The sequence below is a fragment of the Pseudonaja textilis genome, chromosome 2, assembly GCF_049901715.1.
Source record: "Pseudonaja textilis isolate UNSWEBS1 chromosome 2, rPseTex1.2, whole genome shotgun sequence".
Classification (NCBI taxonomy): domain Eukaryota; kingdom Metazoa; phylum Chordata; class Lepidosauria; order Squamata; family Elapidae; genus Pseudonaja; species Pseudonaja textilis.
The window spans coordinates 8267691-8398095 of NC_141991.1; the positions used below are offsets into that span (position 1 = coordinate 8267691).

The following is a 130405-nucleotide window of genomic DNA, read 5'->3' on the forward strand; positions in this document are numbered from 1 at the left end:
CATAAACTGCTGGAAGTAAAGAAAAATCCCAGGTTCTCAAAACCAACAATCAAAGCAGATTCCATTCAAAAGAGCTTTGCTTATTCCAGCTTATGGAGCTTCTCTGCCATCCAGGTCTTGGTTGCCCCAAAGGTGCTTTTTCAAGAGAGGCAACTGGGCTTTCTGGTTTTTCTTTGAAGAAGCTTGGATGAGAAGCTGAAGCACCAGAAAGGCCAGTTGCTTCTTCAAGAAAGCATTTTTGGGACAGCCCTGCTCTACCTCCACCGTGCCCATTATACTCGACCTAGGGGTCTTGAAACTTGACAGTTTTAAGACTTGTGGACGTCAACTCCCAGAATTCTTCCTCCTGTCATGTTAGCTCAGGAATTCTGGGAGTTGAAGTCCACAAGTCTTAAACTTGCCTATTTCCATATTCCCGCATGACCCACCACGCCCCTACCAAATGGCTAATTTTTGAGGCGGCGGAATAAGAGGACATGTTTGCCAGACCTCGAAGCTGAGGAAAGGAGAGGCGGGGGTCTTGGAAGGCGCTCGAGACCAGAGCTGTAAACGGGAGGGGTGAGCGCTTATAGAGGTTTGCCTCTGTAGGGAACAGCCATCTCCGGCTGAGCGTCTCGGAGACCAGGAGGGCGCGGGAAGTTTTGGCGGGAAGGATTTGCAGACGCTCTTCTCCGCCTCAGAAGCCCTGAGGGAACGGAGCCCCGCCCCCTTCTCCCTCCACTGAAACCGGGAAAGGGGCGAGGGTGGCTCCGCCGTGACCGAAGGCGGCGGCCTCGGAATTTTTCCCCCATTGGGGCTGCGCTGAAGCCGGAGACCGAATGGTGGCCGGGGGGGGCGGTCAGCGTGGGGGAGGGAGCAACAGCGGCCCTCCAGGCGAGTAACAGCTGCGGCGTGGAGTCCGGCGGGGGAAGCGGCGTCCTGAGCGGACTCTCCGAGCGACTCCGCAGCTCCGAGGCTGAGCGCTAGCACTTCCGCAGTTGCGGCTCCTTGGAGGCCGAGGGGCCCCGGGCGCTTTGCAGCCGCCTGCACCGGTTATGCCGGGGGGCGGCTGCGGCCCGAGCGGAGCAGCAAAGCCGAGATGCTGGACCTGGTGGTGCTGGAGCAGCTGCTGGCCCTGCTGCCCCGGAGCTGTCGGGCTGGCTGAGGGAGTGCGGGACGGAGAGCTGCGCCCAGGCGGTGGCCCTGGCCGAAGGCTGCCTCCTCCGCCCCGCAGCCGCCCCGCAGCCCGGAAAGGGGCGGCAGGTGAGGCATTTTCGTCTTCTTCTACGCCTCTTGCCTTTCTTCCTTCCAGATAATCGCAGAGAAATAAAACATCCAGAGACCAGGTGTTGGGATGGTGTAATAGTACGTGGGAATAACTTTGTGGGACGTTATTCACACATTCTATTTTCCCTCATAGTTTGTCATGGACTGGACAGCCATAATGCAAAAGATATTTCAATTCTCAGATGGTGGAGGGGGGGGGAGATTTAATAAAAACCCTCCCTACTTTTCCAGCAGGTACAAGGAGAGGATACAAAAAATGCTTTCAGAATTGCAAGATTTTATTAATGTAGTCTTACAAAGGTAGAGCTAATATTCATTGTCTGACTACTTGAAGCTGAATGGTTGATTAATTTTACCACCAGTCAGGATTCCTAAAGTAGGGAAGCAGACCCCAATCCTGAATCTAAGAGGCTTCCTCTATCTACTAAGAGCTCTTCCCCAATTTCCCACCCACCCAAAAAAACATATACTGGTATCTCAAATGGATCAACAACTGGTCCTTTTACAAATGTTGGTCAGTACCATTAGCTTGGAACTTAAGACAAGTGAACTCCCTTTCTCATGAACAGGACCTTTTAACCAAGGCGAATGTTGGAAACCTATTTTTCTTCTAGATAATATTTTTGGCAAGAAGCAGGGGAGAATTATTTTTACACAGATATTTCACACAGCTGCAAATTAGAACAAGCAAAGGATTATACAGAGTTATGAAATGAAAGATGAAAGTGTTTATACATTATATTTTCCTGTCACTTAATTCTAGCCAAATACATCTGATTATATGACCTTCCTCTGGTATAGGGCCACAGCACATATAAATAAACTTAATTCTCATAAAAGAATCCACACAGAAGAGAAACCATATAAATGCGTAGAGTGTAGAAAGAGCTTTATTAATAAATGGCATCTTACTTCCCACCAAAGGATACACACAGGGGAAAGACCATATAAATGCAGACAATGTGGGAAAGCGTTCACTCTGAAAAGTGGCCTTATTAGTCATGAAAGAATCTATAAAGGAGAGAAACCATTTCAATGTACAGAATGTGGAAAGAGCATTACTTGGAAAGGACAACTGAATTCTCATGAGAGAAGCCACACAAGGCAGATATCCTGTAATTGCCTGGAGTGTGGAAAGAGCTTTATTGACAAATAGCAGCTTAGTTTCCACCTGAGGATGCACACAAAGACCATATAGATGCATGGAGTGTGGAAAAGCTTTCATCACAACTAAGAACTTATTCGTCATAAGAGGACCCACATTGGGGAGAGACCTTATAAATGCATAAAATGTGGAAAAGCCTTTACTCAGAAAAGTGACCTTATTAGTCATGAAAGAATCCATACAAGGGAGAAACCATTTCAATGCACAGAATGTGGAAAGAGCTTTGCTCAGAAAGGACAACTGACTTCTCATGAGAGAATCCACACAGGAGAGAGACCATATAAATGCTTTGAGTGTGGAAAAGCGTTTACTCAGAAAAGTGGTCTTATTCGTCATGAAAAAATCCATACAAGGGCGAAACCAAATCAGTGTAGCATGTGGAAAGAGCTTTGCTGAGAAAGGACAACTTAATTCTTATGAAAGAGCTCACACAGAAGAGACCATATAAATGCATGTAGTGTGGAGACAGCTACAACCACTGCAGGACATTTATTCATGAAGGAATCCACACCCGGGGGTGGGGGTCGGGGGAATCCATATAAATGTGTGGAGTGTTGAAAGAGCTTTGCCTGGAAAGGATAACATAAATCTCATAAAATTATGCCCACAGAAGAAACCATATAAAACTATGGAATGAGCTTCATTCAAAACAATCCAAAGAATCCAGAAAGGAGAAGGAAGCTTATTGCATGGAAGGTGCAAAGATATTTTGTTTGATCTGGAATGTTATTCATGATGCTGTGTGGATTCTCTGATTTCCAAGGAGTGAACACAGCACAGCACAGCATTAGCAAATCTGTACTCTGCTTCATTGTGTCACATGCCTTCCCCAACAAAAGGTTATTGCTCTTAACGCTACCCTTCTGGATCTTGCAATTTGAGATTGCAATGCAAATACACTTTTAGTACTGAGGCCTTAACTCAAATGAATATTTGAAAGTCTGTAAAGTGGTAGACAACCTTTGCTTCCTTCCAAACATTTTTGCATTGTGCCATTGCCCCAGTGCATTTGCTGCATTTTTCATGGCCAATTTCCAAGTCCTGCATTTAAGCCATGTTGCCAGGCCAAGTTACCAAGTTAACCTCCAGACAGGAGTTCTACCAGAATATGCTGCTTGCCATAGTTTGTGGTGCTGGAAGCTGAGGGATTGCCTGCTTGTATTGCTTGTCAGTCACCAAATATGGCCTCCTGCTTCACCATCTTCTTCCCCTTTCAGATAACAGATAATCAGAGTTGGAAGGGACCTTGTAGGTCATCTAGTCCAACGCCCTGCCCAAGCAGGAGACCCTATACAATTTCTGACAAATGGCAGTCCAATCTCTTCTTGAAAGTCTCAAGTGATGGCACTCCAACAACTTCCGAGGGCAAGGTATTCCATTGGTTGATTGTTCTCTCTTTCAGAAAGTTTCTCCTTATTTCCAGCCTTAGCCTCCTCAATGCCATATAGACGAATATGATGGCTTCCTATGATCTTGGTGCTGTTCCTCTGTAGTGGCTCATATTTAAGTGATTGTGCACTAGGACAGTGGTCGCCAACCGGTGTGGTCCACGAGAAAATTTTGGTGGTCCGCAGATAAATTTCAGCCCCAAAGCACCCCCCCAAAGCAATTAACCCAGGCTGCATGGGAACGCAAAGCCCACATGGCCCTTAGGAACACAGGCTTGTGTTGCTTGTATTGGAAACAACATGAGGTAGTGAGGGGAGGGTGGGAGAGGGGGGGGGACTTGCCCCACGTGCCTTGCCTGGGGTGCTTCTTTCCACTTCTGCTTTTGGCTGCATGCAAGGAAAGCAGCAAAAGTCTTTCTCCCCCAAACTCTGCCAGAAATGAGTCTTTGAGACCCTGCAAGGCATCCTGCTCCATGAGGCTACACTGGTACGACAAGTCTCAGACTCATTTCTGGCAAAGTATGGGGGAGAGCAAGAAAGACTTCTGCTGCTTTCCTTGCACGAAGCCCAAAGTCTCTCTCTCCCCCTGAGAATGGAGCTGGAGACGGCATCCTGTGATCCCAAATAAAGAATAATTGATTGGTAGGAAAACAGGGTAGGGAATTTTCCTGCAGCCTTTTGAGGGGATTTTCCCAGGGTCTCTGCAGAAAAAGCATAAGCAGCAGAGACCCTGGGAAAGTCCCTCCAAAAGTGCAGGAAAATTCCCCACCCCGTTTTCCTACCGATCGATTGTTTTCTATTTGGGATCGCAGGATACCATCTCTCTCTCCTGAAAATGGAGCTGAAAAGTAGGTTGATGAAGGAATGTGGCTATCTTGGAAGGCATGAGTGAGTGTGTGTGTGTGTGTGTGGTGGAGCTTCAGTGCTTGGCTGGCAGGGAGTCAGGCAAGGTGCATCGCTCACTCTTTTTGACCACGAAAGAAGCAGCCTGGGAGTCAGGTGAGGCATGTGGGGTGAGGTGTGTGGCCCTGCTTTATTTTCTAAGAAACACGATAAAAGGTAAAACCACGGCGGGGGAGGGAAATCTGCCCTGGGGTGGCTTGCTGACGCTGGTGGGAAAGTCAGTCCCATATTCCAGAGCTTCAGTACTAACAGTACTATGTCTGATACGCAGTGCGGATTCCAGACTGAATATTCGAGTATTGGTCTGGCAAAAGTTTTGTATGCTCTAGTTAGCAATTGGATATTTCCGGAGAAGCTTCGTAAGATTAGATTTACAACTCTTAATGCCTTTTTGGCAATGCTGTTACAGTGAGCTCTGGCGCTTAGATCATTTGATACGAGAACTCCAAGGTCCTTGACAGAGTGAGGATCATCAACGAGGTCGTATCCGCCTAGTTTGTATTTGGTGTACTGATTTTTTTTACCAATGTGTAAGACAGAGCATTTGTTGGTCGAGATTTGGAGTTGCCAGATGTTTGACCATTCAGACATAATCAAGGTCACTTTGAAGGATAGTAGCATTGTCAGTGTTGTTGAATAGTTTTACATCATCTACGAAGAGGACGCAGTTGCTTATAAGGTGATCGCAAAGGTCATTTATATAGAGCATAAAGAGTGTGGGTCCTAGAACGCTGCCTTGGGGGACACCACTGTTAAATGGAGCACGGTTAGATATAGCGCTCCCTATTTTTAATATTTGTTGCTTATAACTACATTATACAACATAATTGTAACTCTGTAATACATATAAACAAACCGCTGGAAGTAAAAGAAAAACCCCAGGTGTTCAAAACCAATCAAAGGTGATTCCATTCAAAAGAGTTTTGCTTATTCCAGTTTATGGAGCTTCTCAGTCATCCAGGTCATGGTTTATTTTATTTATTTTTTATTTATTTTGTCAAGCAATTATAAGATAACAGGTATAAGAATAAACATAGTTACGAATACATGAAATGGATACATATAAGACAAATAAACAATAGGACAGGGACGGTAGGCACGTTGGTGCGCTTATGCACTAAAGGTGCTTTTTCAAGAGGCAACTGGGCTTTCTGTTTTTTCTCTGAAGAAGCTGAAGCACCAGAAAATCCCGTTGCTTCTTCAGAAAGCATTGTTGGGGGAACCCTGCTCTTCCTCCACCGTGCCCATCATACTCGACCCTTTACCCCATATTCATCATCACCTATAATTCCTCTACCAAATGGTTAACTTTTGAGCGTCCGGAACAAGAGCGCATGTGCAGACGACGTTTGCCAGACGAAGCCGAGGAAAAGGGAGGCGGTGATTTGGCTTGGAAGACGCTCTAGCCAGGAGCTGTAAACGAGAGCGGGGCGGGGGCGCTGATAGGGGTTTACCTCAGGGAAAGCTGCTCTCCGGCTGACCTGCAGGAGGACGCGGGAAGTTTTGGCGGGAAGGATTTGCAGCTGCTGTTCTCGGCCTCAGAATTCCAGAGGAGGCGGAGCCCCGCCCCCTTCTCCCAACCCTGAAAGAGGTGGGGGAGGGTCCGCCATGACTGAAGGCGGCTTCAGACGGTTTTTCCCCCAGTTGGGACTGCGCTGAAGCCCGGACACCGAATGGATGCCCGGTGGTCGCCCCTTCAGACGGGGAGCGGCTGCTCTGAGGCTGAGCGCTGGCGCTTCCGCAGCTGCGTCTCCCGGGAGGCCGAGGGGCCCCGGGCGCTTTGCAGCCGCCTGTACCGGCTGTACCAGGGGTGGCTGCGGCCCGAGCGGAGCAGCAAAACCGAGATGCTGGACCTGGTGGTGCTGGAGCAGCTGCTGGCCCTGCTGCCCCCGGAGCTGTCGGGCTGGCTGAGGGAGTGCGGGGCGGAGAACTGCGCCCAAGCGGTGGCCCTGGCTGAAGGCTGCCTCCTCGGCCCCGCAGCCGCCCCGGAGCCCGGAAAGGGGCGGCAGGTGAAAAAAGTCAACCGTGGGAGGCTGAAGTATTTTGCAGCCTTTGTAAGACATCGGAGGGAGAAGAGGGGGAAGAGAAATCCAAGCCTATTAGAGTCAGGTCTCCCCTCCCTGCATCCAAAAGGATGAAAGAGGTTCGAGAGTTTTTGGGAGTTGGCTAGAATCCCTTCTCCACTCTGCCCCTCTTCCCTCAACACACGAATCTATTGAGGCACTTTTTCCATTTAAACCAGGGGTCTTGAAGCTTGACAGCTTTAAGACTTGTGGACTTCAACTTCCAGAATTCCTCCTCCAGTCATGTTCTCTCAGGAATTCTGGGAGTTGAAGTGCACAAGTCTTAAACTTGCCAAATTGGAAGACCTTTGGTTTAATCTGATATTAGTCAAACTCTTCTTTTCAATGTTAGAACCTTTAAAAGATATGCACACCTCTGTTTCAATTCTTTAAAAGTAGTCTCTGAGAATAGACGTCTAGAACCTGTCTTCAACCTTGACAAGTTTAAGTTGTGGACCAACTCCTAGAGTTCCTCAGCTAACATGGCTGGTGGGGGGATTCTGGGAGTTTAAGTCCACAAGTCTTAAAACTCAAATTTGGAGACTACTGGTGTAGAAGATGCATATTGGGATAATGACAATGATCTGTGGGAATGACATTGGAAGTGGAAATACCACGGAATACACAACCATGTAAAATCACCACAATCATGTAAAACCTGGAGCCTTCCCACAAGTAGACAGGGGCAGGGGGAATGCTTCAGTTTACCCAAGAGGGAAAGGACAGGAGGGGAGAAATACTTTCAAGCTTTCAAGATTTTGTGGTCTTGTGATCAATTGGCCTTGATCCCAAAGTATGTCCACGAAGCGAAGCTAAACCAAAAAGCAGAGATTGATCCCATCCCTCTCAAAGTGCTAACGGTCCCTAAATCTAACAGAAAAATTTCCCAGAGGAAGGGATAGAGCTGACATATGTAAATCCACAAAGGAGGAAGGCATAGCTCAGAGAAGATAAAGAAGCAACTCCTGATTAGAACGAAAAGAGGAAATAAAAAGAGGCAAAAAAAACATACAAAAAATGCCAGACATTTACCCAGAAATAACAGCCACCTTCAAATCAGAATCCCTGAGTTCTCTCACTTTGACTTGAGTTGGGGAAATTCAAGTGGAGAGTCAAAAGGTAAGCCAAGCAATCTAACATGGCAATAGTCTTATGAACATGGATCATAATCCAGGCTGTTCTTTCAGGTACAGGAGCCATTCGCAAGAGAGATCTCAGCAGAGCTCCAGGAAAGAGATGAATCCAATCCCTCTCAACAGCTTCATTTCAGGAGGATCCAATTCGGGCCATCTTGCCAGGCAAGTATAGGTTTCTTCTGAAAGCAGTAAAGTTCCACCTCTTCCCATTCTAGAACTGCTTTTACAACCAAATGCTAAATCTGTGCATTTGAACACGGTGTCTCCCCAGAATGCTCCATTGAGTCACGTTCAAGTCATTTTCCAGATTGTTCTTAGTCTGTAAGCAAAGGACAGTTCACAAAATGAGAGGCTTGTATCACAAAATGTAATCAGTTTGTTGAAAGATTTTAATACGTCTCTTTCAAAAGAACCTGAAAACCAGCTACAAATTATGAATTGGAAAAGAACTGCTTTCCAAAATGTACCAGCATATCCACTTAAAAATGAATCACCTGAAGGGCAGGTTCCCTCTGTAAAACCTACTAAGTGAATCCTAAATGGCTGTAACAATAAAATTGCTGGTCAAAGGACTTGCGATTTCCCTGATTATTTCCAAAATTTGGAAACAGGCTAGGAAAGAAGTTCCTGGTGGCTTCGTTCTGTTTTGAAAGAAATTTCCTGATTGTGGAACCCAAACCACCTTGCTGAATCATTCTGGAGCTGTTGGCAACTCCCCAAAGGGGGTTTTGTCATCCGACAACTTCCATTCATCTAAGCCTTATTTTGCGCCTTTGCAGCAGTAGCCTCAGGTGCTTGGTCTATAGACCATGGGGACCTACAGACATACCTGTCCTGTAGGAAAATGTCCAATTGGTCTCTTGAAAAGCTGTGTTTTGTATTGTAAGAAAGGATTGTCTGTTAGGGATAGTGTTCTTTCTCTTTCTAGGGCTCTTCTCTCTTTGAAGAGGTGACTGTAGACTTCACAGAGGAGGAGTGGGCACTGCTGGATTCTGGCCAGAAGGCCTTGTGCAGAGAAGTCATGCTGGAGATTTTTAGGAATATGGCCGCTCTGGGTAAGGAGCCATTTTGCTCTGGGTCCAGTTAATTGGGAAAGGTGTTTTAAGTGGGAGGTAAACAAGGAGGATCTCTGCACTCAGTTGCATAAGCTGTTCCTGACACCTGCCTGGGTGCCCCCTGAATAACTTCACTCTCTTCAAACTTTTCCTACTCTTAAAAAAAACATAGTCATGTGTGCTTAATATTTGACTGCTATCCAAGGCCAGATATCTATGCTGGAATTCAAAAAACATCTGAAAAAAGGTGTGATTTCCCACTTCTGTGTTATGGACAAGAAAACTTCCTGTTGGAACCAGGAAACAGAGATCTTCACTTTAACTGGCAACTGCCTGTAGACATACTTAGATCCATATGGCATCTTTCGAGGATTGGGAATTAAAAGTGTATGTGTGTGTGTGTGTGTGTGTGTGTGTGTAGCGGAATAAAAGGAATCTCAGTCACTTGGAAGCCGCCTTCCCACCAGCACACCTGCCCCCTCTGCCCCCCTTTCTCCCCACCACCTAAAAAGAAAGGTGCATGTGATCACCTTTTGCAACCTTCTGACAAGTAATGTCAGTGTGGAAGCCAGATTCACTTAACAACCGTGTTAGTTCCTTAACAATTGCATGATTCAGTTGACAACTGTGGCAAGAAAGATTGTAAAATGGGACAAAATTCATTTCACAAATGTCTCCGCAACAGATATTTTGGGCTCAATTGTGGTCATAAGACTACCTGTAAATGCTGTAGTAATTTGTTCTTCCTCCAATATCGACTTGAACAGCTTGGACATTATCCTATGTTCAGCTTGGGCTTCCAGAAATAAACTGTGTAGCAGTTTCAACATCAGAATGACTTGCCCAACCCTATTTGGTGGATCACCTCAACAGTAGCTTCATCTCCATGTTAACTAAGGAGATGTCAAACATTGAGGAAGATCACAACTGAGCAACCTTGGGCTCAATCACCCCTCCACCCCACTTTCCACTCAACACTGTTCTGGAACTGTCCCTTGGGAAAAGAGAACCACTGCAATATATTTTCAACATGTGACTTTGGAGGTAGTCCAGAATTTTCAATTGTATGAAAAGCCACAAAGAAGATTAGATAATGACACTCCTGATATAGCAATCCCTCAGGAGGTAATGTTTGTAACCCTGACCTGAATCTCCATAAAATAAGTCTAGATAATGTTTTCCACGCTGAGTCCTCTGTAGCTGTAGCCACATCCTTTTTTTAAAGTGCCTCATTTGAAGATTTGAATATATAGGAATCCAGAATCATCAGACTGAGCAATGGCTTTTGGAGGTGACACTGCTGCCTCCTTTTAGAAGGATAGTAGTCCCTCAACCAAGAATCCTTTTACTAAATTCTAATGGGAACTTATATTTTCTTTTTCTCAATCAGGTGACAGGCTGGAGAATGACAATGAGAAACAGATGAGGTTAATGCCTATGGAAACAGCAAACCTTCAAGTAGAAGAAGTGATTTTTGATCATCAACAGGATGCAAGCCCCCAAGAAAAACGCTACTCAGAAGATCAGGGGGCGAGATCTTCCACTTATCTTCCTACTGAAATCCAGCAAGACCAGAAAGGGAAGCAAAAGGGAAAATACAGCAAAAGGGAGAAAAATGAATTCGATTTAGCTGAATACGGCAGAAGCCAGGCCAAAGGAAAACCATATGACTACAGACAGTATGCAAAATCCATCAATCCTTCTTTCTCTCTTTCTTTACCTAAGAAACTGTACAGGAAACATGAGCCAAATATATTTGTAAAATTTGGAAAGTGTTTCAGTGTGAGCAGAGACACGAAGCTCTGTGTGAAGTGTGGAAAGAACTTCAGTAGCAACAGTACACTTAATCGTCACCAGAAGATCCACACAGGAGAGAAACCGTATAAATGCACGGACTGTGGAAAAAGCTTTTCTCGAAACACACAGTTTATTCATCACAAAAGGATTCATACAGGGGAAAGACCATATAAATGCCTGGAGTGTGGAAAGAGCTTTATTGCAAACAAAAATTTTACTCGGCACCAAAGGATCCACATAAAAGAGAGACCATATAAATGCATAGAATGTGGAAAGGGCTTTATCGACAGCAGAGACCTTAGTCACCACCAAAGAATCCACAGAGAGGAGAGACCATATAAATGTACAGAGTGTGGAAAAAGCTTTAATCACTACAGAACCTTTACTCGTCATGAAAAAATACACACCAGAAAGGATCAATATAAATGCATAGAGTGTGGCAAGAGCTTTAGTAACTCTAGTACTTTTACTATTCACAAAAGGATCCATGCAGGTGAGAAACCATACAAATGCTTAGAGTGTGGAAAAAGTTTTAGCCGGAAAGGACATCTTAATCGTCATGAAAAGACTCACACGGGGCAGAAACTTTATAAATGTATAGAATGTGGAAAGAGCTTCAGTACTAACGGTAATCTGGCTCGCCATCAGAAGATCCACACAGCTGAAAAAACATATAGTTGCAAGGAGTGTGGAAAGACATTCGCTGAGAGTAGTGATATTATTTCCCATCAAAGAATCCACACAGGGGAGAGACCATATAAATGCCTAGATTGCGGAAAGAGTTTTTTTGACAACGGTGGCCTTACTCGACATCAAAGGGTCCACACAACGGATAGACGGCATGAATGCTTGGAGTGTGGAAAGACCTTTATTGAGAGCACAAATTTTACTCGGCACCAAAAGATGCACGCAGGAGAGAGACCATATAAATGCATGGAGTGTGGAAAGAGCTTTATTCGCAATTGTGAACTTACCTTCCACCAAAGGTTGCACACAGGGGAAAGACCATATAAATGCCTGGAGTGTGGGAAAAGCTTTCGTCGGAATACAGAACTTATTTATCATAAGAGGACCCACACTGGGGAAAGACCATATAAATGCATACAGTGTGGAAGAGCCTTTACTAGAAAAGGACATCTTACTTATCATGAAAGTATCCATACAGGGGAGAAACCATTTCAATGTACAGAATGTGGAAAGAGCTTTGCTCAGAAAGGACAACTGACTTCTCATGAGAGAATCCACACAGGAGAGAGACCATATAAATGCTTAGAGTGTGGAAAACATTTTCATTGGAGCAGACAACTTATTCAACATGCAAGGATCCATACTGGGGAGAGACCATACAAGTGCATGGAGTGTGGAAAGCAATTTACTCAGAAAAGTCATCTTATTAATCATGAAAGAATCCATACAGGGGAGAGACCATATAAATGCACAGAGTGTGGAAAAAGCTTTGCTCGGACAGGACAACTTAATTCTCATAAAAGGACGCACACAAGAGACCATATAAATCCATTGTAGTGTGGAGAAAGCTCCAATAATCACAAGACATTTACTCACGAAAGAATCCAAAGTGCGGGAAATCCATATAAATTCATGGTGTGTTGAAAGAGTTTTCACAACAAAAATATCATAAAATTATGTGCACAGAAGAGATATTATAAATCTATGGAATGAGCTTTATTCAAAACAATTAAATTACTCATCATCAAAGAATACAGAAATGAGAAGGAAGCTTCTTCCATAGAATGTGGAAATATATTTTGTTTGATCTGGAATGTTGTTCATGATACTGTGAGGATTCTCTGATTTCCAAGGAGTGGGTAGAACACAGCACAGCATTAGCAAATCTGTACAGCATGCTTCATTGTGTTACGTGCCTTCCGCAACAACAGGCTATTGCTCTTAACTCTATCCTCTGGACCTTGGAAGCTGGGATTGCCACGCAAATACATCTTTAATACTGAGTCCTTACTGAAGCAAAACTTTCAAAGTCTGAAAAGTGGTATGCAACCGTTGCTTCCTTCCAAACATTCTTGCATCGAGGGACTGCCTCAGTGCATTTGCTGCATTTCTCTTGGCCAGTTTCCAAGCCCTGCATTTAAGCAATGTTGCCAAGCTGAGTTGCCAACTGAACCTCCAGGCAGGAGTCCCACCAGAATATGCTGCTTGCCGTAGTTTGTGGTGCTGGCGGTTGAGGGATTGCCTGCTTGTCAGTCACCAAATGTGGCCTCCTGCTTCACCATGTTCTCTTTTTCTCTTAGACCCCTACACAAGCTCTTTGCTCTTTCTTAGCCTTTGTTTCTGTAAACAAAGGGTCTTGATGGGGTAAGGTTGCTTCTGGATTTCCATACATTGTTGAAAACACCAGCTGTGGCTCAATTAGCCAGGCAACTGGATCACCAGCATGACGACAGGATCCTTGTAAGTAGACTGAATGAGTGAAGGCATGAACCATCTAACAGATCTAACAGATAATCAGAGTTGGAAGGGACCTTATAGGTTATCTACTTCAACCCCCGCTGCCCAAGCAGGAAACCCTACACCATGTCTGACAAATGGCAGTCCAGTCTCTTTTTGAAAGTCTCAAGTGATGGTGCTCTCACAACTTTCGAGGGCAAGCTGTTCCATTGGTTGATTGTTCTCTCTGTCAGAAAGTTTCTTCCTGTTTCCAGGTTAAATCTCCTTGTTCAGTTTCCATCCATTATTCCTTGTCTCGTCTTCAGATGCTTTAGAAAACAGCTTGACCCCTTCCTCTCTGTGACAGCCCCTCAAATATTAGAAGACTGCTATCATGTCTCCCCTGGTCCTTCACTAGACTAGCCAAGCCCAGTTCCTGTAACTGTTCTTCATTTGTTTTAGTCTCCACTCTCCTAATCATCCTGGTTACTCTTCTCTGTACTTTTTCTAGAGTCTCAACATCTTTTTTATAATGTGGTGAACAAAACTGGATGCAGTACTCTAGGTGTGGTCTTACTAAGGCTTTATAAAGTGGTATTAGTACCTCACTTGATCTCGATTGTATCCCTTGTTAATGCAACTTAGGATTGCATTAGCTTTTTTGGTGGCTGCTGCACACTGCTGGCTCATATTTAGCTGGTTGTCCACTAAGACTCCAAAATCCCTCTCACAGTAACTGCTATTGCCCCTGGTTTCACCCAGTCTATATGTGTACTTTTGGTTTTTCTTGCCTAAGTGTAGGACTTTACTTTACTCTACGTTGAATTTCATTTTGTTAGATACTGCCCAGTGTTCTAGTCTGTCAAGATCCATCTGGATCTTGAGCCTATCTTCTTGGGTGTTAGCTATTCCTGCCAGCTTAGTATCATCTGCAAATTTGGTAAGTTCCCCTTCTATTCCCTCATCTAAGTCGTTAATGAAGATATTGAAGAGTACTGGGCCTAAGAAGGAACCTTGTGGCACCCCACTGCTTACTTCCCTCCATGTAGACTTAGACCTATTAAGGACTACTCGTTGAGTATGGTTTGTCAGCCAGTTGCGAGTCCATCTAGTGGTGGTGCTGTCTATCCCACTTTTTCCTAGCTTACCAAGAAGTAGGTTGTGGTCTACTTTGTTGAATGCCTTGCTGAAATCTAAATATAATATGTCCACAGTATTTCGCTGGTCTACTAATTTAGTCACTGTGTTGAAGAATGAAATATGATTGGTTTGGCATGATCTGTTTTTGACAAACCCCTGCTGACTGCTAATTATTACTTTACTTGTTTCTAGATGTTGGCAGATCTGTTTTTTCATTATCTTTTCCAGTATCTTCCCAGGTATTGATGTCAGGCTGATTGATTTATAGTTTCCTGCGTCTGTTTTTTTTCCTTTTTTGAAGATGGGAATCACATCAGCTCTTTTCCAGTCCTCTGCTTGTTTCCCAGTGTTCCGGGATTTTTGAAAGAAAGGTGCAATGGTTCCGAGATGACCTCTGCCAGCTCCTTTAAAACTCTGGGATGTAATCCATCAGGTCCCAGTGGTTTGTGTTCATCAAGATCAGACAGGTGTTCTCTTACTATTTTTTTTGCTTATTTTAACTTTTATTTCTGGTCTGTCTTTTACAGTTATGTTTTTGGTGGGTTGAGCTATAGTTTCTTTTTGCATGAAGACCGATGCAAAGAATCAGTTAAGCAGTTCTACTTTCTCTCTGTTGCCTGTTACTTCCTTGACATCTTCTCTCTTTAATGGACCGACTGTTTCCTTGATTTTTTTTTCTTGTTATTTATATTTCAGATTTCTTGAGCTGTGCTGAGCCATGGGAAAGAGGTGCGGCCTGGCTGCAACTGTTTTTCCAAAGCACAGACAGCCAAGGTAGCTTTGCTTCCTCAAACATCCATGTAGGAAAAAAATGATAAGCACCCAAATATAGAAAGAGCTGAAGGTAGAGTTGTGGCCTGACTATTGATGAGATAACCCATACAGTATTGTCATACAAACATATGGATAAATTACATATTGGGTAATTCAATGAAAGTTGTCTCATTCATTGTTCATTTTCTGCACATATTTCTCAGAGGTTTCTAGACACTTTGGAGAAGAGGGTTAGGAATCCAGGTTGGAAGAATTTTTATCTTCTTTTCTTCCCACTGTTTTTTCTGCTGCCTTTCCATGCAGTGCCTTCCCAGATTACTCAATCCATTTTTGAAGGGGTTCCACATTTCCCTGAACTAGAACATACTTCCCAGCTAGGTTTATACCCATTGGCTACACCAAAATGTGGTGAGTAGCAGGTTGAGCAAATAAGTCTTTAGAAAGCCTAAATGGTGCTTTACATTTACATTGAAAAGCAAGCCTGAGATTGGAAGGTAAGAGTTGCCTTGAACTGCAAGATTAGTGGTATATAAATGTGATTGATAAAGGAATGAGTGTATGAATGAACAATTATGTCTGACTAGCTTGATACCCATGCTTCGCTATGAAACTATGTGGTCAGGCTTAGTTTTGGGGGAGGAAAATAAGGGGAAAAATCTGTCCCTGCCTACCAACATCCATCAGTATTTATCTGGTTAGCGTCCTGTCAGTGTGTGAGAGAGTTGAGGGCTATTTGGAAACTGAAACTTTGCTGTTGAGCAAGAAGGAGACAGCAAGGAGCCTGGGCATGGCTTAGCTCAAATGTTCTGTACTAAAACTGCTTGGTGCTCTGAAGCTGAAATTCCTCTCCTCTGCTTGTGTTTTCCATTTGGAACAGATTTCTTTTCAGGTGTGAAGGGGGACTAGAACACCTTAGCATCAGAGCGTGTTAATAATAATATACGAAATACTAATGCTCTGATGGTCATTTCAAAAAATCCTTTCTTAGCAAGCACCTAGAAGCCAAAAGGAACATACCTGCCAAGACTTTATGGTTCTGGAGATTTTGTGATGTTGCGTCAGTGGTATTTCGCTTTTATATTATACAGATAGATATATTGATATATAGATGTAGAAAGATAGAGTTTTCCTGAACTCAAAGTAGGAATCTTCTAGAGCTGAATGTGTAACATTCTGGATGGATAGATCCTGTACTCGGGATCCTGTAGCAGGTCAGGTTACACTAAAAATGAATTCAATTAACTTCCAGCACCTGGCTAATCTTATCTAGATAAGAAGGATCAGTTCTTGTTAGGGACCGAATAAGAGACCACCTGGATTTGCACAACTGAACGTCCATATTGCTATCTGAGGAGAATAGAATGAAGCTGAAGGCTTAAGAGTCAATCTTTGGTTCTGTATTCTTTTCCTTAGACACATTTCTACCCTTAATGTAGCTACTAGCTTATCTGTATATTATTTTTATTGTTACTTATCTTGTCTATATTATAATGTGCTGTTAAAAGTATTTAATTGCTTTGTTCAATAAATTATTTCAGATTTTATTGTCTGAAACTCTTCGTCATATATGGATGGGGCAAAACAAGGCCAGTTTGGGACATTCCAAAAATATATCAGAATACAGCAGTGACAAACTACTTTTGTGTTACTGCTGAGCAAATATTGCTATTTGAACCAAGCACTTAGAATAACAGAACAACATAGTTGGAAGGGACTGGGGGTCTTCTTGTCCACCTGTCTTGCTCAGGCAGATGCCCCTGGCCTGTACCATTTCAGACAAATGGTTGCCCATGTTAGATACTTACCATGTTGGAGCATCCACAACTTCTGGAGATGACTGATTGATTGATTGCTGTGTCATTGAAGCAGTGCCAATTCTTAGCAAGCACCGGGCAAAATCTCTTCAGGATACCCTTGGCCATTCAGGAGTCCTATTGATGCGCTCATTGCTGCTCTGATGGAATGCAACTGTCTTGTTTCTGTTCCTCTTTTTCCTCCCATCTTTGCTAGTCCCATTGTTTCCTCAATGGAGTCGAGTCTTTTCTTAATGTTCTTTGTTTATTTGTGACCCAGGTCTGAAATCTCGGTTGATTTCTTTTATGAAGTATTCATTTGATTCTTTGAGTGATCATGGTGTTTTCAAGAGTTGAAAAGCGTTATAGAATCATCATGTGTCTAGGAGGGACCTTTGAAGTCTTCTAGTCCAGTGGTCACCAACCAGTGGGTCGAGGACCACTGATGGTTCGCGAGAAAATTTTGGTGGCCCGCAGAGAAATGTCATCCCCAAAACAATTAATCCAGGCTGCATGGGAACACAAGGCTGCACCACCCACATCACCCATGGGAACACAAGGCTTGTGTCATTTGCATTGCGAACAACACGAGGTAGTGAAGGGAGGGGGGAAAGGGTGGAGGGGGGGAACTTGCCCTACTCACCCCACGCACCTCGCCTGGCCACTGGGCTGCTTCTTTCCACTTTTGCTTTTGGCTGCATGCAAGGAAAGCAGCAAACACCTTTCTTTCTCTTCCCCAAACTCTGCCAGAAATGAGTCTTTGGGACCCTGCAAGGCATCCTGCTCCAAGAGGCTGTGCTGGTGCGACAAGTCTCATAGACGCATTTCTGGTGGAGTTTGGGGGAGAGAAAGAAAGACTTCTGCTGCTTTCCTTGCATGAAGCCAAAAGTCTCTCTCCCTCCCTCCCTACCTCCCTGAGAACAGAGCTTCCCTCCCTGAGAACAGAGCTGAAGATGGTATCCTGTGATCCCCAATAAAGAATGATTGATCAGTAGGAAAATGGGGTGGGGAATTTTCCTGCAGACTTTTTGGGGGATTTTCCCAGGGTCTCTAGTCCGCAGGATTTAAAATTATGAGTTTGGTGGTCCCTGAGGTCCAAAAGGTTGGCGGCCCCTGTTCTAGTCCAATCCCCTGCCCAAGATATTGTGAGTTGAAGTTTCCTGTCAAGTCCGAGGAACGAGCGGGAGGCAGCGTGACAGCTGATTGGCTATCGCGTCTGACAGCACGCTATATAAAGGTGCTGTCAGACGTGACCAGCTGTTGCCTGTGTCATCCGCTGTGTTCGTGTGCAGTTTGGACATTTTAACCCTGTTAACTTTTAAATAAAAGGGTTGCCCTGAATCTGCTGGTCTGTCTCAGTTATTTCCCACCAATTTAACACTGGCGATGAAGGTGGGATAAGAGAAGGGAGACAATCAGCTGAAAGATCCAGAGGCTGTTAGCTGAAGTCACTTGGTTCGCCTTAAGTATTCACAGCTGAAGTCACTCAGAGCTGTCCATTGCTGACAAGTCAACGGCACTCTCCTTTGCCCCATATCAGTTGGGAACTGATACATGGGAGTCCTATCTCAATAGATAGGTCCCAGAAGAAAGACATGAACCAAAGTTTTCAGCTAGGATCGTTTCAAAATATACCAGAACTATTTGTAATCCTGCTGAGCCGTTGCTAACTGAAAACGTATTTTTGCAAAGTATGCACTTGGATGGATAAGTTTAAAACAGGAAGAATGAAACTGTTGGAAATGAACTGAAAGTAATGTACACAGGTGTTTAAGGAAAGTGACAATTAGTGAAGCTATGAAGCGTGTTTGTGGTTAGAAGAAAAGTATAAAGGATAGGATTAGAGATCAGCTCAGGACCCTTTGATTGATGGCAATCCTTGCAGGACCTGCTGTATGTCATTGGACCCCATTGCAATGGCTTATTAATGCAAGTGTATTACTGCTATTATATCTTTTATATTTATCCATTTCTTATGTTCCAAATTATTAGAAACAATAAACCTCTGATCTTAAAGTAAGAATTTTTGTTTGTGTTGCTGTTTCCTGTTGATATTTTTTTATGACAGAAATGGTGCATTGGCCAGGAAGGACAATTGTTGGAAGAGATCTGGTGTCCATCTAGGATTTTTACAACTTCCTGGCTTTTGGCCTCCAGATAACCAGCTAGCTCCTTCTGGTACCCACAATCTACTTTGGATCAGAGGTAAGCTGGAAGTTCCCTCTTTGGGGACATAGGGTAGTTAGTTAGGGAACTTGCTGTGATTTAGTTAACTAGTCTCATAATTTGGATGCAAGGGAAGGATCACAACCGGACTTGCTTAAGGACAAGTTTCTCTTTCTTTCTCCTTTACCTGTCATACCTCTTCGGGCAAAACAGTCGGGGCTGGTCTCGTGGCTGGGACCACGGGAGGAGCTGACTCCCCCTGGGAGCTGATCACTTCCTTATATTGGTAGTTGTGGTTGAGGTTGTGACCCTGTGTATTTTATTATACTTTGCCTTTCTTGAAAGATGAATACTGTTTCATGCTTCCCCTTCATTTACAATGTGTGTTAAGGTTTAATCTTTTTGATATTTTATGCATTTAATTGAAATATGTATTTTCTGTGATTGTGTATTTTTTCCTGATGTTGCTACTATCATTGCCTTTGTTGGGGTTTTTTTTAACAGACACTATATATGTGTTCGCACTGATATTGTGAAGTGTTTTTTTTCCAAAAAGTTTTTATTTTTTACAACAAACATACAAACAAAACATAAAAACATAAAACCCTCTTTCAATTATATACATACAGTGTGTCAGTTGGTTACAACCTTTTGTGCTATCCTTTTTTTACCACTACTCACAAGTTATATAAATTCTCACCTTATCAATCTAGCTTGTGCTTATGTAATATCAATTATTAAACATTCATTTGACTAAACTATTTTTCTATCATTTTATATGAGATATTCTAATTTTCATTATGTATAAGATTTTCAATCTTATAGATTCATCCAATGGTTATATATTTTATATTGTATTCTATATCAATCTATTAACTTTTATTGTTAGGCTTACTAATCTATTTCTTTACCATGTCTTTTTATCTAACCATTGATAAAATAAATCCCATATCATATAAAATTGTGTATCCTCTTGTTCTCTAATTTCTAATGTCAATTTACTCATTTCGGCACAGTCCATGATTTTCTTAATAATTTCCTCCTGCATAGGTATTTTTTCATTTTTCCATTTCTTAGCAAATACAGTTCTAGCTGCTGTTAAAACATTTACAATCAAATATTTCAATTCTTTACAATATATTTCCGGTATAATTCCCAATAAAAATATCTCAGTTTTAAAGTCTATGTGTTGTTTTGTCATTTTTTTCCAACCATGTGTGGATTATAGTCCAATATCTTTTTGCATCCGAGCATGTCCACCACATATGGTAATATGAACCAGGTATCTGATGACATTTCCAACATTTATCCGATTTATTCTTGAACATCCTCGCAATTCTCATCAGGGGTAAGTGCCACCTGTAAAACATACAAATTTTCTTTATATGCAGTTGACATTGTCATTTTATAATTTTGAGACCACAATTTTTACCATTTATCTAAGTCAATCCCACATCCAAAATTTTTCCCCTACGCAATCATTGTTTCTTTTACTTGTTCTTCCTCTAATTTAAATTCTAGCAAATGTCCATAAAATTTTTTGATTACTTTTTCATCAGTACCTGTCAAAATTTTATCTAAATCAGTCAACTTATTATAGATACCTTCTGTTTTAACATCTTTATCAAATCTAGACTGTATTTGCAAATATGAAAACCAATTCATTTTTACACCTTGTTCTTCCAACGCTTGCATAGATTTAAGTTCACCCTTTTCATTCAATATCTCACCATATCTGTTTATTCCTTTTTATATATTATTGGATAGGAAAAAGCTTCAATAGTAGATAACCATAGTGGAATTTTTAAATAATATTGCTTTTTTATCTTCTTCCAGTTTAGAAACAATGCTTCTTGAATATAATGTCTTCTAAAATACCCCTGTGTTTTAGTTCCCTTATACCAGAGGAAGGCATGCCACCCTAACAGCAAGTCATGTCCTTCTAAATTCAAGAGACTAGTATTCCTGTTATCCACTTCTTTATCCACATCAGACTCATCGCTTGGTAGTATAATTCCCAATTGGGCAAAGCAAATCCTCCTCTTATTCTTGCATCTTGTAGCAATTTAAGTTTTATTCTCGCTTTCTTCCCCTCCCCCTAAAATACATTTGTATTTTAGCACTCAAAAAATTCTTTCCCTAATCTGATTGGAATTGTCTGGAATAAGTATCTAGGCAATACATTCATCTTAATTGTAGATATTCTCCCAATCAGTGATAATTGTAAATTTTCCCATTTTATCAAATCTGTCACAATCTGTTGTTTAAGTTTGAAATAGTTGTCCTCCTTAAGTGTGCTATATCTTGGTGTTATGTGTATCCCTAAATATTTAACCTTATTTGTGACCTGGATCCCCAAAACTTCCTCCAATTCTTTCTTTTGTCTTACTAAAATGTTCTTTGCTAAAATCTTTGTTCTATCTTTATTCATTTTCAAACCTGCTACTTTCCCATACTCTTCTATCTTTTCTATCAGTTTAGGTGCAGACTTCAGTGGATCCTCTAATATAAATACCAGGTCATCTGCAAAAGCTTGTAATTTATACTCTTCTTTTTAAATTTTCATTCCTTTTATTTTTTTTCTTCTCTGATGTTCCTATTCAGCACTTCCAGTGTTAACACAAACAACAGAGGCGACAGTGGACAGCCTTGTCTAGTCCCTTTTCTTCTATCTATAAAGTCTATTAACTCTCCATTTATCTTAACCTTTGCAGTTTGTTTATGATATATTGTTTCTATGGCTTGAGTAAATTTTTTACCAAAGCCCATTTGGTTGAATTGTAACAGCATAAAACGCCAATTCACATTATCAAAAGCTCTTTGTGCATCTAAAAACATCAGAGCCATTTGTTTTTCAGGATGTGCCTCATAATATTCCAATGTATCTAAAATTATTCTCATATTATCTTTAATCTGTCTCTTCGGCAGAAATCCATTTTGATCTGGGTGAATAAAATTGTTTAAGTATCTTTTCAGTCTTTCTGCCAGAATTGAAGCAAAAAAAATATAATCTGAATTTAATAGTGATATTGGTCTGTAGTTTTTAACTTGCTGTGGGTCTGTGTCCTCCTTCGGTGTGATATATGCTTCTGACCATGTTTGGGGTATTCTCTTCTTTGTCATAACTTCATTCATAACTTCTAATAAGTGAAGATACAATGTTTCCTGGAATGTCTTATAAAATTCACCTGGCAAACCGTCCGGACCTGGTGCTTTCCCAATGTTTTGCTTTTTTAAAGCTTCTGTTAATTCCATCATTTTTATGTTACTTTCTAACATTATTTCAATATCTTTGGGTATCTGAGGCAAATTTGCTTCCTGTAAGTATTGTTGAATTCTTTCTTCCTGAACATTCTCTTGATGGTACAGTTTTCCATAATAATCTTGAATATTTTTTTCTTCTCTGCATTTCCATAGCATACATGTCCTTGTTCATTTATCAATTGATTTATCCTTCTCGAGTCTCTTTCCTTTCTCAATTTATATGCTAGCCATCTGCCTGGTTTGTTTGCATCTTCAAAATCGTTCTGCTTAGCATTTTTAATTTTTTGTGCTATTTCTTCTTTTTCCATTAGCCTCGTTTTATGTTTAGTTATGTCCATTTTAATTTTAATGTCCTTTTTTGTGTAAATTTCTGTAGTTCTTTTTCTAACTTCCAATATTTTAAAGGTTTTTTTCTGTTTTATATTTCTTTTCCTTGTATAGTCCATTATCAAGCCTCTTGTATAAGCCTTCATCGTGTCCCAGAGGTTCTGTAATGATGTATCCTCTTTTATGTTTTCTTTAAAGAAAAAAGTCAATTCTCTCTCAATTTTCTGTTTAAAGTCTTTTTCCTTTAATATAGTATTATTTAAAGTCCATCTAGATCTCCTTTTTTGTCCTTTCCATACAAGTGTTATTGGATTGTGATCTGCCCAGGTACTTGCTTCTATTTCAATGTCTTGTATGTTAGAAAGCAATTCTGTTGACATCCATATCATATCTATTCTAGACCATGATGCATGTCTATTTGAATAAAAGGTATATTGTTTATTTTCCGCATTTCTCTTTCTCCATGCATCTTTTAAGTTTATCTCATCTACCATTCGAAAGAAGGATTTTGGCAATGTCTTTCTAGCTTTCTTTGCTGTTTTTTGTGTTTTATAGTCCAATTTGTCATTTATTATTCCATTAAAATCTCCATCAGACAGATATTAGCATAGTCCAGTTCAATTATTTTCGTATGTAATTTCCTGTAAAAATCTTCTTGATTATCATTTGGAGCATAAATTGCTATTAAAAGTATCTTTAGATTATTGTCCATTATCTCCACCATCAAAATCCTTCCGTCATCATCTGTATATATTTGTTCCACAGGGATTGTATCTCTCTGATGTATAACACTACTCCTCTCTTTTTCCACTGTGTCAACGCTGTAAATAATTTCCCTAATTTTTGTTGTTTCAATATATAATTATGTTGTTTTTTTAATATGTACTTGTAGGCAGATTATATCAAATTTTAATTTCTCTAATTTATGAAATATTGTTCTTCTTTTAATAGCTGAATTAAGTCCATTTATATTAATTGTAATCAGTTTTCTCTCATCCATTTTAGACTTTATAAGAAGGATTTGTTGCTCTAGTACAGTGGCCCCCAACCTTTTTTGTGCTGCGGCCCGGTACCGGCATCACAAAATCATCCACAGCCTGGTACCGGCATCAGCATGCATGGCAAGGCGAGCCGAGCAACCGGCCAGCCAGCCGTCCCCCACTTCTCCCTGCCACCTTCAACTACTCCTTTGTACCTGTGTCGATGGGCTTCACGACGGCTTCGGGACGGTCGCTCGGCTCGCCTTGCCATGCGTGCTGAAAGAATCCTCACGCCTTAGTTTTGTTCGAAGCCGCCCCCCCTCCGATGAAGCTAAGGCACAAGGATTCTTTCAGCACCCAAACACTGCTTTCTACCCAGAAAAGCTTACCGGAAGCACTTTTTCATCAAAACAAGATGGCGGCGCCCAGCAAACCGGCAGCCCGGTAGAAATTGTTCCACGGACCGGTACCGGTCCGGGGACCGGTGGTTGGGGACCCCTGCTCTAGAAGATCTTGGTTCTCGTTGCTCTCTGGGTACATCTCCTACGGCTCCTTCTTCTTTTTCAATTACTGCTATACTTTCCTATTGAAATTCAATTAAAGACTTTTCTTTTCTTGTATCTTCCTCCCTTCCTCTGAAATATTCCAGATAGAATAACTCAGCTTTTTCAACTGTATCAATTCTGTCTTTGTTCCTGCCAGGCAAACGTGAGACCTTCTGGTATCAGCCGTTTGTAATTTATTCCTCTTTTAAATAACTCTTTGGTCAGGAATAAATATTCTCTTCTTATCTCTCTCACTCTTCTCCGTACCTATTTTCAGTACCACTATTTCTTTATCTTTGTACTTTAGTGTTTTTTTCTCTTGCCACCTGCAGTATATGTGATTTAATTATTTTCTTAGTAAATCTGATATGAACTTCTCTTGGCAATTTATTTCTCATCGCATATCTTGTATAGACACGAAAAACCTCGTCCATCCATCATCTTCTCTTTAGTTAACTCTAATACTTCTGCTTCAAGTCTTCTGCCCAAATCTTTCCCACAGCCTTATTGTATGGCCTGGGTGGGTTGTTATTCACCCTGCCCTTTTTCCCTTGGTGGTCATGTGTAGGTTTTGTGATTTTTTTTTAACTTTGACCATGCTTTGTTTTTCTTTTAATGGCTCCTGTGATGAGATTTCTGAATATATGCCTCTTGAGTATTTTGTTACTGCTTCAACTTTTCTGTTGATGAAGGTTATGCCTCAATGTAACTTATATTGGTTTATTTTTCCCTTCCTTATTGTCATTTAGTATTCTTTATGATACTAAGTTAATCAGAGGAAGCTTAATCTTGCTGCTAGGATTGAGTTTTCCATTCCTTCTTTTGTCTGAATTGCTATTTTTCATCCTGGGTGCTTTTTCCTTTGGCACTATGATTTTTCTTTAACCTGATCTTTTTTTTTGTCCCTAGGAAGCAGCCCTCTCTGAATCAGCCTGGGGGAAGGCAGGAGTGAGCACTAAGTTTTGGTGGCAAAGACTTTCACAAGAGCCTTATATTAGAACATGTAATCTATATGACAGAAGAGTTTAATATTTCTTAACATTTAAAAAAAATGGTTTAGGAAAACCAATTAAAAAATGAAGGCCATGAAGCAAAACAATAGCAATTGTTAAAAAAAAACTTTTTGGAAATAGTCTAACATATCCATTTAAAAATAAATTACGTGAAGGACAGATTTCTTGTGCTAAAAAACCCCTAAGTAAGTATAGCAGTAAGGCTTTTGATCAAAGGGAAAGCATCAAGCACCCCTCATACAATAGAATGGGACAGATCACCACAGCCAACCATGGGGCAATTTGCCGCAGGATAATTCAACAAATACAAAAGTTGTTACACTAATTTCAATGAAAACATGCTCTCATCAATAATAAAAGTAACTGAATAAAGCAATTAATAGAGCATTGAATCATCCCATGGCCAGTTGTACCCTAGCCAGTTGACCTAGACTCTACTTAGAAAGCCAAGAATGTTTTTAAAAAGCTAGAAGATATTAAGAGGTACATTATACAATAAAAAGCAATTCCTTAGAAAGCAACTGTATTTCCAAAATACTGCCTCTTTTTTTCTCCTCAATATGCTTGTCAAGCCCGAAATTGACATAAGTGTAGCCATTTTAGTTAGTCTTAGTATATATTCTTTTTCTTACTTTCTTTCTCTGTGGTAGTCATGGGGGGGAAGGGTTTCAGGCTTGACACATTTCTAAGGGGGGAGGAGTGGAGATAGAGATGTTTTGGCTAGGTGATCTTTCTTCCCGTGGGAAACTAGCTGTCCTTGCTGGAGCCCCTTGAGGTGGAGATTTATGACATCAAGCAACATTAAATTACTTCTGTTGGATAATGTGACTTATGGGGGTTGTTTTGAACTTGTAATATTGTGGGGTAATTCTGGGTTGTGTCAGATTTACCATGGACTTTACCAATTTGATGCTTTCCTAAATAAATCTTTTTGAAAGACGGACTTTGTACTTTTCTTTTAAAAAGGATTTCATCACTTGGAAACCTGACAATGCTATTCTTTGGAAAAGCACACTATGCCATTGATTCCAAACAAGTAATACTTTTTAAAATGAATTGATATGCTGTCCAACTCCCAGCAACTATGGGCAGTTATATGTGATGTCACTAATCAGTGCACCAATCACATGTATATTTAACTAGTGAGATCGGACCCAAGGCAGCAACGCCATTTTGGGCAGTTGCCATGGCAATTATTCCTCACCACTTGAGCTTCCCAACACATTTTGGAAAAGAAACTCTTATATGGAACCTTATTGTCATGACCTGTTGTGTCCTTCCATGCCTTTTTTTGTCACTTATCACACCCAGTGGTTATGGCCACCAATACAAAGCCTCATATTTCTGCCCAGCTGCTAGGGGGGACAAACCTACTTTAGGTGGGCAATTTTGTGAAGTCTGTGCAGCCCCTTGAAATCGGATCAACTCTTCAAGAAACAACAAGCCAGGAAAGATCAAGCAGAAAAAGTCAAGATTTCAATACAGCTGGAATAGAAACTAAAAAAATAATAATAATAACGGGCAGATTGTACTCTATGTAGAATAAGGAGGGTTCCTTCATTGAGTGTCACCACATTAATACAGACAACAGAAGACAACCACTTTTGGAGGAAACCCCAAAACAGTTATTGCTTACATGTTTAATAATATATCACATTTATATACTATATCTTATATGAATAAACTGGCGGGAAGTAAAGAGAAAATCCAGGTACTCAGAACCAGCAATCAAACTAGATTCAATTCAAGGCGGTTTGCTCTATACCAGCCCTGCTATACCAACTCCAAGCCTCTTCCCTACACCTGCGCACCTCACCTACCAAATACTCCGCCACCACGTGACTTCGGCCGGCTTTTGAGCGTCTACAAAGAACAGGGCATGCGCAGAAGACCTTTGGCAGGCCCGGATGCCAAACATGGAGGACAAGAGAGCTCCGCTAGTTGCCTTATGAGACGCTCTGATCAAGAGCAATAAAGCGGGAGGGGTCATAGTCTTGTGGCTCTCTAGGAAGCAACCATATCTCACCAAGTCTGGGAGGGAGGGAGGGAGGGGGCTGGCGAGCGCGGGAAGTTTTGGCGGGACCGAGTTGCAGCTGCTCTTCTCCGCCTCAGGATTCCTGAGGGAACGGACCCCTCCCCCGCTTCTCATCCTGAAACCGGGAAAGAGGCGGGGAGAGTGGGTGAGAGAGGGTCCGCCGTGACCGAAGGAGGCCTCAGTGGGAGTTTGACCCGGTTCGGGCTGCGTTGAAACCGGAGACCGAATGGAAGCCCGGGATTCTCCTCTTCAGGCCGGGAGCGGCTGCGGTTTGGAGTCCGGCGAGGGAAGCGGCGTCCCGAGCGGCCTCCCCGAGGGTCTCCGCAGCTCCGAGGCTGACCTCTGGCGCTTCCGCAGCTGCGTCTCCCGGGAGGCCGAGGGGCCCCGGGCGCTTTGCAGCCGCCTGCACCGGCTGTGCCGGGGGTGGCTGCGGCCCGAGCGGAGCAGCAAAGCCGAGATGCTGGACCTGGTGGTGCTGGAGCAGCTGCTGGCCCTGCTGCCCCCGGAGCTGTCGGGCTGGCTGAGGGAGTGCGGGGCGGAGAGCTGCGCCCAGGCGGTGGCCCTGGCCGAAGGCTGCCTCCTCGGCCCCTCAGACTCCCCGGAGTCCGGAAAGGGGTGGCAGGTGAGGCACTTTCATCCTTTTCTGTGGCCCTTGTGTCTCTTCCTTGCAGATAATCCCAGAATACACCCAAACAACACGTGTTGGAATATAAATAGTAAACAGTATGTGGGAATTACTTTGTGGGGCGTTATTCCCACGTTCTATTTTCCCTCATACTTTGTCCTGGACTGGACAGCCCTAATGCAAAAGTTATCTCAATTCCCCCATGGGGGTGGAAGCGGGGCGGCAAAATGTCATAAAAACCATTCCAGTAAGTACAATGAGAAAACAAAAAATATTTTATTAATGTGGTCTTACAAAGGTAGAGCTAATATTCTTTGTCACGCTTCTTACAGGAGACATTCATTGAGATCTCAGCGGAGCAACAGGGAAGAGGAGATCCATCCAATGATTCTGAAAAAGTTCTATTCAGGAGGATCCAACTGGGACCACCTTGCCAGGTAAGTGTAAGTTTCTTCTGAGAAGTTTAAACACCTTCGTTCATGAGCTTCTTTGAAAACCAAATGCCAAGGTTATGTGAATTTCAAACCTGGTGTCCCTACAGAATGCCACAGTGAGCCTTACTGATTCAACCTTGAAGATGATCCTAGGAATGCAAACAAAGGACAGTTCACAAGAATCTTGTACTAGAAATGTAATTTATATGTTGGGACAATTCCAACAGTTTTCTTAATATCTTTCATAAGACTTGGGGAAAGCAGTTAAAAAAAGTAAAGACATGAAGCCAAACAATACCAATTGAACAAAAACTGCTTCAGAGATAGCCCAATATATCCATTTAAGAATAATTTACAGGATGGACAAATTTCTCATATAAAAACCTGGAAGCCAAATCTGACAAGTTTTAATGGTAACACTGTTAGTCAAGTGACTTGATATTTCCAGGATCATGTGCAACATTTTGAAATAGGGCAGATAAAAAAATCCTTAATAGGTATGTCCTGTTTTCTCACAGATTTGTGTAGATTTCTTCTGAAAAGTCTAAACGCTTTCATTCATGAGGTTCTTTGAAAACCAAATGCCGAAACTTATGTGAATTTGAACCTGGTGTCCCTACAAAATGACTTATTGGGCCTTTACTGATTCAACTTTGAAGGTAGTCCTAGCAATGCAAACCATGGGAGACTTATATTAGAAAATGTAACTTATATGTTGGAAGAGTTTAACAGTTTAATATTTCTTAATATCTTTGAAAAGAAAAGTGAAACAATACCAATTGAACAAAAATTGGTACTTGGGCAGTTTCAGTGTGCTTCAGCTGCCAAAAAAGCCAACACGGTTCTAGGCTGCATAAACAGAGGGATAGAATCAAGATCAGAGGTGGTATTCAGCAAGTTCTGACCAGTTCTGGAGAACTGGTAGCAGAAATTTTGAGTAGTTCAGAGAACCGGCAAATACCACCTCTGATTGGGGATTTTACGGTATCCTTCCCCTGCCACGCCCACCAAGCCACACCCACAGAACTGGTAGTCAAAAAAAAGACTATAGAGAAGAGCAACAAGGATGATTAGAGGACTGGAGGCTAAAACATATAAAGAATGGTTGCTGGAATTGAGTATGCCTTGTTTGATGAAAAGAAGGACTAGGGGTGACGTGATAGCAGTGTTCCAATATCTCAGGGGCTGCCATAAAGAAGAGAAAGTCAAACTATTCTCCAAAGCACCTGTGGGCAGGTCAAGAAGCAATGCATGGAAACTAATCAAGGAAAGAAGCAACCTGGAATTAAGTAGCACTTTCCTGATAGTTAGAACAATTATTCAGTGGAATAACTTGCCTCAAGAAATTGTCTATGCTGCAACACTGGGAGATTTTAAGAGGAAATTGGATTACCATTTGTCTGAAATTGTATAGGATTTTCTGCCTGAGGAGGGAATTAGAGTACTTGAAGACCTTCAAGGTCTCTTCCAAATCTGCTATTCTATTTTAAAAATTGCTTTAATGATAGCCCACTAATATTTTTTTGTATCTAGGACTCTGATCCGTTGGAGGAGATGGCTGTGGACTTCACAGAGGAGGAGTGGGCACTGCTGGATTCTAACCAAAAGGCCTTGTGCAAGGAAGTCATGCTGGAAGTTGCTATGAATATGGCTGCTCTGGGTAAGGATCCTCTTTGCTCTGGGTTCTGTTGATTAGGAAAGGTGTTTTAAGTGGGAATTAAACAGGGAAGATACATGCACTCAGTTGCATAAGGTGGTGAGAACTCTAATGACTATCACTTGTAAAATCTTTCCTAATCTCAGGAAAATCAGGATCACAAGGTATAGTATGCAGTGGACACCCACATGTGCAGAAGCCCCATACACTTCCCTTTGGTTCCCTTTAACTGCCAGGACCTCCAGATCATAAACCAATCGAGGCATGTCATGGGCAACTTTGTCCAAGGTTGTCATCACAGCCACTCTTCCAGAAAACAACAAGGGCCTTGGCAGAAATGCTCACTATAGCTTTGTGAAAGGCCTTAGATGGAAATGCCTGAGCAGATTGATCTAACAACACAAATCCTTAATATGTTTCAGGGCTGAAAAATCTCTTGGATATCATTAAGAGCATCATTGATAACAATTTCAACCCAACATCTCCTACTTTGACCAGTTGCTGGTACCAAGCCTGATACTCAGATTGGCATATTTTTGACTGGGAGATACCCCACTTTGCCATCATTTTAAATATTAATGGGTTTTTTTTCCAACCAGGTGATGGTGAGGGGCTGGAGAATGAGAAGCAGTGGAGAAAAAGTGAAAAAACATATAGTTGCATGGAATTTGGAAAGAGATTCACTGAAAGTAGTGATATTACTTGCCATCAAAGGATTGACACAGAGGACAGACCATATAAATGCCTGGAGTGTGGAAAGAGCTTTATTGACAAATGGCACGTTACTTTCCACCTAAGAATGCACACAGCGGAAAGACCATATATATGCATAGAGTGTGGAAAAAGCTTTTGTCAGAACTCAGAACTTACTCGTCATAAGAGGACCCATACTGGGGAGAGACCATATAAATGCATCCAGTGTGGGAAAGGGTTTACTCATAAAAGTGGCCTTATTAGTCATGAAAGAATTCATACAGGGGATAAACCATTTCAATGTACAGAATGTGGAAAGGCCTTTGCTCAGAAGGTACACCTTAAATCTCATGACAGAATCCACACTGGGGAGAGGCCCTATAAATGCATGGAGTGTGGAAAAAGCTTTCATTGGAACTCACAACTTATTTATCATGAGAGGATCCACACTGGGGAGAGACCATATAAATGCATCCAGTGTGGAAAAGGGTTTACTTATAAAAGTGACCTTATTAGTCATGAAAGAATCCATACAGGGGAGAAACCATTTCAATGTACAGAATGTGGAAAGAGCTTTGCTCAGAAAAGACACCTTAAATCTCATGACAGAATCCACACTGGGGAGAGGCCCTATAAATGCATGGAGTGTGGAAAAAGCTTTCATTGGAACTCACAACTTATTCATCATAAGAGGATCCATAATGGGGAGGCCGTATAAACGCATGGAGTATGGAAATAGTTTTCATTGGAACACAGATCTTTGTCATGAACCCACACCACTTCTAGAAGTGCATGGCGTGTGGAGAACTACTCAGAAAAATTATCTTACTAATCATGAGTCTGTACGGGAAAGAGACCATATAAATGCACAGAATGGAAAAAGCTTTGCTCAAAGTAGAAAACTTAATTCTCAAAAGGATCCACAGAGAATAGAGACCATATAAATGCATGTAGTGTGGAGAAAGCTTTAACAATCAAAAGACATTTACTCACAAAAGAATCCATGGGGTGGGGGGACAACACTATATATTGTATGGAGTATAGATATAGTTTTATTGGGAAAGAACATCTTACTCATCATAAACAGATTCAGTTGTGGAGGAAATCTTCTAAATGGACAAAGTAGAAAGGCCTTCAAGTAGAAACTCTTATCTGATTCACCAGTGAAGGATCCACACGGGAGAAGTCGTATGTGGAATGGTAAACTCGGGAAGGACACTATAATTCTCATAAAATAATGCCTACAGAAGAAACTATATAAATCTATGGAAAGAAATTCTGAACAATGCTAGTCCTGAATATTTGAATTCATTCAGAGAAGCTAAATTTTCCTTTGCCTATTTTCACCTGCATTCTTACCCCCACCCCCACCCCCCAATACTGTGGAAACAGGGACGCAAAATAGGAATTAAGGCCTTCACTTTCCTTCCTTTTGCCCATTGCCATCTCATTACCTTTTCCAATCAGAGGAGTAATGGCTTCCTTGACTTCCCTCTTAATTTACCTGAAAACCACTATATAAAAAGAGTTTACATGCATTAATCAAATTTAGAAAGAATTCAACCTGCACTTATCTTAATTCCCAGAAAATTCTGCTCATATTCTTTTCCTTCCTCTTAAGAAGTCTTGTCGTTTACCTTTGTTATCTCCTGACCAGGAGATGAGATCAGCTCCAGAAAGATAAGTACTTTTTTGAGTAGTTGCCAAGGCAATTATTTCATACTATCGTAACTTTCCAATATATCGTGGAGAAAAACCTTTATACTCTTACAGTCTTGGAACCTTACTAATCTCTTATGACATGTAATTCTACAGCTTCTACAGGGAACGGAACCACTTTGAGAGGTCAATTTCTGTGGGGGTTTTAGGTAGCGCAGCCCCTTGAAACCAGATGAACTGTATAAGAATCCACGCGGCCAGGAAAGACAAGGAGAAAAAGTGAACAAAAACTCAAGACTTCAACAGAATTGAAATAGATATAAAAGAGAAAAGATGCATGGCAGATTGCACTGAGTAGAAAAAGGATTCCTTTATTGAGTCTATGGAGATTCTTAATTGAATTTTCTTTGTTTTTGCTTGAAGATGTTTCACTTCTTATCCAAGAAGTTGAAAACCAAAGAAACCTGTTGGATGAAAAGCTAAAAACAAAGTCCAATTGTCTTTTGAAAAAAAAACAGCTTTGGAAGTCTTGAGTGTCATTGCAGGAATACAGACAACAAAGATGACAAATTGGTGTAAAAAGTATTTATTGCTTACATACTTATTTAATAAATGTAGTTGATGTGTGGCTGCCTTCAGCAATTTCATTTTGTCACATTTGCAGCACCATCCATGTCGTCTCCCTCCCTTTCTTCAAGACTTCAAGAGAACCGAAATAGATATAAAACAGAAAAGATGTAGGGCAGATTGTGCTCTGTAGAAACCGGGGGATTCCTTCCTCAAGTCTATGGATGTCCAGGGCAGAGGATCCCCTGCCTTTCCCACTTTGGGCTCAGGGAAATGGTTCTGTGAGATCGATGGGGTGGGGAAGCTGACATGCAACTCCCTTTGCATTTGCCCACTGCTTTGCCTAAGTGAGGATGTGTGAGTGCACAAGCACACTCGACCGCCACTTCCGCAACCCTATTCTGTAAGTCCCAATTCCCAGTAGTGGGCCATGGCCCAGGGGGTTGGGGGTCTCCCAATCCAGGTCATGATTGTCCCAAAGGTGTTTTTCAAAGACAACTGGACTTTGATTTTGCTTGTGAAGACATTTTGCTTCTCATCCAAGAAGCTGGGAACTGAAGAGGCTCCTTGGATGAGAGAAGCAGAATGTCTTCAAGCAAAAATCAAAGTCAAGTTGTCTTTTGAAAAAGCACCTTTGGGAGTTCTTCCCAGTTATCATCGCTGAAATACAGATAACAGGACGAATAAAATGGTGTGAAGGAACTCCCAAAGTATATCTTGATGGCATACCGTATTTCCTTGAAAATAAGACCCTGTCATGTTTGGAGCTCCAAAATAAGCATTAGGGCTTATTTTCGTGGAAACCATTTCAGGGTGATCAGCCTGGTTGGGCATCCCATCTCCCAGGCATGTGGACAAAAGGCAGCGAGTGCACGGGGGCCAATGTCCGGCAGCAACTGCAACCCTCTGGACACTTGGTCAGCACACTTGGGGGCTGCACAGCCCATGCAGCACAGGTGAGTTGATTACTTGTCCAAGCAGCAAACGGCAGAGGATGTGCAGGAGCGGGGAAGCATGCAATCTGGATATACCACATGGGCTGAAGGAAAGCTGAGAGTTGGTGGGCTGGAGCGGGTGGACACGGGAGGCTCGTCTGCGTGGTGGCATTGGCATCATCCAGAAGCAGAGGCGTTGGGGTGAAGGCATGCAATCCTGACGAACCGCGTGGGCTACAAGCAAACAAAGATGGTGGGACCAAGTGGGTAGGTGGCCATGGGACTCCTGTCTTTGCATCACTCGGGTTGCCTGTGGCCTGCCCAGAGCTTCAAGATAGCCTGTCTTCCCACCTCAATGCCTCCGCCTGCTGCCAGTACCTCCACACGAAGACAAGCTTCCCACAGCCGGCTGCCTGCTCCAGCCCACCAATTCGGCTTTCCAGCAGCCTGTGCAGCGCATCCAGTACACCTGCCTTCCCGACCTGCACCTCTGCCTTTGTGCAAAGACGAGCAATACAATTTTTTGAAAACATCTTGGGGAGTGAAAAGCTGGAATATCCTTTTTCATCCTCGTCCAGGTTTTTGGCTCCAGTAAGCACAATCACTTTGGAATGAAATGGTATTCAGTAAAATACTTTACCAAATCATAACTTTAATATTGTTATCCATATTGCTCAATTTCAGCATAACTATAACTACTTGTATTGAAACTAAGCAATGCAGATAACTCTTATAAGCGCGAGCATCTGGTTAGCCACCATGGCAGAAATGGCTGCAGTTCAGTCATCTTCCTGAGACGTGGTTTACCATTTGCTCACTGAACGTGGTAAATCTTTTTTTTGTAACAATTTTTTTGAAGTAGTGCAGCCCCTTGAAACCAGATCAACTCTTCAAGAAACAAGAAGCCAGGAAAGATCAAGTAGAAAAAGTCAAGATTTCAACATAGTAGTGTTGTGAAAAAAAAATCAGTCTGGTTCAGTTCAAAGTCAGGAGAGAGGCCCTGGAAATAAAATGGAGGCTAGCTGCTTAGGAAAGAAGGTCCGTTTATTGATGAGCAGATCCACAACATGCAGTTCTGGAACAACTGACCAAATGGCTCAACGGGTGGATGGATCTTTACAGGTTTCTGGGGTTTTGTGTTCGAAATACTTCAGGGCATTCTGCAATGTAGTGAGCCTGGTGTTCTTTTGCTATTCTAATGGTGGTGGGTTAATGCTATTATGTCCTAAAAGGTCACTACCTGTCCTCAGAATTTGGGTGGGGGAATGCAAATTAAATCACATCATTTGGATATGGTGCAGTGGCCTATGGGTGGAGTTTTTGCCTCACAATTAGAAGGCTGCGAGTTCAATCCTAGGTAGCGGCAGATATTTCTCTCTCTAGGCACAATGAGTAAATCTCTGCTTCAAACTCTGGATTGGTGACAGGAAGGGCGTCCGGCCAGTAACTACTCAACTCCATTCAGTTGCCCCTACTCTACTCCAATGCAAGGGATTACGGGTGATTAAAAGAAAAAGAAAAAAGGAGATGGTGTTTTGTTTGTGAATAATCTTAATGGGCACAAAATCTGCTGGGAGCAATTTAGAAAGACTGGGACTGCTTTCTGCGTCTTAAGAACATTTTTTTTTTATTTCTCCTTTGGGGAAATACAATAGTTTATCTCTTTTAATATTCCTGAAAATATTCCAGAAGGGGTGGGTGGGCTTCTTACAGCAGAAATAGAAACCAAAAACGTAATGGGCAGATTGTACCCTGTAGAAAAAGGAGGATTCCTTCTTTGAGTGTCACCACATGAATACAGACAACAGAGTCCAAACCGGTTTGGAGAAATCCCCCAAACAGTTATTGCTTACATAATTATTCCATAATATATAGCGTATTATATAGTTACACAGCATAACAATAAATTTACTGGCGGGAAGGAAAGAGAAATCCCAGGTGCTCAGAACCAGCAAGCTAAGATTCCATTCAAAGGCGCTTTGCTCTATTCCGGCCGGGCTCTTTCCTGTATCCGCGCATCCCCCTCCAATCCCACCTTCCAAATACTCCGCCACCACGTGACTTCGGTCGACCTTTGAGCGTCTATAGAGAACAGGGCATGCGCAGAAGACCTTTGCCAGGTCCGACCGTCGGACACAGAGGATAGGACAGGCGGTAGCTGCCTTATGGGACGCTCTAATCAAGAGCATGAGAGATCAGAGTCTTGTGCCTCTCTAGGAAGTAATCATATCTCACCGAGTCTGTTGGGGGGCCTGGCGAGCGCGGGAAATTTTGGCGGGAGTGACTTGCAGCTTCTCTGCCTCAGAAGCCCTGAGGGGCGGAGCCCCACCCCCTTCTTCTCGCTGAAACCGGGAAAGGGGCGTGAAGAATCGGCGGAGGAGGGTCCGCTGTGACCGAATTTCTCCCCGCTCCGGCTGCGTTGAAGCCGGAGACCGAATGGAGGCCCGGGGGTCTCCCCTTCAGGCGGGGAGCGGCCTCCCCGAGGGTCTCCGCAGCTCCGAGGCTGAGCGCTGGCGCTTCCGCAGCTGCGTCTCCCGGGAGGCCGAGGGACCCCGGGCGCTTTGCAGCCGCCTGCACCGGCTGTGCCGGGGGTGGCTGCGGCCCGAGCGGAGCAGCAAAGCCGAGATGCTGGACCTGGTGGTGCTGGAGCAGCTGCTGGCCCTGCTGCCCCCGGAGCTGTCGGGCTGGCTGAGGGAGTGCGGGGCGGAGAGCTGCGCCCAGGCGGTGGCCCTGGCCGAAGGCTGCCTCCTCGGCCCCGCAGCCGCCCCGGAGCCCGGAAAGGGGCGGCAGGTGAGGCACTTTCGTCCTCTTCTACGTCTCTTGTCTCTCTTCCTTATATAGATAATTGCAGAGAAAAGACATCCAGACAACTCCTGTTGGGATGGTGTAATAGTATGTGGGAATAACTTTGTGAGACATTATTCACTCATTCTATTTTCCCTCATAGTTTGTCATGGATTGGACAACCATAATGCAAAAGATAACTTAATTCCCCCATGGGGGTGGAAGGGGAAATGTCATAAAAACCCTTTCTAGTATTTCCAATCACGATTCCCAAATCAGGGACTCAGACTGAATCCAAGAGGGATCCTCTATAGCTATTGCCCAAAATACCACCCACCCACAAATTATGTTTCTATATCTCAGTTGGATCATCCAAGTTCTCTAGTCATTTCAGAAATCTTGATCAGTACCATTTGCTTTGAATTGAATGTGAACGTAACATAAGTCAATTCATTAAGTGAATTCCCCTCCTCTATTCCCAATTTGTGTCATGTCATTCTTTTAGTCCACCTTAGGATATTATTGCACCCTTTGATGCTGAGAATATATCATTCATTAAAGTTGAATATCCTTCAGAATCATTTTGCAAATTGATTTATTGAGCAAATCTGCCAAAAGGTTGCACTCCATTGCAACAGAGATTCTCCCTAGTTCATTACTTTTCTATATATTCAAAATTATCTTAAAACATTTATCACTAAAAGTTAAACCTAACTGGGAATTTGTTAGAAAAAAATGAAGTATCCAAATTGTTTTAATGAGAGTCTCAACGTTTCAAGATCTACTTCCAAGATCTACTTCTGAACTTCCAGGTTGGTGGATAGGATAAAATTAAATACATTCACAAAGAAGGAAAGGCCAAAATTGTCAGGGAAAGGAGAGGAGATAAATAAGCAGCTCCTGCTCCAAAGGAAAATAGGAAATAAAAAAGAAGCAACTCACAAAAGTGGCAGAAAATCTCAAGTTGTCTCATTTTGATTTGAATTGGAAAAATACATGTGGAAAGGAAAAACTTAAGCAAACTAACATGGTTAGTTTGAAGTCATTTGAAAGTGGATTATAAATCAGGCTTTTTTTTCAGTTTCAGGAGCCATTGATTGAGGAGATTTCAGCAGAGCTCCAGGGAAGAGGAGATCCATCCAATGATTCTGAAGAGCTTCTTTTCAGGAGGATCCAACTGGGACCACGTTGTCAGGTAAGTGTAGATTGAAATGTTTAAACCAGGATTCGCCAACCTTTTGGACCTTAGGGACCACCAAACTCATAATTCTAAATCCCAGGGACCACTAATTGGTTCTTTGGGCATGGCCTAATTTGTGGGTATGGCTTGGTGGTCATGTGACTGGCTGGGCATGGCTTGTATGTAAATATTATAAATATTTATATAAATATTGAATTTTTTTTATAAAAAAGCAACTTTTACCCAAAATCAGGCAGAGCAGGCAGGCAGATTGAGTTGCTCACAGAATCATTCAGTGATCTATCTATCTGCCATTGGCAAGCTCAGTCTGTCACATAAAATTTGCTTGCCGTGAGTCTGCTCTGAATAATAGAAACTTCAGTCCTAAGGGAGGTTCGACTGTGCTTAAAAGCAGAGCCAAATATCTAAAGACTAGCTAGAAAGTAAGAAATCCAACCATTTCCTGCTTCCTAGCTAATTAATCTCCCGGCACAGCAGAACACCTGATGCTCAGAAAAAGGAAAAATAGCAATTTAGCAGGCAAGTTTGCCTGCTAAGGAGTGAGTGGGCGGGGAGGGTTCCTGCGGGCCATGTGGGTGGTACAGCCTTGTATTTCTGCACAGCCTGGATTAATTGCTTTGGGGGGGTACTCTGGGGGTGAGATTTCTCTACAGCCCACCAAAATTTTCTTACAGACCACCAGTGGGCCACGACCCACGGTTGTTGACCGCTGCTTTAAATAACTTCATTTATGAGCTTTGAAAACCAAATGCCAAGTGTATGTGAATTTGAACATGGCATCTCCACAGAATGCCCCACTGAGCCTTATTGATTCAAGGTTGAGGATAGTCCTAGGAATGCAAACAAAGTTCATTTCAATTCACAAGAGGAAATATAACTTATATGTTAGAACAGTTTAACAGTTTAATCTTTCTTAATATCTTTGGAAATACTTGGGGATAGCAGTTAAAAAATTAAAGACATGAACTGAAACAATACCAATTGAACAAAAATTGGTATTTTGAGCCAAAAAAGCCAAAAGAGTTCTAGGCTGCATAAACAGAGGGATAGAATCAAGATCATGTGAAGTGTTAATACCACTTAGAATAATGCATCTAGTTTTGATTGCCATAATGTAAAAAAGATGTTGAGACTCCAGAAAGAGTGCAGAGAAGATCAACAAGGATGATTAGAGGACTGGAGGCTAAAACATATAAAGAATGGTTGCTGGAATTAAGTATGCCTTATTTGATGAAAAAAAGGACTAGGGGTGACATGATAGCAGTGTTCCAATATTTCAGGGGATGCCACAAAGAAGAGGGAGTCAAGCTATTCTCCAAAGCACCTGAGGGCAGGTCAAGAAGCAATGGGTGGAAGCTAAGCAAGGAGAGAATCAACCTCGATTTAAGGAGAATTTTCCTGATAGTTAGAACAATTATTCAATGGAATAACTTGCCTCCAGAAATTGTAAATGCTGCAACGCTGAAAGTTTTTAAGAAGAGATTGAATTAACCATTTGAAATGGTATAGGGTTTCCTGCCTGAGCAGGGGGTTGGACTAGAAGACCTCCAAGGTCCCTTCCAACTTTGTTACTCTATTCCATTTTAAAATTGCTTCAGTGATAGCCCAATATATCCATTTAAAAATAAATTAGAGGATGGGCAAATTTCTCATATAAAAACCTGTTAGTCAAAGCTGAGAAGTTTTAATAGTAAGACTGTTGGTCAGGTGACTTTGATATTTTCAGGATCATGTACAACATTTTGAAATAGGGCAGATAGAAAATTCCTAAAATAGGTATGTGCTGTTTTCTAACAAATTTGTGTTTTACTGGGCCAGAGACAAAATCTTCCTCTGCACAAAATCTTTTTGGTGAATTCTTCCAGGCCAGGGGAGGGGGTCCCCAAGCAGTGCTACAGCTTGGATGCATCTAAGCTATATTTTGTGCCTTTAAAAAACAGCATGGAGGAGGTGGAGGGGGGGCTTCCCAACCTTAAGGACTATGTGCACCTTCAGGGTGTATGTCTGTCTTAGGAGAAAATGACCATTTGGTCTTTTGCAAAGCTCTCTTTTGGAATTAAGAAAAAAACATGAGAGGACAGTCATAGGGGGAAAATATTTGTTTTGTTTCTAGGACTCTGATCCGTTGGAGGAGGTGGCTGTGGACTTCACAGAGGAGGAGTGGACACTGCTGGATTCTAGCCAAAAGGCCTTGTGCAAGGAAGTCATGCTGGAAGTTGCTATGAATATGGCTGCTCTGGGTAAGCATCCTCTTTGCTCTGGGTTCTGTTGATTAGGAAAGGTGTTTTAAGTGGGAATTAAACAGGGAAGATACATGCACTCAGTTGCATAAGCTGGTGAGAACTCTAATGACTATCACTTGTAAAATCTTTCCTAATCTCAGGGAAATCAGGATCACAAGGTATAGTATGCAGTGGACACCCACATGTTCAGAAGCCCCATACGCTTCCCTTTGGTTCTCTTTAACTGCCAGGACCTCCAGATCATAAACCAGTCGAGGCATGTCATGGGCAACTTTGTCCAAGGTTGCCATCACAGCCACTCTTCCAGAAAACAACAAGGGCCTTGGCAGAAATGCTCACTATAGCATTGTGAAAGGCCTTAGATGGAAATGCCTGAGCAGATTGATCTAACAACACAAATCCGTAATATGTTTCAGGGCTGAAAAATCTCTTGGATATCATTAAGAGCATCATTGATAACAATTTCAACCCAGCATCTCCTACTTTGACCAGTTGCTGGTACCAGGCCTGATACTCAGATTGGCATATTTTTGACTGGGAGATACCCCACTTTGCCATCATTTTAAATATTAATGAGAATTTCTGGGTTTTTTTTCCAACCAGGTGATGGTGAGGGGCTGGAGAATGAGAAGCAGTGGAGTTTATTTAAACTACAAAGGGCAGTGTCTTCAAAGGGCCAAAGTGACTTCTGTACAAGGCATAATCTGACTCCCCATCAGCGGATCCACTCAAGTGAAAAAACATATAGTTGCATGGAATTTGGAAAGAGATTCACTGAAAGTAGTGATATTACTTGCCATCAAAGGATTGACACAGAGGACAGACCATATAAATGCCTGGAGTGTGGAAAGAGCTTTATTGACAAATGGCACGTTACTTTCCACCTAAGAATGCACACAGCGGAAAGACCATATATATGCATAGAGTGTGGAAAAAGCTTTTGTCAGAACTCAGAACTTACTCGTCATAAGAGGACCCATACTGGGGAGAGACCATATAAATGCATCCAGTGTGGGAAAGGGTTTACTCATAAAAGTGGCCTTATTAGTCATGAAAGAATTCATACAGGGGAGAAACCATTTCAATGTACAGAATGTGGAAAGACCTTTGCTCAGAAGGGACACCTTAAATCTCATGACAGAATCCACACTGGGGAGAGGCCCTATAAATGCATGGAGTGTGGAAAAAGCTTTCATTGGAACTCACAACTTATTAATCATGAGAGGATCCACACTGAGGAGAGATCGTATAAATGCATACAGTGTGGAAAAGGGTTTACTCAAAAAAGTGGTCTTATTTGTCATGAAAGAATCCATACAAGGGAGAAACCATTTCAATGTACAGAATGTGGAAAGAGCTTTGCTCAGAAAAGACACCTTAAATCTCATGACAGAATCCACACTGGGGAGAGGCCCTATAAATGCATGGAGTGTGGAAAAAGCTTTCATTGGAACTCACAACTTATTCATCATAAGAGGATCCATAATGGGGAGGCCGTATAAACGCATGGAGTATGGAAATAGTTTTCATTGGAACACAGATCTTTGTCATGAACCCACACCACTTCTAGAAGTGCATGGCGTGTGGAGAGCTACTCAGAAAAATTATCTTACTAATCATGAGTCTATACGGGAAAGAGACCATATAAATGCACAGAATGGAAAAAGCTTTGCTCAAAGTAGAAAACTTAATTCTCAAAAGGATCCACAGAGAATAGAGACCATATAAATGCATGTAGTGTGGAGAAAGCTTTAACAATCAAAAGACATTTACTCACAAAAGAATCCATGGGGTGGGGGGACAACACTATATATTGTATGGAGTATAGATATAGTTTTATTGGGAAAGAACATCTTACTCATCATAAATAGATTCAGTTGTGGAGGAAATCTTCTAAATGGACAAAGTAGAAAGGCCTTCAAGTAGAAACTCTTATCTGATTCACCAGTGAAGGATCCACACGGGAGAAGTCGTATGTGGAATGGTAAACTCGGGAAGGACACTATAATTCTCATAAAATAATGCCTACAGAAGAAACTATATAAATCTATGGAAAGAAATTCTGAACAATGCTAGTCCTGAATATTTGAATTCATTCAGAGAAGCTAAATTTTCCTTTGCCTATTTTCACCTGCATTCTTACCCCCACCCCCACCCCCAATACTGTGGAAACAGGGACGCAAAATAGGAATTAAGGCCTTCACTTTCCTTCCTTTTGCCCATTGCCATCTCATTACCTTTTCCAATCAGAGGAGTAATGGCTTCCTTGACTTCCCTCTTAATTTACCTGAAAACCACTATATAAAAAGAGTTTACATGCATTAATCAAATTTAGAAAGAATTCAACCTGCACTTATCTTAATTCCCAGAAAATTCTGCTCATATTCTTTTCCTTCCTCTTAAGAAGTCTTGTCGTTTACCTTTGTTATCTCCTGACCAGGAGATGAGATCAACTCCAGAAAGATAAGTACTTTTTGAGTAGTTGCCAAGGCAATTATTTCATACTATCGTAACTTTCCAATATATCGTGGAGAAAAACCTTTATACTCTTACAGTCTTGGAACCTTACTAATCTCTTATGACATGTAATTCTACAGCTTCTACAGGAACGGAACCACTTTGAGAGGTCAATTTCTGTGGGGTTTTAGGTAGCGCAGCCCCTTGAAACCAGATGAACTGTATAAGAATCCACGTGCCAGGAAAGACAAGGAGAAAAAGTGAACAAAAACTCAAGACTTCAACAGAATTGAAATAGATATAAAAGAGAAAAGATGCATGGCAGATTGCACTGAGTAGAAAAAGGATTCCTTTATTGAGTCTATGGAGATTCTTAATTGAATTTTCTTTGTTTTTGCTTGAAGATGTTTCACTTCTTATCCAAGAAGTTGAAAACCAAAGAAACCTGTTGGATGAAAAGCTAAAAACAAAGTCCAATTGTCTTTTGAAAAAAAAACAGCTTTGGAAGTCTTGAGTGTCATTGCAGGAATACAGACAACAAAGATGACAAATTGGTGTAAAAAGTATTTATTGCTTACATACTTATTTAATAAATGTAGTTGATGTGTGGCTGCCTTCAGCAATTTCATTTTGTCACATTTGCAGCACCATCCATGTCGTCTCCCTCCCTTTCTTCAAGACTTCAAGAGAACCGAAATAGATATAAAACAGAAAAGATGTAGGGCAGATTGTGCTCTGTAGAAACCGGGGGATGCCTTCCTCAAGTCTATGGATGTCCAGGGCAGAGGATCCCCTGCCTTTCCCACTTTGGGCTCAGGGAAATGGTTCTGTGAGATCGATGGGGTGGGGAAGCTGACATGCAACTCCCTTTGCATTTGCCCACTGCTTTGCCTAAGTGGGAATGTGTGAGTGCACAAGCACACTCGACCGCCACTTCCGCAACCCCATTCTGTAAGTCCCAATTCCCAGTAGTGGGCCATGGCCCAGGGGGGTTGGGGGTCTCCCAATCCAGGTCATGATTGTCCCAAAGGTGTTTTTTCAAAAGACAACTGGACTTTGATTTTGCTTGTGAAGACATTTTGCTTCTCATCCAAGAAGCTGGGAACTGAAGAGGCTCCTTGGATGAGAGAAGCAGAATGTCTTCAAGCAAAAATCAAAGTCAAGTTGTCTTTTGAAAAAGCACCTTTGGGAGTTCTTCCCCAGTTATCATCGCTGAAATACAGATAACAGGACGAATAAAATGGTGTGAAGGAACTCCCAAAGTATATCTTGATGGCATACCGTATTTCCTTGAAAATAAGACCCTGTCATGTTTGGAGCTCCAAAATAAGCATTAGGGCTTATTTTCGTGGAAACCATTTCAGGGTGATCAGCCTGGTTGGGCATCCCATCTCCCAGGCATGTGGACAAAAGGCAGCGAGTGCACGGGGGCCAATGTCCGGCAGCAACTGCAACCCTCTGGACACTTGGTCAGCACACTTGGGGGCTGCACAGCCCATGCAGCACAGGTGAGTTGATTACTTGTCCAAGCAGCAAACGGCAGAGGATGTGCAGGAGCGGGGAAGCATGCAATCTGGATATACCACATGGGCTGAAGGAAAGCTGAGAGTTGGTGGGCTGGAGCGGGTGGACACGGGAGGCTCATCTGCATGGTGGCATTGGCATCATCCAGAAGCAGAGGCGTTGGGGTGAAGGCATGCAATCCTGACGAACCGCGTGGGCTACAAGCAAACAAAGATGGTGGGACCAAGTGGGTAGGTGGCCATGGGACTCCTGTCTTTGCATCACTCGGGTTGCCTGTGGCCTGCCCAGAGCTTCAAGATAGCCTGTCTTCCCACCTCAATGCCTCCGCCTGCTGCCAGTACCTCCACACGAAGACAAGCTTCCCACAGCCGGCTGCCTGCTCCAGCCCACCAATTCGGCTTTCCAGCAGCCTGTGCAGCGCATCCAGTACACCTGCCTTCCCGACCTGCACCTCTGCCTTTGTGCAAAGACGAGCAATACAATTTTTTGAAAACATCTTGGGGAGTGAAAAGCTGGAATATCCTTTTCCATCCTCGTCCAAGTTTTTGGCTCCAGTAAGCACAATCACTTTGGAATGAAATGGTATTCAGTAAAATACTTTACCAAATCATAAGTTTAATATTGTTATCCATATTGCTCAATTTCAGCATAAGTATAACTGCTTGTATTGAAACTAAGCAATGCAGATAACTCTTATAAGCGCGAGCATCTGGTTAGCCACCATGGCAGAAATGGCTGCAGTTCAGTCATCTTCCTGAGACGTGGTTTACCATTTGCTCACTGAACGTGGTAAATCTTTTTTTTGTAACCATTTTTTTGAAGTAGTGCAGCCCCTTGAAACCAGATCAACTCTTCAAGAAACAAGAAGCCAGGAAAGATCAAGTAGAAAAAGTCAAGATTTCAACATAGTAGTGTTGTGAAAAAAAAATCAGTCTGGTTCAGTTCAAAGTCAGGAGAGAGGCCCTGGAAATAAAATGGAGGCTAGCTGCTTAGGAAAGAAGGTCCGTTTATTGATGAGCAGATCCACAACATGCAGTTCTGGAACAACTGACCAAATGGCTCAACGGGTGGATGGATCTTTACAGGTTTCTGGGGTTTTGTGTTCGAAATACTTCAGGGCATTCTGCAATGTAGTGAGCCTGGTGTTCTTTTGCTATTCTAATGGTGGTGGGTTAATGCTATTATGTCCTAAAAGGTCACTACCTGTCCTCAGAATTTGGGTGGGGGAATGCAAATTAAATCCCACCATTTGGATATGGTGCAGTGGCCTATGGGTGGAGTTTTCACCTCACAATTAGAAGGCTGCGAGTTCAATCCTAGGTAGCGGCATATATTTCTCTAGGCACAATGAGTAAATCTCTGCTTCAAACTCTGGATTGGTGACAGGAAGGGCGTCCGGCCAGTAACTACTCAACTCCATTCAGTTGCCCCTACTCTACTCCAATGCAAGGGATTACGGGTCATTAAAAGAAAAAGAAAAAAGGAGATGAAGGTGTTTTGTTTGTGAATAATCTTAATGGGCACAAAATCTGCTGGGAGCAATTAAGAAAGACTGGGACTGCTTTCTGCGTCTTAAGAACATTTTTTTTTTTATTTCTCCTTTGGGGAAATACAATAGTTTATCTCTTTTAATATTCCTGAAAATATTCCAGAAGGGGTGGGTGGGCTTCTTACAGCAGAAATAGAAACCAAAAACGTAATGGGCAGATTGTACCCTGTAGAAAAAGGAGGATTCCTTCTTTGAGTGTCACCACATGAATACAGACAACAGAGTCCAAACCGGTTTGGAGAAATCCCCCAAACAGTTATTGCTTACATAATTATTCCATAATATATAGCGTATTATATAATTACACAGCATAACAATAAATTTACTGGCGGGAAGGAAAGAGAAATCCCAGGTGCTCAGAACCAGCAAGCTAAGATTCCATTCAAAGGCGCTTTGCTCTATTCCGGCCGGGCTCTTTCCTGTATCCGCGCATCCCCCTCCAATCCCACCTTCCAAATACTCCGCCACCACGTGACTTCGGTCGACCTTTGAGCGTCTACAGAGAACAGGGCATGCGTAGAAGACCTTTGCCAGGTCCGACCGTCGGACACAGAGGATAGGACAGGCGGTAGTTGCCTTATGAGACGCTCTAATCAAGAGCATGAGGGATCAGAGTCTTGTGCCTCTCTAGGAAGTAATCATATCTCACCGAGTCTGTTGGGGGGCCTGGCGAGCGCGGGAAATTTTGGCGGGAGTGACTTGCAGCTTCTCTGCCTCAGAAGCCCTGAGGGGCGGAGCCCCACCCCCTTCTTCTCGCTGAAACCGGGAAAGGGGCGGGAAGAATCGGCGGAGGAGGGTCCGCTTTGACCGAATTTCCCCCCGTTCGGGCTGAGCTGAAGCCGGAGACCGAATGGAGGCCCGGGGGTCTCCCCTTCAGGCGGGGAGCGGCCTCCCCGAGGGTCCCCGCAGCTCCGAGGCTGAGCGCTGGCGCTTCCGCAGCTGCGTCTCCCGGGAGGCCGAGGGACCCCGGGCGCTTTGCAGCCGCCTGCACCGGCTGTGCCGGGGGTGGCTGCGGCCCGAGCGGAGCAGCAAAGCGGAGATGCTGGACCTGGTGGTGCTGGAGCAGCTGCTGGCCCTGCTGCCCCCGGAGCTGTCGGGCTGGCTGAGGGAGTGCGGGGCGGAGAGCTGCGCCCAGGCGGTGGCCCTGGCCGAAGGCTGCCTCCTCGGCCCCGCAGCCTCCCCGGAGCCCGGAAAGGGGCGGCAGGTGAGGCACTTTCGTCCTCTTCTACGTCTCTTGTCTCTCTTCCTTATAGATAATCGCAGAGAGAAAGACATCCAGACAACTCCTGTTGGGATGGTGTAATAGTATGTGGGAATAACTTTGTGGGACGTTATTCACTCATTCTATTTTCCCTCATAGTTTGTCATGGACAGGACAACCATAATGCAAAAGATATCTTAATTCCCCCATGGGGGTGGAAGGGGAAATGTCACAAAAACCCTTTCTAGTATTTCCAATCAGGATTCCCAAACCAGGGACTCAGACTGAATCCAAGAGGGATCCTCTATAGCTATTGCTCAAAATCCCACCCACCCACAAATCATGTTTCTATATCTCAGTTGGATCATCCAAGTTCTCTAGTCCTTTCAGAAATCTTGATCAGTACCATTTGCTTTGAATTGAATGTGAACGTAAGGTAAGTCAATTCATTAAGTGAATTCCCCTAATCTATTCCCAATTTGTGGCATATCATTCTTTTAGTCCACCTTAGGATATTATTGCACTCTGCATGTCCCTTTGATACTAGAATATATCATCCATTAAAGTTGAATATCCTTCAGAATCATTTTGCAAATTGATTTATTGAGCAAATCTGCCAAAAGGTTGCACTCCATTGCAACAGAGATTCTCCCTAGTTCATTACTTTTCTATATATTCAAAATTATCTTAAAACATTTATCACTAAAAGTTAAACCTAACTGGGAATTTGTTAGAAAAAAATGAAGTATCCAAATTGTTTTAATGAGAGTCTCAACGTTTCAGGGCATTTTACCCTGAAAAGCACTCGGTGTACATTCCAAGATCTACTTCTGAACTTCCAGGTTGGTGGTCTCCTCATGGATAGGATAAAATTAAATACATTCACAACGAAGGAAAGGCCAAAATTGTCAAGGAAAGGAGAGGAGATAAATAAGCAGCTCCTGTTCCAAAGGAAAATAGGAAATAAAAAAGAAGCAACTCACAAAAGTGGCAGAAAATCTCAAGTTGTCTCATTTTGATTTGAATTGGAAAAATACACGTGGAAAGGAAAAACTTAAGCAAACTAACATGGTTAGTTTGAAGTCATTTGAAAGTGGATTATAAATCAGGCTTTTTTTTTCAGTTTCAGGAGCCATTGATTGAGGAGATTTCAGCAGAGCTCCAGGGAAGAGGAGATCCATCCAATGATTCTGAAGAGCTTCTTTTCAGGAGGATCCAACTGGGACCACGTTGTCAGGTAAGTGTAGATTGAAATGTTTAAACCAGGATTCGCCAACCTTTTGGACCTTAGGGACCACCAAACTCATAATTTTAAATCCCAGGGACCACTAATTGGTTCTTTGGGCATGGCCTAATTTGGGCTTGGTGGTCATGTGACTGGCTGGGCATGGCTTGTATATAAATATTATAAATATTTATATAAATATTGAATTTTTTTATAAAAAAGCAACTTTTACCCAAAATCAGGCAAAGCAGGCAGGCAGATTGAGTTACTCACAGAATCATTCAGTGATCGATCTATCTGCCATTGGCAAGCTCAGTCTGTCACATAAAATTGCCGTGAGTCTGCACTGAATAATAGAACCTTCAGTCCTAAGGGAGGTTCGGCTGTGCTTAAAAGCAGAGCCAAATATCTAAAGACTAGCTAGAAAGCAAGAAATCCAACCATTTCCTGCTTCCTAGCTAATTAATCTCCTGGCACAGCAGAACACCTGATGCTCAGAAAAAGGAAAAATAGCAATTTAGCAGGCAAGTTTGCCTGGTAAGGAGTGAGTGGGCGGGGAGGGTTCCTGCGGGCCATGTGGGTGGTACAGCCTTGTATTTCTGCACAGCCTGGATTAATTGCTTTGGGGGGGTGCTCTGGGGGTGAGATTTCTCTACAGCCCACCAAAATTTTCTCACAGACCACCAGTGGGCCACGACCCACCGGTTGTTGACCGCTGCTTTAAATAACTTCATTTATGAGCTTTGAAAACCAAATGCCAAGTGTATGTGAATTTGAACATGGCATCTCCACAGAATGCCCCACTGAGCCTTATTGATTCAAGGTTGAGGATAGTCCTAGGAATGCAAACAAAGTTCATTTCAATTCACAAGAGGAAATATAACTTATATGTTAGAACAGTTTAACAGTTTAATCTTTCTTAATATCTTTGGAAATACTTGGGGATAGCAGTTAAAAAATTAAAGACATGAACTGAAATAATACCAATTGAACAAAAATTGGTATTTTGAGCCAAAAAAGCCAAAAGAGTTCTAGGCTGCATAAACAGAGGGATAGAATCAAGATCATGTGAAGTGTTAATACCACTTAGAATAATGCATCTAGTTTTGATTGCCATAATGTAAAAAAGATGTTGAGACTCCAGAAAGAGTGCAGAGAAGATCAACAAGGATGATTAGAGGACTGGAGGCTAAAACATATAAAGAATGGTTGCTGGAATTGAGTATGCCTTGTTTGATGAAAAAAAGGACTGGGGTGACATGATAGCAGTGTTCCAATATCTCAGGGGATGCCACAAAGAAGAGGGAGTCAAGCTATTCTCCAAAGCATCTGAGGGCAGGTCAAGAAGCAATGGGTGGAAGCTAAGCAAGGAGAGAATGGACCTGGATTTAAGGAGAATTTTCCTGATAGTTAGAACAATTATTCAATGGAATAACTTGCCTCCAGAAATTGTAAATGCTGCAACGCTGAAAGTTTTTAAGGAGAGATTGAATTAACCATTTGAAATGGTATAGGGTTTCCTGCCTGAGCAGGGGGTTGGACTAGAAGACCTCCAAGGTTCCTTCCAACTCTGTTACTCTATTCTATTTTAAAATTGCTTCAGTGATAGTCCAATACATCCATTTAAAAATAAATTACAGGATGGGCAAATTTCTCATATAAAACCTGTTAGTCAAAGCTGAGAAGTTTTAATAGTAAGACTGTTGTTCAAGTGACTTTGATATTTTCAGGATCATGTACAACATTTTGAAATAGGGCAGATAGAAAATTCCTAAAATAGGTATGTGCTGTTTTCTAACAAATTTGTGTTTTACTGGGCCAGAGACAAAATCTTCCTCTGCACAAAATCTTTTTGGTGAATTCTTCCAGGCCAGGGGAGGGGGTCCCCAAGCAGTGCTACAGCTTGGATGCATCTAAGCTATATTTTGTGCCTTTAAAAAACAGCATGGAGGAGGTGGAGGGGGGCTTCCCACCCTTAAGGACTATGTGCACCTTCAGGGTGTATGTCTGTCTTAGGATTTGGTCTTTTGCAAAGCTCTCTTTTGGAATTAAGAAAAAAACATGAGAGGACAGTCATAGGGGGAAAATATTTGTTTTGTTTCTAGGACTCTGATCCGTTGGAGGAGGTGGCTGTGGACTTCACAGAGGAGGAGTGGGCACTGCTGGATTCTAGCCAAAAGGCCTTGTGCAAGGAAGTCATGCTGGAAGTTGCTATGAATATGGCTGCTCTGGGTAAGCATCCTCTTTGCTCTGGGTTCTGTTGATTAGGAAAGGTGTTTTAAGTGGGAATTAAACAGGGAAGATACATGCACTCAGTTGCATAAGCTGGTGAGAACTCTAATGACTATCACCTGTAAAATCTTTCCTAATCTCAGGGAAATCAGGATCACAAGGTATAGTATGCAGTGGACACCCACATGTTCAAAAGCCCCATACACTTCCCTTTGGTTCCCTTTAACTGCCAGGACCATAAACCAGTCCAGGCATGTCATGGGCAACTTTGTCCACAGTTGTCATCACAGCTACTCTTCCAGAAAACAACAAGGGCCTTGGCAGAAATGCTCACTGTATCGTTGTGAAAGGCCTTAGATGAGCAGATTGATCCAACAACACAAAGCCTTAATATGTTTCAGGGCTGAAAAATCTCTTGGATATCATGAAGAGTATCATTGATAACAATTTCAACCCAATGTCTGACATCAATCCAATGTTTGACAAATTGTTGGTGCCAAGCCTGATACTCAGATAGGCATATTCGCCATCATTTTAAATTCTAATGAGAATTTCTGAAGTTTTTTTTTCTAACCAGGTGATGGTGATACCCTGGAGAATGAGAATGACAAGCATCCAAGGATATTTAAACTGCAAACGGCAGTGTCTTCAAAGAGCCATTCCTTCTCTCTTACTTTACCTAAAATACTGGATAGGAAACATGAACCACAAAGGTTTGTAAACCATGAGAAGGATTTAAGTTTAAAGAAAAAGATGAAAATATGCACTAAGTGTGGAAAGAGCTTCAGTAGAAAATGTAGTCATTGCAATCAGAGGATTCCCATTGGTGAGAGTCCATATAAATGCCCAGAGTGTGGAAAAGCCTTTTCTACAAACTATAATCTGACTCGTCATCAGTGGATCCATACAAGAGAAAAACCACATAATTGCCAGGAGTCTGCAGAGATAGTCACTGAGAGTACTTATATTACTTCTCATCAAAGGATCCACATAGGGGAAAGACCATATAAATGCATAGAGTGTGGAAAAAGCTTTCTTTGGAACACAGATCTTATTCATCATGAGAGGACCCACACTGGAGAGAGACCATATACTTGCATGGAATGTGGAAAGTGCTTTGCTCAAAAAAGATATCTTACTGATCATGAAAGGATCCACTCAGGGGAGAGACCATATACCTGCATGGAATGTGGCAAGTGCTTTGCTCAAAAAAGATATCTTACTGATCATGAAAGGATCCACTCAGGGGAGAGGCCATATAAATGCATAGCGTGTGGAAGTGACTTCCGTACAAGGCGTAATTTGACTCATCATCAGAGGACCCACACAAGTGAAAAAACATATAGTTGCATGGAATTTGGAAAGAGATTCACTGAGAGTAGTGATATTACTTTCCATCAAAGGATTGACACAGAGGACAGACCATATAAATGCCTGGAGTGTGGAAAGAGCTTTATTGACAAATGGTGCCTTACTTTCCACCTAAGAATGCACACAGCAGAAAGACCGCATAAATGCATGGAGTGTGGAAAAAGCTTTCGTCAGAACTCAGAACTTATTCGTCATAAGAGGACCCATACTGGGGAGAGACCATATAAATGCATCCAGTGTGGAAAAGGGTTTACTCAGAAAAGTGGTCTTATTAGTCATGAAAGAATTCATACAGGGGAGAAACCATTTCAATGTACGGAATGTGGAAAGAGCTTTGCTCAGAAAGGACACCTTAAATTTCATAAAAAAATTCACAGGGCAGAGATCGTATAAATGCTTGAAGTGTGGGAAAATCTTTTATTGGAGCACAAAACTAAAATAATGCCTACAGAAGAAATTGTATAAATCTATGGAAGGAGATTCTGAACAATGCTAGTCCCAAATATTTGAATTCATTCAGAGCAGCTAGATTTTCCATTGCCTATTTTCACCTGCATTTCCCTCCCCCCCGCCCCCTTTCCTGCCTTTTGCCCATTGCCATCTCACTGTCTTTTCCAACCAGAGGAGTAATGGCTTCCTTGACTTCCTTTTTAATTTACCTAAAAACCACTATATAAAACAAATTTATCAAATTTAGAAAGCATTGCAACCTGCAGAATTGTTTAATTCCCACAAAATAGTACTCATGTTCTTTTCTTTCCTCTTAAGTCTTAGCTAAATAAGTCTTCTCATTTCCCTTTGTTATCTCCTGACCAGAAGAAAAAGCAGTGAGATCAGCTCCAGAAAGATAACCTTTTTTGAGTAGTTGATTATTCCATACTACTTTAGCTTCCCAACATAGTTTGGAGAAAAACCTCTTTATACTCTTACAGTCTTAGAATCTTACTAATAAACTCGGATAACAGATAATCAAAGTTGGAAGGGACCTTATAGGTCATCTAGTCCAGTAGTCCCCAACCTTTTTTGTACCAGGGACCAGTTTCACGCAGAAAGACTTTTTCAAGGACTGGTTGGGATTTATTATTTATTTATTTATTTATTTTTATTTTATTTGCTATTACACTATCAACTCACCAAAATTAACCAATGTTGGAGGATTACTAAAAATGCGTATAAATGCAAGAGTAGACTCCAATAAAGTCATCGTGATTCAGTTGATCATGATTAAACAAAAATATGTTTGGCAACATATATGTTTTCTCCAAAAGTGTTTTGTAAGGTAGTAATCTGCAATTCAGATTTTACATTTAGGATGGGTTTGATCTCCCATATGGTCTTCAGCTTTCCACAATCTCAACAATTGTAAGCTGTGGGGAATTCAGGAAGTCCAAGTCCACACATTTTAAAGATTTGTCATATATATATATAGTAGGGATTGCACTAAACATATGTAAGTGCAAAGAAACCCTTTGCCTATCCAGTGTTTTCAACTCCAGCAATTTTAAGATTATGTGGACTTCAACTCCCAAAATTACCCAGACAGCATTCCGGACTTCTTAAAATTGAGAAACACTGCTCTTCACTTTAAAAATGTTAAACAGATAGCTACACTTTCCCACTCATCCCCACACATTCCCCTTCTTCCAAAATATCTACAGCCCAAATATTTTGTCTTCACCCATTCTAGTGGGATCCAAGCGTGCTGGGAGGCAGAGATTCAGCTGAGGCCGTCAGACGGAGAGACGGCCGCCGCCCGGGGAGTGCCTGCTGCTTTCCCTCGCCAGGGCCGAGCGGTGGCGTGTTGCCCTGTGCCGCATGGCCCCTGCTTGGCAGCACACTTCTCGGCACGAGGCAGCCGGGTTGCCCAAGGAGCCCAGCCAGCCAGGCGAGGGGAAGGCAGCAAGGGCCTTGCTGGACTGGGATGGAAAACCCACTTGGCAAGGGGCCAGGGAAGCCTGTGGGCGGAGGACCAAGCGCGCTGGGAGGCAGAGATTCGGCCGAGGCCGTCAGACAGAGAGACGGCTGGTCTGTGGCTGCCCAGCTCCCTTTTCCTGCCGCTCACCTGAGTAGCCTGTAGCCGCGTGTCGGTGAGATGTGTCGGAACAAGATGGCGCCAAAGCAAAGTAAGCGGCCCGGTCCCAAATGATCCACGGACTGGTACCGGTCCGCGGACCAGTGGTTGGGACCCCTGATCTAGTCCACACACTCCCACCCAAGCAGGAGACCCTACATCAACTCTTATGACCTGTAATTCTACAGCCTCCCTTCATGTATTTGTTTTTCATTATCTCATCCTGTCATCGGCTATACCAAGCCTTATATTTAAGACTACTAAGGGAACATAATCACTTTGAGAGGTCAATTTCTGTGGGGGTTTTAGGTAGCGCAGCCCCTTGAAACAAGATCAATTCTAAGAATCCACCCAGCCAGGAAAGAAAAGGAGAAAAAGTGAACAAAAAGTCAAGACTTCAACAGAACTCAAGTAGATGTAAAAGAGAAAAGATATAGGTGCAGATTGTGTACTGTGTAGAAAAAGGATTCCTTCATTGAGTCTATAGAGATTATAAGTAATCCAAGGTTGTCTCAATCCTTGGTTGTCTCAAAAGTGCTTTTTCAAAAGACAAACTGGACTTTATTTTTGCTTGAAGATGTTTCACTTCTTAGCCAAGAAGTTGAAAACTGAAGAAACTTCTTGGATGAAAAGCTAAAAACAAAGTCCAACTGTCTTTTGAAAAAACAGCTTTGGAAGTCTTGAGTGTCATTGCAGGAATACAGACAACAGAGACAATAAATTGGTGTAAAGGAATCCCCAAAGTATTTATTGCTTACATACTTATTTAATAAATGTAGTTGCTGTGTGGCTGCCTTCAGCAATTTCCTTTTGTCACATTTGCAGCACCATCCATGCCGTCTCCCTCCCTTTCTTCAAGACTTCAAGAGAACAGAAATAGATATAAAACAGAAAAGATGTAGGGCAGATTGTGCTCTGTAGAAACCGGGGGATGCCTTCCTTAAGTCTATGGATGTCCAGGGCAGAGGATCCCCTGCCTTTCCCACTTTGGGCTCAGGGAAATGGTTCAGTGAGATCGATGGGGTGGGGAAGCTGACATGCAACTCCCTTTGCATTTGCCCACTGCTTTGCCTAAGTGGGAATGTGCGAGTGCACAAGCACACTCAACCGCCACTTCCGCGGCCCCATGCTGTAAGTCCCAATTCCCGGTAGTGGGCCATGGCCTGGGGGGTTGGGGGTCTCCCAATCCAGGTCATGATTGTCCCAAAGGTGCTTTTTCAAAAGACAACTGGACTTTGATTTTGCTTGAAGACATTTCTGTGCTCATCCCAGAAGCTGAGAACTGAAGAGGCTTCTTGGATGAGAAGCGAAACATTCCCTGAACGTCATTGCAGAAATACAGATAATAAGACATAAACTGGTGTGAATGAACCTTCGAAGCATGTATTGATAGCGTATCATATTTCCTTGAAAATAAGACAGTCATATTTTTGGAGCTCCAAAATAAGCATTAGGACTTATTTTTGTGGAAACACAATTTCAGGGTGATCAGCCCGGATGGGCATCCCATCCCCCAGGCACGTGGACAAAAGGCAGCGAGTGCATGGGGGGCCTATGTCCAGCAGCAGTTGCAACCTGCTGGACACTTGGTCAGCATACTTGGGGGCTGCACAGCCCGCACAGCACAAGTGGGTTAATTACCTCTCCAAGCAGCAAATGGCAGAGGAAGTGCGGGGGTGGGTGGGAGCATGCAATCCGGATGTGCCTCATGGGCTGAGGGAAAGCGGAGAGTTGGTAGGCCGGAGCAGGCAGGTGGCTGGCCACGGGAGACTCGTCTTCAGTGTGGCAGCGCTGGCAGCAGATAGGCAGAGGCACGGGGATGAAGGTATGCAATCCTGACGAGCCGTGTGGGCTACAGACAAGCTGAGAGATGGTGGCACCAAGTGGGCAGGTGGCCACGGGACGTTTGTCTTTGCATCTCTTGGCTTGCCTGTGGCCTGCAGAAAGCGTTGAGATTGCCTGCCTCCCCACCCCCACGCCTCTGCCTCCGTCTGCTGCCAGTGCCACCATGCGAAGATGAGCCTCCCACGGATGTCCACCTGTTCCGGCCCACCAACTCAGCTTTCCCGCAGCCTGCATGGCACATCCAGTTCACCTACCTTCCCGACTTGTGCCTGTCTCTGCATCTGCAGCCAGTGCCTTTATGTGAAGACAAGCAATTCAATTTAGTTATTTGAAAACCTCTTAGTGAAAAGCTGGAGGATCCTTTTTCATCCTCTTCAAGGTTTTTGGCTCCAGTAATCACAATCACTTTGGAAAGAAATGGTATTCAGTAAAATACTTTACCAAATTATAGCTTGAATATAGTTATCTATATTGCTTAGTCTCACATAACTGTTAATTAGCTGTACTGAAACTGGGTAATGTAGATAACTTATAAGTGTAAACTGGGTAGCCACCATGGCCAAAACGGCTGCAGTTCAGTCACCTTCCTGAGATGTTTAGCATTTGCCCACTGAAGGTGGTTATCATGGGTGAAAGGCCAATGTTTTTTACTTTAGCAATTAAGTCTCCAGATAAAAGACATCTTAGGTTATGATCAAATTAGTAGGAATGTTGCACACTATTACATTTATTGTTTCTACTGCACTTTGACCTTTATCTAGAGCAGGGGTCAGCAATCTGTGGCTCTGGAGCTGCATGTGGCTCTTTCATCTCTTTGCTGCGGCTCCCTATCGCTGGTTGGCTCCACAATTGATAGGGCTTTAGGTTAGGACTGGTAGAGGAAAAAGGATGCCATGCTAAGAAGAGACTGATGGGGGAATTGGACTTCAGAATTGAAGGAGGGCTTCCGGTTAGGACTTTTGTGGCTCTTTGAGTGTTTAAGGTTGGCGACCCCTGGTCTAGAGGCTACTCTGATCTGTGGTTTTGAACTGCTGAAGGCAGGATGTGTGAAGAGTAAACATAATTTCCTTCCCACATACTTCAATAAAAATTCTCTAGTTCAGCTGATCCTTTCTATATATGGCAGATAACATTAAAACACTTATAACTAAAAGCTAAACTTGACTTGGGATTTGAGGTGAGCAAGAATGAAGTATTCAAATTGCCTTTTAATGATGGTTGCAATGGTTTCAAGGGGTGTGTTTTACCTCCGAAAGCACCTCCATCTTTATCCCAAAGTCTCCCCACTGCAAGGAGCACATAAAAGCCATGCCAAAACTGAGGAGATTGATTCTCTCCTTCCCAAGAGATAAAAAGTCCCCGAATCTAAAGGAAAATATTCCCAAGAGATAAAAGTCCCCGAATCTAGAAGAAAAGATAGAACGGGCAGAAGTACATCCACAAAGAAAGAAAGGCCACATCTGTCAAGTGGAGGATCTAAACTGCAGCTCCTGATCAGAAGGAAAAAGAAATCAAAAGAAATATTTCACAAAAGTGACAGGCATTTACCCAGAAATCCAGCAGCCACCCACAGAGTAGGAGTTCTCAAGTTCTCTCACTTTGACTTGGGTTGGGAAGTACAAGTGGAGAGGAAAAAAATAAGATAAGCGAACTAACATGGTTATATAGTCATTTGAAAGTGGATCTTAAAATAGGATGTCATTTGTGGTAGTCATTCATGGGGGAGATTTTAACAGAGCTCCGGGGAAGAAGAGGAGATCCATCCAATGCTTCTGAAGAGCTTCCTTTTAGGATGATCCAATTGGGGTCACTTTTCCAGTTAAATGAAGGTTTCTTGTGAAACGTTTAAACGCCTTCCATTTATGACAAGAAAATTCCGAGGGTGAACACGGGGTCTCCATAGAATTACCCAGTTTCACTCATTCAGTTTTCAAGATTGTTCTGGGGATGCGAATGAAAGGTTGAAAGAGTTGAATATTTTTTAAAGTATTTTGAAAGCCAGTTTAAAGAAAAAAACCTGCTTGGGCACGGGGTTCGATTAGATGACCTTCAAGGTGCCTTCCAATTCTGTTAATTTGTTAGATTCCATTCAAAGGCGCTTTACTCTAACCCACCCCAGCTCTCCCTCCTCCGGTCCTTCGTCCACACATCCCCACCCACTCCCCTACCAAATACTCCGCCACCACGTGACTTCGGCCGACCTTTGAGCGTTTACAAAGAACAGGGCATGCGTAGAAGACCTTTGCCAGGTCCGACTGTCTCACACAGAGGATAGGAGAGGCGAGGCGGTAGTTGTCTTATGAGACGCTCTAATCAAGAGCATGAGGGATCAGAATCTTGTGCCTCTAGGAAGTAATCATATCTCACCGAGTCTGTGGGGGGCCTGACGAGCGCGGGAAATTTTGGCGGGAGTGACTCGCAGCTTCTCTGCCTCAGAAGCCCTGAGGGGGCGGAGCCCCGCCCCCTTCTCCTCGCTGAAACCGGGAAAGGGGCGGGAAGGATCGGCGGAGGAGGGTCAGCCGTGACCGAAGGCGGCCTCGGAGGGAGTTTCCCCCCGTTCGGGCTGAGCTGAAGCCGGAGACCGAATGGAGGCCCGGGGGTCTCCCCTTCAGGCGGGGAGCGGCCTCCCCGAGGGTCCCCGCAGCTCCGAGGCTGAGCGCTGGCGCTTTCGCAGCTGTGCCTCCTTGGAGGCCGAGGGGCCCCGGGCGCTTTGCAGCCGCCTGCACCGGCTGTGCCGGGGGTGGCTGCGGCCCGAGCGGAGCAGCAAAGCCGAGATGCTGGACCTAGTGGTGCTGGAGCAGCTGCTGGCCCTGCTGCCCCCGGAGCTGTCGGGCTGGCTGAGGGAGTGCGGGGCGGAGAGCTGCGCCCAGGCGGTGGCCCTGGCTGAAGGCTGCCTCCTCGGCCCCGCAGCCTCCCCGGAGCCCGGAAAGGGGCGGCAGGTGAGACAAATACACCGTGGGACGCTGGTGTATTTCTCAGCCTTTGTAAGAAATCGCAGCCTCGAAGAAGACGTCATTAGAAGATTTTCAGTAATTTCCAATATTTTGGAATATATTGCATCTTGAGACAAATGCTTCTGTTTCACAATGGTAAAAATTCAGTGGGATGCTGACACATGTAGCAGACTTCGTAGGGAATCAAGGACATTAAGAAGGGACTAGGGCAAACATCTGTTTGGGCATCATAACAGAAATGGTTGCAGTTGAGGCACCCTATGGAGATGCGGTTTACCATTTTTTCACTAAAAATGATAATCTTGGAAGAAAGGCCCATTACTGCACCAAACAGATCTCAGGATAAAAGAGATCCCAGGTTATGGTCCAATTAGGAGGAATGTTGCACACTTTTCCATTCATTGTTTCTCATTGCTCTTTGATCTTTGTCTAGACTAGAGCCTATTCTGATTTGTGTTTTTGAATTGCAGAAGGCAGAATGTGTGGGGAGTGGATGGGATTTGCTTCCCACACGTTCCAATAAAAATTATCTGGTTTAGTAGCTCTTCCTTTCTGTATATTCAAACTTCTTAAAAGATTTGTTACTATAAATTAAACCTGATTGGTAATTTAAGGTGGGAAAGAATAAACAATTGAAATCGCCTTTTAATGACAATCGTGTTTTCAAGGAGTACATTTTACTCCCAAAAGCATCCCTATGTTCATTCCAAAGTCTTTCCCTGAATTGCCAGGCTGGTGTGGTCCTGCAAGAGGCACAGAGAAGAAGCCTCCATAAAAAGGAAGAGGAGAATGTTCCTATTCCTCAATAAAGGTCCCCAAATCTAAAGGAAAATACTAGCGAAACAAGAAGAACAGGCATGAGTACATCCACAAATGGAAAAAGACTCACTTGTCAAGTGAAGAGGAGGAAATGAAGATGCAGTTCCTGATAGAAATAACAGCCACCCACAGAACAGGAGTTCCCAAGTTCTCTCACTTTGAGCGGTTGCAAAAATAAGTAGACAGGGTAAATGTAAGGCAAGAAAATTAAACATCTTTATTGTGCTGTCCCAGCCAGTCTATGGGAATTGGATAGTTGCTTTGGAATTATGAGCTGTCCCCTTAAGGGAATGCATCATGGTAAATGTAGTTAAAGATATCCTGGGAAATGTAGTCCATGAAAATTTATGGTCATCTGAAAGTGGATGATAAACCAGGTGGTTCTTTCAGTTGCAGGAGCCGTTTGTGGGTGATATCTTAGCAGAACTTCAGGGAAGAGGGGATCCATCCAGTCCTTCTAAAGAGTTGTTTTCTCAAGGATCCAAGTAGAGCCAACTTGTCAGGTAAGTAGGTTTCTTGTGAGAAGTTTAAATTTTTGTTCAAGAGCTACTTTGAAAATCAAATGCTGAATCGGTGTGCCTGGTCTCCCCATGGAATGATTCAGTCTCACTGATTCAACCTTCAGAACTGTTCTGTGGGTGCACAGGAAGGACAGTTCAGAAGAATTTTGTATTAAGAAATGTAATTGATATGTTGGAATATTTTTCAAAAGACTGGACAATAAGTTTTTTAAAATAAAGGCCATTAAGCGAAACAATAGCAATTGTAAAAAAAAATTGTTCCAGAAATAGACCAACCTATCCACTTTAAAAAGCTCATATGAAGGACAGGTATGTGTACCCCTAAGTCAAAGCTAACTGGTTGTAACAATAAGACTGTTGGTCAAATGATCTGACATTTCCAGGATCATTTCCAACATTTTGAAATAGGCCACGTAAGAAATTCCTAGTTAAGTTTGTCCTGTTTTTAAAGAAATGTTATTTTGCTGAGCCAGGGAGATGAGGCCAGGGAATTCCTCTCCCCAAAACCTTGTTGAGTTATTCCAGGCCAGTGGGCGTGTGTGTTCCATACGTGTTGCCACACTACAACTTGGATGCATCTAAGGCATGTTTTCTGCCTTTACAACAGGCTTCCCAGCCCTTTGTGGACGTGCAGAACCTATGCTTGTCCTATTGGAAATATCCAACTGGTCTCTGTTTTCTCTTTTGGGAGTAAGGAAAAACAAAAACAAAAGAATTGTCTGCTGGAGAAGATTTTCTTTCTCTTTCTAGGACTCTGATCCCTTTGAGGATGTGGCTGTGGACTTTACAGAAGAAGAGTGGGCAATGCTCGATTCTGGCCAGAAGGCCTTGTGCAAGGAAGTCATGGTGGAACTTTTCAGGAATATGGCTGCTCTTGGTAAGGATCATCTTTTCTCTTGAGTTCCATTCATTGGGAAAGGTGTTTTAAGTGGGAAATAAAGAAGATACCTACATTCAATTACTTAAGGTGGTCAAACTCTACCTGTCCCCCATCTGGCACCATCTTTCTAACCTTTCCTAATGTCAGGAAAATCGCGGTCACAATGTTTACTATATAACTAATATCCAGTGGAGGAGCCATGGCTACAAAGAGCCTCATACACATTTCTTCGATTCCCTTCAATCACCAGGGCCCCCATAGAAAACAAACCAACAGTGGCACTTCATGGGCAATTTTGTCTAGCTCAAGGGTCTTCAAACTTGGCAAGTTTAAGACTTGTGGACTTCAACTCCCAGAAATCCTGAGCTAACATGACTGGAGAAGGAGTTCTGGGAATTGAAGTCCACAAGTCTTAAAGCTGGCAAGTTTGAAGACCCCTGCCATAGCCACTGTAGAACACAAGGCCTTGGCAGAAATGCTCATCATGGCTTTAGGAAAGTCCCTCAATGCTCCATGGAAATCCCTTGTTAGATTGACATATGAACAACAAAATCTTCTGATTCAGTGCTCTAAAATTTCTTGGATACTATTACAATCACCCGGATAACAATTTGCACCCAACATCACCTAGGTTGACAAATAGCTTGTGCCAGAGCAGATGATCGGATGGGCATATTTTTTTACTCAGGGAGACAACCCCTACCCCGCTTTGCCATCATTGTAAATCTAATGAGAATTTCTATTCTTTTCCAAACAGGTGATGGCCTGGTGAATGAGAAAGAAAAACAGCTGAGGTTACTGACATTGCAAAGAAAAGTGTCTGCAAAGAATCATTCCTTCCCTTTTACTTTATCTAAAATACTGAATAGAAAATACAAACTACATACTTTTGCAAAATATGAGAGGGATTTCCATCTAAGCAAAAAGATGAAACTATGCATTCAGTATGGAAAGAGCTTCAGTACCAAAAGTAATCATTGCCATTGGAGGATCCACACAAATGAGAGGTCATATAAATGTCCAGAATATGGAAAAAGCTTTTGTCAGAAAACAGGGGTTATTTGTCATAGAAAGATCCATGCAGGAGAGACACCATATAAATGCATGGACTATGAAAATAGGTTTATTGCCAATTGTCAGCTTACTTTCCATCAAAGGATACACACAGGGGGAAAATTGTATAAATGCATGGAGTGTGGAAAAAGCTTTCATTGGAACTCAGAATTTATTCGTCATAAGCGGATCCACACTGGGGAGAGACCATATAAATGCATAGAGTGTGGAAAGCACTTTATTCAGAAAAGACATCTTATTGTTCATGAAAGGATCCACACCGGGGAGAGACCATACAACTGCATGGACTGTGCAAAGCAGTTTACACAGAAAGGTCATCTCATATATCATGAAAGAATCCATACAGGGGAGAAACCATATAAATGCACAGAATGTGAAAAAAGCTTTGCTCAAAGAGCACAACTTAATGCCCATAAAAAAATCCACATAGAGGAGAGACTATTTAAATGCTTGGAGTGTGGGAAAAGCTTTAATTGGAGCAGGGGTCTAATTCATCATAAAAGAACCCATACTGGAGAGAGACCATATAAATGCACAGAGTGTGGAAAAAGCTTTGCTCAAGCAGCATATCTTAATGCTCATAAAAGGATCCACACAGGGGAGAGACCTTATAAATGCCTGGAATGTGGAAAGAGCTTTTTTGACAGCGGTGACCTTACTCGACATCAGAGGATCCATACAGCAAATAAACCATATAAATGCATGGAGTGTGGAAAGAGCTTTATTGACAAGTGTCGCCTTACTACCCACCAAAGAATTCACACGGGGGAAAAACCATATAAATGCATGGAGTGTGGGAAAAGCTTTTGTCGAAACGTAGAATTTATTCATCATAAGAGGATCCACACTGGGGAGAGACCATATAAATGCATGGAGTGTGGAAAAAGCTTTGCTTGGAAAGGGCATCTTAATACTCATAAAAGGATCCACACAGGGGAGAGACCATATAAATGTTTAGAGTGTGGAAAGACTTTTGTTCGGAAAGGATGTCTTACTGGTCATGAAAGAATTCACACAGGGGAGAAACCATATAAATGCACAGTGTGTGGAAAGATGTTTGCTAGGTCGGGACATCTTTATTCTCATAAAAGGACCCACACAGGAGAAAGACCATATAAATGCACAGTGTGTGGAAAGAGCTTTAACTGGAACAGAGATCTCATTCGTCATGAAAGAATCCACACTGGGGAGAGACCATACAGGTGCATGGAGTGTGGAAAGCACTTTACTCAAAAAAGTGGTCTTATTAATCATAAGAGAATCCATTCTGGCGAGAGACCATATAAATGCACAGAATGTGGAAAAGGCTTTACTCAAAGAGGACCACTTAATTCTCATAAAAGGATTCACATGGGAGAGAGACCATATAAAAGTGTGTAGTGTGTAGAAAGCTTTAAACAAATTTACTCATGAAAGAATGCACACACAGGAAAATCCATAGAGTGTATGGAGTGTGGAAATAATTTTACTAGGAAAGAACATCTTACTCATCACGAAAGAATCCATGCTGGGAGGAAGGCTTCTAAATGAATAAAGTAGAAAGATCTCCAGTACAGACTTTTTTCTGACTCAACCCACATAGGAGAGAAATCATGTAAATGCAGGGAGTGTGGAAACAGCTTTACTCTGGAAGGACGCCATAATTCTCATAAAAGAATGCTCACAGAAGAAACCTTAGAAATACATGGAAGGTGCTTCAGAATAAGCTTTCTGGTCCCAAATACTGGAATTCATTCAGAACAGCCAGCTGTTCCCTTTCCTACTTTGACCTGCATTTTTCTTCTTGCTGTGGAAAGAGGGATGCAAAATAGGAATTAAACCTTTCAGTTTTCCTCCCTGTTACTGGTCACCATCTTACTATCTTTTTCCAATTGGAGAATTCTGACTGATGAATTCCTTGACTTCCCTCTTAATTTACCTCAAGACACTATATAATGAGTGTCAAGCCTGCGGTCTGGATGCATCACATGCTGGCCCCATTCAGTTTAGCAAAGGGGAGAAAAGTCCTGCTATGTCATGTGATGCCGCCTTGGCCGGAGTTTGATACCCCTGGTCTATATGAAATGGAAATGGTATACATATATCAAATTCAGAAAGCAATTCAATCTGCGGTGTTGTTTTAATTTGGAAAACATCGTGGTCATTTTCATTCCTCTTAAGTTTAGCTAAAGAAATCTTGCCATTTCTCTTGAGAGGAGTGAGTTCAGCCTCAGAAAGGCACCCTGTTTTTGAGCAGTTGCCAAAGTAAATTCTTCACCACTTCAGCTTCCCAACATATTTTGGGGAGGAAACTCCTTTTACAGTCTTGGAATCTTATTAAGAAACTTATTAATAAAGGTTTCCCCCCCACCCCTTTTCAGTAATGTTAAAGAATTTTGCAAATGAAAATGGTGACAGTTCACAAAGATTACTAGGGAACAAATTGAAATACACATTATTTCCATAGCAAGGAAGATAAAGCGGGAATGGCTAAATTGATTATTTTATTCAAAGAGTAAAATATGTTCTTATTTGGATATCACTTCTGGAATTTGTGTTTGTGAAGAAAAATATGAAACTTTGACCTTGGTTTTATTAATTAGATTTGTTGTTATAGGAATGGCTAGTTATAAATGTGTAAAAGCAAAAAAGTTGAGGTTGGAGTGTGTTTATCTTGTACTGTGCTAAGAAGAGTTGGAAGTCAATGCCCCCCTTTTTCTCTTTCCCCTTGTATCTCATGCTCCCTTTTCCCTGCTCCCTTTCCCCTCCTTAATTTCCCGTTTTTTTCTTTGTATTTTATATAAAAATAAAAATGATAAAAATTTGGGGAGGAGAAACTTTTTAGTTGTAATTTCTCTGCAGTTGCTTTCCATTTATTCTTTTTTCACTGCTAAGCCATTTAAATTTAGTAGCTGGAGTAGTGGGGTTGGGCAGTGAACCAGAACATGAAGTTGTGCTTGATTGTTTGAAGAGTGCTGGCTCCTCCTATGTGAGGCAATCTGTACTTGAGTTGGTTGTTGTGGGTGTTGGGTGAGGAGTTTCCCTTCCCCCCCCCTTCTGTGTATTCCCTGTGCTCTGCAATTTACCTGGTGATGCTCCTCTACCTGACTGTTGTATCAGTGGTGGGATTCATTTTTTTTAATCACCAGTTCTGAGAGTGCGGCTTGGTGCGCTTTATGCACGCATGCTTTATGCACGTGCAGAGGATTTGCTACTGACCTGCAATCCTGCACTCTCCCTGTGTGTTAAACAGCTGATGCGCAGCAATCCACTCTGCTACGTGAAGCAGCTGACCTTGAAAACCAGGAAATAAAAGTCATAGAGCTGGGGCAGGCAGGCCCAGCAACTGATCATTGGAGCGAACAAGTTCGCTCACAGATGATCCTTGGAACGATCCTCAGCCAAACTGGTAGAATACCACCCCTGGGTTGTATATATTGATGTAATATATGTTTATATAAAACTACAAGTATGTGTTAACAGAACACAGATACAGAAAAATGTATAGGGCATATTGTATTCTGTAGAAAAAGAGGATTTTAACAGACCAAAACACCAGAGAACAAACTAGCCTGAAGAAATCCCCAGAGCATTTATTGTTTACGTATCAATTTGTGTGTTGCTCTTCCAGGTTCAGGCATGCCAGCTAGCTGGTCTTCATGTGCATGGCAGCGCCGGAAACTGGAAGAGCAGCTGCCTGATTTGCATGTGCGTGCCGGGAAGATCTTCCAGTTTCCAGCATGTGCACTGGCCAGTTGGTCTTCACGTGTGCCAGAATGTGGAAAAGGCTTTGCTCGAAAGGAATATATTACTGATCATGAAAGTATCCACATAGGGGAGACACCATATAAATGCACAGTGTGGAAGTGACTTCCATACAAGGAGTAATCTAATTCACCACCAGAGGATTCACACAGTGGATAGACCATTGGATAGAGTTTGAAAAGATTCACTGAGAGTAGTGATATTACGTGCCATCAGAGGACCAACACTTGATAGAACATATAAATGCTTGGAGTATGGAAAGAGCTTTATTAACAAATGGATGCACACAGAGGAAATACAATATAAATGCAAGGAGTGTGGAAAAAGCTTTCATTGGAACAGTGATATTGTCATGAAAGATCCATATTGGGGAGAGTCCATATAAATACATGGAGTGTGGAAAGCTTTATTAACAAATGGTGTCCTTGGCTTTCCTCTTAATTTACCTAAAAACCTGGTCTTCCGGTGGCACTTCCGTTGAAGACTGATCGGAGTCGGAGATTGTGCATAGCTTCAATTTGTGCTCTACCCGTTGGAGGGTCCCAAACAGGATCAGAGCCACCCTGTAGGGGTGGTGAAAAAGGGGGAGACTGCCCGTCGGATTGAGGGGAGCCACATCTTTTCTCCCTGGCTAGGAACACTCCCTACGAAGACTGGCTGTAGCGGTAGTCTCAAAGTGACTACCATGAAGACGGAAGGTTAACCAGAAACTAAGGTTGTTGTGGAGCGGTGACGTGATGGAAGTGTGTGGACCAGGCAAAATATCAGACTTTAAAAGGAAACTCCAGAACAGAAGAAGAGTTCTTGTTAAGGATTGTAGAAGCGGTAATTCAAAAGAGGAAAAATTGGAAGTGTATGAAAATGGACTTCGAAAAAAATTCAAACAGTTGTGAAATAATTCAGATTATAACGTTATGAAATTGAATTGGATAATTATACAGAATTTGGCACTAATTAGGCATTGATTAAATGCTGGAAATCATCACTTGAGACTTTCAAGAAGAGATTGGACTGCCATTTGTCAGAAATGGTGTAGGGTCCCCTGCTTGGGCAAGGGGCTGGACTAGATGACCTACAAGGTCTCTTCCAACTCTGTTATATCTGTTAGGAATTGACTATATTAAAAAGAAAATAACAGCTGATAATTTGGAATTAGTGAAGCTAATAAAAGCTTAAAAGTGGAAAATTAAAAGTTGGAAAGTGGAAACTGAATTAAGAGCGCCACCTAATGGTAAAGAACATTTTTATTGACTTTATGGAAAGTGTTTGGTCTACCTAAGATCTGAATAAGAAACAAAATAAAAGGAATTTTCATACAACAAAACTTCAAAAAGTGGAATATTAAAACAGTACAGAAAAGAAATATGTGAAGATATTACCCTGGGACTGACTGGTGGTTTTGAAATAGTTTGAAAAGGAGTAAACTGAATAAAATTGAAAAATAAAGACTTCTAGACATTAACTGTAAAAAATTAAAACTTAAAAGACACTGGTTTAAATAAACTACAGGACGATTGGATATAAGTATTAAGGAAGAAAAAGAAGTGAAATAAAATGAGTGAAATATATAAGGAAATAAGACTGGAACTGCAAAGTGTGGATAGGATATAATAAAAGCTTTGAAATATGGAGTATTATAATAGAAAAACTAGAAATGGTGACAAAAATTACAAGAACAAAGAAAGCCAAAGGTGGGGGGGGAGTTAAAGAAGAAATCAGCTGTAAAGAACAAAGGGAACAATGAACATCAAGAAAGGACAAAAAAGGATCTAAAATTAAGATTTTAGAGATTGATGTGATAAAGGGGGAAACATCTGGAAGATTAAACGAAGAGAAAATTACAGAAGAGGGAATTACAGAGAAAAGATCAAAAGAGGGAGGGGGAAAAAACAAATAAATGAGAAAGAAATTGCGGGAAATAACAGTGAAGAGGGGAAATTAAGAGAAAGGACCAAAAATGATAGAAAATGGAAAGCAAGCTAAAGACGAGAAGAAATTATATAGTCAGGAGGACGAAACGATGTTTAAAGATGAGAAGGGATTACACATGGAAATGTATTTTGGTATTTAAGAACATAAAGGTTAAGATTGGAATTGATGTTTTATTAATTATTGCTAAAATTCAACATAAATTTAACTGGAACAAATATGGAAATAATTTACTGTAAGATTACTAATTAATATTTAACAATGTGATGAATAAAGTGAATATGAAGCATGGGAATTAAAAATGATTATATTATTAGCTCTCATTGATTAAATGGAATAAAATGGGAAAATAATTTGTTATGTTTTTTGAATAAATATAAGAATATAATAAAGGGAATACCATATGGAACATGATTTGTGTGTGTGTATGTGTGTATGATATATAGTAGATAGGGGCTTATTAATATAGAATGTGGTAATTTTTTTAAAATGGCTATATTATTTTTATAATGTGTTAAAGGGAATAAAATGGGGAAAATGTATAAGGTAAATGGATGGCAAGATTGAATTGACCATGAAAGGGCATGAATATTAGGTAATATAAATCAAGATGAATTTTATTGAATAATGAATGGAATAACTGTGATAAAACTTGCAAATATGATGGATACAAGAAAATGTGTGTAATGAATATAGAAATTGGTTAAGAATATAGATAATTGTCATGGCTCTGACATCCACTCCATTTAAATCATGAGTCTCTCGCCACATCTCTCAGAGTTCAAAGATGATTTATTAGGAGTGAACATGCTGGTGCTACCTGGGTATAGCCAACTGAGACACATCCTTCATTTCATCCTTGACCTTGGTTTTCCCCCCACCCCCTGGATGTGTATTCTCCAATGGGACACATCCATAGCCAAGAGCCATCAATCATGATTTCCAGTAATAACCTTGCACGCGAGAAGCTTTGGCCACCTAGAAATTATCTATGAAAGTATTTAAGGAATGCACTATTTCCCCCCATTTCTGCTAGCAACTCTAAAAATCCAGAGAAATATTTTTGAGTTTACAATAATATTGTAAAATAATGTATAAGAATATTAAAAGAAAAATGGAATAGGCAATGATATGAACTTGGATACAAAAGCTAAATATGTAGTCATGGTCATGTTTGTATTGAAATATAAAAACCTGGAATCACATTGTTCACTAAAGAGATGTTTTTAAAAAATAAAAAATTTATTGCAAAATAAATTACCTAAAAACCTCTATATAAGTATAAATAAAGAATTCATCGAATTTATAAAATTTAGAAAGCATTTCACCCTACAGAGTTATGTTACTTCCCACAAAACGGTCATATTCTTTTCTTTCCTCTTAAGATTTATCTAAACAAATGTTTTCTATTTGTTATCTTCTGACCAGATGAAAGCATGAGATCAGATCCAGAAAGGAAAGCTTTTTGAGCCGTTGCCAAGGCAATTATTCCTCACTACTTGAGCTTCCCAACATACTTTGGACATTAATAAACTCTTATGACCTGCAATTCTCCTACAGTCTCCATCCGTTATTTTTCCACTATCTCATCCTGTCAAAGTGATCAGCAATACTGATCCCCTTATTTGAATCCCTCTAGGGAATAAACCCACTTCTGGAGGTCAATTTCTCAGGTTTTTTTTTAATGTAACACGACCCCTTGAAATCAGATTAATTCTACAATCCAGCCTGGAAAGATCAAACACAAAGGTTAACAGAAAGTCAAGACCTCCAACAGAACAGAAATAGATATAAAACAGAAAAGGTGTAGGGGAGATTATACTTTATAGGAAAATGATACCTTCTCAGAGTCTATGGCAGGCATGTCAAACTAGATTTCATTGAGGGACGCATCAGGGTTGTGTTTGGTGGGGGAGAGGCTGAACCTTGGGCTGCTTTGCAAATAACACAGTAAAAATACTGGCCAAGATTCCCCCGCCCCCTTTTTTTAAAAAAAGCTTTGTTTTCACTGGCAGAGGAACCGCGGGGCAGACTGTTGCTGTTTCCAGGACAGCCCCATGGGCCAGATCTATGCACTCCACAAGCTGGATCCAGTCACTGAGCCTTGAATTGGACACTCATGATCTATGGAGATTCTCTGTCCGGCACAAAGGTTCCCCAACCTTTCCCTGTTAGTGGGCCAGTGGTGATGCTGGGGAGAAGGTTCTGCAAGACAAGTGAAGCTTGTGAACAGCTCCCTTTGCACTAAACTGCTGCTTGCGTAAGTGAAGATGTATGGGTGCATGACCACACACTTGCACATCACTTCCACGGCCCACTTCAAAACAGCTAAATTACTGATAGTGGGCCATGGCCCTAGGAGGTTGGGGACACCTTATCCAGGTCATGGTTGTTCCAAGGTCATCTTTCAAAAAGCAACTGGACTTTATTTTTGCTTGAAGACGTTTCACTTCTCATCCAAGAGGGCCGAGAACCGAAGATGCTTCTCAGATAAGAAGCTAAACCATCTTCAAGCAAAATCAGAGTCCGGTTGTCTTTTGAACAAGCACCTTTGGGTGTCATTTCATTGAGCGCCACTACAGGAATACACATAACAGGACAAATAAACAGCTGTGAAGGAACTCCCAAAGCATTACTGTTTGCATGTTTATTTCATAATAAACGTCCCTGTGTATGGCTTCCCTGCGATCTTTCCTTTCCCCACATTGGAAGCATCACCCATTTCATCTCCCTCCCCTTCTTCCACCTGTTCCAGGAACACACCCACATTTCGAAGAGGATTGCGGGAGAAAGAAAAGTCCCAGGCGGCCAGAAACAGCCATCAAACCAGGTTATATCCAAAGGCGCTTCGCTCATTTCAGCCCAGCTCAATTTTCACCGCACCCATCATTCTCGGACCCCTAGAGCCCTTCCCCCCCACTGGCATCCCCTGCCGCTCTCGAGGAAACGTTCCACCATGAGGCGAACTAGGGCGTCCTTTAACCGTCGGTAGGGAGCAGGGCATGCGCAGAGAACCTTTGTCAGCCCTCGATGCCGAGCACGGGACAGGGGAGGTCGTGGTTGCCCTAAGAGAAGCTGTAGCCAAGAGCAGTAAATGGGGTGGGGTGGGGGGGCGCTTATAAGGGTTTCCCTCTCTAGGAAGCAAGACTCTTCGGCTGACAGAGTGAGGGAGACCAGGAGGGCGCGGGAAGTTTTGGCGGGAAGGATTTGCAGCTATTCTCCTCAGCCTCAGAAGCCCTGAGGGAGCGGAGCCCGCCCCCTTCAAACCCCCGTGAAACCGGGAATGGGGCGGGGCGACTGGGTCCGGGAGGCAGGTCCGCTGTGACCGAAGGCGGCCCCGGAGGGAGTTTTTTCCCCGTCGGGTTGCGCTTGAAGCCGGAAACCCAATGGAAGCCCAGGAGTCTACCGTTCAGGCGGGGAGCGGCTGCTCCGAGGCTGAGCGCTGGCGCTTCCGCAACTGCGTCTCCCGGGAGGCCGAGGGGCCCCGGGCGCTTTGCAGCCGGCTGCACCGGCTGTGCCGGGGGTGGCTGCGGCCCGAGCGGAGCAGCAAAGCCGAGATGCTGGACCTGGTGGTGCTGGAGCAGCTGCTGGCCCTGCTGCCCCCGGAGCTGTCGGGCTGGCTGAGGGAGTGCGGGGCGGAGAGCTGCGCCCAGGCGGTGGCCCTGGCCGAAGGCTGCCTCCTCGGCTCCGCAGCCGCCCCGGAACCCGGAAAGGGGCGGCAGGTGAGGCACTTTCACCTTTTTCTATGCCTCTTGTGTCTCTTCCTTGCACATAATCGCAGAGAAAAGACACGCAGACAAAACATGTGGGGATGGTGAAAATAGTCACAGACTGGGCAACCATAATTTAAAAGATAATCGCAATTCCCATTGGGTGATGGAGATGGGAGAGTGGGGGGAAAAAAATATAAAAACCCCACCTACTTTTGCTGCAAGTAAAAGGAGAGTATGGGAAAAATATTTTGAGAATCGCAATATTCTATTAATATGACTTTCTACTGAAGATAGAGCTAATCTCCATTGTTGTGTTTCTTGTCTGGACTACCTCGAAGGCGCATAGGAAATAAAGAAGCAATGAAATGTTCCACAAAAATGGCAGGTGTTTATCCAGAAATAACAGCAACCCACAAAGCAGGACTTCTCAGGTTCTCCCATTTTGACTTGGTTGCAAAACTACAATTGGAGAGAAAAAAAGTAATGCAAGAGAGCGAACATGGTTACAGTCATTTGAAAGTGGATCATAAAGCAGGCTATTATTTCAGTTGCAGGAGCCATATAGGGGGGAAATCTCAGCAGAGCACCAGGGACGAGATCAATCAAGTAATTCAAGAGAGCTTTTTTCCAGGAGGATCCAACTGGGGACATCTTGCCCGGTAAGTGGGTTTCTTGTGAAAAGTTCAAACTCTGAGCCACTTTGAAAACTAAATGCTGAGTCTGTGTGCATTTGAACCTGGTGTCTCCACAGAATGTTTCAGTGAGTCTCATTTAACTTTCAAAATTGTTCTGGGAGGAAAAACAAAGGACAATACTCAGGAGTCTTGTATTAGGAGGTTTAATTTATATATTGGAAAACTTTAATATTTCTTAACATGTTTCTAAAGATGTTGGAAAAGCAGTTATAAAGTAGAAGCCATAAAGCGAAACAATATGAATCCAACATATAGACCAATATATCCACTTAAAAGTAATTTATGGGAAGGACAAATTTCTCACATAAAAATCCCTAAAGCTGACAGATAAGATTGTTGGTCAAGTGAGTTGATATTTCCAGAGTCATTTTCAACATTTTGAAACAGACCAGGTAAAAAATTCTTAGTAGGTATACTCTGTTTTGTAACAAATTTGTATTTTGCTGAGCCAGGGAGATGATCCTCTGCCCAAAACCTCCTTGTGAGTTATTCCAGGCTGGGGGGGGTGGGATATGACCCCAGGGAGTATCATTCTACCATTTGGCTATATCTAAGCCATGTTTACAACAGCAGCATGACGGAGGTGGAGGGTGGCTTCCCAGCTTTAAGGACGTTGTGACCTGCATAACTTATGCCTGTCCTACAAGAAAGTGTCCATTTGATCTCCTGGAAAGCTCCATTTTCTGTTTGGAAATAAGAAAGAAAACAAAAGAGGATTATCTACTGATGAAGATGATGTTTCCTTTCCAGAGCAGTGTTCCCTTTGAAGAGGTGGCTATGGAATTCACAGAGGAGGAGTGGGCACTGCTGAATTCTGGCCAGAAAGCCTTGTGCAGGGAAGTCATGCTGGATGTTTCTACAAATGTAGCTTCACTAAGTAAGGACCCCTTTTGCTTTGGGTGCCATTCATTGGGAAAGGTGTTTTCAATAGGATATAAATGGGTAGCATAGCTGGACTAAATTGCATAACCTGTAAAACCTTTCTAACCTCAGGAAAATCAGAGTCAGACTGGTTAGTGTGTAATTAATATCCATCGAGGAACCACTGCCACCTTTTTGAGAGCTCCTTTAACTGTCTGGGGCCCCTGTATGACAAACTAGTCGAGGCACTTCATGGGCAATTTTGTCGAAGGTTGTCATCACAGAAACTCTTCTAGAACACAAGAAAGGCCTTGGCAGAAATGCTCACCATGGCTTTGTGAAAGGCCTTAGATGCTCCATGGAAATGCCTGGGCAGCTTGACCTACTAACAGCAAAACCTTAATCTGGTTCAGGGCTGAAAAATCCATTGGATACCCTTAGAGTCACCTGAATAACAATTTGCACCCACCCTCTCCTAGCTGTCACATAGCTGGTGCCAAACCTGATGGGCATATTTTTCATTGGGGAGACACCTCCCCACTTCTCATAAGTTCTAATGAGAATTTATGTTTTCTTTTGTTCTAAGCAGGTGATTGTGATTGGAATGGGCTAGAGAATAAGAAGGACAAGCAGCAGAGGTTATTGAAACGGCAAAGAGGAGTATGTGCAGTGAGCCATTCCTTCTCTTTTACTATACCTAAAATACTGCATAGGGACCATAAACCACAAAGGTCTGTAAAACATGACAGGGATTTCAGTCTAAGCAAAAAGATGAAACTATGCATGAACTGTGGAAAGAGCTTCAGTAGCAAGAGTAAACTTCATTGCCATCAGGGGAGCCACATAGATGAGAAGCTGTGTAAATGTCCAGAACGTGAAAAAAGCTTTTGTCAGAAAACACAGATGATTTGTCCTAAAAAAATCCACACAGGGCGCAGACCATATAATTGCCTGGAGTGTGGAAAGAGGTTTTTTGAGGACAGTGATCTTACTCAACACCAAATGATTCACACAACGGGTAAACCATATAAATGCTTGGAGTGTGGAAAGAACTTCACTCAGAAAGGAAAACTGAATTCTCATAAAAAAATCCACACTGGGGAGAGACCTTATAAATGCATGGAGTGTGGAAAAAGCTTTAACTGGAGCAAAGGTCTTATTCGTCATGAAAGGATCCACACTGGGGAGAAACCATATAAATGCATGGAGTGTGGAAAGAGCTTCATTCAGAAAGGAAAACTTAATTCTCATAAAAAGATCCACTCTGGGGAGAGACCGTATAAATGCATGGAATGTGGAAAGAGGTTTATTGAAAGCTGGCGCCTTACTTTCCATCAAAAGATACACAAGGGGGAAAAACCATATAAATGCTTGGAGTGTGGAAAAAGCTTCAACTGGAGAAATAATCTTATTCGTCATGAAAGGATCCACACTGGGGAGAAACCATATAAATGCTTGAAGTGTGGAAAAAGCTTCACTCAAACAGCTCATCTTAATTCTCATAAAAGCATCCACACTGGGGAGAAACCATATAAATGCTTAGAATGTGGGAAAAGTTTTAGTTATAGCAGAGTTCTAATACATCATGAAAGGATCCACACTGGGGAGAAACCATACAAGTGCATGGAGTGTGGAAAAAGCTTTAACTGGAGCAATAGTCTTATTCGTCATAAAAGGATCCACACTGGGGAGAGACCATATAAATGCACAGAGTGTGAAAAAAGCTTTGCTCAGACATCTCATCTGAATTCGCATAAAAGGATCCACACTGGGGAGAAACCATACAAGTGCATGGAATGTGGAAAAAGCTTTGCTCAAACAGTACATCTTAATTCTCATAAAAGGATCCACACAGAGAAGAAGCCATATAAATGCACAGTGTGTGGAGAAAGCTTTGCTCAAACAGCTCATCTTAATTCTCATAAAAGGATCCACAACAGTGGAAAAACCATATAAATGCTTGGATTGTGGAAAGAGCTTTATTAACAAATGGCACCTTACTTTTCACCAAAGGATGCATAGGGAGGAAAAACAGTATAAATACAGGGAGTGTGGAAAAAGCTTTCATTGGAACAGCGATATTATCCGTCATGAAAGGATTCACACTGGGGAGAGACCATATAAATGCTTAGAATGTGGGAAAAGGGTTTACTCAGAAAAGTGATCTTCTAAGTCATGAAAAAATCCATACAGGGGAGAAACCATTTCAATGTACAGAATGGAAAGAGCTTTGCTCAGAAAGGACAACTTAATTTTCATGACAATCCACACTGGGGAGAGGCCGTATAAATGCATGGAGTGTGGAAATTAACAAACTGCATCCTTGGCTTTCCTCCTAATTTACCTAAAAACCTCTATAAATTAGTATTCACATGATTTTATGAAATTTAGAAAGCTTTTCAACCTACAGAGTTATGTTAATTCCCACAAAATGGCCATAGTCTTTTCTTTCCTCTTAAGATTTTTCTAAATGTTTTCATTTTCATTTGTTATCTTGATCAGACCAAGGAGTGAGATCACATCCAGATAGGAAACTTTTTGAACAGTTGCCGAGGCAATTATTCCTCACTATTTCAGTTTCCCAACATACACTGCTCAAAAAAATAAAGGGAACACTTAACACAATGTAACTCCAAGTCAATCACACTTCTGTGAAATCAAACTGTCCACTTAGGTAGCAACACTGACAATCAATTTCACATGCTGTTGTGCAAATGGAGTAGACAACAGGTGGAAAGCATAGTCCGTTAGCAAGACATCCCCAATAAAGGAGTGGTTCTGCAGGTGGTGACAACAGACCACTTCTCAGTTCCTATGCTTTCTGGCTGATGGCTTGGTCACTTTTGAATGCTGGCGGTGCTTTCGCTCTAGTGGTAGCCTGAGACGGAGTGTACAACCACACAAGTGGCTCAGGTAGTGCAGCTCATCCAGGATGGCACATCAATGCGAGCTGTGGCAAGAAGGTTTGCTGTGTCAGCATAGTGTCCAGAGCATGGAGGTGCTACCAGAAGACAGGCCAGTACATCAGGAGACATGGAGGAGGCCATAGGAGGGCAACAACCCAGCATCAGGACCGCTACCTCCGCCTTTGTGCAAGGAGGGACAGGAGGAGCACTGCCAGAACCCTGCAAAATGACCTCCAGCGGGCCAAAAATGTGCATGTGGCTGCTCAAACATTCAGAAACAGACTCCATGAGGGTGGTATGAGGGCCCGATGTCCACAGGTAGGGGTTGTGCTTACAGCCCAACACCATGAAGGACGTTTGGCATTTGCCAGAGAACACCAATATTGGCAAATTCGCCACTGGCGCCCTGTGCTCTTCACAGATGAAAGCAGGTTCACACTGAGCACATGTGACAGACATGACAGGGTCTGGAGACGCCATGGAGAACCTGCTGCCTGCAACATCCTCCAGCATGACCGGTTTGGCAGTGGGTCAGTAATAGTGTGGGGTAGCATTTCTTTAGGGGTTGGACAGCCCTCTATGTGCTCATCAGAGGTAGCCTGACTGCCATTAGGTACCGAGATGAGATCCTCAGATCCCTTGTGAGACCATATGCTGGTGTGGTTGGCCCTGGGTTCCTCCTAATGTAAGACAATGCTAGACCTCATGTGGCTGGAGCGTGTCAGCAGTTCCTGCAAGATGAAGGTATTGATGCTATGGACTGGCCCGCCCGTTTCCCAGACCTGAATCCAATTGAGCACATTTGGGACGTCATGTCTTGCTCCATCCACCAATGCCACATTGCACCACAGACTGTCCAGGAATTGGGGGATGCTTTAGCCAGGTGTGGGAGTAGATCCCTCAAGAGAGCATCTGCCACCTCATCAGGAGCATGCCCAGGCATTGTAGGGAGGTCATACAGGCACGTGGAGGCCACACACGCTACTGAGCCTCATTTTGACTTGTTTTAAGGACATTACATCAAAGTTGGATCAGCCTGTAGTGTTTTTTTCCATTTTAATTTTGAGTGTAACTCCAAATCCAGACCTCCATGGGTTGTTAAATTTGATTTCCATTGATAATTTTTGTGTGATTTTGTTGTCAGCACATTCAACTATAATGAACAAACTAATAAGAATATTTCATTCAGATCTAGGATGTCTTATTTTTGTGTTCCCTTTATTTTTTTGAGCAGTGTATTTTGAGTAAGAAACATCTTATACTCTTAGAGTTTGGAACTTTAATAAACTCTTAATGAATTGATCTGCAATTATCCTACAATCTCCTGTGTATTCTTTTTTTACTATCATCCTGTGAACATGATCAACAATACTGAGCCTCATATTTGAGTCCCTCTAGGGCAGGGGTCGTCAACCTTTTGGACCTCGGGGACCACCAAACTCATAATTTTAAATCCCGTGGACCAGAGACCCTGGGAAAATACCCCCCCAAAAAGTCTGCAGGAAAATTCCTCACCCCGTTTTCCTACCGATTGATCATTCTTTATTCCGGATCGCAGGATACTGTCTCCAGCTCTGTTCTCAGGAGGAGAAAGAGAGAGATTTTTGGTTTCATGCAAGAAAAGCAGTAGAGGTCTTTCTCTCCCCCAAACTCCACCAGAAATGAGTCTGTGTGAGACTTGTCACGCCATGCAACCTCTTGGAGCAGGATGCCTTGCAGGGTGCCAAAGACTCATTTCTGGTAGAGTTTGGGGGAGAGAAAGAAAGATGTTTGCTACTTTCCTTGACTGCAGCCAAAAGCAGAAGAAGAAAGAAGCAGCCCGCTGGCCAGACGAGGCATGTGGGGTGAATGGGGCAAGTTCCCCCCACCACCCTTTCACCCCTCCCCTTACTACCTCATGTTCGCAATGCAAGCCTTGTGTTCCCATGGGCCGTTTGTGTTCCACACATCCTGCATTTGGGGGTGACATTTCTTTGTGGAACACCAAAATTTTCTCATGGACCACCAATGATCCCTGGCCCACTGGTTGGCAACCACTGCTCTAGGGGACAAACCTACTTCTGGAGGTTAATTTCTGGTGTTTTTTTTTTAATGTAACACAATCCCTTGAAACCAGATTAATTCTACATGAATCCACCAGCCTGGAATGATCAAGAACAAAGATGAACAAAAAGACTTCCAACAGAACAGAAATAGATGTAAAACAGAAAAGGTATAGGGGAGATTATTTTTTGTTGTTAGTTGTGAAGTTGCGTCCGATCCCTCACAATCCTATGGACAACGTTCCTCCAGACCTTCTTGTTCTGTCATCTTCTGGAGTCCATTTAAGCTCCCACCTAGTGCTTCAGTGACTCCATCCAGCCACCTCATTCTCTCTCATCCCATTCTATTGCCCTCAATCTTCTCCAGCATTAGGCTCTTTCAGGGATTCCTTCCTTCTCATTAGGTGGCCAAAGTATTTGAGTTTCATCTTCAGGATCTGGTCTTCTAAGAAGCAGTCAGGGTTGATCTCTAACTGACGGGTTGGATGGCCTTGTGGTCCAAGGGACTCGCAGGAGTCTTCTCCAGCACCAGAGTTGAAAGGCCTCAATTGTCAGGTTTCCAAGTGATGAAACCCATTCAAAAAGAAAACAAACTCCATCTTCCATAATAATTTCTTTTATTTAGAATAGCATCGAATTGGCAAGGTCTGTTGTAATTCCGGATCTGACACAACCTGGAATTACACCATATAATATTGCAAGTTAGAAACAACCCCTAAAAGTCATATTCTCCAATAGAAGTAAATCAACATTGCCTGGTGTCATAAATCTTCACCTTCAGGTCTCAGCAAGGTCAGCTTTTGTTCCCACAGGAAGAAACACCACCTAGCCTAAACGACTGTATCTCCATTTTGTGGTGACATTTCTCTACAGACCACAAAATTTTCTCGTGGACCACCAGTGGTCCCTGGCCCACTGGTTGGCGACCACTGATATAGACAACAGAGAGGAAAAATAAACTAGCCTGAAAGAATCCCAAACCATTTATTTCTTATATATTAATAATCTATATATCTAAAAGCAAAATACCACTGACGCATCATCACAAAATCTCCAGAACCGCAAAGCCTACAAACTTGAAATTTGGCACATGTTCTTCTTGGCTTCTAGGTGCTAAGAAAGGATTTTTCAAAATTACCATCAGAGCATTAGTATTTCCTATATTATTATTAACACACACTGATGCTAAGGAGTTTTACTCCCCCTCCCCCCTGAAAAGAAATTCCTCCAAATGCAAAACACAAGCAGAGTAGTTTCAGTTTTAGTTTCACAGAACCAAGCAGCTTTAGCACTGAACAGTTGGGCTAAGCCACACCCAGGCTCCTTGCTGTCTCCTGCTCACACTGCTAATACTGTTTCAGTTTCCAAACAGCCCTCAACTCTGACTTACTGACAGGACGCTAGCCAGATGACTACTGATGGATACTGGTAGGCAGAGACAGAATTTTTTCTCAAAGAACTAAGTCCGACCACATAGTTTTGTAGTGAAGAACGGGTATCAAACTAGTATATAAACAGATTTACTGGCTGGATGCCTGCCATAGGACTCTTTCCATCTCACTCCAAATTTTTCCATGTGTCTCATGAACGCATCCATATTTTCAAGAGGATTGCACATAAATGACCTCTGATCATATTAAGAGCAACTGTGTCTTCTTCGCTGACAATGTAAAGCTATTCAACACCACAGACAATACTGCTACCCTTCAAAAAGACCTTGACTATGTATCAGAATGGTCAAACAAATGGCAACTGCAAATCTCAACAAATAAATGCTCTGTCTTACATATTGGCAAAAAAAAATCAGAAAATAAAATACAGGCTGAATAGTCAAGACCTTGTTGATGATCCAAACTGTCAAGGATCTTGGAGTACTCATCTCTAATGATCTAAGTGCTAGAGCCCACTGTAACTACATAGCCAAAAAGTCATTAAGAGTTGTTAACCTAATCTTACATAGCTTTTTCTCTGGTAATATCACACTACTAACTAGAGCATACAAAACATTTGCTAGACCAATTCTCGAATACAGCTTATCAGTCTGGAACCCACATTACGTATCTGATATTAGCACAGTGAGAAAGTCCAGAAATATTTCACAAGAAGAGTTCTCCACTCCTCTACTCATTGCAGAATACCTTATGCCACCAGACTTGAAACTCTAGACCTAGAAAACCTACAACTACGCCGCCTTTGGTCCGATCTAAGTATAGTATATAAAATCATATATTGCAATGTCCTATCTGTCAATGAATACTTCAGCTTCAACCATAACAATAGAAGAGCAAACAATAGGTACAAACTCAAGGTAAACCGCACCAAACTTGATTGCGGGAAATACGACTTCAGCAACAGAGTGGTCAGTGTCTGGAATACTCTACTGACTCTGTGGTTTCATCCCCAAACCCCAAAAACTTTAACCTTAGACTGTCTACTATTGACCTCCCTCACCCCTTTCCTAAGAGGTCTGTAGGGGGCGTGCATAAGCGCACCAACATGCCTCCCGTCCCTGTCCTATTGTTTCTTTTTTTTTTCTTATATGTATCCATGTATTCATAACTATGTTTTTACTTATACCTATTATCTTGTAAGCAATCGACAAACCAAATTAAAGAAAAGAAAAAGAAATCCCAGGTGTCCAGAAGCAGCAATCCAACCAGGTTTCATTCCAAGTAGCTTCGCTCATTGCAGCTCCGCTCAATCTCCACCACAGACATCATTCCCGACCCGTCCCGCTCCCGACTAAACAATACCGCGGCAACTGAGTTCGGGCGACTAACCGGCAACATGGAACAGGGCATGCGCAGAGCACCTTTGAAGCCGAGCAGAGGACCAGAAAGGCCGTAGTGGCTTTAGGAGACGCTCTAGGCAGGAGCAACAAACGAGGGAGTCTAATAGGGCTTTGTCCCTCTAGGATGCAGCCGGGAGGAGAAGGGAACCTGTTGGAGGGAGCGACTTGCAGGTGCTCTTCTCTGCCTCAGAAGCCCTGAGGGGGCGGAGCCACGCCTACTTCTCCTCCCTGAACCCGGGAAAGGGGCGGAGTGAGGGGGCAGGTCCGTCGTGACCGAAGGCGGCCCCGGAGGCAGCTTACCTCTCTGTCAGGGCTGCCCTGAAGCCGAAGACGGAATGGAGGCCCGAGGGTCTCCCCTACAGGCGGGGAGCGGCCTCCCCGAGGGTCCCCGCAGCTCCGAGGCTGAGCGCTGGCGCTTCCGCAGCTGCGTCTCCCGGGAGGCCGAGGGGCCCCGGGCGCTTTGCAGCCGCCTGCACCGGCTGTGCCGGGGGTGGCTGCGGCCCGAGCGGAGCAGCAAAGCCGAGATGCTGGACCTGGTGGTGCTGGAGCAGCTGCTGGCCCTGCTGCCCCCGGAGCTGTCGGGCTGGCTGAGGGAATGCGGGGCGGAGAGCTGCGCCCAGGCGGTGGCCCTGGCCGAAGGCTGCCTCCTCGGCCCCGCAGCTGCCCCGGAGCCCGGAAAGGGGCGGCAGGTGAGGCACTTTCATCCTCTTCTACGCCTCGTTTCTCTTCCTTGCACATAATCGCAGAGAAAAGACATCCAAACAAACACGTGTTGGGATATAAATAGTAAATAGAATGTGGGAATAACATTGTGGGACCTTATTCCCGCGTTCTATTTTCCCTCATACTTTGCCGTGGACTGGACAGCCATAATGCAAAAGATATCTCAGTTTCCCCATCGGGGCGGGTGAGGAGAACCTGCCATTTAAAACCCTCCCTACTTTTCCAGGGAGTACAAGGAGAGGATCTAAAAATATTTTATTAATGTGGTCTTGCACTAAAGAGAGAGCTAATATGCATTGTGGGGCTTGTCTGGTCTACCTGGAAGGGCTGGTAAATGTTTCCTAAAGTCAGGATCCTCCTCACCGAAGGCTGCCTGTTCGGCACCAGAGAGGCCCCTGAGCGGCAGGTGAGGGACTTTCATCCTCTTCTACTTGTCTTGTGTCTCTTCCTTGCTGATAATTGCAGAGAAAAGACATCCAAGCAACATGTGTTGGGATATAAATAGTAAATAGTATGTGGGAATAACTTTGCAGGATGGGGAAAAGTCATAGACTGGACAGCCATAATTTAAAAGATAGAATATTTTATTGGCCAAGTGTGATTGGATACACAAGGAATTTGTAAATACTCTCAGTATACATAAAGAAAAGGTACATTGGTTAAGAATCAAGAATCAACACTTAATGATAGTCATAGGGTACAATCAACAATCAAATCATACTAGGAAACAGTCAAGTGGGAGGGGATGGGTGATAAGGAGTGGTGAGAAGATTAACAGTAATAGTAGTGCACACTTTGTAAACAGTTGATCAGTGTTGAGGGAATTATTTGTTTAGCAGAGTGATGGCCTTTGGGAAAAAAACTGTCCTTGTGTCTAGTTGTTCTGGTGTGCAGTGCTCTATAGCATCGTTTTGAGGGAAGGAGTTGAAGCAGTCAACTAGGATGGGATGTGAGGGGTCTGTAAATATTTTCACAGCCCTCTTTTTGACTCGTGCAGTATACAGGTCCTCAATTGAAGGCAGGTGGGTAGTAACTGTTTTTTCTGAAGTCCTAATTATCCTCTGAAGTCTGTGTCTATCCTGTTGGGTTTCAGGTGGAGGGGTGGGGAGAAAATGATAAAAACCCCTCCTATTTTTGCTGCAAGTAAAAGGAGAGGATGGGAAAAATATTTTGAGGATTGCAATATTCTATTAATGTGACTTTGTAATGACGATAGAGCTCATCTCATTGTTGTGGTCCTCCTTGAAGACCTGATAAATGGTTTCCCCCGGTTGGGATTCCCAGGCTGGATTGGACTCTTTCCCCAATCCCGAATCCAACAATAGCTCTCCCCAAATACCCCATCCACTTACAAAAGCATATCTAAGTTGGAACATCCCTGTTTTATGGTCCTCTTTGAAATTTTGGTTAGTATCATTATTGCTGAACTTAAGACAAGTGAACTCTCCTTCTCATGAACAGGACCTCTTAACCAAGCTGGATGTTGGAAAGTTATATTTCTCCTAAATAATATTTCTGGCAAGAAGCAGGAAACAAGGAAGCATAGGTATTTCACACAGGTGCAAATTAGGACAGGTAGTCCTCGACTTACAACCATTTGTTTAGTGACCATTCAAAGTAAAACAGCACTGAGACTAGTAACTTATGACTAGGGGTGGGATTCAACTGGTATTACTACCGGTTCAGTGATTACGTTTTGCGCCCACACGTCAATCAACCTTAGGCTGTACCGCCCGGACAGCTGAAAAGCGCTGCACACAAGTGCATGTTTGAAAAGCCTCTTTTTTCCTTTTTTTTTTCAACCTCAGCTGTGCCGCGCAAAGCAGCCGAGGTGTCAGCTGGTGCTCCATTCAAAACCCAAGAAAGAAATACTTAGACTCCTTTAATCAGAGAAAAGATATCTTTTACTGGAAACCGAGTGGTAGCAACAAAAGAATTCTGAATCTGAGAAAATGGGCACGTAAATCACATATACAAAGTAATGGCAACGTTCCCACCCCCAATAGTTCAATTGGCTCATCCATTTGAAAGTTGTGTATATCATCATGTGGGCATCTCCAGGTGGTGATGAAGCTTCTGTCCGTTGACCTTGACATAGTTTGATAAAGGGTTGCAAGCTGCGCATAGGATAGAAACCTAAGCAAGAATGTACCCCCCCACCCCCCCAGCTTATACAGTTCTGGTTTGTAACACTTCCAGCTCACTTCCCATAACCATTCCCCCCTCCTCTCCCCGTTACTTATGACAGCCGAAAGATGCAAAGCAAAGGGAGAAAAATCTTGAAGGAAAAATCTTGAAGGCTGACATGAGGTTTAAAAAGCAAGAAATAAAGGACAGGTAAGAGCCTGGGCAGGCGGGTGGGCCAAACAGCAACAAACACAGAACCGGTGCAGTGTCTGCTGTTCTTCAGAGCTACCGGCTCTATAGAATCGGGCAGAACTGATAGCCTCTCACCCCTGTTTATGACCATTTTTCACATTTACATTTTTCACATTTCACATTGCAGCATCGCCATGGTCACATGATCAGAATTCAAATGCTTGGTACTTGTCCCATATTTATAATGGTTGCCATATCCCTGGATTATGTGATTGACATTTGTGACCTTCTGTCAAACAAAGCCAATGGGGAAGCCAGACTCACTAAACAACCGCATTATTAACTTAACAACTGCAGTGATTCACTTAACAACTGTGGAAAGAAAGATCATAAATTGAGGGAAAACTCACTTAACTGTTTAAGCAATAGAAATTTTGGGCTCAAATGTGGTGACAAGTCAAGGACTATCTGTATAAAGAATGAACAGAGGATCATAAAAAGTTAAGAAATAATACATGAAAATAGTGTTTAGGTGGATCAAAGAGTGCTTAACTTGCATATTTCAAAACCTAGTTTTGATCTTATGAGACAAAAACATTGAAAACCCTTTTTTTCCCCCTCAAGCTTTTTGACTCTATTGTGTGCAGACACCCTAAAACAGCAGTCAACTGGTGGTCCATGGACCAATTTTGGTGGTCCGCTGAAAGATTATTTGCATTTTTTATATTGCACTAAATCAGGGGTCCTCAAACTACAGATACGTGCAATGAACATTTGTGTTGCTGCAGAGAGTCTCTCCCTTTGGGGTGTTTTTCTGTGGGTCAGAGGGGGGCAGAAATTCCAACTTGGGGTCTGTTTCAGCCTCCTGGTGTGGGGCTTTGGGTGAAGGCTGGAGGGAAGCGCCACTGATGGTGAAGAGCCGGAGGGCCTCGTTCCAGTGGGACTGCATCATGGCCAGGAACTGGCTGACCATCTCAGCCCGCCAAGCTTCCAGGTGCTGATACCTGGCCTTGCATTCCCACAGGTCTTCCCTCTGCTTGGAAAGCCTCTGCTCCTAGTCCTCAGTGAGGTGTTTCTGCTGAGCCTCCTTTTCAGTCAGATCCAATTTGAACAGAGCCAGCTGTTTGGCCAACTCTTCCCTTGGCGGCTTTTTAGCTCTAACAACTGCATCCCATTGGGCCTCTAAGGAGCCCGGGCAGGCAGGTGAGGTTTGGCTGGGAGGGGAGGGGTGAGTAGAGGCCAGTGAGGTGCCCCTCAACATGAGTTACATTGAGTTGGCCACGCCCTCCCAGTCACATAACCACCTAGCCACAACCATCCAGCCGGTCATTAGGCAGATCACATTAGTGGTCTGCAGGATTTAAAATTATGAATTTAGTGGTTCCTGAGGTCCCAAAGGTTGGTGACCCCTGCCCTAGAAAGCAGTCATGTACATTAAAATATGTGACCATGTGCTGCACGTAACAAATGAAATAGAACATTTTATAGGCTTTGATGTGCCCTATTCTACCACAATAGTGAGGGAAAGTAAAAAATTAAACATCATATTTTACAAACATATGCATACTATGTGATCCATATTCCCTATGTTTTGCAATTTATGACCAAAAAATGTTGAATTGTAATATGTCAGTTTTTAATCATGTCATGTCACAGAATATTATTCCAAAAAGCAGTTTAGGAAACAGTCTGTCTCTGGGTAGTTTTTGGTTATGGAAGTTTCTATCATGATTTTCATTACTGTTACTCATGAATTCTACTTTGATCTGTTCCCAATTTGTGGCACATCATTCTTTCAGTCCACCTTAGAATAATATTGCACTCTGTATTGTCCCAGTGCTTTGATATAGAGAGTATATCATTCATTCATGTTGGATATCCTTCAGGATTATTTTGCAAAAGTGGTTTATTGGCCAAATCTACTGAAAGGTTACATTCCGTCCCAACAAGAGATTCTCCCCAGTTCAGCTTTTGCTTTCTATATTTCCAAAATTATCTTAAAATATTTCTCCTTATAAGTTGAACCTGATTGGGAATTGGAGGTGAGATAGAATGAAGTATCCAAATTGTCTTTTAATGACAGTCACAGTGTTTTTAGGGGGTGCATTTTACCCCCAAGTCCATCTCGGTATTTATTCCAGGATCTTCCCCAGAAATGCCAGGTTGCTGGTCTCATTGCAAGAGACATAGAGAAGCCACCCCAGGGGAGATTGATCCTGTCCCTCTCGGGAGACAAAGGCCCTGAAATCTAAAGGAGAAAAAAGACGAGATAAGAATAGGTATAAATACATTCACAAAGAAGGAAAGGCCAAAATCGTCAAATAAAGGGCAGAAGATAAAGAAGCATCTCCTGATCAGAAGGAACATAGGAAATAAAAAAGAAGCAACTCACAAAAGTGACAGGCATTTATCCAGAAATAACGGCAACCCCAGAGCAGGACTTCTCAAGTTCTCTCATTTTGACTTCAGTTGGAAAAGTACAATTGGAGGGGGGAAATGTAAGGCAAGCAAACTAAAATGGTTAAATGGTCATTTGAAAGTGGATCATAAAGCCATTTCGTTCAATTGCAGGATCCATTCATTGCGGGGATCTCAGCAGAGCTCCAGGGAAGAGGAGATCCATCCAATGATTCTGAAGAGATTCTTTTCAGGAGGATCCAACTGGGGACACCTTGTCAGGTAAGCGTGAGTTTCTTGTGGGAAGTTTCAACCCCTTTCGTTCATGAGCTACTTTGAAAACCAAATGCTGAGTCTGTGTGAATTTGAACCTGATGTCCCCACACAATGACCCGGTGAGTCTCACTTATTCAACCTTCAAAGCTTTTCTGGCAGAATTCACAAGAATCTTGTATTAGGAAAGGTAATATTAGAAGATTTTAATCTTTCTTAATATTTTTCTAAAGACTTTGGAAAAGCAGTTAAAAAATAAAAGCCATGAAATGAAAAATACCAATTGTACCAAAACCGTTTCAGAAATAGCCCAATATATCCACTTAAAAATAAATTACCAGAAGGACAAATTTCTCATATTAAAAACCCCTAATTCAAAGCTGACAAATTTTAATGGTAAGTCAAGTGATTTGATATTTCCGGGGTCATTTACAAATAAAATGAAATCGGCCAGGTAAAAAATTGCTAGTACGTATTTCCTGTTTTCTAACGCATTTGTATTTTGCTGAACCAGGAAGATGAGGCCATGGGACACCTCTGCCCAAAACCTTCTTGGTGAATTATTCCACACCGGGCGTGGGGGGTCCCTAAGGAGTGCCAGTCTACAACCTGGATGCATTTCAGCCATGTTTCCAACAACAACAAGGAGGAGGTGGAGGGGGGTTTCCCACTCTTAAAGACCTTGGCTCTGGCCAAGCTCTCTTTTCCCTTTTGGAACGAAGAAAGAAAATATTAGAGAGGACTGTCTTATGGGGAAGTTTTCCTTTGTCTTCCTAGGACTCTGATCCTTTTGAGGAGGTGGCTGTGGACTTCACCGAGGAAGAGTGGGCACTGCTGGATTCTAACCAAAAGGCCTTGTGCAGGGAAGTCATGCTGGAAGTTGCTATGAATATGGCTGCTCTGGGTAAGGATCCTCTTTGCTCTGGGTTCCAATCATTGGAAAAGGTGTTTTCATTCGGAGGTAAATGGAGAAGATACCTGCACTAAATTGCATCAAGTGGTCAGAACTCTTCCTGGCCACCACCTGTAAAACCTTTCTTAATCTCACAAAAATCAGACTTGGAATGTTTAGTGTGTAGCTAATAGCCAGCGAAGGAGTCACTGCCGCAAACGGCACCATACAGTTCCCTTTGGTTTCCTTTAACCACCAGGGCCCTCCCGGATCATAAATCAGCCAAGGTACTTCATGGGCAATTTTGTCCAAGGTTGTCATTGCAGTCACTCTTCTAGAACACAACTAAGGCCTTGGCAGAAATGCTCACCATAGCTTTGTGAAAGGCCTTAGATCAGGGATAGTCAACCTTTTTATACCTATCGCCCACTTGTATCTCAGTAGTAAAGTTTTCTCTAACCGCCTACCAGTTCCAGAGTAATGGTGATTTATAAAGTAGGGGACAAAACCCCTACCGCCCACCATGAAAGCTGGAACGCCCACTGGTGGGCAGTAGGGACCAAGTTGACTACCAGTGCCTTAGATGCTCCATGGAAATGCCTGGGCAGATTGACTTATTAACAGCAAAATCTTAATCTGGTTCTGGGCTGAAAAATCCCTTGGATACCCTTAGAGTCACCTGGATAACAATTTGCACTCGCCCTCTCCTAGCTTGACACATAGCTAGTGCCAAACCTGATGCTCAAATGGGCATATTTTTCATTAGGGAGACACCCCCACCACCTTCTCCATCTTTGTAAATTCTAATGAGAATTTATGTTTTCTTTTTTTTCTAAGCAGGCGATGGTGATTGTGATGATCTGGGGCGTGAGAATGAAAACCAACCAGACTTATTGCAAAAAGCACTATCTGCAAAGAGTCGTTCCTTCTCTTTTATGTCACCTAACATACAGCATAGGAAACTGGACCCATTTTCAAAATATGAGGGGGATTTCAGTCTAAGCAAAAAGATGAATCTATGCATGAAGTGTGGAAAGAGCTTCAGTAGCACGAGTAATCTTAATTGCACCCAGAGGATCCACATAGATGAGAGGCTGTGTAAATGTCCAGAATATGAAAAAAGCTTTTGTCTATATAATTGCCTGGAATGTGGAAAGAGCTTTTTTGAGAACAGCGATCTTACTCGACATCAAAGGATCCACACAGCGGACAAACCATATAAATGCCTGGAGTGTGGAAAGAGCTTCACTCAGAAAGGAAAACTGAATTCTCATAAAAAGATCCACACTGGCGAGAGACCATATAAATGCATGGAGTGTGGAAAGAGCTTTATTGACAATTGGCACCTTATTTTCCACCAAAGGATACACACAGGGGAAAGACCACATAAATGCTTGGAGTGTGGAAAAAGCTTTAACTGGAGCAAAGATCTTATTCGTCATGAAAGGATCCACACTGGGGAGAGACCATATAAATGTTTGGAGTGCGGAAAGACTTTTGCTCAGAAAGGATGTCTTACTGGTCATCAGAGGATCCACACAGGAGAGAAACCATATAAGTGCACAGAGTGTGGAAAAAGCTTTGCTCAAACAGTACAACTTAATGCTCATAAAAGAATGCACACGGGGGAGAGGCCATACCAATGCTTAGTATGTGGGAAAAGCTTTAATTGGAGTAGAGGTCTAATACATCACGAAAGGATCCACACTGGGGAGAGACCATATAAATGCATGGAGTGTGGAAAAAGCTTTGCTCAAACAGCACATCTTAATTCTCATAAAAGGATCCACACAGGGGAGAGACCATATAAATGCTTGGCGTGTGGAAAGAGTTTTGCTCGGAAAGGATGTCTTACTGGTCATGAAACAATACACACAGGGGATAAACCATTTAAATGCACAGTGTGTGGAAAAAGCTTCGCTCGGACAGGACTTCTTTATTCTCACAGAAGGACCCACTCAGTAGAGAAACCTTATAAATGCTTTGAGTGTGGAAAAAGCTTTAACTGGAACAGAGATCTTACTCGCCATGAAAGAATCCACACTGGAGAGAGACCATACAAGTGCACGAAGTGTGGAAAGCAATTCAGTCAGAATAGTGCTCTTATTAACCATGAGAGAATCCATACAGGGGAGAGACCATATAACTGCACAGAGTGTGGAAGAAGGTTTGCTCAAATAGGGGCACTTAATTCCCATAAAATGATCCACATGGAGATGGGACCATATAAATACATGTAGTGTGGAGAAAGCTTTAACAATTACAAAACATTTACTCATGAAAGAATCCACACAGAAATTCCATATTAATGGAGGGTGGAAATAATTTTACTGGGTAAGAACAGCTTACTCGTCACATGAAAGGGTCCATGCTGGTAGGAAACCTTCCAAATGGACAAAGTGGAAGGCCTCCAGTAGACTCTTATCTAACTCACCATTAGAGGATCCACACAGGAGAGAAATCATGTAAATGTAAGGTGTGTAGAAAAAGCTTTCCTTGGGAAGGACACCATAATTCTCATAAAAGAATGCCCATAGAAGAAATGATATAAATCCACGGAAGGAGCTTCAGAACAACCTTTCTGGTCCCAAATACTGGAATTCATTCAGAACAGCCAGGTGTTCCCTTTCCTAGTTTGACCTGCCTTTTTCTTCTCCCTGTAGAAAGAGGGATGCAAAATAGGAATTAAGCCCTTCAGTTTCCTCCCTGTTGCCCATCACCATCCCACCAGTTTTTCCAACTGGAGGACTGATAGCTTCCTTGACTTCCCTCTTAATTGACTGGAAAAAAAAAACCCTATAAAACAGAAATGGAATGTTCATCATCATTCTAGTCGTTGTCTATCCACTGTAGGATGAAGGTCTGTTCCGCATGTTTCCAAACCAATAATGGTCTTGAGATTTGCTTTGCTATTTGGGTCCGTAATAGTTGCTGATGTTGTGACTATGTCTTGTCTCTCTTTTGTGAACACTTTTTATTACGTGGAATCCATTCTATGACTGCCTTTGTCCACTAGTGGTTCTTGCATTTCCACTTCTATTCTTTTACTCTTTAGAAGGCATCATAAATTTTCGTTTGTCCTCTAGTCAGTGTCTTTCTATCTTGTCTTGTGAGACCGAGCATGTACCTGAAGTTGCATACGTTTACCAAATCTAGAAAGGATTTCAATCTGCAGATGTTAGTTCCCACAAAATAGTGTTCGTGTTTCTTCCCTTTCTTCTTTAGCTAAAGAAATCTTGTCCTTTCATTATCTTCTGACCAAGAGAAGTTGAAGGAGTGAGATCAGCCCCAGAAAGACCACCTCCTTTTGAGCAGTTACCAACACAATTATTCTTCACCAACAGAGTTTGGAGTAGAAACTTTATATTCTTGGAACCTTATTAATAAACTCTTATGGCATGTGATTTTCTTGCTGTCTCCTTCTGTGTATTCTTTTTTTTCACTACCTGACCCCGTTGTCATGGTCAATGATACAGAGCCTGATAATTCTGAGTCCACCCTAGGCAACGGGTGTCAAACTCGGTCGCGTCACGGGCTCCATCGTGACATACCGCATTTATTTCTTATTTTGCCTCTGCAGAGCTGGAGTGAGCATGGCCTGCATGTGAGGTATCCAGCCTGAGGGCTGCCAGTTTGACAGGCCTAACCTAGGGGGGAGAAACCCAACTTCAGGAGGTCAATTTCTGGATATTTTTAAGATAGCGCAGCCCCTTGAAACCACATCAACTTTTAAAGAATCTAATCAGCCAGGAAACCTCCAGCCAAAAAGATGAATAAAAAGCGTAGACTTCCAACAGGACAGAAACAGCAACTAAAAAGGTCCAGAGCAGATTGTACACTAGAAAAAAAAAAAGGGGGGGGGTCATTGAGGATCGCCACAGGAATACAGACAACAGGAGAAATAAAATAACCTGAAGGAACCTCCAAACCATGTACTGCTTATATATTTATTTAATTATAAATACATTTACTGCTTAGATCAGGGGTCTCCGACCTTGGTCCCTTTAAAACTTGGGGACTTCAACTCCCAGAATGCCTCAGCCGGCAAAGCTGGCTGAGGCATTCTGGGAATTGCAGTCCACCAGCCTCAAAAGGGCCAAGGTTGGAGACCCCTGGCTTAGATGTCTGACAGGATTCTTCCCATTTCTCCCATTTGCAGCACCCTTCCTCAAGTCTCTTCCCTCTCCCCCTAATTTTTTCCACGGGTCCCAGTAATGCGCCCACATTTCCAAGAGGATTGGGGTGGGGGGCGGGGGGAGAAATCCCAAGTGCCCAGAAGCGGCAGCCAAGCCAGGTTTCATTCGATCTACATCAATCCCTCCCTCCTAGCGCTTGTCCCCACTCGCATCCCCTCCCGCTCCCCACTAAATACTTCCGCAGCGACTGAACACGGGCGTCCTTAACCTAGAACAGGGCATGCGCAGAGGACCATTTCCAGGCCGAGCAGACGCTAAGTTGCAATAGGAGACGCTCTAGACAGGAGTCGCCTAGTAGGGCTTTGTCCTTCTAGGATGCAGCCGTCTCTGCCCCGGTGCCTGGGAGGGCAGGGAGAACCTGTGGAGGGAGCGACTTGCAGCCGCTCTTCCCCGCCTCGGAAGCCCTGAGGGAGCGGAGCCGCCCCTGCTTCCCTCCGCCCCCCGAAACCGGGAAAGGGGCGGGGCGATTGGCTAGTGGAGGGTCCGTCGTTTGCTCGCGTCGGGGCTGCCCTGAAGCCGGAGACCGAATGGAGGCCCCGGGGTCTCCCCTACAGGCGGGGAGCGGCCTCCCCGAAGGTCCCCGCAGCTCCGAGGCTGAGCGCTGGCGCTTCCGCAACTGCGTCTCCCGGGAGGCCGAAGGGCCCCGAGCGCTTTGCAGCCGCCTGCACCGGCTGTGCCGGGGGTGGCTGCGGCCCGAGCGGAGCAGCAAAGCCGAGATGCTGGACCTGGTGGTGCTGGAGCAGCTGCTGGCCCTGCTGCCCCCGGAGCTGTCGGGCTGGCTGAGGGAGTGCGGGGCGGAGAGCTGCGCCCAGGCTGTGGCCCTGGCCGAAGGCTGCCTCCTCGGCCCCGCAGCCGCCCCGGAGCCCGGAAAGGGGCGGCAGGTGAGGCACTTTCATCCTCTTCTACGCCTCGTTTCTCTTCCTTGCACAAACAAACACGTGTTGGGATATAAACAGTAAATCGAATGTGGGAATAACATTGTGGGACCTTATTCCCGCGTTCTATTTTCCCTCATACTTTGTCGTGGACTGGACAGCCATAATGCAAAAGATATCTCAATTCCCCCCATGGGGCGGGTGAGGAGAACCTGTCATTTAAAACCCTCCCTACTTTTCCAGCGAGTACAAGGAGAGGATCTAAAAATATTTTATTAATGTGGTCTTACACTAAAGAGAGAGCTAATCTGCATCATGGGCAGTGTTAGGATTCAAAAAATTTTTACTACCAGTTGTGTGGGCGTGACTTGGTGGGCATGGCAAGGGAAGGATACTGCAAAATCCCATTCCCTCCCCACTCCACTAACCTGCTTTCCAGCTCCGTTCTCCTGTGCAGGGCAACCAAAGGAGACCCAGCTGATTAGCTGGGACTTGGGAGGCAGAGAATAGATGGGGTGGGGCCAGTCAGAGGTGGGATTTGTCGGTTCTCCGAACTACTCAAAATTTCCACTCCGGGTTGTCCAGAACTGGTCAGAACCTAATGAATACCAACTCTGATTGTGGAGCTTGTCTGGTCTACCTGGAAGGGCTAATAAATGTTTCCTAAAGTCAGGATTCCCCTCACCTAAGGCTGCCTGCTCAGCCCCACAGCTGCCCCAGAGCCCAGAAAGAGGCGGCAGGTGAGGCACTTTCATCCTCTTCTATGCCTCTGGTCTCTCTTCCTTGCACATAATTGCAGAGAAAATACACCCAAACAACACCTGTTGGGATGGTGTAATAGTATGTGGGAATAACTTTGCAGGATGGGGACAAGTCATACACTGGATAGTCATAATTTAAAAGATGTTTTAGTTCTCAAGTTCTCTGACTCGGGTTGGGGAAGTACAAGTGGAGAGGAAAAATGTAAGCCATGTGAACTGTCACGATTACAGTCGTTTGAAAGTGGATCATAAATCGGGCTGTTCTTTTAGTTGCAGGAGCCATTCATTGGGGAGATCTCAGCAGAGCTCCAGGGAACAGGAGATGGATCCAGTCCTTCTAAAGAGCTTCTTTTCAGAAGGATCCAATTGGGGCCACCTTGCCAGGTAAGTGTGGGTTTCTTATGAGAGGTTTTAAATTCCTTCCATTCATGAGCTCCTCTTACAACCAAACGCTGAGTCTGTGTGCATTGGAACCTGGTGTCTCCCCAGCACGGCCCACTGAGTCACATTCATTCATTTTTTAAGGTTGTTCTATGAATGCAAACAAAGGGCTATTCACAATAATAATATAGTAAAATAAAAGGTAAGGTAATAATATATCACCAAAAAAAGGTGTTTGGACTCAGGAAAGAGTGCAGAAAAGAGCAAAAGATAATTAGGGGGCAGCAACCCAAAAGATATAACATTGCAGGGATTGGGTATGTTTAATCTAGTGAAAAGAAGATCTAGGGGTGACATCATAGCAGTGTTCCAATATTTGAGGGGCTTGTACACAGATGAGGGGATCAACCTATTCTCCAATCATCTGAAGGGAAAGGGAACAATGGATGGAAACTAATCAAGGAGAGAAGCAACCTGGAAATTAAGGAGAAATCTTCTAGCATTGAGGACAATTCAATTAACCAGTGGAACAGCTTGCCTTCAGAAGTTGTGGATGCTTTATCACTGGAGGCTTTTGAAGAGACTGGATTGCCACTTGTCTGGAATTGTACAGTATGTCCTGCTTGAGCAGAGGACTGGACTAGAAGACCACCTTCCAACTCTGTTATTCTATACTAGGAAATGTATTTTATGTGTTGGAGGAGTTTCATCTTAATGTTTTGCAAAACACTTTTCAAATGAAGTTAAAACAATAAAAACCGGTAAGTTGTGCTTACTATACACTTGAAGAAGAAAAGATCTTACAGACCGTCAAAAAAGATACTGTTCTATTTTAAATGTTTACCCTTCTTTATTTCCCCCCCTTTTTCCCATGTTTTCTTCTCTTTTCCCGCATTTCTTTCTGTCCTTTCACGCTTGGCCACTGTCAAGGCCTTGTTTTTCTTTCTTTTTCCTTGTATATATGCTGTAGGTGTGTTGTTGTTTTTTAATTGTAAAACTAATAAAATTTGTTTTTAAAATTAAAAAAAAAACAATAAAAACCATGAAGTGAAACAATGCAAGCTGGATTAAAACTGCTTCAAAAATATGCCAACACATATCCATTTAGGAATGCGTTACGGCCCCTATCCTATTTTCTAAGCGATTCGCTGAACCAGACAGGTGAGGCCAAGGATACTGTCTCCCCAATTTCCTTGCTGAATTATTCTGGACCAGGAAGAGGCTCCTGAGTCAGAGCAATGTTGCTATTCTATTATTTAGATGCACTTAAGCCAAGATTGCTACAGCCAAAGCAACAGCCTGAACTTCGAAGCCACAAGGATTATGGGGAGAAGAAGACTCAAGTCTGCTTTGCCACAAAATGTCCATTTGGTCTCTTGCAAAGGTCTTTTTTTCTGGTTTGTGCCTGAAACATACAAGTGTTTCCTGGGATTGTCTACTAATGAAGATGTTGTCTCTCTTTCTAGAGTACTGCTCCCTTTGAGGAAGTGGCTGTGGATTTCACAGAGGAGGAGTGGGCACTGCTGGATTCTGGCCAGAAGGATTTATGCCGGGAAGTCATGCTGGAGGTTTCTAAGAATATGGCTACTCTGGGTAAGGATCCTCTTTGCTCTGGGTCTATTCATTGGGAAAGGTGTTTTCAGTGGGAAGGTAAACAGTGAAGATACCTTCACTCATTTGCTTAAGGCGGTGAGGACTCTACCTGGCCATCATCTGAATAGTAGCACATCTTTAAAAACCTTTTCTAATCTCAAGAAAACAATCAAGGTGACACATGTTTTGTAGTTAGCAAATATCCATGGAAGAGCTACTGCAGGAAAGAACTCTATCCATTTCTCCTTGATTCCTTTCAACTGCCAGGACCCTGCTGGATCACAATTCAGGGGCAGAGACAATTTAGGGGCAATTTTGTCCAAAGGTTCTCGTCACAGCCAAGGCTTTGGCAGAAACACTGACCATAGCTTTGGGGAAAGCCTTAGATGATCCATGGAAATGCTTGGGCAGAATAACAAATCAACTAAAAATTCCTTGAATTCCATTAAAATTCCTAGACAACAACTTGCGCCTAAGGTCTCCAAGCCAAACACATGGCACTGCTTATCCTTAACAGTTGTAACGTAGCAGAGGACCAAGCTGAGCCCAAGGGAGGGATTAAATGTGTCATCAGACATGAGTCCCTTTAAGCCCACCTAGAATTCCTTCGACTGACCATCAGTTGCTTTAGCCATTAGTAATTCAGATTCTTGTAGACAGTTTAAGTTTGCAATAAATCTTGATATCTAAATTCTAATAGGAATTTCTATTTTCTTTTCTTCAGGCGATGGGCTGGAGAATGAGAATGATAAGCAGCCAGGGCTAATGCAAATGCAAACAGTAAAGCATGAACTGGAAGAAATGATGTTTGGCCATGAAAGGGGCCCACAAATGCAAGTGAGAAGCCCCTCAGAAGATGGAGAGGAGATCTCCTTCATTTCTCTCCCTATTGAAATCCATGACTTCCTTACCCAGCAAGGTCAGAAAGAGAAGAGGAAAGGAAAAGATGGCAAAAGAGAGCAAAGTGAATTTGACTTAGAGGAATGTGGCAGAAGCCAGAGCACAGGAAACGAGTATGTTACCAAACAGTATGGAAAATATGTCGATCAGTTCCTCTCTCTTGCTTTACATACCAAACTCTATGGGAAACACAAAGCACATACCTTTGTAAAATTTGGGAGGGATTTCATTTTGGGCAGAAAGATAAAACTCTGCGTGAGGTGTGGAAAGAGCTTCAGTAGCAAGAGTAATCTCAATCGCCATCAGAGGGTCCACACCGGTGATAAACCACATAAATGCATGGAGTGCGGAAAGCAGTTCAGTCAGAAAGGACACCTTACTCATCACAGAAGGATCCACACGGGAGAGAAACCGTATACATGCACAGAATGCGGAAAGAGCTTTGCGCAAAAAGGACAACTTAGTTCTCATAGAAGGATCCACACAGGCGAGAGACTATATAAATGCGTAGAGTGTGGAAAGAGGTTTATTGAGAACAGGGATATTATTTGCCGTGAAAGGATCAATACAGAGCGGAGTCAATATAGGTGCATGGAGTGTGAAAAAAGCTTTACTGACAACTTTATCCATCATGAAATAATCCACCCTATAGAGACTCCCTACAAGTGCATGTCATGTGGAAAAGGATTTACTCAGAAAGGACATCTAACTCGTCATGAACGAATCCATACAGGGGAGAGACCATATAAATGCAGAGACTGTGGAAAGAGCTTTGCTGAGGAAGGACGACTTAATTCTCATAAAAGGATCCACACAGGTGAAAGACCATACAAATGCACAGAGTGTGAAAAGAGCTTCACTCAGAAAGAACATCTTACTTGTCATGAAAGGGTCCACACAGGGGAGAAACCTTATAAGTGCACAGTGTGTGGAAAGGGCTTCAGTAGAAACTCTTATCTGAACCGTCATCAGAGGATCCACACTGGTGAAAAACCATATGGTTGTATGGAGTGTGGAAAAAGATTCATTGAGAATAGAGAGCTAACTTCCCATCAAAGGATCCACACAGGAAGCAGACCATATAAATGTCTAGAGTGTGGAAAGAGCTTTTTTGGCAACAAAGATCTTATTCGTCACCAAATGATTCACATAGGGGATAAGCCGTTTAAATGCCTAGAGTGCGGAAAGAGCTTTACTGAGAAAGGAAAACTTATTTCTCATAAAAGTATCCATTCAGGAGACAGACCATATAAATGCCTGGAGTGTGGAAAGAGCTTTACTCAGAAAGGAAAACTGAATTCTCATAAAAGGGTCCACATGGGGGAGGGACCATATAAATGTATGGTATATGAAGACAGCTTTATGGACAACAAGGATCTTAGTCACTACCAAAGGATCCACACAGGAGTGAATCCTTATACATGCAGTGAGGATGAAAAAACCTTTGTAATGACTACGGGACCTTTATTTGTCATGGAGACATCCACGCAGGAGGAAATTATAAATGCATGGAATGTGAAATAAGCTTCATTGAGAATACAGGTGGTCCTCAACTTATAACCACAATTGAGCCCAAAATTTCTGCTGTTGAGACATTTGTTAAGTGAGTTTTGCCCCATTTTACGACCTGTCTTGCCACAGTTATTAAGTGAATCATTGCAGTCGATAAAGTTATTAGCATGGTTGCTAAGTGAATCTGGCTTCCCCATTGCCTTTACTTGTCAGAAGGCTACAAAAGGGGATCACATGACCTTGGGACAGCAAGAGTCATAGATATGAACCAGTTACCAAGTGTTTGAATTTTGATCACATGATCATGGGGATGGTGCAATGATTGTAACTGTGGGAAACAGTCATGTTACATTTTTCAGTGCCATTGTTACTTTGAACAGTCGCTAAATGAACTGTTGTGAGGATTACCTGCAGTGTGCTCATAAAGATGCTCATGAGAAAAAGCATATATGGGTAGTCCTTGACTTTCAAGTTCATTTAGTAATTGTTCAAAGTTAACAGCACTGAAAATAGTGGCTTCTGACCAGTTTTCACCCGACTATTGTAGCATCTCCTTGGTCATGTGATCAAAATTTAGATTCTAGCGGGTGGGCTTCAAAAATTTCAACAACAGGTTCTCTGCCCAGTTGCTTGGTGGGTGTGGCCATGGTGGGCATGGCCTAGTCGGCCTCCTGCACCACAGGGGGAGGGGCATTTTCACCCTCCACCGGGCTCCGGTGGCTTTCCTTCAGACTTTGTGGTCAAAATTGAGAACTACCTGGAACTCCATGAAACGAGGTTAATTTAAAACAATCAACTTTTTCATCATTAAAGGATTCAGACACAGGAGGAGACTTTTTGTTGCATGAAACCAGCAGAGACATTTGGTTTGTATAAATTATATAAATACATTTGTTCCATGATTTCTCAAAAGGATTCACGTACTTCCTCTATCCTTGGCACTTGATCAGAAAAATAGTCAGGAATACAGATTGGAAGTGAAAGGAAATATCTCTAGGAATAAGGGTAGCTCACATCCATCACATGTACCTTTTTTGCATTCCAGCAAGGCTTCCCCCATGCAATCACTGAATGCTCCCTAAAAAGCCTCTAACCTGCCAGCCCCATAAAGTTCAAATTGCACAGACCGGGGATTCAACACAATCCCTTTTTCTCAGGGGTGTCAAACTCGATTTCATGGAGGGCTGCATCAGAGTTGTGTTTGACCTCGAGGGCTGAAGAAGAGGCGTGCCACAAAGAAGCGGGAGTCAAGTTACCCTCCAAAGCACCTGAGGGCAGAAGAAGAAGCTGGAAGCTGGAAACTAATCAAGGAGAGAAGCAACCTAGAACTAAAGAGAAATTTCCTGACAGAACAATTAATCAGTGGAGCAATTTGCCTTCGGAAGTTGTAAATGCTCCAACACTGGAAGTTTTTAAGAAGAGATTGGATGACCATTTGTCTGAAGTGGTGTAGGGTTTCGTGCTTAAGCAGGGCGTTGGACTATAAGACCTCCACAGTCCCTTCCAATATTGTATTTCTATTCTAATCCTATTCTATCTGTATTCTATTCTGTTTCTATTCTATTTCTATTCTATTCACCATTGTTGCAAATATCTTTGATATATTTAACCCAAATCATCACAGACCGTCTTGTTTAATAGTAAATGAATAAATCTTCTGGCTGGATGCCTGCTCTTCTCTTTCCATCTCTCACGTTAGCAGAGCCCTCTATCAGGTACAAATACACACCCCTTCTAACTGTCCCCAAAACGCACCCCCATTTTCAAGGGAATTCTGAGACAAAAGAAATCCCGGACGTAGAGGATCTGCAATTAAACCAATTTCCAACCAAGGCCGCTTTCTTCATTCCAGCCCCTCCACCCCCACCGGTCGTGCCCACCATTCCCCTCACTCTCCTCCACACACGCCCGCATTCGCCCCTCCCCCCCCCCGACTGTTCCCGAATACCGAGTTCCAACGGCTCTCAACGGTCGAAAATGAACGGAGGTCCCTATCGGTGCTCGCTGCCCAGGAGAAGCGGTCGGTTGTAGTTGGGGAGGGGGACTCTCGCCCAGGGCAGGAAAGCAGGGTCGCGTGCAGTGAGCGGTTTTTTGTTTTTTTTTGCCTCTCTAGGAAATTGCGCTATCTGACCGGGCTCTATAAAAGGCCGGGAGGGCGCGGGAAATTTTGGCGGGAACGATTTGTAGCAGTCCTGCTGAGGCGTTAAACCTCTGAGGAAACGGAGCTCGCCTTCTTTCCACCTGGAATCCCGGAAAAGAGTGGGGCGGGGTGGGGTGGGGTGGGCCGGGCCGTGACTGAAGTCGGCCTTGAAGGGAAGCCGGAGACCGAATGGGCTCGGGTCTCCAAGGGCGAAAGCAGCATCCGCCCCAGCTGCTCTTCAGACGGGGAACGGCGGCGGCGAGTCAGGCGAGAGAAGAGACAGCTTGAGCCGCCTCCCCGAGGGACCTCGGGCGCTTTGCAGCCGCCTGCACCAGCTGTGCCGGAGGTGGCTGTGGCCTGAGCGGAGCAGCAAAGCCGAAATGCTGGACCTGCTGCCCTCGGAGCTGTCGGGCTGGCTGAGGGAGTGCGGGGCGGACAACTGCGCCCGGCCCAGGCTGTGGCCGTGGCGGAAGGTTGCCTACTCGGCCCCGGAGCCCGGAAAGGATCTACACAAGAGAGGGAACATACAGATGTATGGAGTGTTGGGATAGTTTTATTGACAACAGAGATTTTACTCGTCACCAAAGGATCCACTCTGGGAAGAGATCATATAAATGCAGGGAGTGTGAAAAAATTTTTTTTGACAACAAAGACCTTACCCGCCACCAAAGGATCCACACTGGGGATTGTCCATATAAATGCTTGGAATGTGAAAAGAGCTTTACTAAGAAAGGGCATGATCCACACAGATGTGAGATGATATAAATGGATGTAGTGTAGAAAGAGCTTTATCAACAACAGACACGGTACTGTCACCAAAGGATCCATATGAGATAAACCATATAAATACATTGTGTGAAAAAGGCTTTAATGTGTACAGGTCCTTTACTTGTAATAAAGGGATCCACAAAGGAGAAAAATGATAATTCATGGAATGCCAAACAAGCTTCATTGAGTGTAGTGCACTTCTTATGAAAAGCTGCTTATAGAAAAATCTATCTAAATTAATGGAATTAATTAATTTACCATCCAAATATCTTCACAGGAGAAATGCTATTAGCACTCGTGTGTGAAAAGCTGAATAGTACATAGACTTATATACTACTTTATATAGCATTGCAGCCCTCTTTAAGTGGTTTACAGAGTCAGCATATTGCCACCAACAATCTGGGGCCTCATTTTATTGACCTCTGAAGGATGGAGTCAACCTTCAGGATCGAACTGGAGGTGAGAATGCAGAGTTAGCCTGCAACATTGCATTCTAACCACTGCCACCACGGCTCCTATATGATGAAGATAAAGTAGTGGCCTTATCTGTCATACGATAACAGATACAAGGGAGTTTCTGAAGAAATATATGAGATAATGAATAAGTCAGTACACCACTGTCTTGCTCATACATTTTCTATACCTGTTTGCAGATATGGGAAACATAACATCTCTTTGGAAGTTCACAACACAGATCTTACCATCATATAAATGTGTGCAATATGTAAATGCTTCACTGAGTATAGTTGGCTGCTTGTCATAAAAGGATGTACAGAGGAGAAACCATATAAAACTGGAATGATCTTATGATCTTAATAGCAATAGCACTTAAGACATACACAGCTTCACAGTGTTTTTACAGCCCTCTCTAAGTGGTTTACAGAGTCAGCATATTTCCCCCAACTATCTGGGTACTCATTTTATTGCCCTCGGAAGGGTGGAAGGCTGAGTCAACCTTGAGTCAGTGGGACTTGAACTGTCAAACTGCTGGCAATCGGTAGTCAGCAGAAGTAGCCTGCAGTACTGCACTCTAACCACTACACCATCACCACTCTAATGATCTTAATGATTATTTCAAACTAAGATCATTCCAGTTTTATATAGTTTGTACATCCTTTTATGACAAGAAACAATCATTATCAAAAGATGCAGACACGGCAGAAGCTTATTAATGCATGTAAAAAGCAAAGATTTTGATTTTACTTATTAAATTTATTTATATTTATGAAATTTATATGCTGCCTATCTCACAGATAAGGCAACTGTTTTACATGGAATCTTATTTACCATCCATATAGGAAAAAAAAATTAAGTGTTCAAATGTGGAAAGAACTGAAGATGGTTCTGTGACTTTACTTGTCATAGGATGACCCATAAAGATGGGTTGCCATTGAAATGTACGAGAGAATGGGCTAATCACTAAAATGTATCGTCTCATTCATCTTACACTTTATGTATGGGAAATCTCTGAAAGGTAGTTACCTCAGTAGGGCTTGAACACTAGGTCTGCAATCAAAGGAAGTTAGGGCTGTATATGATAATCTGTCAACCATGGAAGGTGGGGAAAAAAAGTCTAAGTAACTGAGAAGCTAAAAATTGCAGTCTCATCTTGTGTGTTAGTTTGCCCATTCTTGGATTAGCAGGCTCTGCTTAGTCTCATGCCTTGGACAGCTCCCAGGTGAAATACTGTAATGTGCTCTAAATGGGGCTGCCCTTGAAGAGTTTGATACAAAAGGCAGGGATGTGGCAGTTATGTGAACTCCTAGAATGGCATATGCTAGCTATACCTCTACTCTGCAAGCTACGTTGGTTGCCAGTTTGCTTCCTGGTCCAGTTCAAGGTACTGATTCTTGGAGGCATTTCAAGGAAGAAAAAGCTTCAATTTTGCAAGTCTTTGAATTTTATTAATAAATTCTTATTAACTGCAATCCTTCTAGTTTCCTTTGTATATTCTTTGCGGTATATGAAACCAACCATCACAGTCAGCAGTATCCACATTATAGCTAGCTAGGTGGACAAACAGCCCAGAGGATCAATTTCTGTTTGTTTTTTTAAGTTGTGCAACCTCTTGAAACCCAATCAACTCCTGAAAGACTCAAGCAGCCAGGAATAACCAAGCAGAAAAGTCAAGAAAAAAGAAGATTGATGTGGGAGAAACATAAATGCATAGTGTGAAAAGGACTTTAGTGCGAATTACTCTGACTCACCATCAGAGAATCCATACAGGGAAGAAATGATATAAATGCCTGGACTGCAGGAAGAACTTTACTCAGGACAATTTAATTCTCATAAAAGGATCTACACTGGGCAACAACTATATAAATGTATGGTGTGAGAAGTGACTTCCTTGGGGTATCTTATGAATCATGAAAGGATTCACACAAGGGAGGAACCATAAAAATATAGTGTGGAAACAGTTTTGCTAAGAAAGGACAACTTGATTCTCAAAGGATGAACAGGTGTGACGATCCCTTTACTTTTCACTAAGGGATCCATACAGGAGAAACAATATAAATCCATGCAATGAATTTAATTCAAAACTAGTTCTACCTCCAGAAGTTGTGGGTGCCCCAACATTGGAAGTTTTTAAGGAGAGATTGGGAAACCATTTGTCTGAAATGGTAGTGTGTCTTGCCTGAGCAGAAAGACCTCCAAGATTCCTTCCAACCCTGTTATTCTGTTAAGCTATTCATCTTCAAAGGATTCAAACTTGGGGGAAAGCTTGTGTGGAATAGGCAAAAAAAATTGGTTTGGACTGGAATCTTATTTGCCATCCAAGCATTAATTACACTGAGACATGGTTAATGACAACCTGGGATCTTTAAAAAGTAAATATTTGGGTCTTCTTAAAATTAGGAAGCAAGTTGGGGGAAAAAAAGATGTACATTTTAACTGGGGTTGGATGATTTGTTAAGTGCCCTCAAGTCAGTGTCAACTCTTAGCATCCAGACACTTACCTGGATCATCAGGGCTTCCCTTCAGTAACTGAATCCATTCCCCTTGCACTGATCATCCACTTCTCTTGTGCCTTTCCCATCTTTAGATCCTTCTCTAGAGAGCTGGTTGGCTCTTTGTGGGATTCTCTAACCACACTAATCAAGACCTACCTATGTGACATGCATCCACATGCAGATTTGCCAGAACTAAAAGGGATCACACAGAGACTTAATTTTGTTAAAACAACAGGAAGTCTACTTTCTGCAATCAATATTAAAAAGTGTGACAAAAGAGGAGGTTGTACAAAAAGGTCTCACATATTAAATTTAAACAAAGAAAAAATGGGTATTGGTATGTTTGCTGAACAAAACAGTTGCTTGAAACGGGATTGTGCACTTTTCACTACGGAGTTTCCAGGGCCCAAGTTGCTACTTAACATCACATGAATTATGCCAAGATGAAAAAAAGACAGCCTCCTCTTCCAAATGGCTGCAATTCAGCAACCCTTGACTGGCCAAGAGCTGCTAAACAGGCCAGCTTCTGGGTCACTCTCTTTCCCTAAGAGAGTGCTATTGTCTATTTCCCCAACCAATCATGCATTTGGCATCTACAAAAGCAATGGATCCTGTGGCTGAGCATCTCTGTTGCATCTCCGGAAGTTACTCCGCCTGGGTCCTTTCCACCAGTTTGTAATAGAGGCCTTCCTGGCCCATCAGCTCTGGGTGAGTCCCCTCCTCCACAACTTCTCCTCCTTCCAGCACTATAATCTTGTCTGCATTCTCCACCATCTGCATCCGATGAGCAATCACCAACACCGTCCGGTCTCCATGTTTCTGCACAAGCCGTTGGATCTAAAAAAGGAAGCAATGATCCAGAGGAAATCCTGAGCTCCTTAGAAACACTAGATAGAAGCTCCCTCACATTTCCACTGAAAAGTTCTTCTCAAGCACTGCAATAGAGTTTGGCCCCAAACTCTTCGCAGTCTGGAAAACAATAAAAATGAAGGCAAATATGTGTGGCCTAGGAGAATGTTCCAAGACTGTTGGTTACCAGAACCAGAAATTTAGCAAACTTGGAAGAAATTTCGATACTTCCTTTCAAATAAATCCAGTTTTCCTATGCTGTCACTTCACAAAAATTCAGATTAAGCCCTTCAGCGGCCCTGAACTACTCCAGGCAAGGTCCAGTCCCAGCCCCCTCGTGGATCCCCTGCACTCACTGCAGCGTCACTCTCGGGGTCCAAGGCACTCGTGGCTTCATCCAGCACCAAGACCTTCGGGTCACGGATCAGGGCCCGGGCGATGGCCACCCGTTGCTTCTGCCCAATGGAGAGCTGGCCCCCCTTCTCCCCCACCTCTGCAAAAGAAGGCAAGCAAGGAAAACAGGAGATCAAGAGCAAAGTCAAGGCCAACCAAATCTTGTTGTCCTAAACGAGTGGGAAAGCCATTCAGTTGAAAAACAAGGCAAAAATAGAAGCCCAACACTCTCTGAAGTGGGAGGGAGACACCGCAATTTGGACAGCTTATTTGCAGTGCAAAAGGTCTAGATGAGGAGAAAAGACCTCTCTGTACTTTTTAACAATTCTAGAAGAGATTTTAGGACTTGCAATTTTTGAAAAAGCCCAACAGTGCAATCAGCTCTTTGAATTCTCTTTTTTGCATTAGTGTTTTAATGATATTGTTAAAATAAGAATGATAGTGTAACCTGGAGCTTTACCGATAGTCCTCAAGTTACAAAAGCAACTGTGTGATGACCCCTAGTCTCTCAAAATAATCCAAAACCCAAAACATATATTGAAATCTGGTAATGCCTTCAACTTAACTTCACTGTTTTATTAGGCACAGTTTAAAGTCACAAAAGTAAATAATGAGGCAAAAAGAAAACCCAAACAAACTGCATTGACCAGAGTTCCGAAGCAAGCCGAGATAATTATTCATACATTCCAGGAAGATAACCGAGGAGAGTCCATGGGAAGAATGCCAGCAAAGATAAACCTCTTTCAAAGTAAACACTAAACTTTGACTCCAGCAATTCTGACTATGCAGTTACAAACTTATATAAGTAGCTCCCAGCTGCAAGCCATGAATAATCTCCTCCTGAGTAGTCCTCGCTTTTCCCTAATTCTCTTCTCCCTGCATGACCTAGGATGGATAGGGGATGGGCCTGGATCCTCCTCTGATTGCTCAGCCAGCCTCTGCCCTTCCTCAGCCTCCTCTACCACCTCTGGAGCCACACTCCCACTCCCTGTTGGCTGTTCCTCCTCTTCTTCAGAGTCAATCACCACCAGAGGCATGACAAACTGTGTCAGGAATTTTCATTGCTAAGCGAGGTGGTTGAAAGGTTGATGTTACATGACTGCATTGCTTAGTGGAGGCAATCCATGCATTCCCAATTGCCACTGTTAACATAATCCCACTGGTCATTAGGCAAGGATCTCCTTGCCATTACCTGCCGGCTTCTCACAAGCAGAGTCAGGGACTACAGGTATTTGTAAGTCCCAGGAGGCTCACAAGCAGGCTGGCAGGCAGTAGGTGGATGATGGCAGGGTTGAGGGGTGGGGGTGGTTGCAGCAGCAGTGCAGGTGAGGCTTTTTGGATGTGGGTTGGTGCGGGAAGATACATAGGCAGTCTCAGAGACATACTACATATTTGGGACCCCAGAGTGTCTGCTGCCAGGCAAGGGAGCGTGTGTGTGGCTGGAGCAGCACCTGCCTCACATTGTGGGCCTTGGAGTAGCTCCTGCCAGGTAGGGGAGATTTACCCCAGAGACTTGTGGCCTTCCCTAAGGCTTCCCATTGACTTCGTTTGTGGGAAGTTGGCAAGGAAGATAGCAAATGGTGATGCTTTGTTTGTGGGCACTGCAATTGTTGTAAGTGCAGTGGTGGCCAAGCACCCAGATTGCAATCACGTGACTACAGGGGAGGGGGGGAAAGTCAGAACTTCAAGGACTAGTTGCAACCAGTGGTGGGATTTAACCGGTTTGCATCGGTTGCATTTCTCGCTGTTCTACAGGGAAACAAAAGTTTGTGGGACTAAGAAAAAAAAAAAAGTTCAATCACTCATTTCCAACTTCTTGTGGAAAATCTCACAAAATCAGAATTGAATGATTGGAGGTTTTTTTTTTTAGTCTCACAAACTTTTTGTTTCCCTGCACACAACAGTGAGAAATGTGACGGAGCTGGAAATCAGGTTAGTAAAGAAATGCTTGGGGGAAGCGAGGGCATCTGGGTGGTGGTGGGTGGAGCAAGCGAACCGGTTGTTAAATTATTTGAATCCCACCACTGGTTGCAACCTCCATTTATTTGGTGCCACAGTAATTTAGAACGATAGCCGAAGGAATGGTCTTAACACAAGAACTACTGTATATATTGCAACAAAACAAGCAGGATTTCACTTCAGAAGAGCCAAGAAACAGGACCGGTGGGTTTACCGGGAGGAAAGTGGGGGTTTTCTGGGATGAATCAAGGGGGAATGGATGGATTTTGCCCACCTGCATCAAAGCCTCCTTCCAGCTCACGGATGAATCCCAAGGCATCAGCTTCTTCCGCTGCTCTGCTCACATCTTCCTCGCTGCAGCCTTGCAGGCCATAGGTAATATTATCCCTGATGGATCCAGAGAATAGTACGGGTTCCTGGCCCACCAGGGCCACCTGCAATTGGACAGGGAGGCCTATCAGAACAGGGCTGGGCTGAGGGAGAAACATCACTTTCCAGGGTGGGACTGGATGACACTCAAGGTGCAGCTGTTTCCGACATCAGATTTACTATGTCTCCTAAATGTAGACCTTTGACTTGTTATCTGCTCTTCTTTGGAAGCAAAGTGGCAACACCCAAACAATCTCGCCTGATTTTGAAAACAGGATCAAACATGGTTGTCACCTGGACAAATTCCAGGTTCATTGCTAGACTAGGAAGGTCACCAAAACAAATCACATCTTGGGGGGAGGGGGGGGGTGTTAACCTTTATACTTCAGAGTATAAAGAGAATTCTCTTTTCAGAGAAACTATATGGCCACATTCATAGATCATAGGAGATTCCAATCTTTTACCTCAGGATATAAACCACGTATGCAGAATATCCTGAATGTTGCACCTTTTTAACCTATGCATAAGCAATCAAAAGCCTTTCGTTCCATGCATCTTTTGCTACCTTCTGCACTAAACAGATCTGAGCAACTTTGGACATCCCTGATTTTATGGCATTGCCTTAGCGGCATTGCATTCACTTTACTCTATTGGAATTTTGGATATCAGCCATACAATTTCTGAAAACCAGAGACTCTTTCCACTTTTTTTTTGAGGAAGGAATGGCATAAAAATGACATCTTATGTTATAAAAATTAGCATTTTAAAACAAGTACACAAAGAAAACTGCAATGCATGTGGCAAGATGGACAACAAACTAAACTAAATATGTTGGATTGGAAATCGGAATAAAGTCGAGGATCTGCTACCCTTGTTTATTGCACGAGGTAAGTATCTACAACAACATATCAACTAACGTTCCCGCTGGCGGGCAGCCCCTTATTTAGGTGCTGCCTGCCCATCTGTTACAGCTTTAAACTATTTTCCTGCGCTGCTCGTGACGGGAGAACTTAGTGTCCATGCCTGCGTAGACACAACAAAATAAATGCTCTTAAACCCCAGACAATTCCATCCATGACCTTCTAATATATGATCCTGGCTACTCTGCATTGCTCCTCTCCCAAAGCCTATTGATATAGATCAGCGGTTTCAAACTCAAGGCCATGGGCGCAAATCTGGCCCACAGGGTGCTTAGATCTGGCCTGCAGAGCCACCCTGGAAACAGCAAAGGATCGGCCCATGGTGTCTCTGCCAGTGAAAATGGAGCTCGGGAAGGCTGCAGGTGGCCCTCCTGAGCTCCGTTTTTGCTGGCAGAGGGTTGTAGGAAGCTGTTGCACCTGAAAACAGAGCTCCAGAGCCTGTTTTCGCTGGCAAAGCACTCAGGTTACCACAGACACCGCCAACATAAGCGACATTGAGCTAGTCATGCCCAACCTGGCCCCGCAAGGTCAAACACAAACCTGATGTGGCCCTGAATGAAATCAAGTTTGACAACCCTGATATACCGTGACTCCCCAAGAATAAGACCCTTTTTTCCCCACCAAAAAAGGCACCAGGTCTTATTTTAGGGGGATGTCATTCACTGACTAACCTCACTTGCACGCCTAGACCCTGCCCTCCTTTTCACTGTCAGAGGCCTTCAGGAACTTCTACTGGTGCTTCCGGCAAGGCTTTCCTGAAGGCCTCTGCAGCCGATAACAGAGCTCCAGATCGATCCGGAGCTTTGTTATCAGCTACAGAGACCATCAGGAAAGTCTTGCCAGCCTTGCCAGCTGCAGAAGAAATGGGCCAGGGAGGCAGGTGTCAGGATGTGTGAGGCCTGGCTACAGTTTTGTCCAAAAGTAAGTAGTAGGGCAGCTCCAACCCCCACCCCATCCCCACACTAGCTTAATTTTTACCCATGCAATCTGGAGTGGGTGGGATCTTAATTAGGGCTTTTGGGGGGCTAGGGCTTATATTGGGGTGCATGGGTAAAAATCAAGCTAGGACTTACTTTCAGGGTAGGTCATGTTTTCGGGGAAACAGGATAACATAGATGTTCTTAAACCCCAGACAATTCCAACCATATCACCCTGTCATGTGGTCCTGCCCATTCTGCATCACCCCTCTCCCAAAACCTCCTCACGTATAACCCTTCAACCACCAAAAAAACCTAGGGCTCATCCTGCAGGTGATAAGGACTGCCTCACCTGCCTATGAAGATACTTGTGTTCATATTTCCCAACTGGGACTCCGTCCAGCAGGACCTCCCCGGACTGAGGTTCATAGAAGTGCTCCAGGAGGGCCACACAGCTGCTTTTTCCACTGCCATTCGGGCCCACCAATGCCGTCACTTTCCCAGGGGGTAATTCAAAGGAGACATTCTATTTGAAAGAAATGCAAATGTACTGTGAAATGAAGCAGGAATATGCAGCATTAATTAATGTTATATTTAGATCCCAGTCTTGGTCTTGTATAGTACAGGTAGTCTCAGGATTACAACCACAATTGAGCCCCACTTTTTAATTTCTAGTTTAAGTGAATTTTGCCCTATTTTACTATTTTTCTTGCTACAATTGTTAACTGAATCACTGTTAGTAATTGTCATGCCCCTGTTAGAGTTTAATTCCAAGAGGAAGGTCGAGCAGCTGACAGAGAGTGTGATTGTGGCTCTGGTGGCTGTGGAAGAAATGAGGGAAAGGCACAGTCCGGCTGGGCATTCAGAGGAAGACCCAGGGCCACCCCTTCTTCATCCTAGGGCACGCAGGAACGGAGAAGGGAGCAACATGGCTTATGTGAGAGAAAAAGGCCCTGATACCTTTCATTAGTTGTAGCTGGGAGAACAGGATATAAAAAGGGCATTTGCACACAACACCTTGCTGGAAGCAAAGTGTGCATTATCTTTGTCGAGGTTATCTTTTGGAAGTCTGCAATTTATTATCCTGGCCTCTCGTGTTAATTACTTCAGCATGGTTTGTGTTGGTTTTCTTATTTATAATTTATCTGTACTTTGGGTTCAGACTGCATTTCTTCCCTTTATAGACTGTTTTTGGAAGAGTTTGATCTCCAGCCGAGGATAACTGGACATTGGAGGCCAAGTTGGCACCTATTTTTGTGCCTTTGTTACTTTTGTGCCACGCCCCGGGTCATCACAGTAATACAGTTGTTAAGTGAACCTGGTGTCAGTATTCCAGCAATCGCTCTAATTAAATCATGATTCTCAAGCCAAACTTCAAAAAACTTCAAAGGATTCAGTAGAGGTGACATACTATATGTTGCCTCTAATGAATCCTTTGAAGTTTTTTGAAGTTTGGCTCAAGAATCATGATTTAATTAGAGCAATTGCTGGAATCCTGACAGCAAGTCAACTGTGGCCCATGTCATTTACAGTCTCTGTGACATTGTTTCCCCTCTCCTCCTTGAGTGTCTCATAAACCAGATTGTCCAATTGAGCATCTTCACGGGCTGGGTGTCATCATTCACATTCTCCAATTAAATATATTTGCGGGCAAAAGCTCTGGTAGTTTAGTTACAATCTTTTAAAGGCAAGAGTTGGAACGTATTTTTGCTTCCAAACGGCCGCTCTGGTCTTTCAGATCCCCCCCCCCTTTTTTTAATGGCAACTACTAAAACAGGCATAGGAATTTTTTATGAGTTGACATCTGGCTTCCCCACTGATTTTTGCTTGTCAGGAGGTTGCAAAAGGTGATCACATGACCCCGAGATACTGCAACCATCCTAAATGTGAATTAGTAAAGCAAGTGTCCGAATTCTGATCACAGGGATGCTGCAACGGTCGTAAGCATGAAAAAAGATCATAAGTCACTTTTTTCACTGCTGTTATAACTTTGTAAGTTGAGGGGTATCTGTACAGAAACGTGCATCGTCTTTCTAAAGACCTTTAAAGTCTTAACATTCTTCCTTGCAATGTTCTTTATCAGCGTTAAAGGAATTGCAATTACGTTTGTAGAACACACAACCAACTTAACCAGGTTACTTAAAGCTTTAGCACCTGTATTTGAGAGATGTACTGGTGGCGTGGTGGCGCAGTGGTTAGAATGTGGTATTGCAGGCAAACTCTGCCCACAGCCAGGGGTTTGATCCTACATACATACATATAATCAGAGTTGGAAGGAACCTTGTAGATCATCTAGTCCAACCCCACCACCTTCAAGCGGGAGACCCTACACCATTTCTGACAAATGGCAGTCCAATCTCTTCTTGAAAGTCTCAAATGATGGCACTCCCACAACTTCTGAAGGCAACTTCTGTTCCATTGATTGATTGTTCTCACTGTCAGAAAGTTTCTCCTTATTTCTAGGTCGAATCTCTCCTTGTTCAGTTTCCATCCATTATTCCTTGTCTGGCCTACAGGCGCTTTAGAAAATAGCTTGACCCCCTTCCTCTCTGTGGCAGCCCCTCAAATATTGGAAGACTACTATCATGTCTCCCCCGGTCTTCACTAGACTAGCTAGGCCCAGTTTCTGCAACCGTTCGTTGTATGTTTTAGCCTCCAGTCCCCTAATCATCCTGGTTGCTCTTCTCTTTTTCTAGAGCCTCAACATTGTTTTTCTAGTGTGGTGACCAAAACTGACCATCTCAAGGATGACTCAACTTTCTAACCTTCCGAGATGGGTAAAATGAGGAGCCAGATTGTTGGGGGCAATAGGCTGACTCTGTAAACCGCTTGGTGAAGGCTGTAAAACACTATTAAGCTATATGTAAGTCTAAGTGTTAGTGCTGTTGCTACTGTTAGGGTGTCATGCAAAGCCTTCCAACTTCCCGTAAAGTACCTTCAGGACCTGGATCTCAGGGCGGGAGGGATAGCAGAAGGAAATGTTTTGGAAGGAGACGTGTCCGCGGAGGGATTCTTTAGACAGCGTCCCTTCTGTGCGGACTGACGGCTCCCGGTCAAGGTATTCAAAGACTTTCTCTGCAGCGCCCACATTGCTCAGGGCATCCCCGTAAGTGTAAATCAAGTCCTGTGGGAGGAAAAGGAAGGAGGAGCAACGTTAAGACACGAGAGCATCTGCAAAGGGAGGAATACAGCTGGCTACACTGTTTTGAGCATCAAGCAGTGATGGTATTCTACCAGTTCGGCCCAGTTCGGCCAAGCCGGTCGCGGTGATGAGCAGCGGAGACTGAATCGGTTCTCTCCACCGCTCTGCCCAACTGCCTGCCTGGGCCAATACTCATCTTTATCCTTCGAATTTGAAGCGCAGCTGCTTTGCGCGGCACAGAAGAGTGCCGTGCGGCAGCTGCTGAAGTGACCGGGATTGTGCAGGCTTGCAGGCCTGCGCAAAGTGTGCATTTGGCACGCACGCACAAAGTGCGCGCACGTGCGCAAAGCGCGCCCAACCAAGCCACACCCACCGAACCAGGAGTAAAAATATTTGAATCCCACCACTGACATCCGGGATAGCAATATTCCAGTATTTGAGAAGCTGCCACATAAGAAGAGAGGGGGGTCAACTTATTTTTCGAAAGCACCAGAAGGCAGGACAAGAAACAATGGATGGAAACTAATCAAGGAGAGAAGCAACTTAGAATTAAGGAGGAACTTCCTAACAGGGAGGACAAATAAAGCCGTGGAATCAGAAGTTGTGGGTGCTTCATCACTGGATGTTTTTAAGAAGAGACTGAACAGCCATTTGTCCGAAATGGTAGAGGGTCTCAATTCTTGAGTAGGAGGTTGCACTAGATCAGAGGTCACCAACCTTTTCGACCTCAGGGATCGCCCAACTCATAATTTTAAATCCCGGGGACCACTAACCAGTTCGGTGGGCATGGCCTAATTTGTGGGTGTGGCTTGGTGGTCATGCAACTGGCTGGGCATGGCTTGTATGTAAATATTATATTTATATAAATATTGATTTTTTTTTATAAAAAAAAAGAGCAACGTTTACCCAACATCAGGCAAAGCAGGCAGGCAGATTGAGTTGCTATTATTCTAAAAAAATAATTGCTTTGCTCCCTGAAGATGAGCCTCCAGCTTCAGCTGAGTCTATCTGTCATTTTTAACCTGCAACTTTGTGCAAACTACTAGTTTCTGTTCCCACTGGGTTTAAAGTGGCAATAAGTTACTTTTAAAAGAGGACCAACGGAAATCTAATTTGAAATCTGGAACGCCTTCCCACTCCCTCCTAGAGATTCCCAGCAAAATTAATCCCCTTGTAAATATCACTTTTGCCCCCAAAGTGATATTTTCCAGAAAAAAAACACCATTTCTGAGGACAAGTAACTTAAAGGGATGGAAATAATTCGGGCAAGACCAGAAGCACCAACCAAACCGATAATATAAGCGGTCATTTCCTCCATGAAAAAGCAGAATTATTATTTTTTAAAAAAAAGTTTCTAAAGGTGTCGGTTTTTTTGTTCCCACTAATTTGCTCCTTGTTAATTTGTGTATAATACAAAGCTTTCTGCAGAAAGGAGGAGTGGGACCATGTTAGCAAAACAGAAACATAGAAGGAAACCTGTGCTAATTGTGGCAACCTTGAAGTTCCTAGTCCTCAGTAAACCTTACCAAAATTTCTACGGCACCGTTACTGCTATGTTTCTTTCTATTTTAGACAAATTATTCTTTCTTCAGGACAGTGGCAGCAGAAGAGCGGGAAGTCACTTGGGTTTCCTAATTATGAACATCTATGCTTATATCCCACCTTTTCCCCTAAGCATACGCCTGACTATTATTTTCTCCTTCTTTCCTTAAATCTATAAACACGAATGCATCCTTTTGACTATAGGAGTCTCTCTCCCATTATTCTCTGAAGCAGGGGTGTTAAAACTCGATTTCATTGAGGACCACATCAGTGTTTGACCTCCAGAGGGGCCAGGGGGGCATGGTTGGGGTGGCCGTGGCCAGCTTGACGTCCTGCAGCCCGGACTCAGCCCTCCTGGGTTCTGTTTTTGGCGGCGACGGCCTCCTGCAGCCCTCTGCCAGTGAAAAAATGGAGCCCGGGAGGGTGTGGCCAGGGTGTGTGTGTCATAGCCCATTTGACGTCCTGCAGCCCACACATGGCCCTCCCAAGCTCCGTTTTTGCTGGCAGAGGGTTGCAGGAGGCCATCACAGCTGAAAACAGGAGCTCGGGGAAGGCCGCACACAACCCTCCCGAGCTGCGTTTTCACCGGCAGACACATTGCAGGCTGGTCCTTCGCTGTTTCCTGGACAGCCCTGTGGGCCAGATCTAAGCACCCCACAGGCCGGATTCAGCCCGCGGGCCTTCAGTTTGACACCCCTGCCCTGGAGGGATTTTCCTCACAGTGCCCACTGTTAAATAATTAAATAAATGCTGCACTAAGCCATGATTACTTTCGGCTGTTGTGTCCTACGTTTGATTCCATTGAAGCAGAGGAGATAAAGAGTATATAATTGTTCTCATATAAAGCAGATAAAGCACATTTATATTTAGGGTAGGTCATCAAGTCATATTTAGCAAAGGTCCTACCTGATGGCCCCTACCGTGTGGGGTGGGACAATTTTAAAAGGGGCTGGTGGTGGAAGAAGTGAAATCACAGACTTGTATTTCCTCTCTCTCTGCCTATAAGAACAGTATAGGATTTTTATGGTAAGGCAACGCAGAAGTCCTGCGATGCAGCTTGGAGACCAGGTTTCCTTTGGTCATGAGGCCTTTGTGGATCTGCTGGTAGCCACAGAAGAGCAGGAGCAGCTTCAGGCTCAACCGGAGGACCTGGAATAGGAGAAATGGTAGGGCGGCCATGAATGGAAAAGATATTGAAATGCCATGACGTGCAAAATACAGCGGCCTGCATGGTTTTGTGCAGACCCCGGTGTGCACATGTGTCACCTCTCCTGCAGGAGCTGCATTGGTTGCCGATTTGCTTCCGGGTGCAATTCAAGGTATTGGTTGTCACCTTTAAAGCCCTTCATGGCTTGGGACCAGGTTATCTAAGGGAACGTCTCTTGCCGGTCACATTTACCTGACCCATTAGAGTGGGGAGGCAGGGAATGTTGTGGGTCCCACCCCTGAGGGAGATACACCTGGCGGGACCCAGAAGTTGGGTCTTCTCCGTGGTGGCTCCCTCTCTTTGGAACATCATTCTCCTCAGAGATTAGAATGGCCCCCTCTCTAATACTCTTTCAAAAGGCACTGAAGACCGAGTTATTCCAGAGGGCCTGGGGAACCCAGAGAGGGATGGAGCCCATTAAATGGCTAGTGTGGTCTGCTGTCGTCCGGGCGAGGGATGGAAGTTGGGGGATGATATTTTTTTTCCAGATTTTGTTCTATTGTACTTTATTAATTTATTTGATTCTTTTTGTTAGTTTTTTGTTTTGTTTTGTTTTAAATATGGTTTCATTGTGTAATCTGCCTTTAGTCTTTTAGTCTTTAATCTTGTCATCACTCCTTATCATCCATCCCCTCTCACTCTTGACTGTACGACTGTAACTTTGTCGCTGGTATCCTTACAATTTATATTGACTGTTTCCTAGTATGATTGATTGCTCATTGTACCCTATGACTATCATTAAGCGTCGTACCTTATGATTCTCGACTTGACGAATGTATCTTTTCTTTTATGTATACTGAGAGTATTTACACCAAGACAAATTCCTTGTGCATCCAATCACACTTGGCCAATAAAGTATTCTATTCTATTCTATTCTATTCTATTCTATTCTATTCTATTCTATTCTATTCTATTCTATTCTATTCCTGTTCTATTTAGTCGCCATGGGCGAATAAGCAGCAATATAAATTAAATATATACATAAATAATGCCTACAAAGACTGGGTAAGCTGTGGTTATTTCCTGTGACATTCTATGGAATCCGGGTACCCCAAGGTTCTCTTTTAGGTCCAGTACTCTTTAACATCTTCATCAATGATTTGGACAAGGGGATAGATGGGGAACTCAACAAATTTGCAGATACAGGAGGATCTCGACAGACTTGAACATTGGGCGCTATCTAACAAAATGAAATTCAATGGTGAAAAAAGGAAGGTTCTACATTTAGGCAAGGAAAGTTAAATACACCGGTAACGTATAGGTGGTACCTTGCTCAACAGTAGTAAAATAGGGAATTTCTCCTTAATTCAAGGTTGCTTCTCTCCTTGGTTGGTTTCCATCCGTTGCTCCTTGTCTTACTTTCTGGTGCTTTGGAAAAAAGGATAACCCCCTCGACCTTGTACAAGTCCCTCAAATATTGGAAGACTGCTATCATCTCTCTCTTAGTCCTTATTTTCATTATTTCCTTATTTTCACTAGACATAGGCAATTCCTGCGACTGCTCTTCATATGTTTTACCCTCCAGCCCCCTAATCATCTTTGTTGCTCTTCTTTGCACTCTTTCTAGAGTCTCATCTTTTTATTTTTTGCACTGTGGTAACCAACACTGGATGCAGTATCCCAAGTGTGATCTTACCAAGGCCTTATAAACTGGTTTCCATGAAAATAAGACCCTGCTTATATATATATATTATATTATATATATATATATATATATATATATATATATATATATATATATATATATATATATATATATATATATATATATATTATATATATATATGTGGATCATACATACATGTTTTCTGAGGTTCTTATCACGGTGAGATTCGGCTGTAGTTAGAGATCTAGCACGTTTCGATGAAGTCTCATTCATCATCTTCAGGCTTCTGTCTTGGCTCTGTGCTTCTCAGTGAAGAAAAATCATTTTTCACATCACTCTGAGAAGCACAGAGCCAAGACAGAAGCCTGAAGATGATGAATGAGACTTCATCAAACGCTGCTCTAGGTACTCGAATCTACGCGGAGAAAACCCAACAACCAAAGATCCATATGCATACATACATATACATATACATATATTTGCCACCCAAAAAGGCACCAGGTCTTATTTTTCGGGGGATGTCGTCCATCTACTCGTCTCACTTGCGTGCATCACTCTCAGCCTCCTTTTGTGCTGTCAGAGGCCTTCAGGAACTTTTTCTGCAGTCGGCAAGTCTTTCCTGAAGGCCTCTGCAGCCGATAACAGAGCTCTGGATTGATCCAGAGCTCTGTTATCAGCTGCAAGGCTTTCAGGAAAGTCTTGCTGGCTGCAGAAGAAATGGGCTGGCAAGGCAAATGTCAGGGTATGAGAGGCCTGGCTGCAACTGGTAAGTAGTAGGGCAGCTCCAATCCACCTCCATCCCCACCCTAGCTTAAGTTTTACCTGTGCACCCTGGAGTGGGTGGGGTCTTAATTAGGGCTTATTTTGGGGGGTAGGCCTTATTTTGGGCACACATGTAAAAATCAAGCTAGGACTTATTTCGGGGGAGGTTGTATTTTTGGGGAAACATGGTAACGCTTCATGAGATCTAGATTCTATCCCTTTTAAAACTGGGATTTCACTGAATTGGAGATCCACTTGCGGACTGACTTTTGGCAGTGAAGACATTTCAACAGAAACACAGTCTTGATGAGAGGTTAATGCTAACAATCGGGGGAGATCGGGGACAAAGACACCAAACGTTTATGTACAACCTTTGAAACAAAGCAAGACTTGGCAATCTCCTAAAATCTGAGTCGTATTTCAAAATTGTTTTTCTTTTTAATTTTGATACCTGAACAGAAATCCCCACAGGTTAGAAATCATTCACTTAAAAGAACCTAGGTCAGGGGTCGCTAACCTTGGCAACTTTGTGGACTACAACATCCAGAATTCCTCAGCCAACATGGTTGGCTTAGAAAATTTTGGGAGTTGCAGTTTACAAGCCTTAAAGTTGCCAAGATTGGAGACCCGAATCCTAGAGGACTTACCCGGACAGCAAATCCATAAACAATCTTTTCCAAGTCCCTTTGGTTTTTCAGCCGACAGGTGTCCTCCAAGGATGCCTCGTAGCGCTGTGACTCCTCCTCCTCGGTGGCAAAACTGCGCACGGTCTGCACGGAGGAGATTACCTCTTGCACCACAACCTCTGAGTGGGCCATCGAATCATGGATCGCCTTCAGTAAAGCCTGGATTGACCAGGAAGGAAATGGCAAAAGTGAGCCTCCTGAAAAGCTGCCTTGGACCAGGCATCTTGCTGGCGGTGGGATATTCAAACCAAAGTTCTGTGACCTCATTGGGAAGGGAGAGAGAAACCCCAAGAATGCTTCGCTCCACTTCCTCACCCCGCTTTTTTATTTCATTTATTTCTCACTTGTAGACAACAGGATGCCAGAATGCAAGTCGTAGAGTGAGATGTCCCCTCCCGTTATTATTTCTGGGGAGGGTGTGTGTGTTCATTTACTCTAATTAAAGAGTTGGGTTGTCTATGGGGAATGGAAGGATATCAATTCCTTGGAATATGACAGGATAGCTGGGAATGAAACAGTGGTGGGATTAAAAAATTTTTTACTACCGGTTCTGTGGGTCTGGCTTGGTGGGCGTGGCAGGGGAAGGATACTGCAAAATCCCCATTAACCCACCCCACTAACCTGCTTTCCAGCTCCGTTCTCCTATGCAGGGCAACCAAAGAAGACCCAGCCAATCAGCTGGGACTCGGGAGACAGAGAATAGAGGGGGTTGTTGAGGCCAGTCAGAGGTGGTATTTGCCAGTTCTCTGAACTACTCAAAATGTCTGCTACCGGTTCTCCAGAACTGGTCAGAACTTGCTGAATACCACCTCTGGAATGGAAGGATTTATATTCCAAGAGATTTATATCCTTGCATTGCCCTGTCAGAGCTGAAGAACCTTCTTGAATAAGGAGAAAAACATTTTCAAAATGAAACACAAGGAAGTCCAGTTGCCTCCTGAAAAAAGCACCTTTGAGACAATCAAGACCTGGATGACTGAGAATCTCTACAGACTAGAAGGGGCAGCCATTCCCTCTAAGCCACCGTCTGCCTCCATGATCCCTACCTGATGACGGACATTATAGACCTTCTGGACGGCCATCATGAGTGGGGTCTCAATCAACATCAGCAGCGTCAGGCGCCAGGACACGCCGATCATGAATCCGTAGAGCCCAATGGTCTTGATCAGGGTGCGTAGGAAGACGTTGGTGTTGAGCGGCACCGAGCGGCTCATCTTAACTGTGTCTTGGGAAAGGCGGGAGGTCAGCGCCCCTGGGAGCAAAGAGATATATTGTTCAACAAATGCCAGACTGGCCACACAGGAAGGGAGATTCTAGGGAACAATCCCACCAGGAAGGAGAAAGCTTTTCCTTTACACAATTCCAGGTAAGAGATAATCAGAGTTGGAAGGGACCTCCACCATTTCTGACAGATGGTAGTCCAATCTCTTCTTGAAAGTCTCAAGCAATGAAGCTCCCACAACTTCTGAGGGTAAAACTGTTCCATTGGTTGATTGTTCTCACTGTCAGAAAGTTTCTCATTTCCAGGCTGAATCTCTCCTTGTTCAGTTTCCATCTATTATTCCTTGTTTGGCCTACAGGCACTTTAGAAAATAGCTTGACCCCTTCCTCTCTGTGGCAGCCCCTCAAATACTGGAAGATTGCTATCCTGTCTCTAGAAACAGCGACTTCCTGTTTGGGCCCTCACCTGTTTTCACCTCCTGAAAGAAAGCCAAGTCTTGCCGCACCAGAGAAGAGAAGAGTAAGTTGCGAATCCGGATGATCATCCGAGAGATGGTGAACAAAAAGAGACTGCCACGGCAGCTGGCAAAGGCCGAGCTAGAAGGGAAACAGGAAGGCGGGTTGGTTCCTGCTCTACCAATGGAAATCGAGTCACAGCTCCATGTAGGAACACGTACTGGATTTGACCAGGTGCAAAGGGAAAGAAACTTTTACACAGGCAAATCTATTCCACGGTTTCAGATTAAGTAACTTCTGATTGACGCTCTTCCCCCATTTTGAAAAAGCACCACTCTTTTAAAAGCAGACACAAGATCTCTCATACAAGCCAAAACTCTGATACAGGTACAAGCACACTTCTTGGATTACAGATTAACAGAGTTGGAAGGGACTTTGTAGGTCATCTAGTCCAACCCCCCACCCAAGCAGGAGATCCTACGCCAGTGGTGGCTAAACTTTTTGGGCTCCTGTGCCAAAAATTGTGTGCGCATTTGCGTGCCAGCACCCAGAAGACCCCCTATGCATGCGCTTGCAATCCCCCCCCGCCACCCCCTTACCTGCATTGAGCCTCACTGCTGATTTTCGACCTGATTTCCAGAAAAAACAGGAAGTGATGAAACGGGCCTAGTTTTCAGCCTGAAAAGCCTACAGAAGCCTTGCAGAAGCCTCTGGGAGGCTGAAAAAGGCCTCAAATCAGCCCAAAATCAGCTGTGAGGCACGTGCATGCGCAGTGAGGTAGCTTTGCCTACAGCTCACATACTGGCACAAATGGCTCTGCATGCCACTTGTGGCACACGTGCCATAGGTTCGCTATCACAGACCTACACCATTTCTGACAAATGGCAGTCCAATCTCTTCTTGAAAGCTTTCAGTGATGGCGCTCCCACAACTTTCGAGGGTAAGCTGTTCCATGAGTTGACTGTTCTCACTGTCGTAAAGTTTATCCTTATTTCCAGGTTAAATCTCTCCTTGTTCAGTTTCCATTCATTATTCCTTGTCTGGCCTTCAGAAAATTGCTTGAGCCCTTCCTCCTCTCTGTGGCAGCCCCTCAAATATTGTAAGACTGTGTTAGGTATAACATAGGTCACCTAACGTAGTTTGGGTAAAATAATATATATAAGCTATGATTGTTAGTTTAAGTGTGTGTCACTTTAAATGTAAAGCATGTAAATTTGGGTGTGGTGTGAAACCACCATAAGAGGGAGCAAGAGACGCTGATTGATTGCTGACGAGACGCTGACAGTTTGCTGGCAATTACTGGCAATTACTGGATTGGATTACATTGTGTGTTTTGTTAGCTGCGTATTTCCCTACTGAAGAAAAGCTGAAGGAGGAGAGGAGTTTATCTCTCTACTGCGAGGAGATAAATCACCGGACTGATATTTGTAAGTTTACTGACCTCTCTTTTTCGACACTGGAATTTGCAAATGAATAATCCGTGGACGGACTGAACTAAGTGAATGATATATGGACTGTTTTGACTATGCTTTAACTCTTGCTGGAATAAAACTATTTTAATTGGCACTGTGTATCTGGTTTACTGAGTGTAAGCTACATATAACGTTTATCTCACATATTCTGCCTGCCTGCCTGACTGCCCTGCAGATTCTGTCTAGGGTGTATCCCTAACAGACTGCTATCATCTCTCCCCTGGTCCTTCTCTTCACCAGACTAGTCATGCAAGTTTAGTTACTGCTGGCCACTGCCTGCTCCCAAAGGCGCCATTAATTAATGGATTAATCCAGTATGCGCTGAAATAGATAGGTTGACATTGGAACTGAAGGATGAGTCAGAATACTATATAATATGAAATAAATTTTATCATTGGAAGGAACCGAAAGGGAGTTCACCAATGGAAAAGGCACAAAGGATCTGTAGGCAGGGTATGAGACTATATGACCTAACTGAAATGCAACTGAAAGGAATTAAAATGTATAAAGGCCTAATGTGTATAAATGTACGTAAGGTTTACAGTATACAACGTAAGATGTTATGACAAAAATGTATATGTCAAAGAAGTCCACCACGTTCAATGTTTTTAAATAATGTATTTAATAAAATTTATTATTTTTTAAAAAAATTAATGGATTAATCCAGGATCCCCCAACCCCTAGTCCATGGCCTGCCAGCAACTGGGCAGCCCCAAACAAGCAAAAACCCCATCCATGGGATGCAGCCAGCATGCAAAACTATGCCCTCTCCAGTCTGCGAAGAAAAGCTCCATAGAATCGGCCCTGTTGCCCAAAAAGTTGGGGGACATTGGATGAGAATCCATCAACAATGCATGTTCTTTCAGAAAGCCTTTTTAAAAAAAGATTTGTATTTAAGTGAAAGACAGAGATAGGATGCAAGTTTTAACTGCTTAGACTTCTATCGGATTTTAATAAAGGCAGCTCAGGGGGAACCCGTAACACCAACTCTGCTTTGGTTGCCGGAGGGATCTTAAGTCCTATTCAATAGACAATACTGTCCAATAAATTAGCCTATAGAGCAGAAGTCTCCAAACTTGGCAACTTTAACACTTGTGGATTTCAACTCCCAGAATTCTGGGAGTTGAAGTCCGTAACAGTGGTGGTATGCTACCGGTTTGGACCGGTTCACTTGAACCGGTAGTAAAAAAAAAATCCTACCAATAAGGCAAACCCTTTCCTCCGACGATCAGCTGAGAAGATAAAAGAAACGACAAGCGTATGGGTGGGTGGGAAGGGTCGCTCCCCCAAAGTACCCTGTTTCTCCAACAATACGGCCTCCCCCAATAGGAAGGCCCAGCATGTTTTATAGGCATGAAATGAAATTAAGCCCCTCCCCGCAAAATAAGGCCTGTATTAAAACATGTGAAATGGGAGGGGAGGAAATGGCGGGGGGCCTTGCTGTTAGGAAGTACTTTTGTTGCACGCCCAGATATGGTGCTGCCTGCGTTGACCCTGATACAAAGTGCCCCACCAATGCCGAGGTCAACATCCAAGCCGTCGCCGCCCGCCCTAAGATGCAGGGGGGGGGGGGGAATTAAGTCACCCCCAAAAAGACAGCCTAGCCATTTTTTCGGGGCTCAAAAAAAATAAGACCCGGCCTTATTATATGAGAAACACGGTAGGTGGCTCTGGGACTACAACATGTGTGAAGCCACCATCGAAACCATAGTTGCAGTAGGGATCTGGCAGAGCTGGGTTGGTTCTCAAAAAGCTAAGCAGCATCAAATTGGCTGGCATTTGGATGGGAGGCCACAAGGAAATACCAGAGTAGAAATTACACTGCAAAGTCAAAACATATCCTCAAAGAAGGCAACGACCAATAGCTTCCTTAGAACCGACAACAAAACAAAAATACCCAACATGATCACTCCCTTCTACCATCTTGTGGTCATAATGCCGGGCGATAACAGAATCATAACTCCAGGCCTTCTTTACATATTTAAGGGCAACTGCAGCAAATATGTTAACGGGGCCTGGAATAAGCTCACCTTCCAAACGAGACGAGGCAGAGAAGGAAGATGGTCATGGAAAAGGCTTCTGCGTCATATTTGGTGCCCAGGATGTCGATCAAAAGCCCAGTGTAATGGGGCAGGAACATTTCGCCTGCAGGGAGAGCAAGAACAGAGGAGGTGATTTTTTTTAAAAAAAAAATCTATTTATTTGTTTGTCAAACACGTACAAGATAACAAGTGTAAGTACGAACGTAAACAGGAACAAAGGAAGTAAATACAGATAAATGGGGACAGTAAGACAGGGACCGTAGGCACACTGGTGCAGTTATGCACAACCCCCCCTTTTTAAAATATAGTTTATTAGTTTTTACAATTAAAAACAACCAACAATACATACACAAATAGGCAAAGGAAAGGAAAGAAAAGAGGAGAAGGAGAAAAGAAAACAATTTAGAAAAAAGAAAGAAAAGGGAAAAGGGGAAAAAGGAAAAAAAAAAGAGAGAGAAGGTTAAAAGCATTCTTTTGTTTACAGTTTGCAAGATCTTCTTTTTTTTTTCATAACCTTGACCAAAGATAAATTATATATCTTAAGGCATAAGAGAAAAGTATTAACTTATAATAACGAGGTAGAGATATAAGTAAAGAACAGGTGTGGGTACATGACATAAATTAAGGTTATGCACAACCCCTTTAAGGACCTCTCAGGAATGGGGTGAGGTCCACAGTGGACAGTTTGAGGCTGTTGAAGCTGTGAGGGGTTGAAGCTGTAACAACGGAGTCCGGTAGGGTGTTGACCCCTATCAGGAAAGGCAGCTTCCCTCCCCCCACCCACCCACCACACACGAACATTACAAATTTCCTCTGAGCATCCGTTCTGTGAAATGCAAAGAAATCTTGAGTTGTGCTCCAGTATTCCTGCCCCCAAGAGGGAGAACTATGTAAAGTCAGAACTCAGAATGGGAGGGACAAAAGCGGGACATGAAGAATAGGTGCTTGAATTGGATGCTAGAATAGAATAGAATAGAATAGAATAGAATAGAATAGAATAGAATAGAATAGAATAGAATAGAATAGAATAGAATAGCTTTAACAGATAACAGATAATCAGAGTTGGAAGGGACCTTGTAGGTCATCTAGTCCAACCCCCTGCCCAAGCAGGAGACCCTGCATCATTTCTGACAGATGGGAGTCAAATAGAATAGAATAGAATAGAATAGAAAAAAAATAGAATAGAACAGAATAGCTTTAACAGATAACAGATAATCAGAATTGGAAGGGACCTTGTAGGTCATCTAGTCTAACCCCCTGCCCAAGCAGGAGACCCTGCATCATTTCTGACAGATGGGAGTCGAATAGGATAGGATAGGATAGGATAGGATAGGATAGGACAGGACAGGACAGGACAGGACAGGACAGGAAAGGAAAGGAAAGGAAAGGAAAGGAAAGGAAAGGAAAGGAAAGGAAAGGAAAGGAAAGGAAAGGAAAGGAAAGGAAAGGAAAGGAAAAATAGAAAAGAATAGAATAGAATAGCTAACAGATAACAGATAAACAAGAGTTGGAAGGACCTTGTAGGTCATCTAGTCCAACCCTGCCCAAGCAGGAGACCCTGCATCATTTCTGACAGATGGGAGTCAAATAGAATAGAATAGAATAGAATAGAATAGAATAGAATAGAAGACAAGACAAGACAAGACAAGACAAGACAAGACAATAGGACTTCTTTATTGGCCAAGTGTGATTGGACATACAAGGAGTTTGTTTTTGGTGCATAAGCTCTCAGTGTACATAAAAGAAAAAATAAAATACATTCATCAAGAATCATAAGACACAACATAAGTTACTAATAAGCAGTCAAATCATACATAGGTTACTAACACACAATTAAATCATACCAGTAAAACAAAAGAAACAATATAAATTGTAAAGATGCAAGCAACACGGTTATAGTCCTAAGGGGGAAGAGATAGGTAATAGGAATCTGTCTATGTCTCTTTTCATCCTGGGACAAATGACACAGTCTTGGGAAACCAATCGGCAGGTACAAAGGAGGCAGGATCCCAGATCCAATGGCCGAAGTCTCCAGAAATCTTGCTCCGTGGCAGGAGGCAACCCAGGGGGCATATCAGGTGGATGTAGGCGGAATATCAAAAAGGAGTAACAATTTCAAAGGCTGAGATCAGGTGTGTTAAAGACCTTCTGGCAACCATCTCACAAATGAACTGTTTTCTTTAGTGCAGAGGTCTCCAAACTTGGCAACTTTAAGACTTGTGGATTTCAACTCCCAGAATTCTCCAGCCAGCTCCCATTCTGGGAGTTGAAGTCCACAAGTCTTAAAGTTGCCAAGTTTGGGGACCCCTGCTTTAGTGTATGGTGTGATTCTGATGACTATCTGTGGTAGCCCTGATGACTATCTGTGGTACATTTATCCTGCAACACCGAGAATGATTTAATTCGGCACCAACTCACCAATCACCGCCAGGACGAGGAACAAGAAAGCGCCAGAGAGGTACAGCTTGTCTGGACCGAAAAGTCGGAGCATCTTCCAAAGGGTGGCCTTGTCTTCTTTTTTCCGGGACTCCTTGGTGCTTTGCCCTTCTGCCAGGATCCCCCAGAGGAGCCGGGAGAAGCCCACCGCCCCGTAGATTGCCAGCCACCAGGACCAAGCGGCCGAAGAGACCAGGAGGGGAGGGTCCCCCAGCCAGGGTCCCACCAGCAGGTACAAAGGGGGCAGGATGCTGACAGCAGCCACCGTGGAAGAGGACACTGGGGAGGTCCCACCCACGGAGAGCAGGCCCCGGGCCCCCCAGAGAACCACCAGCCGTAGAGCGGCCTCCAGCCAAGCCGCTGTAACCCCCAGGGGGACCATGGAGGGTCCCCAGTCAGCCAGCAAGGAGAGCAGGATGCGGTCGCAGAGAAGCAGGGGAACAGCCCGAAACACAACAGGGCCCAGCATCTTGATAATGGACTCTGGGGAGAGAGGAAAAGATTTCTGGATTTAAGAGGGGGAGGGAAGAGGGGGAGGGGAGGGAGAGGACAAGAAGGAGAAGGAAAAGGAGGAGAAAAAGAGGAGGAAGCGGAAGAAGAGGAGGAGGAAGAGGAAGGAGAAGAGGAGGAAAAAGAGGAGGGAGAAGACGAGGAGGAGGAGGAGGAAAAAGAGGAAGGAGGAGGAGGAGGAGGAGAAGAGGAGGAGGAGGAAGGAAAAAGGAAGAGGAAGAAAAAGGAAGAAGAGGAAGAAGAGAAAGGAAGCAGGAGGAGGAAGAAGGAAAAAGGAAGAAGAGGAAGAAAAAAAGAAGAGAAAGAAGAAAAGGAAGAAGAGGAGGGAAGCAGGGAGGAGGAAGAAGGAAAAAGGAAGAGGAAGAAAAAAAGGAAGAAGAGGAAGAAGAAAAGGAAGAAGAAGAAGAGGAAGAAGAGAAGGGAAGCAGGAGGAGGAAGAGGAGAAGAGGAAGAGGAGGAGGAGAGGAAGAAGAGGGGAGGAGGAGAAGGAGAAGAGGAGGAGGGAGGAAGAAAAAGAGGAGGGGAGGAGGAGAAGGGGAAGAAGAGGAGGAGGAAGGAAAAGGAGAAGAGGAGGAGGAGGAGGAGGAGGAAGGAGAAGGAGAGAAGGAGGATGATTTTGGAGGAGGATCAACTGCAGAAAGCCTTTGGTCCTTCAATTCAACTAAAATTATACTCTTACCACCCAAGCTCCTGCGAGTAATCAGCTGACTTCCCAGCAAAGGATTCCTTGGCTGCAGCCTAACTATTCATTCTGAGTGCAAGTCGAGGCAATTTCAGGAAAGATCCAATTCACAGTAATCGAGGCATTTTTTATTTTTATTTTTTGGGCTACAGGGCCACTTTTCTGCGCATTTTAACTCTTGCCTTCTCCGGTCCCACAGACACCCCAAGCCCAGCCCCCACACCTTCCCCCTCCCTCGCGAAGGCCGAAATCACGCGTGACTGACTTCCTCGGGCAGAAAAGCATTGGAAACTCTCGATCGGGTTCCTTAGGGCTAGTGCAGGATTTGAACCCCGCTCCCATTCTCCGGATCAGAGCCGCGATGCGAAAGAGGAATCCAAATCCCCCCCTCCCCCCAAAAAGTTTAGATCCCGCGCAAAGCAGGACGAAACGCACCCCGGATTATTTCTTTCAAGAAGAGAGATTGGGCTGCCCTCTGTCAGAAACGGTGTAAGGTCTCCCGCTTGGACAGGGGGGGTTGGACTAGATGACCTACAAGGTCCCCTTCCAACGCTTGTTATCTGTGATGAATATTGGCGGGGCAGGAATCACTAGGCCGCCACTTAAAAGGAGGAGATAGACCGCGCTTCCCCGTGATCCGCACCCCCAACATGAGCAGCCCCGCTTGGCTGGGAATGATGGGGAGTGGAGTTCCCCCTCCCACCTCCGGAACCGCTAAGTCGGCCGGATCAACGCAACCCTCGGCCCTTTGTCGAGTTTCTCACCCCGGGAAACTCCTTCCATCGCGGGCGTTTGGGTCCTTCTCGATCCGAAGCCTCGTTTTAGCCGGAGACGGGCCGGCCTTACCTCCGTCCCTCCGTCCTCTTAGATGGGCCGCATGCACCGCCGCCTCAGCAGCAGAGCCGAAAAATTCCCCTCCAACCAAAACTTTTGCTTTCGATTTCACATAGGAAATGCCGCTTTCCTTCGAAGTGTCTTCCAGCACAGTGACCGCCAGATGGCGCCGGCGTTCCGCTGTTTAAGCCTTAATTAGCCACCTCTCTCTCTCTCTCTCTCTCTCTCTCTCTCTTGTGTTTTCCCTTCACACTCGTGATTTCCAGAATCGGAGTCGGTTGAATAAATAAAGGCACAGCTGGCTTTTCTTTACGTGTCATCTATTGATTGAGCCGTGTTAAATCCTGCCTGGGGCTGGAGTCCTGCCTTGCTTTATTTATCATCACTGGCGGCAGTCCTTGACTGACCCTCAAAATGGATTCCACAGTTTTCTGTTTGTATTTATTTATTTATTTTGATTGGTCAATCCCTTACTTACAAGATAATAGGTATAAGTATATACTGAGTTATGAATACACGAAATGGGTACATCTAAGAAAAATAAAAAGAAACAATAGGACGGGGACGGCAGGCACGTTGATGCACTTATGCACGGCCCCTACAGGCCTCTTAGGAAAGGTGAGGTCAATAGTAGACCTTCTAAGGTTAAAGTTTTTGGGGGTTGGGGAGGGAAGAAACCACAGAGTCAGGGAGAGTATTCCAGACATTGACCACTCTGTTGCTGAAGTCATATTTCCTGCAATCAAGTTTGGTGCGGTTAACCTTGAGTTTGTATCTATTGTGTGCTCTTGTGTTGTTATGGTTGAAGGTGAAGTATTCATTGACAGGTAAATCATTGCAATGTATGATTTTATATACTATACTTAGATCGGACCGAAGGCGGCGTAGTTTTAGGTTTTCTAGGTCTAGAATTTCAAGTCTGGTGGCATAAGGTATTCTGCAACAAGTAGAGGAGTGGAGAACTCTTCTTGTGAAATATTTCTGGACTTTTCTCAACTGTGTTAATATCAGATACGTAATGCGGGTTCCAGACTGATGAGCTGTATTCGAGTATTGGTCTAGCAAATGTTTTGTGTGCTCTAGTTATTAGTGTGATATTACCAGAGAAAAAGCTACGTAAGATTAGGTTAATAATTTTTAACGGCTTTTTGGCTATGAAATTACAGTGGGCTCTAGCACTTAGATCATTAGAGATGAGTACTCCAAGATCCTTTACAGCGCTTGAACTAGTTGTCCCTGGATCATCAACAAGGTCTTGACTATTCAGCTGTTGCTAAAGGAGCCATTGATTAAGTGAATTTGGCCCCATTTTATGACCATTCGTGCCACAGCTGTTAAGTGAATCACTGCAGTTGGCTGAATTGAAACTGGTTACCCCTTTGGCTTTGTCAGAAGGTCTCCAAAAGGGATGACACGCTGCAACTGTCACAAATATGAGTCAATTGCCAAGCATTTGAATTTTGATCACGTGATGAATAATGGGTGGAAACTGAACAAGGAGAGATTCAACCTAGAAATAAGGAGAAACTTTCTGACAGTGAGAACAATCAACCAATCGAACAGAAGTTGCCCTCGGAAGTTGTGAGAGTGTCATCACTTGAGACCTTCAAAAGAGATTGGACTGCCATCTGTCAGAAATGGTGTAGGGCCGTGAGGGTGAACCTATGGCATGCATGTCACAAGTGGCACGCAGAGACATTTGTGCCGGCATGCGAGCCACAGGCAAATTTACCTCACTGCATATGTGTGCTCCTCACAGCTGATTTTTCTGCTGGTTTGAGGCCTTTTTCAGCTTCCCAGAGGCTTGGGAAAAGCCTCTGGTAGGCTTTTCAGGTTGAATAGGCCCATTTCGTCATTTCCTCTAATACCGGAAGTGATGAAAACGGGTGTATTATTCGGGCTTGCCTTGCTTTGGGGGGGCACTTTGGGAGTGACCTTTCTCTGCAGACCACCAAAATTTTCTTGAGGACCACTAGTTGTCCCTGGCCCACTGGTTGGTGACCACTGCACTAAACAAACCATTGTAAGTTGAGGACTACCTGTACACTATCTCATGGCTTCCTTAAGCCAGGGTTATTGAAGTAGGCACAACTTGCTGTCCTTCCCGGTGCCCTTTGGATAATCACGCATACCTTAGGCATCTCTGCAGTGGACTACTGCAGTGCAATCTACATGGGACTGCCCTTGAACCTAGAAGCTGCAGCCGGTCCAAAATGCAGTGGCCTGGACAGTAACAGAACAACAGACTTGGAAGGGAACTTGTAGGTCATCTAGTCCAACCCTTCCTCCCAAGCAGAGACCTTACCCCATGTCCGACAGATCAGTCCAGTGATGAAGCTCCCACAATTTCTGAAGGAAGCTGTTCCATTGGTTGATTGTTTTTATTGTCAGAAAGTTTCTCCTTATTTCTAAATTGAATCTCTCCTTGTTCAGTTTCCATCCATTATTCCTTGTCTGGCCTTCGGGTGCTTTAGAAAATAGCTTGACCCCTTCCTCCCTGTGGCAGCCCCTCAAATATCAGAAGACTGCTATCATGTCTCCTCTGGTCCTTCTCTTCACTAGACTAGCCAAGCCCAGTTCTTATAATTGTTCTTCATATGTTTTAGTCTCCAGTCCCCTAATCCTCTTTGTTGCTCTTTGCACTTTTTCTAGAGTCTCAACAGCTTTTTTATAATGTGTTGACCAAAACTGGATGCAGTACTCTAGGTGCGGTCTTACCAAGGCTTTATAGAGTGGCATTAGTTAAGCTTTAGAGCAGGGTTGCCAGATTGCAGTTTGGCTCTGCGGCCAAACTCAAGTCAAAATACGGCCAAATTCAGCCAAATTATGGTGACGCACATGCGCAAGGGAAGGAGAGCGCCAGAGGACGCGCTTGTCCTCCTTTTGCTCATGGTGACGCGCATGCGCGAGGGAAGGAGAGCTCGGGATGGGGGGGAAGCCGAGGGGCGTGGCGTTGGAACGAGCCATGATAGGAATGGGTGTGGTGTTGATGGAGGAGGAGCCGCCCCTGCTTGGGTCACAGGTGGGAAGGGGGCGTGGCCAGGCGCCAAGGTCCCGAAGGTGCGTGTGACAGGAGTTGAGAGGAAGGGGGGCGTGTCAGAGAACTGAGAGGATGCGCTTGACCTCCTTTTGCTCATGGTGATGCGCATGCGCGAGGGAAGGAGAGATCTGGCCGATTTCACGGCCAAGCAAGTGTGGTTGGGTGGGCGTGGCTATAGTGGGCGTGGCCAGGGCGTGTGACAGCACTCAGTCTCCTGCAACATTCTGCCAACCAAAATGGGGCACAGGGAGGGAGGGGTGTAGT

At 43.4% G+C, this 130405-nt stretch overlaps 11 protein-coding genes, 2 long non-coding RNA genes and 1 pseudogene across 17 annotated transcripts; 11 read left to right on the top strand and 3 right to left on the bottom strand.

The window, feature by feature from the left end:
* The first annotated feature begins 1952 nt into the window (after positions 1–1952).
* LOC148126659 (uncharacterized) lies at positions 1953–2879 on the top strand (annotated as a pseudogene).
* Positions 2880–5528: 2649 nt separating this feature from the next.
* LOC113451014 (uncharacterized) lies at positions 5529–26118 on the top strand. 2 transcript variants are annotated; one of them, XR_015742439.1, is made up of 5 exons: positions 5529–6731; positions 7973–8083; positions 8850–8976; positions 10367–13200; positions 25075–26118. XR_015742439.1 is itself a non-coding variant. In XM_087927853.1 (4 exons), exons 1-4 carry the CDS (start codon positions 6396–6398, stop codon positions 12295–12297), a joined length of 2505 nt encoding a protein of 834 aa, XP_087783979.1. In that variant the 5' UTR covers positions 5529–6395; the 3' UTR covers positions 12298–26118. The 2 variants fall into 2 exon arrangements, 1 of the variants encoding a protein (XP_087783979.1); XM_087927853.1 differs by having other exon boundaries at positions 10367–26118.
* Positions 26119–26953: 835 nt separating this feature from the next.
* On the top strand, positions 26954–32907 carry LOC148126660 (uncharacterized). Its single transcript, XM_087928166.1, is given in 5 exon segments — positions 26954–27835; positions 28171–28275; positions 29806–29932; positions 30529–31327; positions 31329–32907. Coding segments are annotated over 5 exon segments (1665 nt in total). The 5' UTR covers positions 26954–27439; the 3' UTR covers positions 31567–32907.
* Positions 32908–35899: 2992 nt separating this feature from the next.
* LOC148126661 (uncharacterized) lies at positions 35900–42061 on the top strand. Its single transcript, XM_087928145.1, is given in 5 exon segments — positions 35900–36573; positions 37649–37762; positions 39882–40008; positions 40615–41500; positions 41502–42061. Coding segments are annotated over 5 exon segments (1719 nt in total). The 5' UTR covers positions 35900–36219; the 3' UTR covers positions 41740–42061.
* A 2927-nt stretch (positions 42062–44988) lies between these two features.
* On the top strand, positions 44989–67816 carry LOC113454702 (uncharacterized). Of its 3 annotated transcripts, XR_015742446.1 has the most exons (5): positions 44989–46745; positions 47866–47979; positions 50073–50199; positions 50777–54052; positions 65204–67816. XR_015742446.1 is itself a non-coding variant. In XM_087928129.1 (4 exons), the coding sequence occupies exons 1-4, from the start codon at positions 46392–46394 to the stop codon at positions 51961–51963; spliced, it is 1782 nt and encodes a 593-aa protein (XP_087784255.1). In that variant the 5' UTR covers positions 44989–46391; the 3' UTR covers positions 51964–54440. The 3 variants fall into 3 exon arrangements, 2 of the variants coding, with proteins under 2 accessions (XP_087784255.1, XP_087784257.1); XM_087928129.1 differs by lacking the exon at positions 65204–67816 and having other exon boundaries at positions 50777–54440; XM_087928131.1 differs by lacking the exon at positions 65204–67816 and having other exon boundaries at positions 47872–47979; positions 50777–54440.
* Positions 57836–65276, top strand: LOC113451009 (uncharacterized). The gene is made up of 4 exons (XM_087928133.1): positions 57836–58425; positions 59650–59762; positions 60531–60657; positions 61418–65276. Exons 3-4 carry the CDS (start codon positions 60585–60587, stop codon positions 63112–63114), a joined length of 1770 nt encoding a protein of 589 aa, XP_087784259.1. The 5' UTR covers positions 57836–58425; positions 59650–59762; positions 60531–60584; the 3' UTR covers positions 63115–65276.
* LOC148126662 (zinc finger and SCAN domain-containing protein 1-like) lies at positions 58072–58551 on the top strand. The gene has a single exon (XM_087928462.1). The coding sequence runs from the start codon at positions 58072–58074 to the stop codon at positions 58549–58551; it is 480 nt and encodes a 159-aa protein (XP_087784588.1).
* A 2085-nt stretch (positions 67817–69901) lies between the features above and the next one.
* On the top strand, positions 69902–71824 carry LOC148126663 (zinc finger and SCAN domain-containing protein 32-like). Its single transcript, XM_087928461.1, has 2 exons — positions 69902–71129; positions 71669–71824. Exons 1-2 carry the CDS (start codon positions 70794–70796, stop codon positions 71822–71824), a joined length of 492 nt encoding a protein of 163 aa, XP_087784587.1. The 5' UTR covers positions 69902–70793.
* On the bottom strand, positions 71489–80614 carry LOC148126664 (uncharacterized). The gene is made up of 2 exons (XR_015742499.1): positions 80405–80614; positions 71489–71909 (listed from the first exon to the last, which is right to left on the bottom strand). It is a non-coding gene; the product is annotated as an uncharacterized LOC148126664 (long non-coding RNA).
* LOC148126665 (uncharacterized) lies at positions 73651–76894 on the top strand. Its single transcript, XM_087928430.1, has one exon. It carries the CDS (start codon positions 73679–73681, stop codon positions 74630–74632), a length of 954 nt encoding a protein of 317 aa, XP_087784556.1. The 5' UTR covers positions 73651–73678; the 3' UTR covers positions 74633–76894.
* On the top strand, positions 80486–90423 carry LOC148126666 (uncharacterized). Of its 2 annotated transcripts, none has more exons than XM_087928031.1 (4): positions 80486–81104; positions 86029–86136; positions 86905–87031; positions 87857–90423. In XM_087928031.1, exons 1-4 carry the CDS (start codon positions 80751–80753, stop codon positions 89257–89259), a joined length of 1992 nt encoding a protein of 663 aa, XP_087784157.1. In that variant the 5' UTR covers positions 80486–80750; the 3' UTR covers positions 89260–90423. The 2 variants fall into 2 exon arrangements, with proteins under 2 accessions (XP_087784157.1, XP_087784159.1); XM_087928033.1 differs by having other exon boundaries at positions 80508–81104; positions 87860–90423.
* On the bottom strand, positions 89388–91658 carry LOC148126667 (uncharacterized). Its single transcript, XR_015742501.1, has 2 exons — positions 91424–91658; positions 89388–89676 (listed from the first exon to the last, which is right to left on the bottom strand). It is a non-coding gene; the product is annotated as an uncharacterized LOC148126667 (long non-coding RNA).
* Positions 91645–98903, top strand: LOC113451013 (uncharacterized). The gene is given in 5 exon segments (XM_087927882.1): positions 91645–92096; positions 93122–93235; positions 94699–94825; positions 95550–97171; positions 97174–98903. Coding segments are annotated over 5 exon segments (2376 nt in total). The 5' UTR covers positions 91645–91742; the 3' UTR covers positions 97333–98903.
* Positions 98904–103302: 4399 nt separating this feature from the next.
* Positions 103303–127210, bottom strand: TAP2 (transporter 2, ATP binding cassette subfamily B member). Its single transcript, XM_087928482.1, has 13 exons — positions 127032–127210; positions 125058–125558; positions 122628–122742; positions 119136–119266; positions 118495–118700; positions 117410–117607; positions 114242–114336; positions 113104–113140; positions 111439–111627; positions 108856–109029; positions 106572–106731; positions 104302–104438; positions 103303–103933 (listed from the first exon to the last, which is right to left on the bottom strand). The coding sequence occupies exons 1-13, from the start codon at positions 127048–127050 to the stop codon at positions 103742–103744; spliced, it is 2154 nt and encodes a 717-aa protein (XP_087784608.1). The 5' UTR covers positions 127051–127210; the 3' UTR covers positions 103303–103741.
* Between the last annotated feature and the right edge of the window lie 3195 nt (positions 127211–130405).

Bases quoted from the DNA above. Each gene is read 5' to 3' on its own strand.
- LOC113454702 (XM_087928129.1), top strand. From the start codon at position 46,392: ATGGAGGCCCGGGGGTCTCCCCTTCAGGCGGGGAGCGGCCTCCCCGAG. The intron at 47,980-50,072 runs GTAAGTGTAGAT...TTTTGTTTCTAG, and splicing joins AACTGGGACCACGTTGTCAG to GACTCTGATCCGTTGGAGGA. The intron at 50,200-50,776 runs GTAAGCATCCTC...TTTTCTAACCAG, and splicing joins TATGAATATGGCTGCTCTGG to GTGATGGTGATACCCTGGAG.
- LOC148126663 (XM_087928461.1), top strand. From the start codon at position 70,794: ATGGAAGCCCAGGAGTCTACCGTTCAGGCGGGGAGCGGCTGCTCCGAG. The intron at 71,130-71,668 runs GTGAGGCACTTT...CTATTATTTCAG, and splicing joins AACCCGGAAAGGGGCGGCAG to TTGCAGGAGCCATATAGGGG.
- LOC148126662 (XM_087928462.1), top strand. From the start codon at position 58,072: ATGGAGGCCCGGGGGTCTCCCCTTCAGGCGGGGAGCGGCCTCCCCGAG.
- LOC148126666 (XM_087928031.1), top strand. From the start codon at position 80,751: ATGGAGGCCCGAGGGTCTCCCCTACAGGCGGGGAGCGGCCTCCCCGAG. The intron at 81,105-86,028 runs GTGAGGCACTTT...GTTCAATTGCAG, and splicing joins AGCCCGGAAAGGGGCGGCAG to GATCCATTCATTGCGGGGAT. The intron at 87,032-87,856 runs GTAAGGATCCTC...TTTTTTTCTAAG, and splicing joins TATGAATATGGCTGCTCTGG to CAGGCGATGGTGATTGTGAT.
- LOC113451014 (XM_087927853.1), top strand. From the start codon at position 6,396: ATGGATGCCCGGTGGTCGCCCCTTCAGACGGGGAGCGGCTGCTCTGAG. The intron at 6,732-7,972 runs GTGAAAAAAGTC...CTGTTCTTTCAG, and splicing joins AGCCCGGAAAGGGGCGGCAG to GTACAGGAGCCATTCGCAAG. The intron at 8,977-10,366 runs GTAAGGAGCCAT...TTTCTCAATCAG, and splicing joins TAGGAATATGGCCGCTCTGG to GTGACAGGCTGGAGAATGAC.
- LOC113451009 (XM_087928133.1), top strand. From the start codon at position 60,585: ATGCTCGATTCTGGCCAGAAGGCCTTGTGCAAGGAAGTCATGGTGGAA. The intron at 60,658-61,417 runs GTAAGGATCATC...TTTTCCAAACAG, and splicing joins CAGGAATATGGCTGCTCTTG to GTGATGGCCTGGTGAATGAG.
- TAP2 (XM_087928482.1), bottom strand. The intron at 119,267-122,627 runs GTGAGCTTATTC...TTTCCCTTCTAG, and splicing joins TGCCTCGTCTCGTTTGGAAG to CTCGGCCTTTGCCAGCTGCC. The intron at 117,608-118,494 runs GTAGGGATCATG...TGGTCAATCCAG, and splicing joins TCTATAATGTCCGTCATCAG to GCTTTACTGAAGGCGATCCA.
- LOC148126665 (XM_087928430.1), top strand. From the start codon at position 73,679: ATGATTCACACAACGGGTAAACCATATAAATGCTTGGAGTGTGGAAAG.